This window comes from Saccopteryx leptura, chromosome 1, assembly GCF_036850995.1.
Source record: "Saccopteryx leptura isolate mSacLep1 chromosome 1, mSacLep1_pri_phased_curated, whole genome shotgun sequence".
Classification (NCBI taxonomy): Eukaryota; Metazoa; Chordata; class Mammalia; order Chiroptera; family Emballonuridae; genus Saccopteryx; species Saccopteryx leptura.
In genome coordinates, this window is record NC_089503.1 from 314,498,701 (window position 1) to 314,626,937 (window position 128,237).

At 46.9% G+C, this 128,237-nt stretch overlaps 1 protein-coding gene and 1 pseudogene across 1 annotated transcript; one reads left to right on the forward strand and one right to left on the reverse strand.

Annotated features, from left to right (window-relative positions):
• Positions 1 to 61,670: 61,670 nt before the first annotated feature.
• Positions 61,671 to 119,469, reverse strand: ARFGAP3 (ADP ribosylation factor GTPase activating protein 3). Its single transcript, XM_066358587.1, has 16 exons — positions 119,314 to 119,469; positions 110,575 to 110,693; positions 104,596 to 104,668; positions 100,717 to 100,848; positions 99,755 to 99,838; positions 95,964 to 96,051; positions 90,246 to 90,305; positions 87,690 to 87,736; positions 86,943 to 87,085; positions 80,320 to 80,448; positions 79,402 to 79,524; positions 72,167 to 72,295; positions 70,576 to 70,699; positions 68,874 to 68,964; positions 64,327 to 64,448; positions 61,671 to 62,881 (listed from the first exon to the last, which is right to left on the reverse strand). Exons 1-16 carry the CDS (start codon positions 119,380 to 119,382, stop codon positions 62,864 to 62,866), a joined length of 1,551 nt encoding a protein of 516 aa, XP_066214684.1. The 5' UTR covers positions 119,383 to 119,469; the 3' UTR covers positions 61,671 to 62,863.
• Positions 119,470 to 120,743: 1,274 nt separating this feature from the next.
• LOC136389459 (guanine nucleotide-binding protein G(I)/G(S)/G(O) subunit gamma-5B-like) lies at positions 120,744 to 120,948 on the forward strand (annotated as a pseudogene).
• Positions 120,949 to 128,237: the final 7,289 nt, after the last annotated feature.

A 128,237-nucleotide genomic window follows, 5' to 3' on the forward strand; every position in this document is an offset into this window, starting at 1 on the left:
TTATTCATTGATTTTTAGAGAAGGGGGGAGAGAGAGAAAGGGGATTAGGAGGAGTGGGTAGCATCTGATAGATACGTGAATTCCAAACTGCCCTCTTGATGTTCCGCTTATCTGTCAGACCTCACCCTTACTGGACTATTGCCCCTGAGACAGAGGAATTCCAAAAAGCTGACAAGCCGCCCCAAGGAGGGGCTCCGGACACACCAGGACTTTTGATTCAACACCCACATGCTCGAAGCCCCCCAAGGAGGAGCATTCCGGACATACCAGGACTTTTGCCTCAGTATCCCCTCAGGCTCTCCCAAACACTACATAACTCGCCCCTAGTCTGTAACCGGTGCTCTTCTCCCCCAGGAGAAGTGCCCGGCAGGGTTCCTTTCTTCCTTTCAATAAAGCCTGTTACTCTGGTCTTTCGGACACCCATGGATTCCAACAGCATCAACTCATAGTAGTTGCTTCTTGCATGTGCACTGACCAGGCAAGCCCAGGGTTTTGAACTGATGACCTCAGCACTCCAGGTCGATGCTTTATCCATTGTGCCACCACAGGTCAGGTGGGGGCTATCATTTGTGAAAATTCATCCTACTTTGTGAATTTTGTAGTTACGAATATTTTAATTCAAAAACTTTATTTTATTTTATTTTTTACAGAGACAGAGAGTCAGAGTGAGGGATAGACAGGGACAGACAAGACAGGAATGGAGAGATGAGAAGCATCAATCATTAGTTCTCCGTTGCGCATTGCTACACCTTAGCTGTTCATTGATTGCTTTCTCATATGTGCCTTGACCGTGGGCCTTCAGCAGACTGAATAACCCCTTGCTCGAGCCAGTGACCTTGGGTCCAAGCTGGCGAACTTTTTGCTCAAGCCAGATGAGCCCGCGCTCAAACTGGCAACCTCGGGGTCTCAAACCTGGGTCTTCCACATCCCAGTCTGACACTCTATCCACTGCACCACCGCCTGGTCAGGCTAATTCAAAAATTTTAAAAAGTGGCCCTAGCCGGTTGGCTCAGTGGTAGAGCGTCGGCCTGGCATGCAGGAGTCCCGGGTTCGATTACTGGCCAGGGCACACAGGAGAAGCGCCCATCTGCATCTCCACCCCTCCCTTTCTCCTTCCTCTCTGTCTCTCTCTTCCCCTCCCGCAGCCAAGGCTCCATTGGAGCAAAGTTGGCCTGGGTGCTGAGGATGGCTCTGTGGCCTCTGCCTCAGGCGCTAGGATGGCTCTGGTTGCAACAGAGCGACGCCCCAGATGGGCAGAGCATCACCCCCTGGTGGGCATGCCGGGTGGATCCCGGTCAGGCGCATGCGGGAGTCTATCTGACTGCCTCCCTGTTTCCAACTTCAGAAAAATACAAAAAAAAAAAAAGAAAGAAAAAAAAGAAAAAACAAAAACTTTAAAAAGTAACAGCAATCCTTGTAAAACCAATACTAAAGCCTGTCCCTGGCTGGAAGAAAGCTGACACAAATGACAGTTTTTCTTTTTTTTTTTTTTTTTTTTTTTTTTTTTTCATTTTTCTGAAGCTGGAAACAGGGAGAGACAGTCAGACAGACTCCTGCATGCGCCCGACCGGGATCCACCTGGCACGCCCACCAGGGGCGACGCTCTGCCCACCAGGGGGCGATGCTCTGCCCATCCTGGGCGTCGCCATGTTGCGACCAGAGCCACTCTAGCGCCTGGGGCAGAGGCCACAGAGCCATCCCCAGCGCCCGGGCCATCTTTGCTCCAATGGAGGCTCGGCTGCGGGAGGGGAAGAGAGAGACAGAGAGGAAAGCGCGGCGGAGGGGTGGAGAAGCAAATGGGCGCTTCTCCTGTGTGCTCTGGCCGGGAATCGAACGCGAGTCCTCCGCACGCTAGGCCGACGCTCTACCGCTGAGCCAACCGGCCAGGGCCCGACAGTTTTTCTTAAAAGCACTTTTATCTGGTTTCAGGATGCATGTCAAGCCATAGGTCTGTTTTTCCCTAATTCTTTTTTTTTTTAAAGATTTTATTTATTGATTTTTTAGAGAGAAGAGGGTGGGAGAGGAGAAGTAGTTGTTTCACTATAGCTATTCCTAGATTATCCCATGGCATGTGCCTTGACTGGACAAGCCCAGGGTCTCGAACCAGCAACCTCAGCATTGCAGGTTGGCGCTCTATCCACTGTGCCACCACAAGTCAGGTTCTTGTTCCCTGATTCTTCATTTCTTCTAAAGTGGAAAATCCTAAAGGCCCAAAGGGTTGGCTTGTAAGTTACGATGACCCACTTGGCTGGGCTATGTCCCAGTGATCAATCACACATTCATCTACGTGCTGCTGTGAAGGTATTTTGTAGATGTGACTAATGTCAATGATCAGCTGATTTTATGTAGAGATTATCCTGGAAATGTGGGTGGGCCGGATCCTGTCATTGGAAAGGCCTTAAGAGGCATACAGAGGTTTTGGAAGGAAGAAGAAATTCCACCGTGGACAGCAGTGGCAGCCTGCCGAAGAGCCTATCCTTCCGGGTGGCTCGCCTACACAGTCCAGACCTGAGTCATATGGGGGCCTTCCGGGTGTTAGGGTCACAGCTGAGTTCAGAAGCCAGGGACGTAGCCCCAGGAGACTGTATCAATGACACATTACCTTCCAGACCTGGGGAGGTCTCTGAGCTTCTCTGATAGCATCTGGCTTTGGAGAGGATTTCTTCAAATTCTGCTGGGGTATTTATTTTTATTTATTTATTTATTTATTTATTTATTTATTTTCTGAAGTTGGAAACGGTGAGGCAGTCAGACAGACTACCGCATTCGCCCGACCGGGATCCACCTGGCACGCCCACCAGGGGGCGATGCTCTGCCCATCTGGGGTGTTGCTCTGCTGCAACCAGAGCCATTCTAGCGCCTGAGGCAGAGGCCACGGAGCCATCCTAAGCGCACGGGCAAACCTTTTGCTCCAATGGAGCCTTGGCTGCGGGAGGGGAAGAGAGAGACAGAGAGGAAGGAGGAGGGGGTGGAGAAGCAGGTGGGTGCTTCTCCTGTGTGCCCTGGCCGGGAATCGAACCTGGGACTCCTGCACGCCAGGCCGAAGCTCTACCACTGAGCCAACCGCCAGGGCCCTGCTAGGGTATTTAGATACAGTTAATAATGCATCATTGATTCATCCTCAGCCTGGTGAGCAAACAGATGGGACAGCACTCATGTTGCGGAGCTGGACAGCTGAAGGGCTGTCCTGGGTCCTCCCCTTACCTGCTCTGTGACTATGAGCAAGTCACTTGACTGTGGCCTTAGCTTCCTTATCTGGTACTCCAGACACAAGTACTTTCCTCTCTCACTCTATAGGATTGAATGTGTGGAAATTTAAGGTGCTTAAATGTGTGGAAATTTAAGGTGCTTAAAACAGTGCTAGGTACATGGGAAGAAAGACTTTGCTAAATGTTAGCTAAAATTATTATTTTTGTTTGTTTTGATTAAAGTGAAGTGTTTGGGAAAGAGCCAAATGGGCAGTAGCAGAGCTACGTGCATCACACTTCTGTCTCTTTAGGAGTCCTCACAGCTTGTTTTTTTACATGAAAATTGTGATATTTGACCATTAAACAAAATCACACCAAAGAAAATACTGTTAAGAAATGTCATGTTAGGCCTGACCTGTGGTGGTGCAGTGGGATAAAGCGTCGACTTGGAACACTGAGGTCGCCAGTTCAAAACCTTGGGCTTGCCTGGTCAAGGCACATATGGGAGTTGATGCTTCCTGCTCCTCCCCCTTCTCTCTCTCTCTGTCTCTCTCTCTCACTCCTCTCTCTCTAAAAAAAAAAAAAATCAATAAAAATAAAATATTAAAAAAAAAATAAAAAAGAAATGTCATGTTGGCCAATCACTTGAAATCAGGTAAATGGCTTTTACTGAAATTAACATTGTTAGGAAAAGAAATACAGCCTCCCAATTTTCCCAAGGTCCGTGTAGGACTCTGTAAAGCCAGTAGCCATGGCCACCATCACAGCAGCCTGGCCAGTGCATTTGATTGGGACAGACAGTAATGAAACAAAGGAGCCGAGACCTGGTGGGCCATCATTTTTATCCTAGCTTGCACCCGGTGGGCAAGAAATACACACAGAGGGAAAACACTTCCCTTTCCATTCAGGGCTCCCAAAGCCACTGACTTAACCGAGTTTCCTAGAATCAAAGGTTTGTACCTCACCAGCCTTATTCACCTGTGTTTCCCATCTCCTTCTCTCTGCACAAACTCTTCTCCTTCAGCACTCTGCCATCTTGGCTGCTACTCCTCTCTCTCCACTTGGCCTTTCTCTGCTCTCTGCTCTCTATGCTAATCTCAGAAACCAAAAGAGAGCAAGCTCCCGGTCTGCCCCACCTTATAGCATAGAATCAAAACCTTAAATCCGCCTGATCAGGAAGTGGCGCAGTGGATAGAGCTTCAGACTGGGATGCGGAGAACCCAGGTTCGAGACCCCGAGGTCACCAGCTTGAGCGTGGGCTCATCTGGTTTGAGCAGAAGCTCACCAGCTTTGACCCAAGGTCGCTGGCTCGAGCAAGGGGTTACTCGGTCTGCTGTAGCCCCACAGTCAAGGCACATATGAGAAAGCAATCAATGAACAACTAAGGTGTGGCAACGAAAAACTGATGATTGATGCTTCTCATCTCTCTCTGTTCCTGTCTGTCTGTCCCTCTCTCTGACTCTCTCTCTGTCTCTGTAAAACAAAACAAAACAAAAACAACCTTTAATCCACATCATGCAATCAGTCAAGGGTGTGGGGAAAAGTTTAGTCTTAAAACTAAGCCTTTCCCACCCTTTTTGATGTAGGGTGGTGCACTCTCATGAGGAATCCCATTATGCCTCAGATTAGTGACTTTGTATCAGAGACTTCCTTGTTTGTATATTGGATTAAAGGTTTTGATTTCCTCCTTATAAGGTGGGGCAGACCCAGAGCTTGCTTTCTCTCCATTCCTGATATTATTAGCATTAGAGAGCAGAGAGCAGAGAAAGGCCATGCGGAGAGAAAGGAGAAGCAGCCAAGATGGCAAAATGCAGAAGGAGAAGCCAGTTTGTGCAGAGTTTGTGCAGGGAGAAGGAGATGGGGAACAGAGGTGAATAAGGCTGGTGAGGTACAAACGTTTGATTCTAGGAAACTTGGATAAGTCAGTGGCTTTGGGAGCCCTGAATGGAAAGGGAAGTGTTTTCTCACTGTATTTTTTTTTTTTTTTTTTGTATTTTTCTGAAGTTGGAAACGGGGAGGCAGTCAGACAGACTCCCGCATGCGCCCGACCGGGATCTACCCGGCATGCCCACCAGGGGGCGATGCTCTGCCCATCTGGGGCGTCACTCTGTTGCAAGCAGGGCCATTCTAGCGCCTGAGGCAGAGGCCATGGAGCCATCCTCAGGGCCCGGGCCAACTTTGCTCCAATGGAGCCTTGGCTGTGGGAGGGGAAGAAAGAGACAGAGAGGAAGGAGAGGGGGAGAGGTGTAGAAGCAGATGGGCGCTTCTCCTGTGTGCCCTGCTGGGAATCAAACCCGGGACTCCTGCACGCCAGGCTGACGCTCTACCACTGAGCCAACCGGCCAGGGCCAGTCACTGTATATTTTTTGCCCACCAGGTGCAAGCTAGGATAAAGATGATGGCCCACCAGTTCTTGGCTCCTTTGTTTTATTACCGACTGTCCGAATCAAATGCGAACCTGCACTAGCCAGGCAGCTGTGATGGTGGCCATGGCTACTGACCTTACACTTGGCGTAGTCTGTGGCAGGATTTGGAGATTGGTATGGAGCCGCCACCCTTGAGGTGCATGGTAGAGGACTGGTTGCTGTTATGGTTCCCTGTGGCTGTCATTTTGGGAGCCGTAGGCTGGCTGACTTTTACAGCCATGAGTGAGGAAACTGAGAGCTCTGTGGAAGAGGCTTCCCGGGACCTGAAAACTGAGCAGTGGAAGGAACTGGGCAAACATGGGAGAAAGAGATGCTGACCTGGAGCTGGAGCAAGCACCAGAGGAGGCCAACCAGGTTCGTGAGTTTCGCTTGGAAATGGAGCAGCTGCTGGAGAAGGAATCACAGGTTTGTGAATTGCAGCATGCCCTGGACATTGTGGAGAGCCAGCAGTGGTGGGAGGCCGGGGCTGAGGCCAGAGCTGGGGTTGCAAGGCCCACGGAGCAGAAGGCGTCAGCGGCCCAGGGCTCGAGCCCTGCGGCGGGAGCCAGTGTATTCAGTTCCTCTTTGGAGGATGAGGAGAATCGGGCTGGAGTTGCGATCTGCAGTCTTGTAAAGCCAGAAGCCAGGGCCAGGGCCACCATCAGAGCAGCCCAGCCCATGCAGGTTCGCATTGGATTCGGACAGTCGGTAAAGAAACAACGGAGCCAAGAACTGATGGGCCGTCATCTTTAATTCTAGCTTGTACCCGGCGGGCAAGTAAAAAACACACACTGGGCTCCAAAACCCACTCACATTCAGTGCTCACAAAGCCACTGACTTATCCGAGTTTCCTAGAATCAAAGGTTTCTAGCTCACCAGCCTTATTCTCCTCAGTTCCCCAACTCCTTCCTTATCCCAGATACAAACTCTGCACAAACTGGCATCTCACTCAGCACTCCGCTATCTTGGCTGCTTCTCCTGGCCACATGGCCTCTTTCTGCTCTCTGCTCTGCTCCCTCTGCTCTCTCATGCTAATCATTCAGGAACCAAGAGCCCAAACTCTGTTCTGCCCCCATTTTATATTGTAGCTTCACAACCTCTAATCCAATATACAAAATAGGGAAGTCTCTAGTAGAGTCACTTCTCTGAGGCATGATTGGATTGTACCACCCCACATCAAAAAGGGTGGGAAAGGCTTAATCCCAAAACCAAGCCCCAGGCTGCAACGATCCACAGAGACACACATTAATATCACCTGGGCAACGGCCTCCACGTGGGCAGTGGCGCCATCTTTAACAAAGTGAGCATAATACATTTTATCTGCCCAACAAGTCTCCAGAAGGTGAGAGCCCAGTAGCAAGGAATACCTACTACACCCCTGGTAGGTCTGTGATTTTGAGAAATAGGGGTAGGTGCCATCATGCTCTCCGGAACAGAGATGGAAATGCTGACTGCCATTGCCACATGCTCCTCTTCGGGACAGTGTAAGACCTGCCAGGACGGCAGGAATGAAGGGGGTGGCTGAGGCCCCATGTGCGTGGACTGATTCCTGGACTATGACTGGAGTGGTGTACAGTCAGTAGCCAGGGCCACTATCACAGCCGCCTGGCCCATGCAGGTTCGCATTGGATTTGGACAGCCGGTAAAGAAACAACGGAGCTTGCCTGACCGGTGGTGGCGCAGTGGATAAAGTGTCAACTTGGAAACGCTGAGGTTGCCGGTTCAAAACCCTGGGCTTGCCTGGTCAAGGCACATATGGGAGTTGATGCTTTCTGCTCCACCCCCCTTCTCTCTCTCTCTCTCTTCCTTCTCTATAATGAATAAATAAAATCTTTAAAAAAAAGAAACAACGGAGCCAAAAACTGGTGGACCATCATCTTTAATCCTAGCCTGCACCTGGCGGGCAAGTAAAAACACACTCTAGGCTCCAAAACCTACTCACATTCAGTGCTCACAAAGCTACTGACTTACCCGAGTTTCCTAGAATCAAAGGTTTCTAGCTCACCAGATTTATTCACCTCTGTTCCCCATCTCCTTCCTTCTCCCTGCACAAACTGCACAAACTGGCTTCTCACTCAGCACTCCGCCATCTTGGCTGCTTCTCCTGGTCTCCTCCATGTGGCCTCTCTCTCCTCTCCTCTCTGCTCTCTCTACTCTAATGCTAATAATCCCAGGAACCCAGAAAGCAAGCTCCCCGTTCTGCCCCCATTTTATAGTGTAGAAATCAAAACCTTTAATCCAATATACAAAATAGGGAAGTCTCTAATACAAAGTCACTTATTAGAGACATGATGGGATTGCACCACCCCACATCAAAAAGGGTGGGAAAGCCTGACCTGTGGTGGAGCAGTGGATAAAGCGTCGACCTGGAAATGCTGAGGTCGCTGGTTCGAAACCCTGGGCTTGCCTGGTCAAGGCACATATGGGAGTTGATGCTTCCAGCTCCTCCCCCCTGTCTCTCTCTCCTCTCTCTGTCTCTCTCTCTCCCTCTCTATCTCCTCTCTAAAGTGAATAAAAAAAAAAAAAGGTGGGAAAGGCTTAGTCCTAAAACCAAGCCCCAGGCTACAAGAATCCTGCCTACCCATAGCCCGCCCCCAACACACAATAACATCACCTGGGCAAGGCTTCCACGTGGGCAGCGCCATCTTTAACAAAGTGAGCATAATATATTTTATCTGCCCAACAAGTGGGCACTGGCTCCTTTGTTGGATGGACTTACAGATTTTGGACAATGTGAAATACCCTGATGGGGGTGGGGGGGTTTAGCTGGAGGACCTCCCTGTAAAGCCAGTAGCCACGGCCACCATCACAGCCGCCTGGCCCATGCAGGTTCGCATAGGATTCGGACAGACGGTAATGAAACAACGGAGCCAAGAACTGGTGGGCCATTACCTTTAATTCTAGCTTGTACCCGGTGGGCAAGTAAAAACACATACTGGACTCCAAAACCCACTCATTCAGTGCTCACAAAGCTACTGACTAAACCGAGTTTCCTAGAATCTAAGGTTTCTAGCTCAGTAGCCTTATTCACCTGTTCCCCATCTCCTTCTCTCTGCACAAACTGGCTTCTCCTTTAGTACTCCAACATCTTGGCTGCCTCTCCTCTCCTCCACGTGGCCTTTCTCTGGTCTTCTACAGCATGGGCTCCTCCTAGAACGTAATCACTCTTCTCCTTAAAACCTTTAAGTGCGAGGCCCTGGCCGGTTGTCTCAGTGGTAGAGCATCGGCCTGGTGTGCGGAAGTCCTGGGTTCGATTCCCGGCCAGGGCACACAGAAGAGGCGCCCATCTGCTTCTCCACCCCTCCCCCTCTCCTTCCTCTCTGTCTCTCTCTCTTCCCCTCCCGCAGCCGAGGCTCCATTGGAGCAAAAGATGGCCCGGACACTGGGGATGGCTCCTTGGCCTCTGCCCCAGGCGCTGGAGTGGCTCTGGTCACGACAGAGCGACGCCCTGGAGGGGCATAGCGTCGCCCTCTGGTGGGTGTGACGGGTGGATCCCGGTCGGGCGCATGCGGGAGCCTGTCTGCCTCCCCGTTTCCAGCTTCAGAAAAATACAAAATAAATAAATAAATAAATAAATAAATAAATAAATAAATAAATAAATAAAAGAAAAAACCTTTAAGCACGAAAGCCCTCCCCCAACACACATTAATATAATCACGCCCATCCCAAGCAAGAAGGGCAAGTAATATTATCATCTGGGTGACAGGCTTCCACTTGGGCAGCACCATCTTTAAGAAAGTGAGTGTTGGGCGGATAAAATGTATTATGCTCACTTTGTTAAAGATAACACGAGGAGGCAGTTGCCCAGGTGATATTAATGTGTGTTGAGAATCGTTGTAGCCTGAGGCTTGGTTTTGGGATTAAGCCTTTCCCACCCTTTTTGATGTAGGGCAGTACAATCCAATCATGCCTCAGAGAAGTGACTTTGTTTTAGAGACTTCCCTACTTTGTATATTGGATTAGAGGTTGTGAAGCTACAGTATAAAGTGGGGGCAAAACGGGAGTTTGCGCTCTTGGTTCCTGAGATTAGCAAGAGAGAGCAGAGGAGAACAGAGAAAGGCCACGTGGAGGAGGCCAGGAGAAGCAGCCAAGATGGCGGAGTGCTGAGTGAGATGCCAGTTTTTGTAGAGTTTGTATCTGGGATAAGGAAGGAGATGGGGAACTGAGGAGAGTAAGTCTGGTGAGCTAGAAACCTTTGATTCTAGGAAACTCGGATAAGTCAGTGGCTTTGTGAGCACTGAGTGTGACTGGGTTTTGGAGCCCAGTGTGTATTTTTACTTGCCTGCCAGGTGCAAGATAGGATTAAAGGCTATGGCCCACCAGTTTTTGGCTCCATGGTTTCTTTACCGACTGTCCGAATCCAATGCGAACCTGCAAGGGCTGGGCTGCTCTGATGGTGGCCCTGGCCGTGGCTGCTGGCTTTACAGTGAGCGTAATATATTTTATTTTCCCAACACTCCCCCTGTTCTGGGAAGCTTTTCCCACAGCTAAAAAAAAGGCCAAAGACATTTTGTGCTTTGGGCTAAGTGCTCAAAGACTGGTGAAATGTACCAGTAATTGTTAAAACTGTATGATTTGTGCTGTTGTAATTTGTGTAACGTGCTTAATTTCCTTGTGCTGGAATACCTGTGCTTTAGATTGTAAGCGAGCGAAAGGGGTGGAATGTTGATTAAATAAGTTTTTAAATATGATATATGTTTGCTTGCTTATAGTTTGCATTGGGTGTGGGGGACAGGCTGTAAGCAGGCAGGGTGGTTATAGCCTAAGGCTTAGTTTTAAGACTAAGCTTTTCCCCACAACCTTGACTGATTGCTTGATGTGGGGTGGTGCACTCTCATGAGGAATCCCAGTATGCCTCGATAGGTGACTTTGTATCAGAGACTTCCTTGGTTGTATATTGGATTAAAGGTTTTGATTTCTACACTATAAGGTGGGGCTGACCAGGAGCTTGCTCTCTCTTGATTTCTGAGATTAGCATTAGAGAGCAGAGAGCAGAGAAAGGCCAGGTGGAAAGAGAAGAGAAGCAGCCAAGATGGCAAAATGCTAAAGGAGAAGCCAGTTTGTGCAGGGAGAAGGAGATGGGAACCGAGGTGAATAATGTAGTGAGGTACAACCCTTTGATTCTAGGAAACTCAGATAAGTCAGTGGCTTTGGGAGCCCTGAATGGAAAGGGAAGTATTTTTCCACTGTGTGTATTTCTTGCCCACCGGGTGCAAGCTAGGATAAAGATGATGGCCCACCAGTTCTTGGCTCCGTTGTTTCATTACCATCTGTTCAAATCAAATGCGAACCTGCACTGGCCAGGCAGCTGTGATGGTGGCTGTGACTACTGGCTTTACAAGCTCCCACCTGCAGGTGGGATTCAGTCTTGTAGGTGTGGGCCATGTCTGCCTGCTGAACAGAGACATCCTTACTGGCTGCAGCTGTGCCATTCCCAACCTCTCTGTCTCTTCTACCACCAAAGCCAGGTGAGGAGCCCATTGTAACACCCAACGAGTCCTCGGGAGTAATAAAAAGTATGTAAAGACAATTCGTACACTACCTCTGTTATCACTGTGGTAAGGTGCCAAAGAACTGTAAAACTTAGTATTGGCAACGCCATTTTAAGGAGGAAAAGTCAGATTTTCTGTCCTGTCCTTTCTTTGGAAAATGGAGGGAGAAGGATATGAAAGTCTCCTGACTTACAAGGACAACTGGGTCATTTAGTTTTAGTTCTCTAAAAGGATTAAGGTTATCTAAAGAACTTCCTTTCCCTTTCAATAAGAGACAGAATTTACATACCACCCTACACTGATTTTGGCTCCCCCTCCTTTCCTGGAATCCTGAGATTAACGTGTACCTCTAGGCAAAGGAGGAGAGATAGACAGAAAAGGTTTATGAATGTATTTTGATATGTAAAATGACATCATGGCCCTGGCCGGTTGGCTCAGCGGTAGAGCGTCGGCCTGGCGTGCGGGGGACCCGTTCGATTCCCGGCCAGGGCACACAGGAGAAGCGCCCATTTGCTTCTCCACCCCCCACTTCCTGTCTGTCTCTCTCTTCCCCTCCCGCAGCCAAGGCTCCATTGGAGCAAAGATGGCCCGGGCGCTGGGGATGGCTCCTTGGTCTCTGCCCCAGGCGCTAGAGTGGCTCTAGTAGTGGCAGAGCGACGCCCCGGAGGGGCAGAGCATCGCCCCTGGTGGGCGTGCCGGGTGGATCCCGGTCGGGTGCATGCGGGAGTCTGTCTGACTGTCTCCCCCCCCCCCGCCCCCATTTCCAGCTTCAGAAAAATAAATAAATTAATTAAATAAAATAAAATGACATCATCATTGTGTTACCTTGAAAGTTTTAACATTTTTAAAAATCCCCTAGACAAATGTTATAAGCTTGTTAATGATGTGTCATGATGCTATGATACAAAGTCCACCCCACACCAAAAAGGGTGGGAAAGGCTTAGTCCTAAAACCAAGCCCCAGACTACAAGGATCCTGCCTGCCCACAGCCCGCCCCCAACATTTAAAACCTTTTGGTAGGCCCTGGCCGGTTAGCTCAGTGGTAGAGCGTCAGCCTGGCGTGCAGAAGTCCCGGGTTTGATTCCCGGCCAGGGCACACAGGAGAAGCGCCCATCTGCTTCTCCACCCCTCCCTCTTTCCTTCCTCTCTGTCTCTCTCTTCCCCTCCCGCAGCCAAGGCTCCATTGGAGCAAAGTTGGCCAGGCCGCTGAGGATGGCTCTGTGGCCTCTGCCTCTTGTTGCAACAGAGCAACGCCTCAGATGGGCAGAGTATCGTCCCCTGGTGGGTGTTGGGCAGATGAAATGTATTATGCTCACTTTGTTAAAGAGGCCATCGCCCAGGTGATATTAATGTGTGTTGGAGATCGTTGTAACCTGGGGCTTGGTTTTGGGATTAAGCCTTTCCCACCCTTTTTGCTGTAGGGCGGTACAATCCAATCATGCCTCAGAGAAGTGACTTTGTATTAGAGACTACCCTATTTTGTATATTGGATTAAAGGTTGTGAAGCTACACTATAAAATAGGGGTAGAACGGGAACTTGACTCTTGGTTCCTGAGGTTAGCATGAGAGAGAGGAGAGAGTAGAGCCAGCAGCGGAAGGAGGCCACGTGGAGGAGGCCAGGAGAAGCAGCCAAGATGGCGGAGTGCTGAGTGAGATGCCAGTTTGTGTAGAGTTTGTATCTGGGATAAGGAAGAAGATGGGGAACTGAGGAGAAGAAGGCTGGTGAGCTAGAAACCTTTGATTCTAGGAAACTCGGATAAGTCAGTGGCTTTGTGAGCACTGAGTGTGACTGGGTTTTGGAGCCCAGTGTGTATTTTTACTTGCCCGCCGGGTGCAAGGTAGGATTAAAGGCTATGGCTCATCAGTTTTTGGCTCCGCTGTTTCTTTACCGACTGTCCGAATCCCATGCGAACCTGCATGGGCCGGGCGGCTGTGATAGTGGCCCTGGCCATGGCTCCTGGCTTTACATGGGCATGCCAGGTGGATCCCGGTCAGGCACATGCGGGAGTCTGACTGCCTCCCCGTTTCCAACTTCAGAAAAATAAACAAACAAACAAAAAAAAAACCTTTTGGTGTGAAAGCCCTCCTCCAACACACATTAATACAATCACGCCCATCCCAAAGCAATCACCTGGGCGAAGGACTTCCATGTGGGCAGCGCCATCTTTAACAAAGTGAGCATAATATATTTTATCTGCCCAACAGGCACATACAGGAATCAACTATTGAGCCTGACCAGGCGGAGGCGCAGTGGATAGAATGTGGGACTGGGATGCAGAGGACTCAGGTTTGAGACCCCGAGGATGCCAGCTTGAGCACGGGCTCATCTAGTTTGAGCAAAAAAAGTTCACCAGCTTGGACTCAAGGTCGCTGGCTTGAGCAAGGGGTTACTTGGTCTGCTGAAGACCCGTTGTCAAGGCACATATGAGAAAGTAATCAATGAACAACTAAAGTGTCGCAACGAAAAACTGATGATGGTGCTTTTCATCTGTTGGGCAGATAAAATATATTATGCTCACTTTGTTAAAGATGGCGCTGCCCACATGTAAGCTGTCGCCCAGGTGATATTAATGTGTGTTGGGGGTGGGCTGTGGGCAGGCAGGATTCTTGTAGCCTGGGGCTTGGTTTGAGGACTAAGCCTTTCCCACCCTTTTTGATGTGGGGTGGTGCAATCCCATCATGCGTCAGATAAGTGACTTTGTATTAGAGACTTCCCTATTTTGTATATTGGATTAAAGGTTTTGATTTCTACACTATAAGATGGGGTAGAACAGGAGCTTGCTCTCTTGTGCAGGGAGAAGGAAGGAGATGGGAAACGGAGGTGAATAAGTCTGGTGAGCTAGAAACCTTTGATTCTAGGAAACTCGGATAAGTAGTGGCTTTGTGAGCACTGAATATGAGTGGGTTTTGGAGCCCAGTGTGTGTTTTTTCTTGCCCACCGGGTGCAAGCTAGGATTAAAGATGATGGCCCACCAGCTTTTGGCTTCGTTGTTTTTTTACCGACTGTCTGAATCTAATGCGAACCTGCATGGGCCAGGCGGCTGTGATGGTGGCCCTGGCTACTGGCTTTACATCATCTCTCTCCGTTCCTGTCTGTCTGTCCCTGTCTATCCCTCTCTCTGACTCTATCTCTGTCCCAGATTAAAAAAAAAAAAATCAACCATTGAATACATAAATAAGTGGAACAGTAAATGTTTCTCTCTTTCTCTTTCTTTCTCTCTCAAACAAACTGGTGTTAATGTAGTTTTCTTCTCTATGGCAAGATATATGGCCAGTGGCCATCGCCCTCGTGGCCATGCAGGTTCTCATTGGATTCTGGCAGACGGTAAAGAAACAGTGGAGCCAAGAAATGGTGGGCCATTACATTTATTAAAGTCTCATATAGGTGGACAAGCAAACAGGCAGGGAAGACCTCTTCCTTCTCATTCAGAGCTCCCAAAGCCCTGACGCATTCTCCGTATCTTAACCCGGAAAATCTCCAGTTTCCCCTGGAATCAGAGGCCCCCACCAGCCTCAGCAGAGCTCCCAAAGCCCCTCAGCTCAGGTTCCACATCTGCATTCCTTCTCTTCTGAAAAACCCAGGCTGGGGAAAAATCTCTTCTCCAGCAAACATTAGCAACACAATGGCCCCTCCCAAGCAAAAAGGTAATCTGTAATTTGCAATCTGCTGCTCTGAGGGCAAGCAAGCACTGCAGCCTTTCACAGACTACATACACATGGCACTGCCCAGGCCAATGCAAAATATAAGTGAGCAAACCTAAAAAACACATTGTTGGGCAGATAAAATATATTACGCTCACTTTGTTAAAGATGGTGCTGCCCACGTGGAAGCCTGTCTCCCAGGTGATGATATAGCTGCCCTTATGCTTGGAATGGGCGTAATTATATTAATGTGTGCTGGGGGTGGGCTGTGGGCAGGCAGGATCCTTGTAGCCTGGGGCTGTTTTAGGATTTAGCCTTTCCCACCATTTTTGATGTGGGGTGGACTTTGTATCAGAGACTTCCCTATTTTGTATATTGAATTAAAGGTTTTGATTTCTGTGCTATAAAGTGGGGCAGACCGGGAGCTTGCTCTTGGTTCCTGAGATTAGCATTAGAGGCGAGAGCAGAGAGGAGAGCTGAGAGAGGCCACATGGAGGAGAGGAGAAGCAGCCAAGATGACAGAGTGCTGAAAGAGAAGCCAGTTAGTGCAGAGTTTGTGCAGAGAGAAGGAGATGGGGAACAGAGGTAAGTCTGGTGAGCTAGAAACCGTTGATTCTAGGAAACTCAGATAAGTCAGTAGCTTTGTGAGCACTGAATGAGTGGGTTTTGGAGCCCAGTGTGTGTTTTTACTTGCCCACCGGGTGCAAGCTAGAATTAAAGATAATGGCCCACCAGTTCTTGGCTCCGTTGTTTCATTACCGTCTGTCTGAATCCAATGTGAACCTGCATGGGCCAGGCGGCTGTGATGGTGGCCATGGCAACTGGCTTTACATACATTTTACAAATTTATTTGCCCAACACAGAAAAACAGGGTAGTTAACACACACACACACACACACACACACACACACACACACACACACACACACACACACCATCTCCTTTCCTGAGCTTGGGTTCTTAGTGACAAACAGAACAAAGTCATCAAGGATTTCTGTCTCATATATGTGGACATGGACAGGGGTTTATGGAACATCTCATAGGTGATCAGTTCCTAACTGAGCAGGCCATGGAGGGTAGTTACACCCCAGGCATTGAACTCCTTAGTAACAAGCATATCTTCACCTTAAGCAAGCCCTGTCCATTGTTTCTGTGCACCTAGGTTCACACACTTTTTTTATTATTATTATTCATTTTAGAAAGGAGAGAGAGAGGGAGAGAGAGAGAAACAGAGAGAGACAAGGGGGAGGAGCAGGAAGCATCAACTCCCATATGTGCCTTGACCAGGCAAGCCCAGGGTTTCGAACCGGCGACCTCAGCATTTCTAGGTTGACACTTTATCCACTGCGCCACCACAGGTCAGGCTCACACACTTCTGAAATAAGCAGAAGCCCCCTCAAGGGAGCACTTCATCTTGTTAACTCTCCTGTAATCTAATCACAGAGACTTCCCCGCCTTGCTTTCTCTATCCTCCACGCAATCTTCCCTCCGCCCCCTCCTTAATTCCAAATGCATAAAAGCAACTGCAACATGGTACTCTCCAGAAGCATTTCAAGTCTTGTTTCTTGGCAGCTGACGTCAATTTGGGCTCAAATAAACTCTGACAAAAATTCTTTACTGATATGGACATTACTTATGTCAACCTATGTGTATACTCCGAGAGCTGAGACATCAGAGGTTTTTTCACAATGTCTACAAGTCCCCTGTGTGGTCCTCACTGTGGTTCTACCTTCTATGCAACTGCTATTCTGTGACCTAGGACCTTGTCTTTGAATAAGGAATTCTGCCAAGTGCACATTGTGCATGATGAACGTCATATCTGACAGTTCATCTTGGGCACTGTACTGTGTCCCCGGGCTGCCCAGATGAGATGCCGCAGGCTAGGGCTTCACCAGCACATGTACACTACTGCACAGGTCTGGAGGCTGAACGTCCAAGATCTAGGTGTTAGCAGAGTTGGTTCCTTTAGAGGCATCTCTCCTTGGCTTGTAGGTGACCCTCACCTCCCTGTGCCCTCCCAATGTCTTCCCTGTGTGTATGTCTGTGTCCTAATCTATTCTTCTTCTAAGAATGTCAGTCATGTTGCAAGAATCCCAAGCCCACCCTAATGGCCACATTTTAAATTACTTACCTTTTTAAAGACCCCATCTCAAAATACAATCACATTCTGAGGTCCTGGGGTTAGGACTTCAAGCTATAAATTTGTGGGGGCAGGGGGTGGTAAACATGATTGAACCCATAACAGGCAGTTTTTCCTACTTCCTGGTTTCTCTTTTTTTGTTAGAAGGAAGTGCTGAAGTGTGTCTCCATGGTTCAAACATATACTTTGCCTTTAATGTCAAAATGAATCAGTTTTGTGTAAGAGAGAATTATTTTTTGCTTATTCTAGAACTAGCTCTAGAGGTTTACCTGGAGAAGACACGGTGCCATCTTCTTTATAAATCTTTCTTTCTTTTTTTTTTTTTTTTTTTTTACAGAGACAGAGAGAGAGTCAGAGAGAGGGATAGACAGATGAGAAGTATCTATCATTAGATTCGCATGGCGCATTGCGACACCTTAATTGTTCATTGATTGCTTTCTCATATGTACCTTGACCGCGGACCTTCAGCAGACCGAGTAACCCTTGCTCGAGCCAGTGACCTTGGGTTCAAGCTGGTGAGCTTTTGCTCAAACCAGATGAGCCCACGCTCAAGCTGGCGACCTCGGGGTCTCAAACCTGGGTCCTTCCACATCCCAGTTTGACACTCTATCCACTGCGCCACCGCCTGGTCAGGTGCCATCTTTGAAAATGAGCTCCCTCCACTCCTACCTGACATGCGAAGGTGCTCGCTCAATCACTGCACTGGGATCCAGTAAAAATCAACACTGACTCCTCAGCATCATCCTTCTGTGTTGCTTCTTCTTTTCTCAGCTGCTTTGTGGAAGCATTGCACCCGCGAATAATCTAGCCCAGAACCTACAGACCCACTCTCTGAACTCGCATCCCTCTCCTGCCCTGTCTTTATGTTCACAACCTCATTCTGGACTGTGGGGTTTACATGCCTCCTTGCATCGCCACATCATACCTGAGTGAACCGCTTTGAGCTATGATTTCCAGCTCTGAGTTTTGGGGATATAATGCAATACCATAGTAACAAAGAAAATTCAAATTTAACACATGGAAACACAACAGGCAAATGACATGAAAATATAGCAGCTGAGGTGAATGGGCTAGGACAGTCCTTGTCATGTACAACCCTTGAGGACATGATGACTATTAAGAATGGGGAGAGCAATGTCCTAGGTGGTCCTCTGGGTTTGTCACTTGCTTCAACAGGGTTTGCACAGAATAAACCTAGGGACACCCATTCTTCCAGCCTCCAAATACCCTCCAACCTCTTTTCACCACCTTTGAACACCTCAGCCGTCCTCGGCCTCCGAGACCAGCCAACACCGTTTTTTGACTTTGGCGCCTTACTGCCAAACAACCTTGAATTCCCAAATTCATCCACCAAGGTGAAGGCCCTGCTCACCACCTGGTCACCTGCATCTCTGGTGATCAACCCCACACCTACCTCTCTCTGGGCTTCTGTGTCCACTGAGGCGATGTGGCCCTGGAGGGCGTGGACCACTTCCTCCTGGAGTTGGCTGGGGAGAAGCTCCAGGGCAACGAGCATCTGAAAGATACAAAACCAGCGCAGTGGCCACGCCCCCTGTCAGGGCCTGCAGAAGCCGCCCCAAGACAAGTGGGTAAAACTCAGGGCGCATGGAGTCACCCTGGTCATAGAGATGAGCCGGAACCAGGCCCCTGTGGACCTGTAGGCCCCGGGTTCTGCCTGTACAGACCCTCAGCTCTGTGACTTCCAGGAGAACCACTTCCTGGATGAGCAGGTAAAACTCATTGAGAGGATGGGTGACCACCTGACTCAGCTCCGCAGGCTATCTGGCCCCCTGGCTGGGCAAGTGTCTCTTTGAAAGGTTCCCCATTAAGCACAACTAGGGGGCTTTGGAGCCCAGAGGACTCTGAGGGGCCCTCTGCATCCCCTTGGTTGGCTTATGCCTGAGCCTCTCCCTGAAACCACTAGACATCCTTGTAACACCCTGGAACCCTCTTTCATGCTTTAGACCAAATGAAAACAATAAAGCTTTGTGCAGGAAAAAAAATAACAATTGGAGATTTCTGTGAGTTGTCATTATCAACCTTACATCACACATTTGTAAGATTTATGTAAAAATGGATTTGTGGCTCTTTTTTTTTTTTTTTTGTATTTTTCTGAGGTTGGAAACGGGGAGGCAGTCAGACAGACTCCCGCATGCGCCCGACCGGATCCACCTGGCACACCCACCAGGGGCGATGCTCTGCCCATCTGGGGCGTGGCTCTGCTGCAACCAGAGCCACTCTAGCGCCTGAGGCAGAGGCCACAGAGCCATCCTCAGCGCCTGGGCCATCTTTGCTCCAATGGAGCCTTGGCTGCGGGAGGGGAAGAGAGAGATGGAGAGGAAGGAGAGGGGGAGGGGTGGAGAAGCAGATGGGCGCTTCTGTGTGCCCTGGCTGGGAATGGAACCCGGGACTCCTGCACGCCAGGCCAACGCTCTACCACTGAGCCAACTGGCCAGGGCCGGATTTGTGGCTCTTTTCTCTGTCAGTGCTAACTCCCTGGAGGATCCCTGGGTAGACAACAAGGGATCTATCTGCCCAGACCCAAGTTGGAGAAACCCTGTGCTCTGGCTATGGGAAAAAAAGATCCAGTGGGATCTCTGCTCGGGGTCTATGATCTTGTTAAAGGGTGTGCAGGACCATGCAAGAGAGGCTGTAAAGACAAAGCAGTGCGGTGGGGCCAGGCTTTGGCACCCAAAGACCTGGGTTCTGATCCAGGCTCCACCGTTTATTAGCTGTGCCATCCCATAGCCTCTCCAAGCCTTGGTTTCTTCACCGATGAGTCAAGGAAGATGTTTTACAGGGGTTCAGATATGACCTATGCAAAGTCACACACACACAGAGTAGATGTTCAGGCAACATGCCTCCTCCCTCTGGAGGGCATCTGCCTTTCTGCTGCCCTGGCTCCTCCCCCTTCTGCAGGAACACCCCACCCAACTTGTGTGATTCCCACAGAATCATCTGTTCTTACATGACTCTGCCCTCAGGCTGCTAGTAATTGGTCAGGGGGTGGGTGCTGACTGGAGCAAACCCAATCAGAGCCCTTTCCTGGGAGTTTAATCTAACCTGGAGCCTGTAGGGCTCATGTACAGGGGGATGCTATAGGCCAGGGGTCGGGAACCTATGGCTTGCAAGCCAGATGCTGCTCTTTTGATGGCTACATCTGGCTTGCAGACAAATCTTTAATAAAAATAATAATGTTAAAAATATAAAATATTCTTGCCTGACCAGGCGGTGGTGCAGTGGATAGAGCATTGGACTGGGATGTGGAGGGCCCAGGTTCGAGACCCTGAAGTCGCCAGGTTGACTGAGGGCTCATCTGGTTTGAGCAAGGCTCACCAGCTTGAGCCCAAGGTCGCCGGCTCGAGCAAGGAGTTACTCTGTCTGCTGTAGCCCCACGGTCAAGGCACATTAATCAATGAATGAGAAATCAATCAATGAACAACTAAGGAGCCGCAACAAAGAATTGATGCTTCTCATCTCTCTCCCTTCCTGTCTGACTGTCCCCATCTGTCCCTTTCTCTGACTCTCTTTGTCTCTGCCACAAAAAAAATAAAATAAAACATTCTCATGTATTACAATCCATTTCCTACCGCTCATGTTCATGGTAGTGGGTGGCTGGAGCCAATCACAGTTGTCCTCCGGGACAACACCAAATTTTTATTGGATAATGCGTAACGTACATGGGTCGTTATATGGCTCTCACAGAATTACATTTTAAAATATGTGGCGTTGCCCTGGCCGGTTGGCTCAGTGGTAGAGTGTTGGTCTGGCGCGCAGGAATCTCAGGTTCGATTCCTAGCCAGGGCACACAGAAGCGCCCATCTGCTTCTCCACCCCTCCCCCTCTCCTTCCTCTCTGTCTCTCTCTTCCCCTCTCGCAGCCAAGGCTCCATTGGAGCAAAAGGTTGGCCCGGGTGCTGAGGATGGCTCCATGGCCTCTGCCTCAGGCGCTAGAATGGCCCTGGTTGCAACAGAGCAACGCCCCAGATGGGCAGAGCATCGCCCCCTGGTGGGCAGAGCGCCAGGTGGATCCCGCTTGGGCGCATGCAGGAGTCTGTCTGACTGTCTCTCCCCGTTTCCAGCTTCAGAAAAATACAAAAAAAAAAACCACACACACTGGGCTCCAAAACCCACTCATTCAGTGCTCACAAAGCTACTGACTTATCCGAGTTTCCTAGAATCAAAGGTTTCTAGCTCACCAGACTTATTCACCTCTGTTCCCCAACTCCTTCCTTCTCCCTGCACAAACTGGCTTCTCTCTCAGCACTCCGCCATCTTGGCTGCTTCTCCTGGCCTCCTCCATGTTGCCTTTTTCTGCTCTCTCTCTAATGCTAATCTCAGGAACTGAGAGCGAGCAAGCTCCCAGTCTGCCCCACTTTATAATGCAGAAATCAAAACCTTTAATCCAATATACAAAATAGGGAAGTCTCTAATACAAAGTCACTTATCTGACGCATGATGGGATTGCACCACCCCACATCAAAAAGGGTGGGAAAGGCTTAGTCCTAAAACCAAGCTGCAGGCTACATGGATCCTGCCTGCCCACAACCTGCCCCCAACACACATTAATATCACCTGCGCGATGGCTTCCATGTGGGCAGCGCCATCTTTAACAAAGTGAGCATAATATATTTTATCTGCCCAACAGGTGGTCTCTGAGATGTCTGAGGGTGGAGACCAGTCTCCAGGCCTAAGCATGTCCACCTTAGTGCCACCCAGGGGCCACTTCAATTACAACCCAACGTGTGGCTTTGTTCTCATGCAACAACCAGCTACCTCTCACTTCTTCCTCATAATCTAGCCTCATTGAAAAAGGAAGTGAGGAAGTTGGATGGCTTCCTGGGCGCTGATCAAGCCCACACTTTCCTAGGAATTCTCTCCTCTCTAAATTGCTGCCCTTGGCCACCTCCTGCCAGGCCCGAGTCTCCAAACTGCTTCCCAGCCACACTGTGGGGCTCACTGCAGAAGTTTCTCTGGTCTAGAGGAATTCATGAACCCAAGTAATTCCTTCTGCAAGGCCAGGAGCCGCCATCGTGACCATTCACATGCAGGTTTCATTGGATTCGGGCAGACGATAAAGAAATGGCGGAGTCGGAGGATGGTGGGCCATCCTATTTATTGGTGTCTCACCAAGACAGGCAAACCACAAAAGAAGACAAGGGAAAAGCAGAAAACCAGCTTTTCCCATGAAGGGCAAGGGATCAGGGAAGCCCCTGCAATTGTGATAGCAGGAACTGTGTGAGCCAGCTCCTGGTCTGTCCCACTTTATAGTGCAGAAAACCAAAAACCCCCAATCTAACATACAAACAAGGAAGTCTCCGATACAAAGCCACTTATCTGAGGCATAATTGGATTCCTCATGAGAGTGCACCACCGAGATCATACAATCAGTCAAGGGTGTGGGGAAAAGCCCAGTCTTAAACCAAACCCCAGGCTACAACGACCCTGCCTGCCCACAGTCCGTCCCCCACACCCAACACAAACCACAAGCGAGCAAACACATATATCATATTTACAAACTCATTTGACCAACATTCCACCCCTTTTGCTGGCTTTACAGTCTAAACCACAGGTATCTTCCATGATGGTCACTGTGCAAGGAGTGGGATACATTGCATAAACAGAGATAGTACAAATACAGCAATAGGATTAACAGATCAAAAGCTATGGACGAAATGAGAGAGCTGTCAGCGGCACCAAGAGAGGCAAATCTTTTCCCTCTGGCAGAATACAGGCCAGAGTTTTGTCTGCAGACAACACCGTAGCTGGCAACAGAGGCCACCCTGAGAGGGCATTCCAAACCTTATTGGCCAATACACCAGCATCTGCTGGTTCTATGTGTAGTAAAATAGGAGAACTCATTATTGGCCATAAAGAAATTACAAAGGTGCCCTTCAAAATGCTGTCCCCTTGAGCACTCAAGGGATAATACACTTCTACCTTAGGTGGCCAGGTGCTGGTTGCCCAAGGAGTTAACTGGAGGTCCACCTCTAACCCCTTTCCCCATGGTGCCAACAAGGCCACCCATCTCAGATGGGGGGCCTGTACAGTCCAGGGCCAAGTCCATTGAAGCCGTTGTCCTTTAAGAAGGGCTGTTGGAGCAGGCAAGAGCACGTTGCCCTGCTGTCCGAAACCTGGCTTGAGTAAAATGTCCTTGGTGCGTATCTGCAACTGAATAGGGGCAGCTGTCCGATGCAGGAGGGCCTCTACTGGAGCTGGGCTTCCCCGTCGAGGTCGCTCATTCAGAATCCGAAGTACTGTCCATAAGCGGTGTGTCCATCCAGTAAGAGAGCCGGTGCCCCCCTCCTGTCGCAGTCCCTGCTTTAAGAGTCCATTATACCGCTCAATGATACCAGCAGCCTGGGGGTGGTAGGGAACATGGTACTTCCAGTCCACCCCCAGCTTTTGAGCCCATTGCCTTACCGTTGAACCAGTGAAGTGGGTACGATTGTCACTTTCAAGGGCCAGTGGTCGCCCGTATGCAGCACTCAGGCGGTCCAGAGCCTGTATGACTGCCCTCTGGTCAGGGTTACGAGCAGGGTAAGCAGCAAGCAGCCCGGTGGCAGTATCTACACAAGTGACTGTATACTGGTACCCTTCTGACTTTGGTAAGGGTCCAATGATATCTATTTGCCATCGTGTCCGTGGAACATGACCCCTCTGGATCTGTCCAGGTGACACCAGTGGTCTCCGAGGGTGTTCCTTGGAACATACTGCACATTGCTCACAGGCTGCAAGTACCTCTGCATAGGACCCAGGCAAGTTCCAAGCCTTAACCGTAGCCCACATAGTTTTCTGTCCTGCATGGAGCAGGCACCGGTGGAGCCACTGTGCCACATCACCTGCAGGTGCAGTCTCCAATCATCGCACCCTTGCCAACGTATCTGCCTCATCATTCCCAGGATGGGCTAGAGGGGCATGCCCTGTGACATGATATACTGTCACCTGCTTCTGGTGTCCTATTTCCCATAAGTCCTGCCACATGGCCTGACCCCATAGTGGATGGTGCATTACCATCCACTGGTTAATGTGCCAAGTAGCAATCCAAAGGGTCAGTCCACGATAGACAGCCCAACTGTCAGTACAGATCACCAGAGGTAAAGGTTCATTATGGGCAACTAGCCAAACAGCTCTTAATTCTGCCCATTGGCTGCTCTGGCCTGTACTCGTGTCCATCCAAATAGTCTCAGTGGCCGGATAGAAGGCAATAGCCGTCCATTTGGCAGGTTGGCCCCTGCTGGAACCATCAGTATACCAGGCATCTTCGGGGATGGGCACCCGCCCCTCCTGGTAGGGACTGACTTCAGGTTCTGCCTCCTGAGCCCCAGTTGCACCTGACTCTAAGGTTGCATAGGTGACTGGACCCAAGACTTCCTGCAGTTCTGCCCTCAATGGGCTGGTGCTAAGCGTTGTTGCAGATAGGCACCCCACTTGGCCACGGTAGACATTTGGGCCATACCACTACGTGGTTTAGTTGCCCAATCTCTCGCCCATCCAGCTATAGGGTATGTCGTTTTGACTGTAACTGGTGTTGTGGTTGTAATACTCTCAGTTGCCAGAAGGGCAGAATACACAGCTGCCAGCTGCTTCTCTACTAATGAGTAACGAACTTCAGCACCTTTCCACAATTAGGACCAAAATCAAATAGGTTGCCGTAGGTGCTCTGTCCGCTGCCACAAGCCCCATCCAAACCCCTCCGAGGTTACATGAACATCCAGCTCACAGGGCCTGGCAGGATCAAACACATTCAAGGCCTGTGCCACCTTGACAGCTCTCTTAGCAGCTGCAAATGAACCTTGCACCTGCTCAGTCCAATCCCAGCAAACCCCCTTTCAAATAAGGTTGTACAAGGGGCGTAGTAACTGAGCCAAATGCGGTATAAATGCTCGCCAATACCCCAACAAACCTAAGAATTCCTGTAACTGTTTTTACCGTAGTGGGCACGGGGTATGCTTGAATCTTATCTATAATTGCGTCAGGGATAACTTTTGTCTTACCTGACCAGACAACTCCCAAGAATTTAACAGATAACCCAGGTCCTTGTAATTTGTTCTCGTTAACTGCCCAGCCACATGCTTTCAAATGGGATAGCAGGGTAGGGACTGCTTGCTCCAATTCTGAAAGAGAATCACTAGTTAGCATAATATCATCAATATAATGGTACATGCGGACTACCTCTGGCTGTTTCCATTTAGCCAGGTCAGCAGCCACCAGCCCATGGCACAAGGTGGGGCTATGCAAATAGCCCTGGGGTAACACTGTAAAGGTCCATTGTCTCCCTTCCCAACTGAAGGCAAATTGGTCTTGACTCTCTGCGGCTATATCAATAGAGAAAAAAGCACTGGCCAAGTCTGCCACAAAGTGGTATGTCCCCAACTCATGGCTTAGCCGATCCATCATGTTAGCTATCGAGGGAACAGCAGCGTGCAAAGGGGGAACAACTTTATTAAGTTCCCTGTAATCTACTGTCATTCTCCAGGTTCCATCTGCTCTACGCACAGGCCATACCGGGGAGTTGTAAGGACTGTGTGCTGGCCGGATGATCCCCACCTTTTCTAGTTCGAGGATTGTCCCTGTGACTTCTTCATAACCACCTGGCAGGCGGCACTGCTTGGTGTTAGTCACACGCCGAGGGACGGGTAATTGCAAAGGGGAATGTGATGCGTGTCCTCGCAATACTGCCTTCACAACCCTGATCCGCAGCCGAAACTCCCCAGCTGTAGTTTCCAACCACAGTCCTTGCAAGACATCTACCCCCAAAATATATTCAGGAATAGGAGATACAAACACCTTATATGGCTTAGGAGGCAGTCTCCCTATCCCCAATGGAATAGTTATTGGCTTCACTTGAACAGTTTGGCCCCCATAACCGTCAATGGCCACTGGGGTCCCAGCAGACCGTTCTGGGTTTCCATAGAGAAGGGAACATTCTGCACCTGTATCCACCAAGGCCAACACCCGTTGTACATTGGAAGGGGACCAGTGGATGGCCAGTTCCACATGTGGCCTCTGGTCCCCACCCATCCCCATTAGACGGGTCCCTCTGCCTTTTCCCTATTCAAACTGGTACAATGGGTCTTGGGAGTTCTCCTTTCCCTCGGCCGTCTCTATCATATAATCTTGTAACTGAGCTGTGTGCGCACCAAACGTTTTATTGGTAGCTGCTGAGGCCTTTCGTCTCAGTGGCTGGAACTTCTGTTCTGGTTTAAGCTGCCGCCAAAGCTCCAAAAGAATTTTATTAGACTGGCCATCCAATTTCCCCTTATCTGCTCCAGCTGCAAACAAGTCTACCCACATCTGCGTTCAGGTAACCTTTACAGGCCTGTTTTCCTTGTTAGTTGGGGGGGGGGGGGGAACATAGGCAGCAGCCCTCACTGCTTTATGATCCTGAGCGGCCTCCAGCTCTCCCAAATCTGCTACCATCTGTGTAACTGCATTGATGGGCTGCCCCACATAGGGGCCCAAGATAGCCACAAGTGACCCAAAAAGGGCTGACGGGGCGCTAGCAAGGACAAATTCCCTCGTTTTTGCCGTAAACACTTCCTCGTCTGGCCCACGAGACCCAGGGTTGAAAACAGCATTCTTCATACCTAGTTCCCGAAGGACCTTTACTAACTCACTGTAGCACTGCCACCGACTCATTGCCCCCGGCAATTCTCCAGCATTCTGCCAGACCATATGAATGGCAGCCATCACCCATTCTAATAGGGAATGGTCTCCTGGGTTGCCATGGCAGTTCTGAAGATGCTGCCTCAAGGAAGAATGTGTGGTAATGGCGGCCAATTTCTCCATCTCTGTTCCGGAGAGCATGATGCCATCCACCCCTATATCCCATAATCGTAGTAACCAGGTTACCAGGGATTCAGTAGGTTTCTGTCTAAATTGTGTCCCCAACTCCATCAGCTCTGCCTGGGTATAGGGCCAGACCACAGAGTGTTCCATTACCTGGGCAGGAGGCTGTGGCTGCCCCTGAGGGACTCTTTGTTGCTGGGTTTTTACCTTCTTGGCGACAACTGGTCGGGCTCTTAGTGTGTGTATGGCAGCTTCAGCCTGAGCCTTCTCATCCTCAGAAGAGGAGTCGCAAGCTCCTGCTCCCGCTGACTCAAAGCCAATCCACCGGCACGGATGCTTCTGCTCCTTTGGTGACCGTTTAGGCTCCTGTGGCTGCTGGCTTTTGGCCAGAAGCTGAGACTCGAGCTCTTGAATCCGCAGTTGTTTCTCCAACAACTGCCGGTGAAAACGTTCAGCTTCCAGGGTAAACTGCAACTCGCAAACCTGTAATTCCTTCTCCAGTGCTCGTTCCAATTCCAGCCTTTTCTACCGTTCTATTTGCAATTCATACTGAAGCTTTTGACCTCGGGCAGCTTCTCGCACAGAACTCCTGGTTTCCTCTTGAGTAAAAAACACGTAGCCCATGGCCCCTAAAAGGACAGCCATGGGGAGCCAGAGCAGCAACCAGTACTCTATCCCACCCATCAAGGGTGGCAGCCCCATACCAATCTCTGAATCCTGCCGGAAACTACGCCAGTTGTAAGGCCAGGAGCCGCCATCGTGACCATTCACATGCAGGTTCCCATTGGATTCAGGCAGACGATAAAGAAATGGCAGAGTTGGAGGATCGTGGGCCATCCTATTTATTGGTGTCTCACCAAGACAGGCAAACCACAAAAGAAGACAAGGGAAAAGCAGAAAACCAGCTCTTCCCATGAAGGGCAAGGGATCAGGGAAGCCCCTGCAATTGTGATAGCAGGAACTGTGTGAGCCAGCTCCTGGTCTGTCCCACTTTATAGTGCAGAAAACCAAAAACCCCCAATCTAACATACAAACAAGGAAGTCTCCGATACAAAGCCACTTATCTGAGGCATAATTGGATTCCTCATGAGAGTGCACCACCGAGATCATACAATCAGTCAAGGGTGTGGGGAAAAGCCCAGTCTTAAACCAAACCCCAGGCTACAACGACCCTGCCTACCCACAGTCCGTCCCCCACACCCAACACAAACCACAAGCGAGCAAACACATATATCATATTTACAAACTCATTTGACCAACACCTTCCCAACACTGGAGAGTCCCTTTTGATGGCATTGGGGTTCAGGGACAGGACTTTGTGACTTTGAGTCACAGTCCTTTCTGGTGGTCTGTCCCTAGTGCACCTCGGAGCCCTGTCATGTGAACGCATTTCAGTGGCTCAGTTCTCACAGTGACTCTGAGGTTTCCTGCACCTCTGAGACCCACCTGTGGCCATCCAGAGTGGCCTCAGCTCTAGCCCAGATGAGTCTGCCTTGGAGGTCACCATGGGGCAGGCCTGAATTACTGGCCCAACCATCTGCTATTGTTGACGTCCTTTCTGCTGAAGTCTTCAAGATACAGTATGGTTCCGGCTTATACTCAGCCCGATTTTAGGGAATTTTTTTTTTTTTTTTTTTTTTTTTTTTTTTTTTTACAGAGGCAGAGATAGACAGGGACAGACAGACAGGAACGGAGAGAGATGAGAAGCATAAATCATCAGTTCCTCGTTGCGCATTGCGACTTCTTAGTTGTTCATTGATTGCTTTCTCACATGTGCCTTGACCGCGGGCCTTCAGCAGACCGAGTAACCCCCTGCTGGAGCCAGCGACCTTGGGTCCAAGCTGGTGAGCTCTTTGCTCAAGCCAGATGAGCCCGCGCTCAAGCTGGCGACCTTGGGGTCTCGTACCTGGGTCCTTCCCCATCCCAGTCCGATGCTCTATCCACTGCGCCACCACCTGGTCAGGCTAGGGAAAATTTTCTTGAACTTCCTTGACCAAGTGAATTCACACAGCACTGAGCCACGGGGGCACTTTTGCAAAGCTTGAACCTTGAAACAGGCCCTAAGGATATGGCCACATCACACGTATGCTTTTGCAAATTTGAAGGAGTAAGACATTCCTATTCCCTGTCACACACACCTCTACCTCACCCCCTCCCACATCATTCCCTGGGCGTGAGTGTGAGAGACAGGCTGTAAACTGGCAAAGTCCTTAGAGCCAAACTATGGCCAGCAGGCCGTATCAGGCCCCCTGAGGCCATTTATCCGGCCCCCGCCGCACTTCTGGAAGGGGCACCTCTTTCATTGGTGGTCAGTGATGCATCCTGTGCTCCTGGAGTACTGTATGTGGCGTTGCCGCAAAGCACGGCGTTGCTCACGTACAGTACTACTTCCGGTGACGCAGAATGCACGCGTCACGGCTCTGGAAGCGCGTCATATCACTTGTTACAGCTATAGCAGTGACAAATATGAAACCGGACATTGACCATCTCATTAGCCAAAAGCAGGCCCAAAGTTCCCATTGAAATACTGATCAGTTTGTTGATTTAAATTTACTTCTTCTTTATTTTTTATTTACTTTTTTTAAATTTTTTTAAATTTTATTCATTTTTAGAGAGAGAGGAGAGAGAAGGGGGAAGGAGCAGGAAGCATCAACTCCCATATGTGCCTTGACCAGGCAAGCCCGGGGTTTTGAACCGGCAACGTCAGTGTTCCAGGTCGACACTTTATCCACTGTGCCACCACAGGTCAGGCCCTTATTTTTTATTTTTAAATTTTTTTTTAAATTTTATTTATTTATTTTTAGAGAGGAGAGAAAGACAGAGAGGGAGAGAGAGGAGAGAGAGAGACAGAGAGAGAGAAGGGGGGAGGAGCTGAAGGCATCAACTCCCATATGTGCCTTGACCAGGCAAGCCCAGGGTTTCGAACCGGCTACCTCAGCATTTCCAGGTCGACACTTTATCCACTGCGCCACCACAGCTCAGGCTGTTTTTTATTTTAAATATTGTATTTGTTCCCGTTTCGTTTTTTTACTTTAAAATAAGATATGTGCAGTATGCATAGGGATTTGTTCATAGTTTTGTTGTTTTATTTATTTATTTATTCATTTTTAGAGAGGAGAGAGAGGGAGAGAGAGAGAGAAGGGGGGAGGAGCTGGAAGCATCAACTCCCATTTGTGCCTTGACCAGGCAAGCCCAGGGTTTTGAACCGGCAACCTCAGTGTTTCCAGGTTGACGCCTTATCCACTGAGCCACCACAGGTCAGGCCCATAGTTATTTTTTTGTTTGTTTTTTCTTGTGGGAGAGACAGAGAGAGTCAGAGAGAGGAACAGATAGGGGCAGACAGACAGGAAGGGAGAGAGATGAGAAACATCAATTCTTCATTGCAGTTTCTTAGTTGTTCATTGATTGATTTGTCATATGTGCCTTGACCGGGGAGCTACAGCGGACCGAGTGACCCCTTGCTCAAGCCAGCAACCTTGGGTTCAAGCTGGTGAACCTTGCTCAAACCAGATGAGCTCGCGCTCAAGCTGGTGACCTCCAGGTCTCCAACCAGGGTCCTCCACACCCCAGTCCGATGTTCTATCAACTGCGCCACCGCCTGGTAGGCCCTCATAGTTTTTTTTATTTTTTATATTTATTTTTTTTATTTTTTTTCCCTCATAGTTTTTTTTATAGTCCGGCCCTCCAATGGTCTGAGGGACAGTGAACTGGCCCCCTATGTAAAAAGTTTGAGGACCCCTGGCTTAGTTTAAGACTAAGCTCTTCCCCACCCTTTTCACACTAAGATTTTCAAAGATCTTCTCAACACTCTTTTTAAGACTAAGCTTTTCCCCACACCCTTGACTGGGTGGGGGTTTGGTGCACTTTTATGAAGATTCCTGTTTATGCCTCAGATGAGTGACTTTGTATCAGAGATTTCCTTATTTGCATATGGCTTAAAGGCTTTAATTCTCTGCACTATATAATAAAGCATACCAGGGGCTCTCGCTCTCTCTGTTCTTGCCATCAGCTTGCAGAGGCCTCCAAATCCCATCCTTTTTCTCTTTAATTTTATTTCTTAATTTCGCATTGTTTTTCCTCAGAACCTGGAATTACTAGTTGTGTTGGTTTGTGGCACATGGGCACTGGGCTGGCTTTGATGAAGCATTTTACACATTCAGATAAAGGGAGGTGGGGGCCTGACCTGTGGTGGCGCAGTGGATAAAGCATCAACCTGGAAATGCTGAGGTCGCCGGTTCGAAACCCTGGGCTTGCCTGGTCAAGGCACATATGGGAGTTGATGCTTCCTGCTTCTCCCTCCTTCTCTCTCTCTCTTCTTTCTAAAATGAATAAAAAAATAAAATAAAATAAAATAAAGGGAGGTGGGGTTGGTCGGGGGTGTGTTGGTTTGGGTGAGTGGAATACATTTACATGGTTTGCACTGGACACTGGGTCCCCCCAAACACAGCCACCAAACAGTGTGTCATGGCCATACAATGGGTTCTGGCCAGGCCGGGTTTTTTTTTTAAGTCTTTATTTTATTTATTTATTTATTTATTTATTTATTTCAGAGACAGAGAGTGAGTCAGAGTGAGGGATAGACAGGGACAGACAGACAGGAACGGAGAGAGATGAGAAGCATCAATCATCAGTTTTTCATTGCATGTTGCAACACCTTAGTTGTTCATTGATTGCTTTCTCATATGTGCCTTGACCGCAGGCCTTCAGCAGACCAAGTAACCCCTTGCTGGAGCCAGCGACCTTGGGTTCAAGCTGGTAGGCTTTTGCTCAAACCAGATGAGCCCATGCTCAAGCTGGTGACCTCAAGGTCTCGAACCTGGGTCCTCTGCATCCCAGTCCAATGCTCTATCCACTGCGCCACCACCTGGTCAGGCCAGGCCGGGGTTTTGTGGATAAAGGGGGAGAAATGTACAATGTTCAACAAAGGTTGACATGGAAGAGCCAGAAGCTAGCTGGTGGAACATTCTTCCAAATGTTGGCATTCATTCAAACAGGTAGGTCAATGTGCATGCAGGGACTTTTTTTCTAACTCTTTTTTTTTTTTTTTTTTTTTTTACAGAGACAGAGAGTCAGAGAGAGGGATAGACAGGGACAGACAGACAGGAACGGAGAGATGAGAAGCATCAATCATTAGTTTTTCGTTGCGACACCTTAGTTGTTCATTGATTGCTTTCTCTTATGTGCCTTGACTGTGGGCCTTCAGCAGACCGAGTAATCCCTTGCTGGAGCCAGGGACCTTGGGTCCAAGCTGGTGAGCTTTGCTCAAACCAGATGAGTCTGCGTTCAAGCTGGCAACCTCGGGGTCTCGAACCTGAGTCCTTGGCATCCCAGTCCGATGCTCTATCCACTGCGCCACCACCTGGTCAAGCAACTTTCTAACTCTTAACATTTACTTACTTTCTTTCTTTTTTTAAAAAAGATTTTATTTATTGGTTTTAGAGAAAGGAAAGAAAGAAAGCCCAGAGGGGGTGGGGGAGAGTGGGAAGTATCAACTTGTAGTAGTTGCTTCTCATATGTGCCTTGATCGGGTGGCATGCAAATAAGTTTCTAAAATCTGTATTTTCTGGTTTTGCTCATTTTTATTGTTAAAGATGGCCACTGCCCACGTGGGGTGGCTGATTACCTTCCTGCTTGGGAAGGGGCTTGGGAAGGGGCTGGAGGAGGGCTTTTGTGCCAAAAAGTTTTAAAAAGAGGAGCTAGGAGGCCATTTTGGCAGAGAGAAGAAGACCACCTTGTTTCAGGGAGATAGGCCACGTGGTGGCAGAGAAGAAGCAAGCAAGATGGCAGGGAGCTGAAGGGAAACAGAGGTAAGAAGCGAAGCTTTGTAAGCTCTGCTGAACTGGTGAGGTGGAAGGAAGCCTTTGATTCTAGGGAAAACTGGAAAGATTCTCCTGGTTGTGGAACAGGAGAACATGTGAGTGGGTTTTGGTGTCCAGTGTGTTTTTCACTCGTTGGCCGGTGCGAGTCTAGAATAAAGGATAGCCCACCAGTTCTTGGCTCCGTTATTTCATTACCATCTGTCCAAATCAAATGTGAACCTGCATGGGCCAGGCGGCTGTGATGACAGCCACGGCTATTGGCTCTACACCGGTCAAGCCTAGGGTTTTTTTTTTTTTAATATATATATTTTTATTTTATTTGTTTTTTAGAGAGAGAAGAGAGGGAGAGAGAGAAGTAGGGGAGGAGCAGGAAGCATCAACTCCCATATGTGCCTTAACCAGGCAAGCCTGGGGTTTCAAACCAGCAACCTCAGCGTTCTAGGTTGACACTTTATCCACGGCACCACCACAGGTCAGGCAAGCCTAGGGTTTTAAACTGGTGACCTCAGAGTTCCAGGTTGATGCTTTATCCACCGTGCCACCACAGGTCAGGCTAGGCTTCAGTTCTAGTGTGTGAAACAAGGCGGAGGGGATGCTCAGATCCCTCCTAGATCCCGATAGGAGGTGGGAGGGTGAACTTGGACAAGGCAGGAGGCTCTGAGGCTTCAAGCCCTCTACTGCCTTGTTTTGGGGTTTGGCTGCATCACACCCCAAACACCATCGCCCAGAATAGGGGTTCATCCAGGTCCTTGAGTACAGACGAAGCTCTCTGGGTGGAGGATCCGGAATCAGTGGTCCACAGCTCAGAGCCACCGAGGTTAGCCCTGGGCCTGGGAGATGCCAGGAGGGGTAGTGTCCTCTGGCTGGTCAAGGAAGGTCTGGGCATGGCATGGGGTCATTAGTGTGGCTGTGAGCAAGCGCTTTAATACCTTGATATCTCTGAACCTCACCTCACCTCACCTCAGAGCCCAGGGCTGCATGCCTACTGTGTGCCGGAGACCTCACTGGGAGAGCGCAGGTATTTCCTGCGGCTTCTCCCAACACCCGCGATGCAGTGGGCACTGCTTTCCTCTCCATGGGAAGGATTAAGCGACGAGGTTGCCAGCACCCCTCTAGCCCAATCACCTCCCTCCGAGGGCTCCTTCCCGGCAGAGGCAGCCACTGTGGAAGGCAGGGAGGAGACGAGCCTGGCTGCCCAGGGCCTGTGAGGGGCAGGCGTGGGAGACCCATGGGGCAGGGGCTGAGGAGCACCGGGGCAGAAAGGAGCTGGGGGGGGGGGCAGTCTCAGCTGGGAAGATGGGAGCACCCTGTGTGAGTGAGCAGGCAGCTGAGGGCCGTGCTGGAGGAGGGACCCCTTGGGCTGCAGAGTCCTCCTGGCCAGAGGCAGTGGGGGCCCAGGGCAGGTGGCAGTTGGTGACTGGGTCACTCAGGAAGTAAGTTCTACAGGCCCACTGGCTTTGAATGTGGACGGTGGGGGCAGCAAGGGGCAGCTTGAACAGCTGGGCATTGCTGCCTCTCGCCAAGGCCACAGTGGTCCAGCCCAGGGGAAGTGGGAAGGGAGGGAGGAGGCTGCCTGCATGCAGGGAGTGTGAGGACCTGTTCAGTGGTGGGGTGTCCTGGACGGTCCACAGGAACATCCAGAGCTGGCCTCAAGTGCCTGGCAGTGATGGCCAAAACCCAGGCCAAGCCCTGGGTGCTCGAGCAAACAGGCGACCGACCCTGAGCACCGCCCTGACGTTTGCACCTGCTGAGGGCGCAGCCCTGAGGGAGGCCAGCACCCCCGCCCAAGGTGTGTGGTGCCAACAAGGGCGCAGCCTCTCAGGGGACAGGTAGGGCAGAGGGTGCGCAAGAGGAACTGGGACTCGGGACTCAAAAGGTCATGATGCAGGTGGCACTGTGAGACCACGTCAGGAAGAGGGCTGTCCCCAGGGGTCAGCTCGCCTCAAGGCACAGCTGTGCCCCTCACTTGGGGCTACCAGCCCTGGGGGAGAAAGGCCAGGCCAGAGGAGCTTGTTAGCAAGATGAGCCTGTGGTTGGAGAGACCCCTGGTATCGGCCCCCTCACTATCCTCGTCTGTCCGGCCATCCACCTCTCTGTGCTGGGTCCACGGCTGGTGCTCCTGTCACCGTGCTCTTGTTTTAGGCAACATAAATGGCCTGGGCGAACAGACCGATAAAAACTACACATGGAGGAGGATGGACCGGGAAGGGAAGGGAGAAAGCATGAGGGCCTCTGTAAACACTGGTCTCTGCATCCTGTGACCATGAGGGCAGAACCATTTCCAGGGGAGGGGAGGAAGGTCAGTGACGTCACATCTGGGCGAGGGAGCACTGCTCAGGCAGGGCTGGGCTCTCAGTGTGTGACTCTGGTAGGTCACGGTCACCCGTGGCAGGCCGACTCTGATACCAGGGTACCCAAGTCCTCATCTTGCCCCATTGCCACCACCCAGCATGCATCCTGGGAGACTCACTCATCCACTCACCTTAGTGTCAACCTGAGAAATGTCCAAACCTGTAAGAATTTTTATGAGTTGACTTGAGCTTAAATTGATAATTGCCAGAGAGCAATATCTCACCGCATTGAGAAAATGCTCCAAAAAATGGCAGTTTCACCACTTATTTTATACATCAGAATCAAAGGGGAAGACATAAGTAAGGTGAAATCCACTGGTGATAGATTAGAAAGGAGGAAGAAGAACTCTCAGAGATTAGATAAAAAGTAAAGCAAACAGGGCCTGGTCGGTTGGCTCAGAGGTAGAGCATCGACCTGACATGTGGAATTCCCAGGTTCGATTCCCGGCCAGGGCACACAGAGAAACGCCCATCTGCTTCTCCACCCCTCCCCCTCTCCCTCCTCTCTGTTTCTCTCTTCCCCTCCCGCAGCCAAGGCTCCATTGGAGCAAAGTTGGCCCGGGTGCTAAGGATGGCTCCATGACCTCCACCTCAGGCACTGGAATGGCTCCAGTTTTTGTTCTTTTTACAGAGACAGAGAGAGAGTCAGAGAGAGGGATAGATAGGAACAGACAGGAACAGAGAGAGATGAGAAGCATCAATCATTAGTTTTTCATTGCAACACCTTAGTTGTTCATTGATTGCTTTCTCATATGTGCCTTGACCATGGGCCTTCAGCAGACTGAGTAACCCCTTGCTTGAGCCAGCGACCTTGGGTCCAAGCTGGTGAATTTTTGCTCAAACCAGATGAGCCCATGCTCAAGCTGGCAACCTCGGGGTCTTGAACCTAGGTCTTCCGCATCCCAGTCTGATGCTCTATCCACTGCGCCACTGCCTAGTCAGGTCAAGCTGGTGAGCTTTTGCTCAAACCAGATGAGCCCGCACTCAAGCTGGCAACCTCAGGGTCTCAAGCCTGGGTCTTCCGCAACCCAGTCCAACGCTCTATCCACTGTGCCACCGCCTGGTCAGGCAAAATGGCTCCAGTTTTAATGGAGCAATGCCCCAGATGGGCAGAGCATCACCCCCTAGTGGTCTTGCTGAGTGAATCCCTGTCGGGTGCATGCAGGAGTCTTTCTGACTGCCTCCCCACTTCTAACTTCAGAAAAATACAAAAAAAAAGTAAAGCAAACAGACAGGTATTTGTTACATAGGCAGGTAACATTGAACAATGGACTTAATACCAGTGTAAGGATAGGAGCCGCCATCGTGGCCATTCACATGCAGGTTCCCATTGGATTCGGGCAGACGGTAAAGAAATGGCAGAGTCAAAGGATGGTGGGCCATTCTGTCTATTGGTGTCTCACCAAGACAGGCAAGCCACAAGAGAAGAGAAGGGAAAAGCAGAAAACCTGCTTTTCCCATGAAGAGTAAGGAATTGTTATAAAGTACCGCACCCCAGATTCTGAAAGGCACTGTACCTCACTTCATCGAGTTCACGTAGAAACACCCAGTCTAGATGAATTTTGAAGAGTTTTATTAGAGGAGGAGATTTATTAAATATGCCGGCCACATATGGCTGAAACGGGGTATCAGACCCAAATCGTGCAGTCCCAAAAATAGTTCAGGGGCTGCTTATATACCTTTAATTACACACGGGCTGGGGAGAGCATGACATCATGGTACAAGCTGGCAACATTTGTTTAGGGGATACACAGAAACATTAAGACTTTTAAGGTAATACTATCAAAGATGTTTACAAATCTTTTGTGGTTCATCTTCTCTCACTAACCTAGAGGTATTTTACCCTCAAGATCAATCAATGCAAGGTGGTATGTAAATTCTGCCTCCTATTGAAAGAGAAGAAGTTTCCAGGTTAATCTTTATTTTAGATTTGAAACTGAATGACCTATTGTTCTTGCAAGTCGGAAACTTCTACGTTCTTCTCCCTCCCCTCTCTAATGGAGGGACGGGACAGGAAAGCTGGACCTTTCCTCCCAGAATATTAATATAAATTTTCAGCTTTTTGATACCTTACAACATTCCCCACGGTTCTATTTCCTAAGTCAAATCCTTGACTTAACCTGACCTGTGGTGGCACAGTGGATAAAGTGTCGACCTGGAAATGCTGAGGTCACCAGTTCGAAACCCTAGGCTTGCCTGATCAAGGCACATATGGGAGTTGATGCTTCTAGCTCCTCCCACTTTCTCTCTCTGTCTCTTGTAAGGACCAAGAAAAGATCAAATTGTTAGATTCAGGAAAGTATGCTGGGATTGCCAGAGTGTAGAAGCAGAGACAGGGAGGTAATGATAGGGACCCTGTAAGGCTGAGAACAAAGGAAGACAAACGTTTGCATTCCATTGGTCAGAGACCCTTATCAGAAGTTTATGTTTGAAATTCGCCAATGAGCTAGACCCAGCCCCTGTTGCTATGCTGTGTGTGACCCCCTTTGCGAATAGGTAACTACCTCATTTGCTTCTGTATAATGCTTGCTTACTTAGGATATATAAGGACCGAGCTGTAAGCGCTAGGGGCGATTCCCGTTGGTAGCTCCTTGTGGGTACCATGTCTCTGGACACCTGGGAATTCGCCCCTGCGCAGGTTAAACTGGCCAATAAAGAAACATCTACGGCCTGACCTATGGTGGCACAATGGGATAAAGCATCGACCTGGAACACTGAGGTTGCCGGTTCGAAACCTTGGGCTTGCCTGGTCAAGGCACATATGGGAGTTGATGCTTCCTGCTCCTCCTCCTTCTCTCTCTCTCTCCCCTCTCTCTAAAAATCAATAAATAAAATATTAAAAAAAAAAAAAAAGAAACATCTAGGCCCTGGCAGGTTGGCTCAGTGGTAGAGCGTCGGCCTGGCGTGCGGGGGACCCGGGTTCGATTCCTGGCCAGGGCACATAGGAGAAGCGCCCATTTGCTTCTCCACCCCCCCTCCTTCCTCTCTGTCTCTCTCTTCCCCTCTCGCAGCCAAGGCTCCATTGGAGCAAAAGATGGCCCGGGAGCTGGGGATGGCTCCTTGGCCTCTGCCCCAGGCGCTAGAGTGGCTCTGGTCGTGGCAGAGCATCACCCCCTGGTGGGCAGAGCGTTGCCCCTGGTGGGCGTGCCGGGTGAATCCCAGTCGGGCGCATGCGGGAGTCTGTCTGACTGTCTCTCCCCGTTTCCAGCTTCAGAAAAATACACACACACAAAAAACAAAAAAACAAAAAACAAAAACAAACAAACAAAAAAGAAACATCTAGCCTGACCTGTGGTGGCGCAGTGGATAAAGCGTCAACCTGGAATGCTGAGGTCGCCGGTTCAAAACCCTGGGATTACCTGGTCAAGGCACATATGGGAGTTGATGCTTCCTGCTCCTTCCCTCTTCTCTCTCTCTCTCTCTCTCCTCCTTCTCTCCTCTCTAAAATGAATAAATTAAAAAAAAATTTTTTTAAATCCTTGACTTAATTTACTGAAGAGTTAATTTATAACATTTAGCAGATTTTTTTTTTTTTACAAAGACAGAGAGAGTCAGAGAGAGGAATAAACAGGAACAGACAGACAGGAACGGAGAGATGAGAAGCATCAATCATTAGTTTCTCATTGTGCATTGAGACTCCTTAGTTGTTCATTGATTGCTTTCTCATATGTGCCTTGACCGTGGGCCTTCAGCAGACCGAGTAACCCCTTGCTCGAGCCAGCGACCTTGGGTCCAAGCTGATGAGCTTTGCTCAAACCAGATGAGCCCGCGCTCAAGCTGGCAACCTCGGGGTCTCGAACCTGGGTCCTTCTGCATCCCAGCCCGACGCTCTATCCACTGCGCCACCGCCTGGTCAGGCTATAGCAGATATTTAACAGGCAGCATTAATAGCAATACAGTTCACTAAAGAAACAAATGTTACTGATTAATTTTCTATAGACTGTACAATTTCCTTTTGTAATTTATATAAAACTAATTGGCCTTTGTAACAATTTACCTTTAGTCAGAACTCTTAATTTTAAAACCTTTAATCTTTAGTGACAATTAAATTGGCTTTCATTTTACCATGGTTTCCTTTTTCCTAAAGTCTGATAAAAAGAAGACCTTAGTGAGTTTTTCATACATTTGCCATACATAGACCAACTAGCTTCTGGTTTGTGGTTGGAGTAGGGCACGCCGTTTTTCTACCTTAGCAGCAGCGGGAGTGGTCAGGATCACAGTGTGTGGACCTGTCCACATAAAAGTCAGTCTTTGGGTGATGTAATGCTGGAAGCACCTCTTGGACAGTCTTTGAACAGTTTGCTGAGTAACCTATAAATCCTGCAAGTACTTAGGGAAAGGGTGGTTACATTTCTTTTTTTTTTTTTTTGTATTTTTCCGAAGCTGGAAACGGGGAGAGACAGTCAGACAGACTCCGGCATGCGCCCGACTAAGATCCACCGGGCACGCCCACCAGGGGCGACGCTCTGCCCACCAGGGGGCGATGCTCTGCCCCTCCAGGGCGTCGCTCTGTCGTGACCAGAGCCACTCCAGCGCCTGGGGCAGAGGCCAAGGAGCCATCCCCAGCGCCCGGGCCATCTTTGCTCCAATGGAGCCTCGGCTGCGGGAGGGGAAGAGAGAGACAGAGAGGAAGGAGGGGGGTGGGTGGAGAAGCAAATGGGTGCTTCTCCTGTGTGCCCTGGCCGGGAATCGAACCTGGGACTTCCGCACGCCAGGCCGATGCTCTACCACTGAGCCAACCGGCCAGGGCACATTTCTTTTACTATTTGATTCATGCAATTTATTTGCCTTGAACCTTTGGGTACCTCTGGGTACAATGTAGCTTCGAACTAGCTTCTAATTAATATTGGGTTTCTTTCCTACTGGCAAAATCTTTTTCTATTTGGTTTCCAATAAACCTTTGGCAATAAGGGTCCCAAGACCCCACTGGTTCTGGGTGGCATCTATTCATTTGAATTATTATGTAACTCAAAATCCGATTTTGAGGCAGACTGGAAAAATATACAATTAACAATAAAATTCAAATAGCTAGTATTAACAAATACTATAGCAAGCATCTTAATACAATAAAATGACTAAAACCTACTAGATTATTAAACAAAAATAAAATTCTAATATAACAGGATTCAAAATAAAATTCTTACAGTCACAAATGTTCTTATCATGTTAACGTAATTTCACCGAGTCTGAGAAACGTCCTAAAGAGCAGGAGTTACACATATTCAGGGAAAGTCCACAAGGCATTAGAGTTGTGGTCACATTCTACATTTTGCAGCTAGAGTTTAAGTCCTAGTGACCACTGCTTATAACTGGAATTAGGAGCAGGTCCCAGCCTACAATAGGCATGGGGCATTGAGACAAGAGGATTAAAGGAGACACTATATATTAAATAAAGCAATAAAATCAGACTGTCAATATCCACAGTAGAGATCTTCAAGGGATAAATAAAACTCAAATATTTAGGCAAGGCATAGTAGATGGCCCTTGTGTTCACAAGAAATGAGATCAGTTTATCTGCTACTTGGAAGAAATACCTTAGGCTCATGAATGATGTCTTTGGGCCTTCAGTGGCAAATCCCAGTATGCTGGGCAGGGTCAGGTCACACGTAGCTGGAGCAGGGCTAGAAGAGACTGAACCCTCCCTCCATGGAGCTAGGGGGCACCTTATCTTCTTGTGTCTCTTTTCCCACAGCAAAGATATGTTCTCTGGTGGGGCCGGGAAGCCTGGCAGGCCTCAGCTCAATGACCTTTCTTTCCACTCTTGAAGCAGGGCCCTGATGGAATCCTATGAAGCCCTTTCTGGGTGCTGGAGCCTTTAGAGCGTATGCCAAAAGCTGGTATTTCCTGACCTCTTTTGGGCCTTATTGCCTTTTCTGTTACTACTTTGGTCATTATAGACCTTAAAAGTCATGCTCAGAAGATCTCACTGAGGGGATGAGGGTCCTTATCTGTTTATATAAACTTTTGGAAAAAGACAAAAGCAATGTTATTAGCTGGATCAATTCAAGAAAATAGGCTTGGGTATCTCCTTTAGAATTCCAGAGTCTCTTCGCTGCTAAACGATTCAGTACATTAGCATTCAAAATAAATTTTTTTTTTATTTTATTTATTAATTTTTAGAGAGGAGAGAGAGAGGGAGAGAGAGAAAGGGGGAGGAGCTGGAAGCATCAACTCCCATATGTGCCTTGACCAGGCAAGCCCGGGGTTTCGAACCAGCGACCTCAGCATTTCCAGGTCGATGCTTTATCCACTGCGCCACCACAGGTCAGGCTCAAAATAAATTTTAACAAAAGCATGATAAAATAGATTTGCAGGAGTTCCAAGATATGACTTAGTATTGAACAATATTGTTTCAAAATAATAATAAACTAAACATTACACAGAAGACATTATTAACAATTCTTAATACTTAAACTAAGATTCCAATATTACAGGGCTATAAAACAGCAAATAAAAGAATTAACAAAAGGCCACTTAAACAACACATACATTTTAACATGGAAAATACTTTTTTTTTTATAAAGATTTTATTTATTCATTATAGAGAGGGGAGAGAGAGAGAGAAAGAAAGAGAGAAGGGGGGAGGAGCAGAAAGCATCAACTCCCATATGTGCCTTGACCAGGCAAGCCCAGGGTTTTGAACCGGCAACCTCTGCGTTTCCCGGTTGACTCTTTATCCACTGTGCCACCACAGGTCAGGCACATGGAAAATACTTTTATACAATTAGGGATTCTTGGTATAAATTACCCAGCTGGCAATGAGATATTAACTTTCTTTTGACTTACAGTAATTTCAATCATGAGGGGCGGGGTGGATGCCTGAGGGAGAAGCAGACTCCAAGAATTGAGAGCTTGCTGCTTTTACCTTTTTTTTTCTTTCTGCAGTTAAGCCCCTTAGCAAGACAATGGGCTTCTCCTAAACAGGACTCAATCAATTTGCCACCTGTAAACTAACTGCCTTGCTTTGAGTAACTAAATACAATTTGTACAAAATTACTTTCCCAATAGTGAGTTGCTTTAGCCTCTATGAGGTTTCCAATTTTTCCCACAAGTCCCTGAAAATTCATTTTACAATTTTTACCATTATGGTTAATGCTGTGGGTCTTCCTTATGAACTTCAAGTCTACGTAACTGAAAGACCTGGAGAGACTCCAACACCCTCTCTGCCCGCGGAAAGAGTGCTGGAATTCCTGTCTAGTTTTTACACCTGTGGATGGCAACAAGTCATCATCCCTAACCCACAGAGAGCTTATTTTTAATTTTATTCCCTATAATCCTATTACTTATGATTCTATCACTCCTTCTCGAGTTGCAATTTAAGAAACTGCCAATTGTAGCCCTGGACAGTTGGCTCAGTGGTAGAGCGTTGGCCTTAGCCTGGCGTGCAGGAGTCCCGGGTTCAATTCCCTGCCAGGGCACACAGGAGAAGCGCCCATCTGCTTCTCCACCCCTCCCCCTCTCCTTCCTCTCTGTCCCTCTCTTCCCCTCCCGCAGCCAAGGCTCCATTGGAGCAAAGTTGGCCCAGGCGCTGGGGATGGCCCTGTGGCCTCTGCCTCAGGCGCTAGAATGGCTCTGGTTGCAACAGAGCAACGCCCCAGATGGGCAGAGCACCGCCCCCTGGTGGGCGTGCCAGGTGGATCCCGGTTGGGCGCATGCAGGAGTCTGTCTGACTGCCTCCCTGTTTCCAACTTCAGAAAAAAAAACACAAAAAAAACCATCTCCTTACAAGTATATGTTAAAAAAAAAAAAAGAAAGAAAGAAACTGCCAGTTAAATAGTATGTTCCACACCTTCAGTTTGTTAATTTCTTTTATTTTCTTTTCTTTACAATTTTTTTAAAGCAAAGTTCTAATTTTTAATACTATTCCTACCCAGTAATTTCTAAATGGGCAAAACCTCCTTTGGTCCACCGGTGAACATTTGAAACTAATTTCTATTCTACATTTTAGTTAATTTATCCTTACTTCATTGCTCTCTTCTGTTGCTCTACACACAGCAGCCTGAATCCTAACCAAACTGTGCGCCTGGAGGCGGCGCGCTGTTTACTGTTTGCCTGCCGCTTGGGCTTGGGTGCAGCCCGGGAGGAGACCTGGGAAAACAACGGAGAGGGGAGGGACCATGCGTACTCGGCCCCACCCCTCGCTCCATGCACCGCACATCGCAGCTCGGTTTTTCTCTCAAACTGCTTACTTGCTAGTCCTTTCGCTCCAAAGTTTGGAGAAACCCTTTCAATTTGTGGGTTCCACTTTTCTTTCTTACCCTTAGCTGCTTGTAACTTGGGACATTTATTTTTCCAATGTCTATTTTCCTTAAAATATGCACATTGATTCTTTTCTAGCTGAGTCCTATTCTTTTTTGAATTATTTCCTTTTCTATTTTCTTTTTTCCTCCTCTCCTCCGCCAGAATTTACACTAACTTTCTCATAATTCTTCTCAAGGGTAGCCATGTCCTCATGTGCCTCGGAGAACTCTCCTTCCTTCTCCAAGGGTCCCTTATCCTTAGAAGAGTTTGTCTCTTGGAATGCTGCTACTATTGCTTCAGTTTATTCTTTTTTCCTGGTTTGTTTGTTTTTTTGTATTTTTCTGAAGCTGGAAACTGGGAGAGATAGTCAGACAGACTCCCGCATGCGCCCCACCGGGATCCACCCTGCACGCCCACCAGGGGCACGCCCTGCCCACCAGGGGGCGATGCTCTGCCCCTCCGGGGCATTGCTCTGCTGCGACCAGAGCCACTCTAGCGCCTGGGGCAGAGGCCAAGGAGCCATCCCCAGCGCCGGGCCATCTTTGCTCCAATGGAGCCTTGGCTGTGGGAGGGGAAGAGAGAGACAGAGAGGAAGGAGGGGGGGGGGGTGGAGAAGCAAGTGGGTGCTTCTTCTATGTGCCCTGGCTGGGAATCGAACCCCGGTCCCCCACACACTAGGCCGACGCTCTATCGCTGAGCCAACCAGCCAGGGCCTCTTTTTTCCTGTTTTTGACTCAAATGTTGCATGACCAAGAAGACATGGCACCCACTTTGTATCAAGCATGTTTTAAGCCACTGTGTTGGATTCATTATTAAATTTAGCCACCAATCAATGTATGGAAACTGATCAGGACAACCTGGGTTCCCAGTTACTATATTCCAGACTGTCATTATCCGGGGATTAGAATTCTCGGTTGCTATTACTTATTACAAAACTGATACTTGTTTCAGGAGAATCTAAGAATTAGTGCACCAATAAAACAAAAATATAAGACAGATTGTTAACTAGCACCCAGAATAAGATAGTGTTTGATTATAGAGATATTAATTATTACACGAGACAAGGGGAAGAAGCCAACCGAAGAGAATAATTTCCTTCAGGGGAGAAGTCAGAGTGCCCTGAAGGTAGATTTGAGAACAAAAAAGTCACTTAAGCCTGACCTGTGGTGGCACAATGGATAAAGCGTGGATCTGGAAATGCTGAGGTCACCGGTTCAAAACCCTGGGCTTGCCTGGTCAAGGCACATATGGGAGTTGATGCTTCCAGCTCCTCCCCCCTGTCTCTCTCTCCTTTCTCTCTCTCTCTCTCTCTCTCTGTCTCTCTCCCTCTCTCTCTCTTCTCTAAAATGAATGAATAAATAATTTTTAAAAACTCTTAAAATAAAAAAGAAAGTCACTTAACATAGCTTTTAGTCAGAAGCTTCCAATCTTGACACAAAAGACTCAGACATATTTAGACATTGAACAAAGGACTTATACACAAACAATGTGCGCCTATTTCAATTAAATAATACCGGATAATTTGATGAACATAGACAAAGCCTCACAGACGAGGGAAGGTTCCCCTCATGGCCTCTCAGATGCACGCAGGTCGGGGCACCAGAGATTTCCTAACCAGGGGTTAGGAAACATTAAAATGAAGACTGAGATTTCGACAAACACAGAGACGTCTCGTGGAAGTCTTGGGCCGAGATTAATCAATCCAGGTTAGCTCAGTCTCCACTGATTCAGTGTGATGCGAGACTGACTAATCCTGGACGAACTTAACCTCCATTAGCCTTCCTAAAGATAGATGCATGTCCCCACTCTGGCATTCTACTGAGAGTGCAACTAGAACCCAAGGCAGGACCACTAAAACTTTCCACCAATGTCTCGGTCTTGGAAAGCCTGCGCGAATTTAAGGCCATGTATGGTCTGTTTCGCGGCAGATTCAGTTCAAAACATAAAAACCATAAACTAGTTACAACTGGCAAAGCCGTTTTGAAAGCCCTACCTACTTCCACCGGGGTTCCACATCCCCGGAGTCACAACTCAGCAAAGACCCCAAATCCACTCTACCTACATTCTAGTCCAACACAGACTACAAACTAGTTACAAATATAAAAGCAAAAGCAAGAGTTCAAAGGGAAGCCGGAAAATTCAGTAAAGCAGAAAGAGTTGCTCTACCTACCTCTTCGATTTTCTTTGCCGAATTATCCAAATTGTTGAATTTGGGAACCGGAAGGCGTCTACCGCAGAACTATCTAACCCCACAGGAAGACTGGGAGCCCTGAAAAGTCTCAGGTGGTGTGCCTCTCCTCAAGATTCAAGTGGGACCGAGCAGCTCAGCAGAGAGTCCATCTGATTCAGGGTGTCTTTTTTTTTTTTTTTTTTTTTTTACAGAGACAGAGAGTGAGTCAGAGAGAGGGATAGACAGGGACAGACAGACAGGAACAGAGAGAGATGAGAAGTATCAATCATTAGTTTTTCATTGCATGTTGCAACACCTTAGTTGTTCATTGATTGCTTTCTCATATGTGCCTTGACCGTGGGCTTTCAGCAGACCAAATAACCTCTTGCTGGAGCCAGCGACCTTGGGTTCAAGCTGGTGGGCTTTTCCTCAAACCAGATGAGCCCTCACTCAAGCTCGCGATCTCGGGGTCTTGAACCCAGGTCCTCTGCATCCCAGTCCGACGCTCTATCCACTGCACCACCGCCTGGTCAGGCCGATTCAGGGTGTCTTGATCCAGTGACATGAAATACTGGATCCCGGACAAACCCCCATATGTTATAAAGTACCGCACCCCAGATTCTAAAAGGCATTGTACCTCACTTCATCGAGTTCATGTAGAGACACCCAGTCCAGATGAATTTTGAAGAGTTTTATTAGAGGAGGAGATTTATTAAATATGTTGGAAACATATGGATGACACGGGGCATAAATTGTGCAGTCCCAAAAATAGTTCAGGGGCTGCTTAAATGTTTTTCTTTCTTTCTTTATTTATTTATTTACAGAGACAGGGAGAGAGTCAGAGAGAGGGATAGACAGGGACAGACAGACAGGAACGGAGAGATGAGAAGCATCAATTATTAGTTTTTCATCGCACATTGCAACACCTTAGTTGTTCATTGATTGCTTTCTCATATGTGCCTTGACCGTGGGTCTTCAGCAGACTGAGTAACCCCTTGCTCAAGCCAGTGACCTAGGGTTGAAGCTGGTGAGCTTTTGCTCCAACCAGATGAGCCCGCGCTCAAGCTGGCTATCTTGGGGTCTTGAACCTGGGTCCTCTGCATCCCAGTCGGACACTCTATCCACTGCGCCACCACCTGGTCAGGCAGGGGGTGCTTATATACCCTTGATCACACATGGGCGGGCGAGAGCATGACTTCACAGTACATGCTGGCAACATTTATTTCCAGGATACACAGAAACATTAAGACTTTTTTTTTTTTAAAACATTAAGACTTTTAAGGTAACACAATCAAAGATGCGTACAAATCTTGCGGGGTTCCTCTTCCCTCACTAGCCTAGAGGTATTTTACCCTCAAGATTAATCAATGCAAGGTGGTATATAAATTCTGCCTCCTATTGAAAGAGAAGTTTCTAGGTTAACCTTTATTTTAGATTTGAAACTGAATGACCTATTGTTCTTGCAAGTCAGAAACTTCTACATTCTTCTCCTTCCTCTCCCTAAAGGAGGGACGGGACAGGAAAGCCTGACATTTCCTCCCAGAATATTAATATCAATTTTCAGCTTTTTGATACCTTACAATAGGATCAGGGAGGCCCCTGCAATGGTGATAGCAGGAACCAAGAGAGAGCAAGCTCCCAGTCTGCCCCACTCCACAGTATAGAAATCAAAACCTTTAATCCAATATTACCAACAAGAAAGTCTCTGATACAAAGTCACTTATCTGACCCTGGCCGGTTGGCTCAGTGGTAGAGCGTCGGCCTGGCGTGCAGGAGTCCCGGGTTTGATTCCTGGCCAGGGCACACAGGAGAAGCGCCCATCTGCTTCTCCACCCCTCCCCCTCTCCTCCCTCTCTGTCTCTCTCTTCCCCTCCCGCAGCCAAGGCTCCATTGGAGCAAAGTTGGCCCAGGTGCTGAGGATGGCTCTGTGGCCTCTGCCTCAGGCACTAGAAGGGCTGTGGTTACAGCAAAGCAATGCCCCAGATGGGCAGAGCATCGTCCCCTGGTGGGTGTGCCAGATGGATCCCGGTCGGGCGCATGCGGGAGTCTGTCTGACTGCCTCCCCGTTTCCAGCTTCAGAAAAATACAAAAAAAAACCCAAAAAACAAAAAAAACAAAGTCATTTATCTGAGGCATACTGGAATTTCTCATGAGAGTGCACCACCCCACATCATGCAATCAGTCAAGGGTGTGGGGAAAAGCTTAGTCTTAAAACTAAGCCTTAGGCTATAACCACCCTGCCTGCTTACAGCCTGTCCCCCACACCCAATGCAAACTATAAGTGAGCAAACACATACATCATATTTACAAACTTATTTGACCAACAACCAGTAACACTGAGGGGATTTATGGTGTGGTCTGGAAAAGGTTACTCTTACATTTCAAAGGCATGTTATCAGATATGTTGTTAGAGATACAAAAGGACAACAGACAGGCTCAGTTCAAGTAAACATGGACCTTTGTTAGAGAAAGATACCCGCCATGAACTGCTTGTAGTTAGAAAGTTTTAATTGCAGACCATCCTGTGTGGTTACTTCAGGTCTCTGAGTTTGTAATGCCATCATGTGGTCTGTGGCCCCTTTTCTGCCCACACTAGCAAGCTCTTTTATAGGGTCCTGGGCCTGCCAAGTTCTCCGTGGAGGCTGGGAGCAGGGTGGGAACAGGATAAGGCTGAGAACCAATGAAATGAGTGCTGGTGATAGCACGCAGGGGCTGGAAAATGTGCTAGAACAGGAGTGAGGGGAAATGGAGCCCGTGGGAGCATCACATTTAACCACAAGGTTTCCAGGCAGTGCGGGTGTTGGTGGAGCTCAGTGTGAGCCTGTATTAGCCCCATGAGCAAGCAGGGGTGAAGTCGAGCTGCAGCCCAGATCCTGGCATCGAGGACCTTTTGTGGTAAGGTGATAGAGAACTGTAAAACTTAGTATTGGCAAAGCCATTTTAAAGAGGAAAAGTCAGGCTTTCTGTCGTCTTTTCTTTGGAAAATGGAGGGAGAAGGATATGAAAGTCTCCTGACTTACAAGGACAAGTGGGTCATTTGGTTTTTGGGTTTTTTTGGGGTTTTTTAATTTTTTATTTATTTATTCATTTTAGAGAGGAGAGAGAGAGAGAGAGAGAGAGAGAGAGAGAGAGAGAAAGGCGGGAGGAGCAGGAAGCATCAACTCCCATATGTGCCTAGACCAGAGAAGTGCAGGTTTCGAACCAGTGACCTCAGCATTCCAGGTCGATGCTTTATCCACTGCGCCACCACAGGTCAGGCTGGTCATTTGGTTTTAATTCTCTGAAAGGATTAAAGTTATCTGAAGAACTTCCTTTCCCTTTCAATAAGAGACAGAATTTACATACCACCCTACACTGATTTTGGCTCTCCCTCTGTTGGTCAAATAAGTTTGTAAATATGGTATATATATTTGCTGGCTTATGGTTTGCATTGGGTGTGGGGGACAGTCTATAAGCAGGCCAGATCATTATAGCCTAAGGCTTAGTTTTAAGACTAAGCCTTTCCCACCCTTATAAGGAATCCCATTTATGCCTCAGATAAGTGACTTTGTATCAGAGACTTCCTTATTTGTATATTGGATTAAAGGTTTTGATTTCTACACTATAAAATGGGGCAGCCTGATCTGTGGTGGCGCAGTGGATAAAGCGTCGACCTGGAAACACTCAGGTCACCGGTTCAAAACCCTGGACTTGAATGGTCAAGGCACATATGGGAGTTGATGCTTCCTGCTCCTCCTTCCCCCTTCTCTCTCATTCTCTCTCCTCTCTAAAAATTAATAATAAAAAAAAAAGACACTTTAAAAAAAATGGGGCAGACCCGGAGCTTGCTCTCTGGGTTCCTGAGATTAGCATTAGAGGAGAGAGCAGAGAAAGGAGAGCAGAGAAAGGCCATGTGGAGGAGAGGAGAGGAGAGGCAGCCAAGATGGCAGAGTGCTGAAGGAGAAGCCAGTTAGTGCAGAATTTGTGCAGAGAGAAGGAGATGGGGAACAGAGGTGAATAAGGCTGGTGAGGTAGTGTAAGGCCAGGAGCCACGGCTGCCACTATCAGAGCCGCCCGGCCCATGCAGGTTTGCATTGGATTCGGACAGTCGGTAAAGAAACAATGGAGCCAAAAACTGATGGGCCATAGTCTTTAATTCTAGCTTGCACCTGGTGGGCAAGTAAAAATACACACCGGGCTCCAAAACCCACTCACATTCAGTGCTCACAAAGCTACTGACTTATCCGAGTTTCCTAGAATCAAAGGTTTCTAGCTCACCAGCCTTATTCTCCTCAGTTCCCCATCTCCTTCCTTATCCCAGATACAAACACTACACAAACTGGCATCTCACTCAGCCGCCATCTTGGCTGCTTCTCCTGGCCACATGGCCTCTTTCTGCTCTCTGCTCTGCTCCCTCTGCTCTCTCATACTAATCATCCCAGGAACCAAGAGCGTAAGCTCCTGTTCTGCCCCCATTTTATAGTGTAGATTCATAACCTTTAATCCAATATATAAAATAGGGAAGTCTCTACTACAAAGTCACTTCTCTGAGGCATGATTGGATTGTACCACCCCACATCAAAAAGGGTAGGAAAGGCTTAATCCCAAAACCAAGCCCCAGGCTACAAGGATTCTGCCTGCCTTTAGCCCACCCCAACATACATTAATATCACCTGGGCGACGGCCTCCTCCTGGGCAGCGTAATCTTTAACAAAGTGAGCATAATACATTTTATCTGCCCAACAGGTAGAAACCTTTGATTCTAGGAATACTCGGATGAGTCAGTGGCTTTGGGAGCCCTGAATGGAAAGGGAAGTGTTTTCCCATTGTGTGTATTTCTTGCCTGCCAGGTGCAAGCTAGGATAAAGATGATGGCTTACCAGTTCTTGGCTCCGTTGTTTCATTACCATCTGTCTGAAACAAATGCGAACCTGCGTGGGCCAGGTGGCTGTGATGGTGGCCGTGGCTACTGGTTTTACAGGCACCAAAAAGGAGATTCAAAAGAAGCCTGGGAAAACCGAGCAGCAGACCCAGAGGCACAAGCAGTAGCCATAAAACCAGTAGGGCTCTCCAAGTTTTAGTGACTTTGACTTTGCCTGAGATGCCTAACACCCCTCACTACTCTCAGGAAGAAACTACCTTAGCTAAAGAGTAAAAAAGCTACCGAAAATTTCGATGGCTGATAGATCCTATCAGATGAAAGAATCTTGATTCCAGAGACATTAGGGCAGACAATAGCCCTCCGAATACATCAAGCATCCCAAATGACTGAATTACTCCAATCCAGGTATTTCATACTGCACCTGGAGCAGATACTAAGTAGTATTGTAGAACCTTGCCAGGCCTGTGCACGAGTAAATGCAAAATAAGGTAGAACCACCCTTAGGGGTTAGAGAAAAAGGAACCATGCCAGGAGAACATTGGGAAATTGATTTCACTGAAATAAAGCCACCCCACGAAGGGTATAGGTATCTCCTAGTCTATGTAGACACTTTCCCCTGGTGGGTAGAAAAGCCTTCCCCACTAGGTCAGAAATTTCTACCACGGTACTTTGTTGGGGACCGAAATATAAACAGGGTGTTTTTATATCCAGGGGACAGGTGCTGGGCCTAACCACCCATCTCACCTGCCCAGTTAACAAAGAGCTATACCTGATTATTGCTTGTCCTACCCATGTTCTCTGGAATAGGCTGGAAGCTAGTTTCTTATTAGTGTAAAGTTAGATCTAAATGGTATGGTGGGGGCTGTCTTTGAGTTGTTTTGAAAACAATTGAATTGCTAATGGACCACGTTTTTTTTTTCCCTGAATAAAGAGGGATGTGCTTCTGGGGGCCACCATTGCATCGGCTAAGGAGCAGTAGAGACTGTTCGCCATGCGGTCCTCCCGAACCCATCTTTATGTATATATCTTTAATTCTCTATCATTTATTTAATTCCATACCTTTTCCCATTCGAGGACCCTGTAACAGACTTGTGGCTGGACTGCAACAATTGGCACCCAACGTGGGGCCATCGAAAAAGGGAAAGCGGAGAGGTAATGGAACTCCCCCTGAAGTGAGCACGCGAAGTAAGTTAAAGCTTTTAGAGACTGGAGCTTTTAAGTACAGCGTGGGGGGGGGAGAGTATAGTAATAAATTGGGAGTAAATAACTATGGGAGTACTAGGTTCAAAAATGAGGGACCTTTTCTTTTTGTATAAATGTTTTTATTTGAGAATAAGTTGTTTAATCAGAATGAGGTAGAAACAGGAATGTAAATGTAAGAGCTTGGAGGCCCTGGCCGGTTGGCTCAGCGGTAGAGCGTCGGCCTGGCGTGCGGGGGACCCGGGTTCGATTCCCGGCCAGGGCACATAGGAGAAGCGCCCATTTGCTTCTCCACCCCCACCCCCTCCTTCCTCTCTGTCTCTCTCTTCCCCTCCCACAGCCAAGGCTCCATTGGAGCAAAGATGGCCCGGGCGCTGGGGATGGCTCCTTGGCCTCTGCCCCAGGCGCTAGAGTGGCTCTGGTCGCGACAGAGCGATCCCCAGGAGGGGCAGAGCATCGCCCCCTGGTGGGCGTGCCGGGTGGATCCCGGTCGGGCGCATGCGGGAGTCTGTCTGACTGTCTCTCCCCGTTTCCAGCTTCAAAACAAACAAAATAAATAAATAAATAAATAAAAATGTAAGAGCTTGGGGTCTGAGAGTAACTCAGAAGACGGGAATATCACGGCTGTGGCCATTTTAAACTTTGCGGCTCTGCAGCCCTCTGCTCCCAAAGCCTTTGTCTCAGGCCCTTGGAAATCTCAGCTCTGAAGAGCAGAAGGCTGGCCTCCCCAGGCAGGGGCGATGAGCTAAGAGCCAGTAAAGCGGCAGGGACAAGGCCGCCCGTGGACTAGGGTTCGTGCTGGCCTCGCAGCTTGCCCTGCCCCGTGCCGCCGAGGTGAAGGGAGCAGGCGACAGCGGAGGCAGAAGCGGTGCCTTCTCAGGTCAGTGGGGCAAAAAAGACACAAACGGGGCGGGAGAGAGCTCTGGCCAGTGCTCGGAATCCGCATACAAATGGTGTGCAGTGGGGAAGGCGCGCCCCAAATACAAGGCTCCGGATGTGGCCAAGTTTCCGGTAGCGCAAGCGCAAGAAGCCTTGCAGCCACAGCCTTGAGTCCGAGCGGCCGCCAGTGCGGCCCGGCCATGGTCCCCTCTTGGATGCGCAGGCGGCCACTCACGTGGGCGGCGAAGAAAGTGTGTCCGGCGGGTGCACTTGGGTGGCAGACGGGACGTGTCTCACGGGTGGCACAGGCCAGGTGCACAGCGCAGCCTCCTTTGCTGGAATGTGCAGCTCCTGCAAGCTTGAAGCGCAGCAGCAGAGGAAGCGCCTCCAAGGCCAGGGGCCCCAAATCCCTGTGGCCTCGCGCGCGGGGGTGGTGCCTCTACAGCAGGCTGACCTTTGTGCGAGGGAGGTTTGGCTCTGCCTGGGAGCCCCAGCCTCTGGAGAGGAGCGCGAAAGTATTCCCCTCCCAGATGAGCTAAACCTGCCTTTCAGCAGAGGTTGAAATGGAGGGATTTCAGCTGCTGGTTGTAGCAGCTATTAGAATTTATGAATGATTAGAAGACTGAGATGCTTTTTAAAGTTGTGTTATTTTCTGATTTTCTTTAGTAAATAGAAATACTTCAGAGTTTGGGGAAAATACAGATTTTTCCAGTTATTCTCTTTCTCTAAACTCATTTTATTTCTTTACTGTTCTATGCCTGAAATGAGTGAAGGGAATGCCTGTTTGGATGTGGCTGAACAGAATCTCATAAACGGCCGTTCTCGAACCTTTTTGAGAGAGTTCTGTTTAGTTTCTACCCTTTTGTTTCTATCATAGTAGCCCTGCATAAAGATCAAGCAGGCCATGTTCTAATCTCTAAAATCCCGGGTTTCTCTCTGATTTGTCTACCTTGTCTGATCCTTGTTTGTGTTTGGTCTTTGTTTAATGTTATCTAAATGTGATGTTTTAAGTTCTTGCATGCAAAAAATTGAAAATGCTGGCTTTAATATTGAAAAAATAAAATTATATCATCCGTACATATTTTTAATTTTTTTTTTTTGTATTTTTCTGAAGCTGGAAACAGGGAGAGACAGACAGACTCCCGCGTGCCCCCGACCGTGCCCCCGACCGGGATCCACCCAGCACGCCCACCAGAGGGCAACGCTCTGCCCACCAGGGGGCGATGCTCTGCCCCTCCGGGGCGTCGCTCTGTTGCGACCAGAGCCACTCTAGCACCTGGGGCAGAGGCCAAGGAGCCATCCTCAGCGCCCGGGCCATCTTTGCTCCAATGGAGCCTTGCTGCGGGAGGGGAAGAGAGAGACAGAGAGGAAGGACAGGGGGAGGGGTAGAGAAGCAGATGGGCGCTTCTCCTGTGTGCCCTGGCCGGGAATTGAACCCAGGACTTCTGCACGCCAGGCCAACGCTCTACCACTGAGCCAACCGGCCAGGGCCCAAATTTCTAATTTTATTATTTTTTTATTTTTATTTATTTATTTTTATTTTTATTTTTTTTGTATTTTTCCGAAGCCAGAAACGGGGAAGACAGTCAGACAGACTCCCGCATGCGCCCGACCGGGATCCACCCGGCACGCCCACCAGGGGGCGACGCTCTGCCCCTCCAGGGCGTCGCCCAGCCACGACCAGAGCCACCATAGCCACCATAGCGCCCGGGGCAGAGGCCAAGGAGCCATCCGCAGCACCCGGGCCATCCCCGCTACAATGGAGCCCCGGCTGCGGGAGGGGAAGAGAGAGACAGAGAGGAAGGAGGGGGGGCGGAGAAGCAAATGGGCGCCCCCCCTATGTGCCCCGGCCGGGAATCGAACCCGGGTCCCCCGCACGCCAGGCCTACGCTCCACCGCTGAGCCAATGACCAGGGCCCTCAATTTTTTATTTTAATTGGAACAAATATAGCGCACTTATTTAAATTTAAATAGAATGGAATGTGGATCCTAAAGACTTGCTAATTTAGGCTAAACTGCTTCAAACTTCAGGCTGCTACTGAAGCTATAGAGCTTGAAGCAGAGTAGATTTACCCTAACAAAGGTGTAGATTTTTTTTTTCCTTAACAGGGACAGAGAGAGAGAGAGAGAGAGAGAGAGAGAGAGAGAGATAGGGATAGACAGACAGGAACGGAGAGAGATGAGAAGCATCAATCATCAGTTTTTCGTTGCGACACTAGTTGTTCATTGATTGCTTTCTCTTTCTTTTCTTTTCTTTCTTTCTTTCTTTATTTTTTTTACAGAGACAGAGAGTGAGTCAGAGAGAGGGATAGACAGGTACAGACAGACAGGAACAGAGAGAGATGCGAAGCATCAATCATTAGTTTTTCATTGCGCGTTGCAACACCTTAGTTGTTCATTGATTGCTTTCTCATATGTGCCTTGTCCGTGGGCCTTCAGCAGACCGGGTAACCCCTTGTTGGACCCAGCGACCTTCGGTTCAAGCTGGTAGGCTTTTTGCTCAAACCAAATGAGCCTGCGCTCAAGCTGGCGACCTCGGGGTCTCGAACCTGGGTCCTCTGCATCCCAGTCCGATGCTCTATCCACTGCACCACCGCCTGGTCAGGCGAATATTCAGGTTTTTATTCATCCATCGAAGATCTCTGTTGTGGGTGTTGATTCTTATTTTCTGCTGCTTTGTTTAATATCATATATAGTGTCTCCTTTATTCCTCTTGCCTCAATGCCCCATGCCTATTTTAGGCTGGGACTTGCTCCTAATTTAGATGAATTTACCTCTGCTACCCAGCATAGTGTATCCCCAGGTTCTCTTCACCACGCCATGGTTGCAGAGCTCCAGGGAAAGGCACCCTGGGTTCACTTCTCCAGTGTAAAGAAAACAGAAGCTCCGTCTCCATACGTGCTGCAGTCGGCTTTTCCAGTCTACCTAAATTGTTACCAGCTAGAAGCAGTGGTCATTGGGACTTGGACTCCAGCTGCAAAGCATGGAAATGTGACCACAACTCCAGTGCCTTGTGGACTTTTCCTGAATGTGTGTGACTCCTGCTCCTTGGGACAGTTCTCAGACTGAAGTGGGGATGGGTTATATTTACAAATAATATGAAGCGATGATGGTGTCAACATGGACTTGTTGAGATTACATGAACATGTTAAGGACATTTAAGATTAAGAATATATATATATATATATATATACATATATATATATATATACATTTTTTTTTTTTTTTTTTTCTGAAATTGGAAACGGGGAGAGACAGTCAGACAGACTCCCGCATGCGCCCAACCGGGATCCACCCGGCACGCCCACCAGGGGCAACGCTCTGCCCACCAGGGGGCGATGCTCTGCCCCTCTGGGGCATCGCTCTGCCGCGACCAGAGCCACTGTAGCGCCTGGGGCAGAGGCCAAGGAGCCATCCCCAGCGCCCAGGCCATCTTTGCTCCAATGGAGCCTTGGCTGCGGGAGGGGAAGAGAGAGACAGAGAGGAAGGAGGGGGGGTGGAGAAGCAAATGGGCGCTTCTCCTATGTGCCCTGGCCGGGAATCGAACCCGGGTCCCCCGCACGCCAGGCCGACGCTCTACCGCTGAGCCAACCGGCCAGGGCCTAAGATTAAGAATTTTATTTTAGATCCTGTTGTATTAGTTAAGACTGCTTGATAATCTAATAGGCTTTAATCACTTCATTGTATTAGGACACTTGTTATAGTATCTGTTAGCATTGGCTATTTTAATATTTTTGTTTATTTTATATATATTTTTCCAGTCTGCCTCCAAATCCGAACATGGGAATTCAGATGAGTATGAATCACAACACATGAATTTGAAGTTTTAATAAATACAAAAGGGGGATCTGTTGGGAACCGAAATATAAACAGGGTGCTTTTATATCCAGGGGACAGGTGCTGGGCCTAACCACCCATCTCACCTGCCCAGTTAACAAAGAGCTATACCTGATTATTGCTTATCCCACCCATGTTCTCCGGAAGAGGTTGGAAGCTAGTTTCTTATTAGTGTAAAGTTAGATCTAAATGGTATGGTGGGGGTTGTCTTTGAGTCGTCTTGGAAACAATTGAATTGCTAATGGCTACATTTTTTCCCTGAATAAAGATGGATGTGCTTCTGGGGGCCACCATTGCATCAGCTAAGGAGCAGTAGAGACTGTTCGCCGTGCGGTCCTCCCGAACCCATCTTTATGTATATATCTTTAATTCTCTATCATTTATTTAATTCCATACCTTTTCCTGTTCGAGGACCCCGTAACAGACTTGTCGTGGCTGGACCGCGACAGTACTTAGGAAATTACTTCATGAAATAATTCCACGATACAGCCTCCCTACAGCCATGGGTTCTGACAATTCATTGCCAAGATATCCCAGGACTTAGCCTAAATCTTAAATATTAAGCTTGACCTGTGGTGGTGCAGTGGATAAAGCGTCGACCTGGAAATGCTGAGGTCGCCGGTTCGAAACCCTGGGCTTGCTTGGCCAAGGCACATATGGGAGTTGATGCTTCCAGCTCCTCCCTCCTTCTCTCTCTCTGTCTCTCTCCTCTCTAAAAATGAATAAATAAATAAATAAATAAAAAATTTTAAAAAATCTTAAATATTAAGTGGAAATTACATTGTGTCTATAGGCCCCAAAGTTCAGGGCAAGTAATGCATATGAATCGGACCTTAAAAGAAACTCTAATTAAATTTGTTTTTGAAACCAGTGAAAGCTGGCCAACTTTACTCCCACTGGCCCTCCTTAGGGCAAGGTGTACCCCCTATAGAGGATTTATGCTTTTTGAAATAATGTTTGGAAGACCCCCTCCCTTACTACCAAAACTCAGAGAAGAGATAAAAACTAAATTAAGTAATCACTCCTGCCTTAAGTACTTGCAGGGTCTGAAAATTATTCAGCAGGCTGTTCAAAAGACTGAGAGGCGCTTCCAGCACTGCCAGGAGATCCAATATGTCCTTTTCAGCCTGGGGACTCAGTCTGGGTAAAGAAGTATGTTGGGCAGATAAAATATGTATTATGCTCACTTTGTTAAAGTGGCGCTGCCCACGTGGAGGCCGTTGCCCAGGTGATATTAATGTGTGTTGAGAATCCTTGTAGCCTGGGGCTTGGTTTTGGGATTAAGCCTTTCCCACCCTTTTTGATGTGGGGTGGTACAATCCAATCATGCCTCAGAGAAGTGACTTTGTATTAGAGACTTCCCTATTTTGTATATTGGATTAAGAGTTTGGATTTCTACACTATAAAATGGGGACGGAGCGGGAGCTTGCGCTCTTGGTTCCTGGGATGAGAGCAGAGGGAGCAGAGAGCAGAAAGAGGCCATGTGGCCAGGAGAAGCAGCCGAGATGGCGGAGTGCTGAGTGAAAGGCCAGTTTGTGCAGTTTGACGCTGGTGAAGGAAGGAGATGGGGAACTGAGGAGAATAAGGCTGGTGAGCTAGAAACCTTTGATTCTAGGAAACTCGGATAGGTCAGTGGCTTTGTGAGCACTGAATGTGAGTGGGTTTTGGAGCCCAGTGTGAGTTTTTACTTGCCCGCCGGGTGCAAGCTAGGATTAAAGACTATGGCCCACCAGTTTGTGGCTCCGTTGTTTCTTTACCGACTGTCCAAATCCAATGTGAACCTGCATGGGCTGGGCTGCTGTGATGGTAGCCCCTGCTTCTGGCTTTACAAAGTACATCACCCAAGGACTGACTCCCACGTGGACAGGTCCACACACCGTGATCCTGAGCACTCCCACTGCTGCCAAGGTAGAAGGCATATCTGCCTGGGTCCACCATAGCCGGTTGAAACCTGCAGTCCTAGCAGAAACACCCTCGTGGACAGCAAAGACTGACCCCATCAACCCTTGTAAATTAACCCTAAAAAGGACGGCATGCCCTGTTCCAGCCACAAACTGGAAGCTGGTTGGTCTACGCACAGTTAATGCCTGAAGAAACTCACTGAGGACCTCTTTTAATTAGACTTTGGGGAAGAAGGGAAACTGGGATAAAAGAAAATCCAACTTGGTTGTCACTAAAAGTTAAGTTTTTTTTAAGAGTTCTTTTTTTCTTTTTTTTTTAGTTTTTTCTGAAACTGGAAACGGGGAGAGACAGTCAGACAGACTCCTGCATGCGCCCGACCGGGATCCACCCGGCACGCCCACCAGGGGCGATGCTCTGCCCCTCTGGGGCGTCGCTCTGTTGCGACCAGAGCCACTCCAGCGCCTGGGGCAGAGGCCAAGGAGCCATCCCCAGCGCCCGGGCCATCTTTGCTCCAATGGAGCCTTGGCTGCGGGAGGGGAAGAGAGAGACAGAGAGGAAGGAGGGGGGGGGTGGAGAAGCAAATGGGCGCTTCTCCTATGTGCCCTGGCTGGGAATCGAACCCGGGTCCCCCGCATGCCAGGCCGATGCTCTACCGCTGAGCCAACCGGCCAGGGCCTTAAGAGTTCTGACTAAAAGAAATTGTATAGTAATAAAAGGTATAGGGTACAGCAATACTTTTTTTTTTTTATTTTTTTTATTTTAGAGAGGGGGAAGAGAGAGAGAGAGAGAAAGAGAAGGGGGAGGAGCAGGAAGCATCAACTCCCATATGTGCCTTAACCAGGCAAGCCAGGGTTTTGAACCGGCAACCTCAGTGTTTCCAGGTTGACGCTTTATCCACTGCGTCACCACAGGTCAGGCAGCAATACTTTTTGAAAGAGAAAGGAAGAAAGTAAATTGTTATAAAAGTCAGTTATTTCTGAATAATTAAGAAAATTTATAAAAATTAAGGATTGCCTCATGCACCTCATTAAAATGAGTCAAGGATTTGACTCAGGATATAAAACCAGTGGGGAATGTGGTAAGGTGCCAGAGAACTGTAAAACTTAGTATTGGCAACGCCATTTTAAAGAAGAAAAGTCAGGCTTTTTGTCCTGTCCTTTCTTTGGAAAATGGAGGGCGAAGGATATGAAAGTCTCCTGGCTTACAAGGACAACTGGGTCATTTAGTTTTAGTTCTCTGAAAGGATTAAGGTTATCTGAAGAACTTCCTTTCCCTTTCAATAAGAGACAATATTTACACACCACCCTACACTGATTTTAGCTCTCACTCCCTTCCTGGAATCTGAGATTAACGTGTACCTCTAGGCAAAGGAGGGGAGATAGACACTAGAAGGTTTATGAATGTATGTTAATATGTAAAATGACATCACCATTGTGTTACCTCGAAAGTTTTAATGTTTTTTAAATCCCCTAGACCAGGGGTAGTCAACCTTTTTATACCTACCACCCACTTTTGTATCTCTGTTAGTAGTAAAATTTTCTAACCGCCCCCCAGTTCCACAGTAATGGTGATTTATAAAGTAGGGAAGTAACTTTACTTTATAAAATTTATAAAGCAGTTACAGCAAGTTAAAGCATATAATAATAATTACTTACCAAGTACTTCATGTCAGATTTTTGTTAAGTTTGGCAGAATAAATCTTTATAAAACAACCTACTATAGTTAAATCTATATTTTTATTTATTCTTTGGTTGCTCTGCTACTGCCCACCATGAAAGCTGGGATGCCCACTAGTGGGCGGTAGGGACCAGGTTGACTACCACTGCCCTAGACAAATGTTATAAGCTTGTTAATGATTGTGTCATGCTTTAATGCCCCCCAACCTGTATGTGGTCAAAGGGTATATGACCAGCCTCTGAGATACATTTGGGGCTGCACGATTTGGGTCAGATATGCCCCGTGTTAGTCATATGTGGCCGGCATATTAATAAATCTCATTTAATAAAACTCCTTCAAAATTCATCTGGACTTGGTATCTCTAAGTAAACCTATGGAAGTGAGGTACGGTACTTTACAACACCTTCAGGTGTGGGGGGGAGCTTGCTGGCTCTGGCCCTGTTCGCCACAGGCCCACAGGCGGCTTCTCTCCCTATGTGGGGATGCCCTGATCTCTGCTGTTGGGTTGAAACAGTCCCTCAGTCCCATTGAGAGTTAGGGCTTCTACATGGGAATTTTAGGGGGACAGAGTTTAGTCCATAGCAGTGTCCATGAGGAATTCTCACACTGGGTTGCCTGCTCCAGGCTGGCGTCTGGGCTCAGTGCATCTCCCAGAAATTTGCTCCTCACAGGTTATATTCTCATTTATCGGGGGGGGGGGGGGAGGGTCAGACTGCTGAAGGTCACTTCCCTGACCCTAAATGTGCCCTTTTTTCCCCTCATCATTACACTTGCTCACAGGGAAGGGCCTTGGCAGAGAGGACACTGATCTCAGGCTTTACTGTGAAGGGTGAGTTCGCAGTAAACTGGGCACACCCCCTCTTCAAAGCAGCACCTACATCTCTATATCTGTTTGCTTATATTCCTAACAGCTCTCCAAGGTGATCAAAAAATACTGGATTTTCAAAGTGAATTTGTTCTGGCCAAGGGCTACGTAAAGCACACCCTCCTCTTCCCTGCTCCCTCCTATGTTTCCCCAGCTCCCCAGAAATATCATCTGGCCCTTGGATTTCAAATCACCATGTTCTTTACTCTATGAGCACTCATGCTAACTGATTATAAAACAAAACACCAAGGCCCAAGGATAAATGGGCTGGAAACACAACTAAAGTCACACTCACACACAGGCACGCACAGATCCACGCACACGCACGCTGGGGCTCCTGCCAGCACCGGCCCTGCAGCTGACGAACTCACCCTTCACAGTAAAGCCTGAGATCAGTGTCCTCTCTGCCAAGGCCCTTCCCTGTGAGCAAGTGTAATGATGAGGGGAAAAAGGGCACATTCAGGGTCAGAGGAAGTGACCTTCAGCAGTCTGACCCCCCCCACCCCCACCCCGATAAATGAGAATATAACCTGTGAGGAGCAAATTTCTGGGAGATGCACTGAGCCCAGACGCCAGCCTGGAGCAGGCAACCCAGTGTGAGAATTCCTCATGGACATTGCTATGGACTAAACTCTGTCCCCCTAAAATTCCCATGTAGAAGCCCTAATTCTCAATGGGACTGTATTTGGAGATGGGGCCTTTAGGAAGTAAAGTTAAACATCATAATGGTGAGGCATAGGTCCCATAGAACTGAGTTCTTAAGAGACACTGGCAATCTCTGGCTCTCTGCCAGGACAAGCAACATGAGACACAGCAGAGAAGGTGGCCTTCCCCTGGCCTGGGACAGGCCTCTCCAGTAACCATCCCGACAGCACCTTGACCTCGGACCTCCGGTCTCCAGAACTGTGGGATAATGCACTCTGTTGTTCAGGCCCCCAGTCTGGGCTATCTTGTCATGACAGCCCTTTAGGCTTGAGAGATGCACTTGGCACACCCACACTATCAGCAGGGACATCCCCACCCACCACCGTGCTATCTCAGGTAATGACCATAGCCCACAGGGCCCCAAACATACATTAAAAACAGATTAAAAAACAAAACAAAACAGATTCATCAGAAATGATATCCTCATTCGAACATACATCAGTGTTATACCATGAGCCTTCACTGATGATTCATCTCAAGCTTTTGTAAAGAAAAGTCGGCGATGTAGTCTACAGCAACTATTTATTTAGAAGTCTACAAATTGGAGCTTTTAAGAAAGAGTCACAAAATATTCAGTTGAAACCACATTTCTGGTTCATCAAATTTCAAATACAGTTTACTGTTCTAAACAATATATTCTAATGCTGTCTAAAACACAGCCAAATTATTTTTCTTTATTAATTTATACACATTCTGCAATTTTTTGAAAATGAAGATTAAGATAAAAAATATTAACAAAACCACCCAGTTACAACGACTTTTTTCCCATATACTGAAGTGTTTTCCATGGGCATATTTCCTTACCTGACTCAATGTTTAATTCTGTACACTATATTGATTTATAAAAGCACTTAGGGAATTCCCACCTTATGTTTCTCATCAATTCAAACAGTCACACCTTGTCAAAGTTTGGTTCCCTTGACAATGCAGAAGCCAGAGGCAGATTACAGTCGATTGAGGCCCCAGGCGCAGGAGAAAATATTGGGCTCCTTACATTAGAAAAAAGTGGAAAGTTGGGGTTTTGTGGGGACCTTCAGAAGTCAGGGCCCAGGGTGCGCACCTGGTGGGCCCACCATTAAATCTGCCTCTGGCAGAAGCTTAGATTTGTTAAAAGCACTCACTGAAGATTATTTTTGAATTTACAGATCATACAAAAGAAACCATTTACAAAGGGACAGACGACTTTAAACATTATTTTGAAATCACCTTAACATGTGGAAACAGAAATGAAGCGATTTGTCCAATCAGACACCAGTCATTTTTGGCCTTTTGATTTTAGTCTTTGCTCCATTTTTAATGAAACCTGTGTTGTGAATTTTGTTTTTCTAGGCCCATCTGGCATCAGCTGATTCTGGTGGCCCCTAGCCCGTAAGTCTATGTGCTGAGACCACCCCCCCACACACACACAAAGTCTCTCTATCCTTGGAGAGGGGGGAGGGCCCCATGTCTCCTGGGCCCCAGTCGTTGGAACTAAAGATTCCATGAAAATAAAGCAGGGACATGCATGTGCAGAAAGGAATGCAAAATAGGACAATAAAGCTACTACATCAAAAGAGATGTTAGATGTCAGCAATGTATCTATACCACACGAAAAGGTAGCAGAACAATATGCAAAACTGGCCGGTCTTCACTGCAGTCCACGAAGTGGTTGCTGGTTCATTAAAGAGGAATTTCTCCAAACAATGCATGACATCAGTATTAAGAACCATAGCGATCCTAAGGGAGAGAACCCAAGTGAGTCACATGCAGCATCGGTTCCCCGTGCCCACCACACCGACACTGCACCCCGTCTGTCACCTGCTGTGAACACACCCCGGAGGAAGGACAGCAAGCGGAGGACCGCGTGGCCCCTGGCTGTGGGAAGGACTGCGGGGGGGGGGGGGGAAGGACAGTGTCTGAGAGGTGGGCAGTGCAGGCCAACCCTCTGGGAGGCAAATATGATGGGAGGACAGAAGAACCCATTTGAAGCCTGAACCCTGAAATTCTGGTTTGGCTGAGTGAAGCAACTTAACCTCTCTGTGCCTCTGTTTCTTTACCTATAGAATGGGGGTATTAAAAGAGGGTAAACTATAAAATGGGGCCCTGCCGGATAGCTCAGTTGGTTGGAACATTATCCAGAAGCACAGAGGTTGCCAGTTTGATCCCCAGTCAGGGCATATACAGGAACAGATCAATCTTCCTGTCTCTTACTAAAATTAATCAATAAAAATCTTTATCAATATCTTTTTTTGTGTGTGTGGGAAAGACAGAGAGAGTCAGAGAGAGGGACAGACAGACAGGAAGAAAGAGAGATGAGAAACATCAGTTCTTCGTTGCGGTTCCTTAGTTGTTCATTGATTGCTTTCTCATATGTGCCTTGACCGCGGGCCTTCAGCAGACCGAGTAACCCCTTGCTCGAGCCAGCGACCTTTGGTCCAAGCTGGTGAGCCTTTTTTTTTTTTCTTTTTACAGGGACAGAGAGAGACAGAGAGAGTCAGAGAGAGGGATAGATAGGGACAGACAGGAACGAAGAGAGATGAGAAGCATCAATCATTAGTTTTTTGGTGCGACACCTTAGTTGTTCACTGATTGCTTTCTCACATGTGCCTTGACCGTGGTCCTTCAGCAGACCGAGTAACCCCTTGCTCAAGCCAGCGACCTTGGGCTCAAGCTGGTGAGCTTTTGCTCAAACCAGATGAGCCCGTGGTCAAGCTGGTGACCTCGGGGTCTCAAACCTGGGTCTTCCTCATCCCAGTCTGACGCTCTATCCAATGCGCCACCGCCTGGTCAGGCTATCAATATCTTTTTAAAGATAAAAAAAATGCAGAGAAATCTAGAACTAAGATAAAATATACCAAAATACTAACAGATGTTCCCCTGTGTGGTAGGATTATGGGTTACTTTAATTTTCTTCTTAATATTTCTGTTTCAATATTGGGAAAAAGTACATAACAATCATGATAGTTTCCGTAACAATTTCCCTACAATCATAAATTAAAACATTCTAACAAATATAAAATTATAATTTTAAGTTTTTATGATGTTCTGGGTTACATTGTAACAAACATATAAATCAATAACATCAAATCTAATTTGCTAGCAATTTAAGAGTGGTCCAAATCTCATTTTCAAGACTACGAACCCACTATCATACTAGAGAACGTCATTGCAGTCGGACTGACCTGGATGGAAGTCATGACCCCGTTAGCAAAGACAGAGAGCTTCCCAGCCACGGACCTCACTCCCTGCTTCAGCTGGGCCATGTCGGGGGCGGCGGGCAGCACGCTCGTCAGGTTGTAGTTTCCTGCGCACAGAGCAGACGCTGGCTTGTCACTCTGCCACCACAGCTGCATGACCAGTGCCAGGGCACTTGATGACTTTAGAGCTGGTGGCTCCCTGCCCACCCCTGCTCCCATAAGCAGCAGACCCCATCATGGGAAAGGACCCTGCAGCGGGGTCAGGACTTGGGTTTTGGCACCAGTCCCGTTTTGCATATAACACGAGCTGCAAGACCCCACATGAGGGAGGCTGTGGCACTGGGTCTGAAGGCCACCGCAGGCTCAACACTGGTGCTGCCACTTCCAAGCTGTGTACCGCTGGAACGGTTCTTTAAACTCTGGGTGCTCACACAAGGCCCGACAGGTGGGTCCTCAGTGATGGGGAGGTGGACATTTGTGGTTTATGTGAGCTCAGCACCCTTCCCCTCTTCCGGGAAAGCCCTCCTCCCTTCCTCTGGGTGGCCGGTGGCCTCGCCCCTTCTCCCTCCCCAAAGGTTTGGGCACGTGACCTGGGCCTGGCCAACCAGAGCCTTCCCTGGATGATGTATACTCAAGTGAGAGGAACCACTGCTTGCTCTGGGGTGCCTTGGCCCCACCACAGCCGTGACTATGGCTGTCCCCCGCCACTTGCTGCTCAAGGACAGGGGGAAAAAGTCTGCGCAAGAGAGTGAGGCTCCCCAGGGAGGTGAGCCAAATAGGTGGGTCTGTCCTGCGCTGCTCTCTGCACCTGAGCTGCAGTCAAACTCACTGCCAGGCCTCCCAGGTACAGAGGCCAATCCCTCACCTTCCCCACCGAGGCCAGTGACAGTGGGGTTCTGTCACTAAGTTCTGGCTGCCTCAATGTAAACACTAGCATACTGTCACCCAAAGAGGTGAAGTTCATCAGTGTTTGAACAACAGTTGACAACTGGGACTCTGGGGTGAACTTCTGTCACACAATTGTAGTAGGATGCTGGCGGGGCTCTGGGACTGTGAGAACAAACCCTGCAGGTCCTCTGGGAGCCAACCCAGCTGCCCCTTTGGCTCCATAATGACCCATCTACACCCACCTGCCACTTAAGCGATAGAAGCCAGGTCCCTTTCCAAGAATAAAATAGAACAGACACACTCAGGAGAGATGGTGTGTACACCCACAGCACTGTCCCCACGCCCACCACACGGGGAGGCTATGAAAAGGGGCTGTGGGACAGCTTCGCCTCTGTGGAGAGGTCCCGAGTGGCCGCATAGGTGTGGACCAGAGGTCAGCGGGGACACCTCCATTCCTCAGGGAAGCACCTCCCCTTAGGAGTTTCTAAGTCGAGAAATGCTTAAAGAGAACACAACTGAAGCAGGACCAGAGCCCTTCCGATGTCTGGCCCTCCTCAGCACCTTCCCTGGGCCTGGGCAGCGCAGCTGTGAAACAGCAATCCCTCACTGGCTACACTCAGTCTCCAGGCACCCTGAGATGGCTAAGAGTCCCCCATCTAATTCCTCTCCTCCCCTTTTCTGTCCAGAACTCCTGAGTTCTAACCCTTGCCGCAAAGTATGTTCAATTGATAAGAGTTTTGGTCAGTAGGATGTAGACAAAAGTGCTTACGGGGCAGGGCATATCCTTTGCCTTCCCTCTTCTTCCTTCCTGCTAGCTGGAATGCAGATGTGATGGCTAGAGCTGGCACAGCCATACTGGGCATGAGGTGAAGTAGAAAATGGAGATCATGGACAAGATGAAGGGGGCCTGGGTCCCTGATGCAAGGAACACAATGCATCAGCCCCAAACTGCCTCCTCAGACTGTGCATCAGAGAGACAAACTCAGATCTGAGTTAGGCTTCGTTACTGTGTTTTCATTACTTACATTCCTCACTAATGATCTAAACTCCTGGGGGTGTAAGTAACTCAGCAACTCCTGGAGCAGATGACAGGTCCCCAGCAAGGAAGTTTCCTCCTACCTTGCAGATCTGCTGCCCTGGGCTCCAAACTTGACAAAACCAACTGCAGATCTCCTGTGTCTGACAAAGTCTCACCCCTCCTCAGGCCCCGGGGTGGTGTGTTTTCTCTGAGGGTGCCCAGGGCGGCAGGCTGGAGGGGGTGCAGCAGTGGTCAAAGGCAGCCCAAGTGGGCTCAGGTGACACAATGGGCTCCAGGAAATGACAGGCAGTGCAAACTGCTTCCTCAGGAAGAGGTTCCTTCATCTATGGACTATGGTCCCGCCTCTTCCCCACTCTCTGCTCTGCTAACAGTAGGCCTGCTGCTGAGGACATTTAACACGAACTGGCCAGCCAGGGTCAGGGTAAGGTTTCCGGACGGCCTCGCATGCTAAGGTGCTCCCTTACTATGACTGCAGGTCCCCACAAACCAGTTTGTCTGGGACTCACAAAGGGCCAAAGCAATTAATGGATCTTTGTTCTCTGAAAGGGATAGAAAGGTAAACATAGGCTGGACACAGTTTTCCTTCCACAGTTGAAAAGCCTGCTCTCATTTGATCTCCAAAAGGTTTTTTAGCAAGCAATAATATTTCAGAGTGAAACTCCCAGCAATTTTAATTACAAAAGCAAACACTGCCAGAGGTGATTTTCAACACATTGTTTCTTGGACTGATCTACACCTGTTCCAGAGCTCCTCTGAGGTGACCCAGCACCAACCCACAGGGGGCGGAAGCGGGACTGCTGGGAGCCCTCCGCAGGGCGAGCACCCTCCGCCAGCACTGGTCACAAAGGAAGCTGCCTTGATAAGAGGCCAGGATACTGACAGCTGGCAATGAGAACACAGCCCACGAGCCACACCCACCCACAGCCCATGCAGGGCAGCGAGCACCCAGTCAGAACGTGGCCTGACCCAGAGCAACAGCCCATCCTGATGGAGACTGGGGGCGAAGCCCAAGGGTGCTCCCAGCCCGGAGGCTACCCTGCAGTGGCCGAGGCCCCTGTCCCCACCTGTCTCTGTGGTCAGCTCAGCAACCCAGGCACCGCCAGGCTGGAACATGCCTTCTCTCTGCAGCACAGCTGCCTGGCAGTGCCTACCACACCCCCAGGGCTTTCTGACACCCCCGAATCCCGATACAGAAGGCCCTGGGCACCCAGGTCTGTCCTCTAAGTTCTGTTGAAGTAGTTTTTCTCTGGACTCAAAAAATGATTGTTCTGGCCTGACCAGGTGGTGGCGCAGTGGATAGAGCGTTGGACTGGGATGCGGAAGGACCCAGGTTCGAGACCCCAAGGTTGCCAGCTTGAGCACGGGCTCACCTGGCTTGAGCAAAAAAAGCTCACCAGCTTGGACCCAAGGTCACTGGCTCGGGCAGGGGGTTGCTGGGTCTGCTGAAGGCCCACGGTCGGGGCACATATGAGAAAGCAATCAATGAACAACAAGGGTGTCCCAGCGAAAGACTGATGATTGATGCTTCTCATCTCTCTCCGTTCCTGTCTGTCTGTCCCTATCTGTCCCTGTAAAAAATAAATTAAAAAAAATAAAATAAAATAAAAAATAAAATAAAATGGTTGTTCTGTATGGCTGCAGACTAAGTGGCCACCCGTGTTGGTCACTGCATACACATGCCCAGCTCCTCCAGGGTTGCAAACCAGCTCTGGAGATACTCCACTTGGGCTCTCCTGCTGATGAGCAGGTTCCTGATATAACCTCAGAAGACACTGCTCCTTTAAATGTTAGTGTGACACTAGAGGGACACAACGACACTTCCCCTAACCTTGTGGCCTGGCTGAGCCCTTGTGGGACTCAAACATGGCTTTCCTATGGCTCGGGAAAGAGAGGCAGAGTGGAGGGTGACACAGTTCTGGGCATCCAGGGCAGGCCCGCCCTCAGGCCTAGTCCCTGGCACTTCTGGACATCTCCCCACAGGAGTCTGGACCCTGACGAGGGATCGGGAGACAGAAAATGCCTCTCTGCCTGCCTGCCTGCGTTGTCTTCCCTTCTTCCCTGGAAGACTGAGGCTGGTGGAGTCACCTGTTCCATCCGCTCCACCGCCCCTGGGGCCCGGGAGGGTCTGCCATGTGCCTGACCCCAAGGGGCACTTTATGGACAGGCCCTCATTTAAGCCTCAGCACAACTTTGTGAGGTGGGTATTATCTACCCACTTTAGAGAGGAGACTGAGGCTGAAGGTGACAAAAACTGTTCAGGGTCTCACAGTTAGAGAGCGGCCAGCATCACACAGGAGCTTAGGGCTGTGATACATGGGATCAGACACCACGTTCACACTGTGTTGGGAACACTCATCTGCAACAGTGTTTCAGGAAGGTGACTTGCCAGGTAAGTTGGGGGATGCTGCTTAAATTACACGACTTGGTCTCATCACATGCGAAGCCTGGAGTGATAACTTCCTCTTTACCTGACTCACAGGGGAGATAGGAGCATCCAATAACGGCTGCTAATAGTCTTGTAAAACAACAAGTCCTAACGAGAGAACATGTCCTCATGCCGGGATACAATGGACACCAAGTCTGGGGCTGCCCGCCCTCCCCTCACCTGACGGCTGCTTCCTCTGCTCGTCAAACAGGTCCGCTGAGCTAATGGAGGAACTTCCGGAAAGCCTCTCCAGCCGAGCCCGGGTTTCATACTAGACAAGACAGGTAAAGGAAGCATTAGGCTCCGAACACCATGAGGATATTTTACAAAAAGAATCATTGTTGAGTTGTCATTTGAATGTGTCCCCGAGTAGAGGCAGATTAAGGTCGGTTGAGGCCCCGGACATAGAAGAAAATATTGGGCCCCTTAAAAAAAAAAGAGAGACAGGAAAAATAAAAATACACGTTAACCATATTTTTAAATAAATAAAAAATATTATGTATTGTTAATGTTAAAATTGCACATATGAAAGCAAACTTGGTGTCATTAGAAAAAAGTGTAAAGTTGGGGTTTGCGAGGCCCTTCAGAAGTCGGGGCCCAGGGCGTGTGCCTGGTGTGCCTGCTGTTACATCTGCCTCTGTCGCTGAGGCTCTCTCTCTCGCCAACAGCAGCAGAACGCCACTACCATGGTAGGGCAGGTGGCATGATGCTTACGTTCGGCAGGTCACAAGCAGATAGATGGACAAACAGCACCATGGCCAGCAGTCAGTGCGCGGGGAAGCCGGAGGGGAGAGAGTGACCTGTCCGTCGCAGGGCTGCTCTCACCCACCGCCCAGGAAGGGCTGAACCGAGAAGCTCTCTTCCAACACCCATGATATCATTTGTAACTGAACTTGAATGTTGTCAACTTTAAGGCCCAAGGTCGCTGGCTTGAGCAAGGGTCACTGGCTCAGTTAGAGCCCCCCAACACCCCCACCCCGTCAAGGCGCATATGAGAAAGCAATCAATGAACAAGTGAAGCAACTATGAGTTGATACTTCTCATCTCTCTCCTCCCTCCAACTCTCCCTTCCTGTCTCTCTCTCTCTCTCTCTAAAATAAATATAAATAAATAAATCAAAGCAAGGCAGATTTTAGGGGTTGGGGGAAAGCCTAATGGTACTCTAAATGTTCTCAAGATGTGGTGAAAGCTCTACTGCCACAAAATCAAATTCACGTTATTTAAGGAAGAATTCTCTGGGTAGTCCAAGAAGCCCAGTGTCCACTTGTTTCCAAGAGCTCCATGTAAGCATCATGCCACCTTGCATAAGCACAGGAGTGCTTCGGATTAGAAAGAAGCCTACGCCTCTCCATTTCCATGTGAGTTTTGGTGCTCAGCAAGATTCCACTAAGACTAGCTCACTAACATTGCTCAGAAAAGATGCAACAACCTAAAATAATTATATACTGCTCACAAAAATTAGGGGATATTTCAACACTTCATATTCATTTTGAATCATCCCCTAAGTTTTTTGAGCAGTGTAGCTACCATCTGAAAACATACCTATGTATTTCATTTAACTATGGTTAAAAATTATTAAGTAAATTACAGCTGGTATCAAAATTGCTTCAAGTTTATTCAAAAGATATTGAAAGGATGGCTATTCAAAACACTGAGGTTGGAGTAAGAGAGCTATGAGGGACAGTGCTGCCTTCCAATCCCTCCCATCGCTGGGGCAGCAAGGTGTGGTGACTCGTCAGAAGGACACGGGTTTGAGTCCTGGCTACAGCCCTCTGGGGCTGGAGCCCCTTCTACTGAGTCTGCCTCCCTCACACCCAGCACCTGCTCCCACAGCTCCCAGGCCCCTCAACGGGGCCCATACAGACACCCTCAGCACACCTACATCAGCTTGAGCTTGTCTTCCAAAGTACATGTCTGATGAAATGGCCTTGACATTGCCAAACTTCTTCTGGGCCTCATCTGTATTTTCAGCCGGCTCATAGTCTGGCTTGCGGCGAGTAGTAGGTCTACAATTAGAAACAGCCCAAACAAGAGTGACATCAGCAAGATGGCAGAACAGCAGCTTTCTACCATCATCCTCCTATGGAACACTGGTTTTGACAATCATTCACAGATAAGATGCCTTTGTGGGGGGAGTCCAGGAGTCCAGCAGAGCGGTTCTAGGACACCAATGGGGCAGAAAAGCCCAAGACTAGGTGCACTAAAGAAGGGAAGAGGAACAGTTGCACTTTGCCCCCCTCACCCCTCCCCTGGGGTGGCACAGCTCGGGGCTGAGACCTGCTTGGCCCACAGTTTCTCCCACGGGGGAAAGTGTGAGGGTAGTGATTGAGTGCCTGGTTTCCCCAGCTACGTGAATGGGTAAAGAAAATGTGGCGCATACACACACACACACACACACACACCACTGGGATATTATGTTGCCATAAGAAAGGAGACCTTGCCATTTGTGACAACATGAATTAATCTGGTGGATACTATGTTAAGTGAAATAAGCAAGATAGAGAAAGACAAATACTTTATAATCTCATAAGTGGAATAAAAAATTTTTTTAAATCAAACTCAGAAACAGAAAGTAGAATGGCAGGAAAAGGTCAGGGAGCCAAAGGGCAAACATTGGTCAAAAGCACACATTTTCATGTATCAGATGAACAAGCTCTGGGTATCTAATGGGCAGAATGGTGACTACTGCTAATAATTCTGTAGTGTATACCTGCAATTTGCTAAGAGAGTAGATCTTATATTCTCAGCACAAAAAAACCAAAACCAAACAAAAATTCCAGAAAAAGGATAAATTAATTTGAGGTGAGGCAAAGGTGTTTCTTATTTATAATGTATATAACATGCCATCTTACTTTTTTAAATAGTCAAAGGCAATAATTTTGTAAAAGGATTTCAGTCCACTTTTAAAAAGCCTGAGAATTCTAGTAAAAAAAAAATCAATACACATCCAAACCACACATTTGAAGGAATTTTCCATTTAAAATAGGACTGCTATTTGACTCTACGGTTCCACAGGCCAGTTCGTGAAGACTGAGTAACGACACTGCTCCCCACTGCACAAGGAGAGAGCAGGATGAGTGGACACTCCAGTTACCCAGCACAAACCCTCTGGTACTAGTAGTGTCACCTCGCACTAGCAATGTTCCCTGGTTTGAACAATAAATTAAACAGTCCTTCATTCATAACCCCCCCAAACTGGAGACAATTCTTCAAAGGGTGAATGGATAAAAAGACTCAACCATAAAGAGGTATAAACACAACGAAACAAATGAGTCTCAAGGCACTAAGAGAAGTCAAATAAACTGGTCTAAACAGGACAGTTACTGCATAATTCCATTTATATCACATGCTGGGGAAGCTAAGGTCAGAAAACAGACCAAGAGACCAAGAACAAAATCATTTACTGGTCCTGGAGACTTTCCCTAGAGATCCACGGACTCACTATTTACAAGCCCACACTTTGCTCTTTATACCTGTCTGAGTAGCCTGTGGTTTTCAGAATCGTGTCCGTGTCTTTGATGGTCTTCTTCTTCCAGTAGGAATCTGAACTGTCATCCCAACTAGAAAAACTGCTCCTTAACTCCATTGGCTCATCAAAATACCTGTGTAAAAGATGAGAACAGTGACTTTGGAGGACGTTACAGATGTCCACCACATTGGGTATGTGGGAACTGCATTTTTGAGCTCCCTTGAACTTGGGGGCAGCCATTAGATCTGACCGGGAAACAGGGGCAGACACAAGGTGAGTCATTTCCAAGGACTTTACAGAGCTCACTGACTCAGTCCCCTCTTCCCTGGCCGAGTGGAAAAAGTCGTGTCTTTCAGGCACTGCAGCTTCAGGCAGGTGAAACCTCTATTCACCTGGATGGTTAAGGTGCCACCCACAGGAGAGTTAATCTGGACTATTACCTGTACCCTGAGCTAACTTTCATGAACAAGAATAAACTATAGTTGTGTTAAGATCTGGGGGGCCTAACCAGGTGGTGACGCAGTAGATAGAGTGTCGGACTGCGATGCAGAGGACCCAGGTTCGAAACCCTGAGGTCTCTGGCTTGGACTCATCTGATTCGAGCAAGGCTCACCAGCTTGAGCTCAAGGTTGCTGGCTTGAGCAAGGGGTCACTTGGTCTGCTGTAACCCCCGGTCAAGGCACATATAAGAAAGCAATCAATGAACAACTAAGGTGCTGCAACAAAGAACTGATGCTTCTCATCTCTCTCCCTTCCTGTCCGTCTGTCCCTATCTCTCCCTCTCTCTGTCTCTGTCACAAAAAATAAATCTGGGGGGATGTTTGTCACTGCAGTACAACCTAGCCTATCTGGACAGCACATGACATCTTTAAGTGGTACCCACTATAGGCTACAGATTGTTTTTTTTTTTTTTCTTTCATTTTTCTGAAGCTGGAAACAGGGAGAGACAGTCAGACAGACTCCCGCATGCGCCCGACCGGGATCCACCCGGCATACAGATTGTATTTTTGTTGGGTCTAGTTCTGCCATGTTAGGTGAGTCACAAGTAATGCTGTTGGGCCTGGAGGGTACGGAGCCTCAGAGGAGCCTTGTCGGCAATCTCTGCCATGTGAGCTATAGAAAAGGCTTCGGTCCTAACAGTAACTACCACTTACTGTAAATGATGCTAATTAGCCTCGGTCTGGAGTTAGATATAAAGCTACGAATTGTTAGGTTGGACCATAACACAGATGCTTCTTTAGTCTGGAGTTGAGTGAACTTGATCTATAAGCATCTCAGAAGAGATGCTGGCCTTTGGGTCTGTTTACACTTTCATTAGCCAAGCATCACTGAGCTGGGCATTGCCCAGAGACCAAACCTCAACAGCAGCTCAGCTTTTGGTCCTGTGTGGTGAAAAAAAAATTTTTTTTTATTCAGTGAGAAGTGGGGAAGCAGAGAGACAGACTCTCGCATACGCCCCAACCAAGATCCACCTGGCAAGCCTCCTACTAGGCGATGCTCTGCCCATATGGGGTGTTGCTCTGTGACTGAGTTGTTTTAGTGCCTGAGGCGAGGCCATGAAGCCAGCCTCGGTACCCGGGGCCAACTTGCTCCAACGGAGCCATGGCTGCAGGAGAGGAAAAGAGAGAGAGAGAGAGAGAGAGAGAAGGTAGGGTGGAGAAGCAGATGGTCATTTCTCCTGTGTGGCCCTAACTGAGACTCGAACCCGAGACATCCACATGCTGGGCAACACTACCACTGAGACAACTGGCCAGGGCAAGAAATATCTTTGACCATGAGCAGCAGGGTTTGCTGGAACAGGACAGAGGTGGACACATTAGAGCCTTAATAAAAAGTGACTGTGCCATTTCAGAATCCACAACAGCTTAGGCTGGGAAAGGCCCAGCCAGATATGCACTCCTTAGAAAGCTGGAGTTCCAGGAGTTCAAAAGGGAGTAGTAGACTCCAGGGCTTAGGTCTTAGGAAAGGAAGAATGATGGAAGAGAATGCAGTGGTTTCCAAAGTGTCACCCAGGCTTTATGCAAAGACTAAGAACAGAAGCACAAGGAGACAAAGTGAGCAACAAGCTCTGATGTCATAAGGAGTCATTCAAAGACCATCTGGGCAGTCAGAGGGGCCTGTAATCAAAGATGAATGCAAAACAAAGAGGCGGGGACCCCAATGAGCTAAGACTTGTTGGTGAGTGGTGGCAGAAGCTAAGAACAAATATACTCTTTTTCCTCACAGAAAAAAAGGGGGAAGGGATAAATCTGTTTAAAGCAGCTAGTGTGAATTTATATGGATAACAGGAAGAAAGCAGACTTTCCAAATGTAGTTTCTGCCTTCTCTGGCAAGATGGTCATTAAGAACAAATGTTGACCTGACTGGTGGTGAATCAGTGGATAGAGCGTTGACCTGGGACGCTGAAGAGCCAGGTTTAAAGACCCGAGGTCACTGGTTTGAGTGCAGGCTTACCACCTTGAGTGCAGTTGCCAGCTTGAGCATAGAATCACAGACATGACCCCATGGTTGCTGGCTTGAGCAATTGGTCACTGGCTCAGCCTGAGCACTCCAGTCAAGGAATATACGAGAATCAATCAATGAACAACTAAAGTGACCCAAGTATGAGTTGATGCTTCTCATCTCCCTTCCTGTTTCTCGCCAAAAAAAAAAAAAAAAAAAAAAAAAAAAAGAAGAAAGAAAGAAAAGAAAAGAAACAAACAAATGTCCCACTAGCCTTCTCTCCAGATAGGACACCTGCAGTGTTCAAAGCATATCTGGACTCTAGCTAGAAGCCGACCAGGCTCTCCCTGTGCTGCTCATGGAGGAGCCCCAAGTCATGGGCTCTGCTTGGAGAAACAACAACCATCCCTACTCAGAGATGAGATCAAGACAATGAAGTGACTTATCACATCAGAGAAAGAAGATTTGAAAGATGTGGGATGCATGTTGGCCTGGAGAGTTATCTTTAAATATTGGAGGAACTTATTTGAAAGGGCCCAAGGGAAAGTACCAAAAGAAAGAACTAAAACCAATTCAATGAGGAATTAAAACCACTTAATAAGTACCTATGAGGGGCTGGCTCTCTGTTAGGTGAGGAGGTGAGGATATAAACAAGGGGACATACTCAGGCCCTGCCCTCAAGGGGCTGGCTGATCTGAGCTCAGACACCCAGGGAGATGTGTAAACCTGAATGTACTGAGGAGGAGGAGGAGGCTGGTTGGGCGGGGATACTGGACATGGAGCATTAGAAACTTCCAGGTTCTTCACAACTCTGAGGTACTGGGATTTAGGATTTTGTAGATTTAATATCATTGTAAGCAAATATTCATTCACAGAAACCGAAGTGCTGAAACATAGGGGCGTCAGATTTTAATAAAATGATTACATTATTCAAAAACAGAAGAGAGCAAGCCACCCTGCTGGGATTCTCCTGATCAGCAAGAGCTGTTCTGTTCTATGCACTGGGGTGGGAGTGGGGAGTCTCTTCCTACCCTCCCTACAGGAGGCTTTCTGTGCTCTCACACAATGCAGGGGGGCACGCAGCAGCTCACTGAGGGACAGACCCATGCCGGGCCAGGCCTCCAGCACTCACTGGAAGGACAGGGCAACAGACTAATGGCCATGGCCCACTTGCCTTTACTCAGAAACACACAGCCTCCAAATCACATCTTCAAATCTCTACTAACTCTAATCTTATGATTTCTAGATGCTAGTCCTCAAGGCTTTTGACTTAATTTTTCCCTCCCACTGTCTTTCTCAACCTTGAAAACATCCCTTAAAACCCCTCAAGAAGAGTACCCTAGTACCACACATCTGAGTTACAGCTACAGACCACTGTCCGGGACCCTGCAGCCACGCTGCTGCTATGAGGCTGATCAAACTGCTCTGGTTTCATCCTTTGTGCCCAATATATAATTACATTGGCTATGTCCTGGAAATAATGGAACTCAATAAAAAACAAAAAACAACCAAAAACCAAAGGTATGGTTGATCTTATTTTTAATAGAAATAGCACTCTTTCATAATTAATAATATTCAAGTTCTAATGTGCTAATGAATAATTTGGAAGCAATGAGAGCTCTTCATGGAACTAATATGCTTGCTTTCTGAAAGTCCATGTGGCTGTGACCTCACTGCCAAGTACTGATAGCGCCCTGTCCTACTCACAGTGGTTACAACCAAGGACTAGGCAAGGCAGGTATGTTCCTCTGGTAAACAATGCAAAGCCAAGGTTTGGCAGGAACCCAGCAAGTGTGGTCTGTATAAAAACACCATTTGCTCCCAAGTTTCAACCCACAAATAATAGTGTCATAGCAACAAAGGCCTTTCAGGCTAACGCTTTTAGCCAAAAGCTTTTGGATAAGAAGCTGGCAGGACCCTGAACCTGCCGGTGAGGGAGGGGAAGCCCACAGGAGCCTGTCAGTGACTGGGAGGAACAGGGGATGCTCTCCAGAGGTTTCTCAGGGTGGTCTCCCTTCCCCATTCAGTCACCAAGCAGTAACACTGATTTAACTTGAAACTTACATTCTTCACTTTCCCAGGCTCAGCTGTAGGAGCTGCTGGTGAGCAGTGAAATGATCAAGGGGTGTGGAGGAGCCCGTGAGGCGAAGGTAGAACCCGCATTGCCCAGAGTCCTCCCTCACTAAATGCACACATCTGACATGATCCGACCTGTATGCAGCTTCCAAACCAAGTTAACGTTTCCTTTTACCCTGTGGGAAATGTATTTAAATACTTTCAAGAGGCATGATATTCCCTCTAAGTAACTGAAACCTGGTGTGTTACACAGGCAAACACGAAACCATCCGGTCGCTGGAATACTCATGGGGTACACCACTGAACTACTAACTTTTGGGGGGTAAAATATCTGGACTTAAACTAATCTGAAGCTACAGTAGGAGAATTATTTAAGGATAGTACTCTCTAAGAACTCTACACGGAGAATAATGAAATATATAAGTGTTACGTACATGAAAATGCTTCGAGCCTGCGTGACTGCCACACAAGTCTACAGCCCGAGATGGCAGTGACGGGAACCTCCTTGGGATCACCACCACTAACAACAGGCACACACTCGATTTCCCCAAACTGCTCACTTGAAGGTGGTCCTCAATGTAGTTTAAGTGTATGACAACAGTAATTAAACACTGAGACTGAGTCACATATCTCTTGAACTGGGTTTCTAAATAATAATAGCAGGTAAAATAAGATTAATGATAGACAAGCACTATTCCAAATGCTCTATTTGTATTAACTCATCTGACTCTCGCACCACCTCTGAGGTGGATACTCCTTGTGTCGCTAAGTTACAGATGAAGCTGCAGCACAGAGAAGTTAAATAACTCGGCCAAGGTCACACCGTCATTAGGTGGCAGAGCCAGGATTCAAATTCAGGCCCCCTGGCCCCTGGGCCTATAGTCTGACCCCCAGCTTCTCAGCCAATGCCCCGCTCCAACAATACCCCAAGTTTACTCAATGCCTTCTTAACAGGACTCTCCCTGTGCTGGTCAGGTTGTTGGAGGAACCTCACAAGTGGGATGATTCAAGTTCAAACCTGTTCTCCCTTTCTGTGCAGGATGCTGGGACCTGAACCAGCTGCTCTCCACCGTCAGCTTTACACCTGAGCTCAGCAACTTGTCTGGCCAGATGGTTAGAGTGCTCAGGGACAGGAAGAGGCTTAATCCTGGGAGCCCCTCAGAGTGCAACTGTGTTTTTATTAGTAAATATGCGCATACACAGAGAATTTACTAATACTCTGCCCTGCCGATTGGAGACTCCTGCACTGGTATTCTGAAGCAAGAGGTCAGCTGAAGGCTCAGCTGTGAAATGGTCCAAGTCTGGGAAAAAGAATACAGCTTATTTGGGAGTTTGCACAGTTCTCCAACTTCCCGTTTTATTTATTTATTTTATTATTATTGTTATTTTTTTTTTTTTTTTTTTTTAACAGAGGCAGAGATAGACAGGGACAGACAGACAGGAACGGAGAGAGATGAGAAGCATCAATCATCAGTTTCTCGTTGCGCATTACGACTTCTTAGTTGTTCATTGATTGCTTTCCCACATGTGCCCCGACCGTGGGCCTTCAGCAGACCAAGTAACCCCCTGCTGGAGCCAGCGACCTTGGGTCCAAGCTGGTGAGCTCTTTGCTCAAGCCAGATGAGCCCGCGCTCAAGCTGGCGACCTCGGGGTCTCGAACCTGGGTCCTTCCGCATCCCAGTCTGACGCTCTATCCACTGTGCCACCACCTGGTCAGGCTATTTTATTATTATTATTATTATTGTATTTTTCTGAAGCTGGAAACGGGGAGGCAGTCAGACAGACTCCCGCATGCGCCCAACTGGGATCCACCCAGCACGCCCACCAGGGGGCGATGCTCTGCCCATCCGGGGCGTTGCTCTGCTGCAACCAGAGCCACTCTAGTGCCTGAGGCAGAGACCACAGAGCCATCCCCAGCGCCCGGGCCATCTTTGCTCCAATGGAGCCTTGGCTGCAGGAGGGGAAGAGAGAGACAGAGAGGAAGGAGAGGGGGAGGGGTGGAGAAGCAGATGGGCGCCCCTCCTGTGTGTCCTGGAATCGAACCCAGGACTTCTGCATGCCAGGCCAACGCTCTACCACTGAGCCAACCGGCCAGGGCCCAACTTCCCGTTTTAGATGAAATTTTCTACCTTATTATCAAACATTTTAATATTAGCAGACATTGCCCACTTACAAGTGTTTTCCTATTTTTTCCAAAGAACACCTTTAACTCTTTTTTTGTTGTTTTTTTTGTTTGTTTGTTTGTTTTTTTACAGAGACAGAGAGAGAGTCAGAGAAAGGGACAGACAAACAGGAATGGAGAGATGAGAAGCAGTCAATCATCACTTTCTCATTGCACATTGTGACACCTTAGTTGTTCATTGATTGCTTTCTCATATGTGCCTTGACCGCAGGCCTTCAGCAGACTGAGTAACCCCTTGCTGGAGCCAGCGACCTTGGGTCCAAGCTGGTGAGCTTATTGCTCAAACCAGATGAGCCCGCGCTCAAGCTGGGGACCTCGAGGTCTTGAACCTGGGTCCTCGGCATCCCAGTCCCAAGTTCTATCCACTGCGCCACCGCCTGGTCAGGCGACACCTTTAACTCTTAATAGCCAGAGCTATTAAGAGCAGTCATGTCAACTGATTTGTATTTGCTCCTAATACAAATAAACTAATCAATTCATAGCAATTGCAGTTTTGCAAAAGAAAAAGAACATTTTAAGGGTAACTTTCAACATATTACCTTGAGCTAGAAGTAAAATATGAATCATCGTTGTCATCGCTGTACTTTTTTCTTGTTTTTCCGGTGGTTGGCGTTTCTTGTTCAATGGTCTGCATATCTGAAGTTGCTGAATGTGAAATACCACTTGAGAAAATAATAGAACGGAAAAAATTAGTTAATTTATAAAGATACTTGTGTCCACCCAAGAATATTTTTTTTTTAATTTTTATTTATTTATTTTTATTTTATTTATATTTTTTACCGAGACAGAGAATGAGTCAGAGAGAGGGACAGACAGGGACAGACAGACAGGAACGGAGAGAGATGAGAAGCATCAATCATTAATTTTTCATTGCGCGTCGCAACACCTTAGCTGTTCATTGGTTGCTTTCTCATATGTGCCTTGACCGTGGGCCTTCAGCAGACTGACTAACCGTTGCTGGAGCCAGCGACCTTGGGTTCAAGCTGGTGGGCTTTTTGCTCAAACCAGATGAGCCCACGCTCAAGCTGGCGACCTCTGGGTCTCGAACCTCCACCCAAGAATATTTTAATCAGTACCCTCAACAAAAATAAACTGATTGCTGAGGTTAAAAGCATGAGCAATAAAAAGCACTATTTTCATTATTGTTTTGTTGTAAAAGCATACAAAAATACTGGGCCTTAGTGAGAATTGTAAACTCACTACACAAAACACAGTCACACTCCTCAGTTCTGCCTGTGGCACCCACTGGCTGACAAGTCAGACCTATTTCATATTTTCTAAGAACCAAATTTAGAAGTTCGCAAGCTATATTGAACACTAAAGTAAAGCAAAACAATCGAAGAAAGGAATGACTAGTGAGAAAATTACTGCTAAAGTTGAAAATAACAGGAAAATTCCATCCAGGGTTATTAGCAAACTGGTTTAAGTTCTGAAACAGAAAGCAGAGCCTCACATACCTTCTGCAGTTTCCAAATCCCATGCCGAGCCTCTCTGACTCCACCTGCTTTCTCCCACTCATGGTCATCTTTTCATCTTTCTTCAGTTGAATTGCAAGATCCTGATAGGCTAATCGTAAGGACGAAACACTGCCAGAAAACCAAACGCTCCTTAGTTCAGACTTAATTCTGTGTTCTTAAGTTAAAATACTAAGCAAAATCAAACATGTTACTTATACTTTTAGCTTTGTGCTTCTTTCCATAATTAACAATTATGAAGGCAAGCTGGCATTTAAAATTCTTTTTTACTGATTTTAGAAAGAGAGGAAGAAAAAGAGAAAGAGAAACATTGATTTGTTGTTCCACTCATTTATGCACCCAATGGATGATTCTTGTATGTGCCCTGACCAGAGATCAATCTACAACTTTGGCATACTGGGATGATGCTCTAACCAACTGACCTATCTGACCAGGGCAAGTTGGCTTTTTTTTTTTTTTTTTTGACAGAGACAGTCAGAGATAGGGACAGATAGACAGGAAGGGAGAAAGATGAGAAGCATCAATTCTTCATTGCAGCACATTAGTTGTTCATTGATTGCTTTCTCATATGTGCCTTGACGGGGTGGGGGGGCTACAGCAGAACAAGTGACCCCTTGCTCAAGCCAGCGACCTTGGGCTTCAAGCCAGCAACCTTTGGGCTCAAGCTAGCAACCATGGGTCATGTCTATGACCCCACACTAAAGCCAGTGACCCCGCGCTCAAGCCAGATGAGCCGGCACTCAAGCAGGCAACCTTAGGGTTTTGGAGTTGGGTCCTCCGCGTCCCAGTCCCACGCTCTATCCACTGCACCACTGCCTGGTCAGGCTAAAAGTCTTTTTTTAATAGATGCTCAAGAAAATTTAAATGAGTTCATAGCCACTTTTTGGTTGCTGCTGAACCTACATTACTGTCCTACTCTGTAGTACCTATTATCATATTACGATAACCTATAATACTTATGTATAACAATGTATACCAAAATTATTTCTATATAGGATAGTAAAAGCAGAATTTCTTAGTTGGACTGATATTTTATTATACTGCCACATTATATATCAGAATATGAGTTTAGTCTCATTGGTTTTCCTTGGTTTAAGATAAAATATAGACTTGAATTTCCAAATAAATAAATCAAGATGCGGTTACTAATTGCAAAAGATGCTTCAATTTACAAGGAAGTTTTCCATAGGTTCTCTTTATGTAATTGGACCTCTCAAAGCATTGGAAACGAAATAATCATTCCTCTGCCAATAGATTCTTCTGCATTTCCAGTCAGAAACTGAGCATGTTCATCAAATACCTGTTACAAGTTATGCACCAAAAGGGGAAAATAGGTGTATAAAACACTGTCCCTTACTCTCGGATTTCTAAAAATGCTATACTTACTTTTTCATAAAGAAAACTATGCCAGGCCCTGGCTGGTTTGCTCAGTGGTAGAGGGTAGGCCTGGCTTATGGATGTCCCGGGTTCAATTCCCAGTTAGGGCACACAGGAGAAACACTCATCTGCTTCTCCACCCCTCCGCCTCTCACTTTTCTCTCTCTCTCTCTCTTCTCCTCCCCTCCTGCATCCATGGCTCAACTGGAGCAAATTGGCCCCGGGTGCAGAGGATGGCTTCATGGCCTCCACTTCAGGTGCTAAAAATGGCTACGGTTGCAATGGAGCAAAGGTCCCAGATGGGCAGAGCGTCACCCCCTAGTGGGCTTGACGGGTGGATCACGGTCAGGGCACATGGGGGAGTCTGTCTCTGCCTCCCCGCCTCTTACTAAATTAAAAAAAAAAAAGACGAAAATTATGCCCATATTAGCAATAACGAAAGTATTTTATCACATTAGTAAGAGAGCAGCAAAACTTCAGGGCCCTGAGCCTGACCAGGAGGTGGCGCAGTGAACAGAGCATCGGACTGGGATGTGGAGGACCCAGGTTCGAGACCCTGAGGTCGCCAGATTGAGCGTGGGCTCATCTGGTTTGAGCAAAACTCACCAGCTTGGACCCGAGGTCGCTGGCTCGAGCAAGGGGTTACTCGGTCTGCTGTAGCCCCACAGTCAAGGCACATATGAGAAAGCAATCAATGAACAACTAAGGTGTTGCAATGAAAAACTAATGATTGATGCTTCTCATCTCTCTCCATTCCTGTCTGTCTGTCCCTGTCTATCCCTCTCTCTGACTCTCTGTCTCTGTAAAAAAAAAACAACCCACTTCAGGGCCTGAAAAGTAGTCTATCTACCATATTGGTATTTCTAAGTGACCATCTATTTTATAAAATTGTGTAAAATGTCATGAATTCCTCATGAGCAAGTTATATGTATAAATTCTATAATATAAATGCATTTCTGTGTAATTGAGTAACAACAGATTTTCTTGCTAGGAAAAAGTAATCTTGCTTTTACTGTTTCCTTTCTAAATGAGTCAAGCAGGATTTCTTTGTTTTGTTTAATTGGGCGGTTTTTTTAAAAAAGATTATTTGATTTTTAGAGAGAGGGAGGGGTGAGGGAGAGAAAGAAAGAGAAGAAAGAGAGAGAGGTATCAAGTCGTAGTTGCTTCATTTTAGTTGTTCACTGATTGTTTCTTGCATGTGCCTTGACCAGGCAAGCCCGGGGTTTTGAACTGGCAACCTCAGCTTTCTAGGTCGATGCTCTATCCATTGGGCAGTTTGTTTTTTTACTATTAGTCCTACAGAACAGGTTACTATTAGTCCTACAGAACAGGCAATATACCCACTTTATTATTCAGAAAAAAAACCCTCTTTCAAGTGTAATTTTTAGAGGGAAACAATATAGAGCTATTTAAAATCATGAATAGATATAACTGTAGCAGCAGATTCTTCTGGAGAAAATGAATGGATGGGAATGAAAAAGTTCTGCTGGAAAAAGCTGCCATGGGATGGGGTCTGCCACCCACTAAAAGCCTGCACTTCCCCACCCAGGCTAATGGGACATGTGCAGCTCTGAAAGCATTAATGGAACTGAGAAGTCAGGATGCGGACTTCTCAGAACTGCTGGAGACCTTCCCAGCACCAGCTCCAGGGAGGGCTTGCAAGACACTCAAGATAAAGCGGGGGGGGGGGGGGGGGGGGGTGTTCTGCCTCTTCTCTCTCTCCTACTAACTGTGCACAGACACCTCTGAGGATGGCCCGAGAAACTGCCAGAAAGGCTAGAATTAGGCTACTGCATGGACAGCTTAGTTTCACAGTCTGATGATACAAGGAACAACGCTGTTCCTGGCAGTTTGCTGAACTGAACTGACTTTATTTACTCTAAGTTAATAACCGCATTGACCTGCAGAAGAATCATATCCCACACTTCTACAGCTGGCGAACACCGGTCTGGCGAAATGGGACAGTGGTTTGGGCACAGTGGTACAGCTTTCCCGAATAGGGCACAGAAAGTTGTCAGAACTGGGTTCCCAAATCAAATTCAAAATACCCCGTGACCTGCCTCTTTGCTTTTATAGTGTATTAAACAGTCCTAATGAAAGATACAAGTAAAGGCTGCTGTTGTGTCCAATATTAATAACCAGTCCCCACCCCCGATATGCAGGAAGGGAGCCATGGCTTCCGTATCCCAGTCTTTGTTCTCACCAGGGACGGGATCGGATAGGCTCTCTGGGAAAGGCATGAGTGAGCCACCTGACAGAACCCACTCCCAAACATCAACAGAAACCATCGAAACACTCAGATTTAACCTCCCCCCCTTCCCAGGGTCAAAAACCTAGCTTACTCAGAGAAATTAAAATGAAGTCTGAGACAAATACGGTTTCACATAGATCTTTTCAAACTATACAGGTGTGGATAAAAGTAGGTTTCCAGTTATAATACAAATAAATGATACAATAATTAATAATACTGTTTCACAAACAACTGCAAACCTACTTTTGCCCACCCCTGTATTTGACCCAATTACAGTTTAGTGCTGCCCCCTGTGTCCTATGAGTTAAATGACAGTGAGAAATAAATCTCAAATTATCTGGGCTCACTTTACAAGTGCCACTTAGCAAACTGCTGGTGTGAAGAGCAAGAGATCACAATGATAGAACACTTACTGCGTGCCAGGCATTGTTTAATGTGCTCTAATGAGCATTAGCTAAGTTCATCCTCAAAACCACCCCATAAAAAAATAAATAAATAACTGTTGTTTCCATCATTCAGTCTGTAACTACTCAAGCTAAGGCTGATGAAATACACATGACAGTAAGAGGCCACATGACGACAATACAGACAGACAGACACAGGCTGCCAGCCACCTGTCCTTTGCGGCATTCGTGCTCCCTGCTTCCTTTACGCCACTCACATGTGCTTCCCCGATGCCCGGTTTCTCTTGTTTTCTATGCAAGGGAAAGGCTCTCAGGAGCTGTGAGTGTGGCTTGACACTTGTCTCCTAAATGGCCCCCTGGATCCCCGTATCTCCTATTCTTTCCCATCTGGATGTCACTGTCACACTCACTTTCCCAAACACACTACCTTCAGCACACCCTCCTCTCGGACAACCAGCGAGACACCTGGCCTCATTGCGCCTGCACCACTTTGTCCCTCCACCTCCTCCAGCCCAGGCCAAGCCCCTGGCAGGAGGATCTTAATTCCCTCTTCTTCCTTCTCTTAAACTCTTCCTTTTCCCTCTCCTCTGTGTCGAGTATGACTCAGACTCCCTCAAGGTCCGGGCTCAAAACCTCTAGAGACCACCATTCCTACAGCCTTCCCTCATATATTCAGAATTTAGTCACCATGATACTCACCTCTTTAAAATATATAATTTAGTGATGTTTAGTGTATTCACAAGGTTGTGTGATTATCGCTACCACCTAATTCCAGAACATGTTCATTACCCCTAAAATAAATACCATACCCCTTAGCAACAACCCCCTTCTTCCCTGCCCCAGCCCCAGCCCCTGCCCCAGCCCTAGCAGCCACCGTCTGCTCCCAATCGCTATGGCTTTGCCTGTTTCGGACATTCCATATATATTGAACCACACAGTTCCAGCACAAAATTTTTAAGGTTCATCCATGTTACATGTATCAGTACTTTATTCTTTTATGGCTGAAAAATAATATCCCATGCCTGACCAGGCGGTGGCGCAGTGGATAGAGCGTCGTACTGGGGTGCAGAGGACCCGGGTTCAAGACCCCAAGGTCGCCAGCTTGAGTGCAGGCTCATCTGGTTTGCGCAAGGCTCACCAGCTTGGACCCAAGGTCGCTAGCTTGAACAAGGGGTTACTTGGTCTGCTGAAGGCCACGGTCAAGGCACATATGAGAAAGCAATCAATGAACAACAAAGGCAGGGGTCCCCAAACTTTTTACACAGGGGGCCAGTTCACTGTCCCTCAGACCATTGGAGGGCCAGACTATAAAAAAAACTATGAACAAATCCCTATGCACACTGCACATATCTTATTTTAAAGTAAAAAACAAAACAGGAACAAATACAATATTTAAAGTAAAGAACAAGTAAATTTAAATCAATAAACTGACCAGTATTTCAATGGGAACTACGGGCCTGCTTTTGGCTAATGAGATGGTCAATGTCCGGTTCCATATTTGTCACTGCTAGATAGATGTAACAAGTGATGTGACGTGTTTCTGGAGCCGTGAGGCGTGCATCCCACGTCACTGGAAGTAGTACTGTATATGAGCGATGCCATGCTTTGCGTCTCTCACTGACCAACAATGAAAGAGGTACCCCTTCCAGAAGTGCTGCGGGGGCCGGATAAATGGCCTCAGGGGGCCGCATGTGGCCCGCGGGCTGTAGTTTGGGGACCCCTGAAGTAAGGTGTTACAACGCGCAATGAAAAACTAATGATTGATGCTTCTCATCTTTCTCTGTTCCTGTCTGTCTGTCCCTGTCTATCCCTCTCTCTGACTCACTCTCTGTCTCTGTAAAAAATAAATAAATAAATAAAAATTAAAAAAAAAAATAGAACTTAAAATAAAAAAAGCAATCAACTTAAAAAATCATTTAAAAAAAAAAAATATCCCACTGCATGTGTAGACCACATTTTGTTCATCCATTCATCAGCTGATGAACACGTGGGTTGTTTCTACATTTTGGCTATAGGCATTAACACTGCTATGAACAATCATGTACAAGTTTTTGTGTGGACATATGTTTTAATTTCTCTTAGGAGTGGAACTGCTGGGTCATACAGTAACTTTTCGTTTAACTTTTCACATGGCCACCAGGGATGTTAAGGGTTCCAATTTCTCTCATTCTCACCAACACTTGTTACTGTCTGTCTCCTTAATTGTAGCCATCCTCGTGAGTGCAGGGGTGTTTCACTGTGCAGTCCCTAAGACTAGTGGTGGTGTATGCCTTCCATGGGCAAACACGTCCTGACACCTGCCTTTCCCTTCCTGTTAACATCATCCCTGTCCTGCTCTCACTTGAACCCGAATCACTACTGCTCTCCCTCACCACAGTCTCTCTCTTCTAGTCTACACATCATTGAAATGTTTGTTCTCATAAAGCTAAATTTTGCATTACCCTACACACACACACACACACACACACACACACACACACACACACACACACATTTAGAAAAGTAAACCTGGGAGTTGTTTCATTAATAGCTTCATTCACTAAACCATATCACTGTAACTAAATTAAACTTACACCGACTCCTCCTTAGGTGCCGTCCTGGCCGGGTCTTCTCGTTCCTCCTTCATTTTATCTACAGCTTGCGCCTGCTTTTCAATGTCATTAAAGCATGTATTTGTCAGCTTCTGGGCTCCCAAACTTCCTTTCTTGGCGCCAAGCTAGAAGATATGTAAGAATATATTATACCCAAACTGTGTAACAACTTTTGTGACAACAGCTACCATGGCAGGCACTGCATCAAGCACCTCACACCTGTTCTCTTCCTTGGTCCTCATAACTCTAGGAGGACAGCATCGCTCTTCTCTCCAGTTTACAGATGAGGAACCGAAACTTCTGTGACTTGACCAGGCTCACACACAGCCCGTTAGGGACCCCGTCAGGATCCCCAGCCTGGCGTTGGCCCCAAGAGTAGGGGCTCTAAAAGGAGTCATGGTATCTGAAAGCTCAATGGACGACAGGCCTCCAGGCCTCACGAGAGGGCGTTGTGTATAGAAATGAAACCATGATAGACACTCCCAGGGAACCTCTGCTGATTGTTTTTATAATTTGGCCATGGACAGGAGATATGTTAAACACCCATTCTAGAAAAATGTTCACTTGGTATAACATATCCAAGTTTAACTCAGTATATGGTATCCAGGCTGTATTTATTACACATGTTGTGCCTCAGAATAAATAACAATAAACTGACAAGTGTGGCTTTCTCAAGTGTGTAAGCTATTTTAGAGCTGGACTATCAGATATTCTACATATCATACTTACTCCTCTTTTGGCTTGATTTGGTTTCTTTTTTATGATAGAGGAAACCTCTGTCAAAAAGTAAAAAGTAGAAAGTCAGACCAATAAAATACATACTTTTTCTCTTTTTAGTGTGTCTTTTAAAAAATTCCAAGACAGTCTATATTTATTAAGAGACTACCACATTTTCCACATTTGTTTACCATCCAAAAGACAAGTACAGCATCGGGCTTACAGTTGTTCATATGGAAAATACAGTAATTAATAAATAATAATACCTGTATAAAAATAAACCCTGGGCCCTGGCCAGGTAGCTCAGTGGAGAGAACGTCATCCTGGTGTGCCAAGGTCATGGATTCAATCCCCAGTTAGGGCACGTATAAGAGGCAATCAATGAGTGCACAACTAAATGGAACAACTAAGCGGAACAAGTTGATGCATCTGTCTCTCTCCCTCCTTTTCCCCTCCTCTCTCTCACTGACTCCATCTCTCTCTCTCAAAAAAAAATAAAATAAATAAGCTATTTCGTGAATTCACAACTGTAAATCCCCCTTTGCTCCACCCTGTACATGAGTGCATTTTGGAAGAGCAGAGCTTCATCAAAGTGGGGTCCTCAGTGTTTCACGCAGCATCCAAACTCAGAACGTGTATGCTCCAGACACCACACTGAAGAGGAATTGGGAGCCTACACGGGCCCTGCCTGTCGCTTCCTCCAGGAGCATGTCTCATATACATTAGAACACACTCTCCCATTAATCTCTACTCTTTAAAACTTCCAAAATTCTTTTTTTTTTCTTGTGGAAGAGACAGAGAGAGTCAGAGAGAGGGACAGATAGGGACAGACAGGAAGGGAGAGAGATGAGAAACATCAATTCTTCGTTGCAGTTCCTTAGTTGTTCATTGTTTTCTAATATGCACCTTGATGGGGGGGGGGGGGGGGCCTACAGCAGACCGAGTGACCCCTTGCTCGAGCCAGCAGCAGCCTTGGGCTCAAGCTGGTGAGTCTTGCTCAAACCAGATGAGCCCGTGTGCTCAAGCTGGCGACCTCAGGGTCTTGAACCTGGGTCCTACACATCCCAGTCCGACGCTCTATCCACTGCGCCACCACCTGGTCAGACCAAAATTCTTTTAAAATAATAAGTTAACTAGGCACTAAGTATACAGCTGAAGTAGTGAGTGATATGCTTTTCCACCTTCACTTATATACAGATTTTATCATATTAATAAATATATATAAAGCATTATTTTAGTAGCAGTACTTTCTCAACTGCACAAAAAATACATAATGCTTTTGGAGAAAGTTTCTAAACAGTAGCTCTTTGAATAAACTGTAATCATAGATTATATATTCCTTTTTTAGAATCATGTGTAAGAGACCCAGTAAGAATAAAATCTTAATTTTTTTTCTACAAAGCTGAGAATGTGCTTTAATAGGAAAAGATAGCATAAAAACCACAAACAACAGAAGATTGATTATCTTTAGCCCTAATGAGAGAATAACATCATTCTATTTCAAGTAGGAAAAAGAGATCCATGAATATTTCTCTTTCCACCACGTTTTTATGTTTGTGTTGTAGTAGTCACATTATCTGCTCTCAACTCCCTACACATCTATTAATACATGACGAAAAAATCTGAAATTCCTCCCTCCCTCCCTTCCCTGCTTTCTTTCTTTCTTTCTTTCTAATTGATTTTTAGAGAGAAACGGAAAGAGAGAGAGACAGACAGAAACACTGATCTGTTCCTGTGTGTGCGCTGACTGGAGATCGACCCTCAACCTCTGCACACTGGGACAACACTCTAGCCGAGAGGCCCGGCCAGAGATGGGACATTTCTAATAGTTTAGTTATTTTTCACTAAAGTAGTTGCTTTCCAATTAATGAAATGTAGTATGTATCAATTTCAGATTATACTTCTCTAATAATGAAAAATTAAAGATTAAGTTCATCTAGTATAAAAGCAGAAAGAGGCTTGTCCAGGTGGTGGCGCAGGGGAGCATTGACTTGGAATGCTGAGGGTCCAGGTTTGAAACCCCAAGGTCACCAGCTTGAGCGTGGGATCAGAGACATGACCCCATGATTGCTGGCTTGAGCAAGGGGTCAGTGGCTCAGCTGGAGAAAGCAATCAATGAACAACTAACTAAAGTGCCACAACTACGAGTTGATGCTTCTCAACTCTCTCCCTTCCAGTCTGTCTGTCTGTCTCTCAATTTTATTAAATAAATAAATAAATAAATAAATAAAAACAGAAAGGGGAGAAGATGCTGAGTCCTTGAGCAAACAGAAATGATGTGGCTGGTGTGACTTCTGCTGATACTGGAAACATACACCAGCTAACATAAACTCGCAAACAAAAGCACCACCACACCCCTGGTGGGTCCACAAGATGCTGCTGCATGTCACAGTCGCCGAGTCACCTCACACAGAACAGCCTGTTGGCTTGATAAAATCTCATTAACAGATTTTCAGTTAATAGTCATGGCGCCATATACTCTAAATTCTAGGCAGAACACAAAGACAGGATGCATTTTTTCCTTAATAAATCTCACTCTCTAAATCAGAATATAATCATGCATGTTACCTAGAGCAGCCTTGGTTGGTACATTAAGGCCTTCCACATTTGGTCCTTGCTCTGGTTCACCTGCAAGTTAAAAATATTTCTATTAATGCAGAAAATATACTCATCAAACTCACCTGTGAATATGTAATCAAATCAACTTGCTGAGTATGATATTATGTCCAATCTTGTCAAGGATCCTTTCTTTTTAGCTTCATATACTGTTTTATCATTACAAGAATTTTGATTTAAAAGTACATTAAGCCTGACCTGTGGTGGCGCAGTGGATAAAGCGTCGACCTGGAAATGCTGAGGTCGCCGGTTCGAAATCCTGGGCTTGCCTGGTCAAGGCACATATGGGAGTTGATGCTTCCAGCTCCTCCCCCCTGTCTCTCTCTCCTCTCTCTCACTCTCTCTCTCTCTGTCTGTCTCTCTCTCTAAAATGAATAAATAAAATAAAGTTTAAAAAAAAGTACATTAAAATAACAGTGTATTTTTTATACAATTGCTTTCCAGAATAAAAATGTCAGTGGTCTCCTTCATTAATGTCATTTGAAATTCTACCTTATGATCTGGTGTTTTAAAGTGAACTGGTCTGAGACACCCAGTACATATGTGGAGTTTACACACCCGACAGTTGCCAAGAACTCTGCCCAGTTTCCTAACTGACCTAAAAAACGATCCTGTAAAAGTGTCGACCTGGAGCACTGAGGTCGCTGGCTCAAAAACCCAGGCTTGCCCAGTCAAAGCACATACGAGAAGCAATTAATGAACAACTAAAGTGAAGCAACTACGATCTTGCTCTTTCTCTCTCTAAAATCAATAAATAAAATCTTTAAAAAAAGATCCTAGTTAGAAACTCTATTAAGCCTTACTTCAAAAGATGTTGGGGTTTTTTGTGGTTTTTTTTTTTTTTTTTTTTTAATTTTTCTGAAGTAAGGAGGCAGATCCTGCATGTGCCCAACTGGGATCCACCTGGCATGCCCACCAGGGGGCAATGCTATACCCATCTGGGGCATTGCTCTGTTGCAACAGGAGCCATTCTAGCGCCTGAGGCAGAGGCCATGGAGCCATCCTCAGCACCCGGGCCATCTTTATTCCAATGGAGCCCTGGCTGTGGGAGGGGAAGAGAGAGACAGAGAGGAAGGAGAGGGGGAGGGTGGAGAAGCAGATGGGCGCTTCTCCTGTGTGCCCTGGCCGGGAATCGAACCCAGGACTTCCACATGCCGGGCCGACGCTCTACCACTGAGCTAGCTGGCCAGGGCCAAAAACATTTTGTTTTTAATCTTATTACTTAAAAAAATGAGTAAACAAAATGTAGTATATCCATACAATGGAATATTATTTGGTCATAAAAAAAATACTGACACATGCCATGACATGGATGAACCTTTGCAAAATTATGCTAAGCACAAGACTCTGGTCACAAAAGACCACATATTATATGATTCCATATATATGAAATGTCCAGAACAGGCAAATCCTTAGAGATAGAAAGCATACTAGTGGTGGCCAAGTGCTGGGGGGAGAGGCAGAAGAGAATGAGGAGTGACTATTAATAAGTACAGGGTTTCTTTTAGGAATGATGAAAATGTTCTGGAATCAGTGGTGATGGTGGCATAACCTTGTGACTATATTAAACAAAACTGAATTGTACATCTCAAAGAGTGGATTTTATAGTATGTGAATTATATGTCAATAAAGCTGTAATTTAGAAAGGCAGGCCCAATAGAGGAAACACAACTGTTTTATTTTTATAAATATTTAAAAGGTAAACCCTAGTTAAGGCTTATTTTATTTTATTACTTTGTTTTTGTATTTTTCTGAAGTGAGAAGCAGGGAAACAGAGAGACAGACTCCGCATGTGCCCGATCAGGATCCAGCCAGCCCACTAGGGGGCGATGCTCTGCCCATCTAGGGTGTTGCTCCGTTGTAACCAGAGCCATTATAGCGCCTAAGGGGAGGCCATGGAGCCATCCTCAGTGCCCGGGCCAACTTTGCTCTAATGGAGCCTTGGCTGCGGGAGGGGAAGAGAGAGACAGAGAGAAAGGAGAGAGGGAGGGGTGGAGAAGCAGATGGGCACTTCTCCTGTGTGCCCTGGCCGGGAATTGAACCCAGGACTTCCACATGCCAGGCTGATGCTCTACCACTGAGCATACTGGCCAGGGCTAGTTAAGGCTTTTAAATAGGCAAAGCAGGATGAGTGAGAACAGTGGTATTTTATAGAAAAATAACTTACCACGTGTTTTTTGATCACCTACTACAGGCTGGGACCTGCTCTGGGCAATGGAGAAAGAGCAGTGAATAAGAAGACACCAGCAGAGTATTTCAGGCTTTGTATTCTATTAGTTAAACTTTTGTTTTCTTTTTATTGTGCAATACTTAAGTTTACTCAAAACTGTACATGGTCACCCACTGCTGACAAATACAATTTTGGGTTAGGCCAGGAGACAGAAAGTCCCCTTAACAGCTGCTTATGAAAACGTGTAGACGGAGAAGAGATGGGAAAGTGCTGTCACAGATGCAAAAGGGGGGGAATTCTAAACAAGAATAATGTAGATTTAAAAATATTTACAAGGATAAAACTTGTTCTGCATTTCGTTCTTAGTTTTCTGTTAGTAACATAAACTGAAAAACCTGGACTTGAGCCATTATGGGGCTCTCACACGGCAGGTAACCTTCACTCAAAGGCCTTTGACGCTGATACATAGTAACAGTAGCAGTGTTTACATGCTTGTGGTATTTCAGAGGGTACAAACTCCCCTTTCCTCCTGACAAACTCCTCAGCCGGAGGATGGTGGAATTCGTTTTTCTCTTCTCTTTCACAGTTGATGACAAACCGATCACTGGCTCAGATAGATTCCCTATCTTCAGAGGTGAACTTAACGGCGGGTGTACTGGGCACGCACCCTGGACCCCGACTTCTGAAGGGCCCCACAAAACCCCAACTTTACACTTTTTTCTAATGACACCAAGTTTGGTTTCATATGTGGAATTTTAACATTAATAGTACATAATATTTTTTATTTACTTAAAAATACAGTTAACATGTATTTTTATTTTCTCTCTCTTTTTTTAAAGGGGCCCAATATTTTCTTCTATGCCTGGGGCCTCACCTGACCTTAATCCGCCTCTGCCGTTTTTGTTTTTTTCAGAGAAAGAGAGGGATAGACAGGGACAGACAGACAGGAACGAAGAGAGATGAGAAGTATCAATCATTAGTTTTTCATTGCATGTTGCAACACCTTAGTTGTTCATTGATTGCTTTCTCATATGTGCCTTGACCGCAGGCCTTCAGCAGACCGAGTAACCCCTTGCTGGAGCCAGCGACCTTGGGTTCAAGCTGGTGGGCTTTTTGCTCAAACCAGATGAGCCCGCACTCAATCTGGCGACCTCGGGGTCTCGAACCTGGGTCCTCTGCATCCCAGTCCAATGCTCTATCCACTCCGCCACTGCCTGGTCAGGCCCACCTCTGCCTATCTTAAAAAGAATTTCTTCCTGGAGGAGCCCACAGCCCAGTGGAAGGGACACAGAACGGACACAGAAGCAAGGAACACACTAGTTCCCAGAGCTCAGCTGTGCTGTGCCATGAGGTTATACTATATGTAAACGTGGTTTGGCTGAGGTGGTCCGGGGCCTCCCTGAGCAGAGGACTTGGACCTGTGGCTCCAATAAGGAGGCAGCCATGTGATGCCTAGGGTCAGAGTCACTCCAAGCCAAACAAAAGCAAACACAGGAAAGAAGCGCAGAGCAGCGAAGTCCAAGAGACCAAACAGCTAACCACACCTTGGGTATGCATCAATGTCTCCCTTCTGGGCATTTGAGGTCATGTGCATAAAAATGAAATGTGAAAAAAACAATCACAGGTTGCAAATCAAACAAAACCAGTTATGTCAGAGGCCTTTGCATACTAAGGAACAGAGCTTTTTGTCTATATTGAATTGCACATTTTAACCCTTTGTCTTTATAGTACTTCTTCAGACCACCAGTGTTACATTTCTACTTGTCAGACTTACTGATCCTTCCTTTTGTGATGCTTGCTTCTGGCCTTACTCTAGGATGGCATAAAAGCTCCACCCATGTTTCTTCTAGGACCCTCATATTTTCATGTTTCATATTTACATCTTTGACTCACCTGAATTTAGTTCAGAAGAAAGAGTAAAAAGGAATTCTGCTTTGTTTTATTATTATTTTTTCCAAAATGTTAGATATTTGTCCCAACTTCATTCGTTGTTCCCCAGGATGCCAAATGTTCCTCTCCTGATTCACGATAGGTCTACTCCCAGACCGGTAAAATGAAAGCAGGCACCCTGAAATCTGTTTGCTGGGATCTCGGACACTCCTACCCTTACACTGGGAGTTCAGTACAAGTAAGGCACCTGCTCTTCTGCACAGCACATGCCCCGACTCCCCATCAGACACCTGGTGACCACCTCAACCCTCCACCAAAATGCTGGCCAGAAAGTTTCTCAGTACCATCACCCAGACTTAAGGGTGGTGACAGCTCAGTTCCTTCCTGCTACACTAAGTTCCTTAGTTCCAGGCTGGACTTTTACACGCCAGCACTTCTTTGGGTACCACGCTTCAGGAGTTCACTGCTTAGCTGTCAGTCACTTTTTTTGAGTTTTTTGGGGGAGGTTTTGTTGTTTTTTTGTGGTAGAGACAGAGAGAGAGAGTCAGAGAGAGGGACAGATAGGGACAGACAGACAGGAACGGAGAGAGTTGAGAAGCATCAATCATCAGTTTTTCGTTGTGGTTTTTTAGTTGTTCATTGATTGCTTTCTCATATGTGCCTTGATCGTGGGGCTATAGCAGACCGAGTGACCCCTTGCTCAAGCCAGTGACCTTGGTCCAAGCTGGTGAGCTTTGCTCAAACCAGATGAGCCCTCGCTCAAGCTGGCGACCTCGGGGTCTCGAACCTGGGTCCTCTGCATCCCAGTCTGACGCTCTATCCCCTGTGCCATCGCCTGATCAGCCATGTTTTTTTGTTTTTAATTTACACTAACATTCTGGCTAATAAAAGACACTCAGTTTTTGTTTTTGTTTTTTTTGTATTTTTCCGAAGATGGAAACCAGGAGGCAGTCAGACAGACTCCCGCATGTGCCCAACCGGGATCCACCGGGCACGCCCACCAGGGGGCGATGCTCTGCCCATCTTGGGGCATCACTCTGCCGCAATCAGAGCCATTCTAGTGCCTAAGGCAGAGGCCACAGAGCCATCCTCAGCGCCCGGGCCAACTTTGCTCCAGTGGAGCCTTGGCTGTGGGAGGGGAAGAGAGAGACAGAGAGGAAGGAGAGGGGGAGGGGTGGAGAAGCAGATGGGCGCTTCTCCTGTGTGCCCTGGCCGGGAATTGAACCCGGGACTGCTGCATGCCAGGCCGACACTCTACCACTGAGCAAACCGGCCAGGGCACAAGACACTCAGTTTTAAATCAGAAAAAATTGATGTCTTGATCTGTGGGTTTTTTTTTTTTAAGATTCTATTAATTTTAAAGAGAGAGGTGGTGGGAGAGAGAAGGGGGATGTTGGGCAAATGAGTTTGTAAAATTTGTATTTTTTGAGTTTGTACACTTTTATTGTTAAAAATGGCACTGTTTTTGTTCTTTTTTTACAAAAGTGAGCTTGCATTCCATGTTCAGTGATCTACTCTGTCCACCTCCTAGTCTGGTCTTACTGTCTGAGTTTCACAGCATGCCTTTGAACCCCAGTGGAGCAGCAGTCTGTGACAGCTCCAAAGACTACCTTCGTTATTGGCTGGGGTGGTGTCCACGTTTCTTGGTGTTAAAGAAGCTGGTTCCGGGTGTGCTGTGGTCCACCCTGTGCCGCTCACCTGAAGCAAAGTGAGAAAAGTCATCAGCGGGCAAAGCAAGAAAAGTCATAAAAAAACCCAAATCAAAGCAGGGGAAAGAAATGATCATTTAAATAGTCACCTTTCTAGTACCTGGATTAGTGGGAAGGAAGGATAATAAACATGTCTAATCTTAATTCTATTTCAGTGCTCAAATTCCTTTTTTTCATCCTTTTAGAAAAAGTAAAATCTTTTTTTTTTAATTTATTGATTTTAGAGAGAGAGGAAGAAGGGAAGAGAGAGACAGGAACATCGATCTGTTCCTGTATGTGCCCTGACCAGAATCGAACTGGCAACCTCTGTGCTTTGGGATGATGCTCTAACCAACCAACTTATCTGGCCAGGGCAAAAAATAAAACGTTTATTATGCAATAACTTCAGGTTTACACAGAGGTTACTAAGATAATACAGTTCCTTACTTTTCACCCAGCTTCCTTTTGTGTTCAAATACCCATGATGCATTTGTCAAAACTAAGAATTACCATGGTACATTAGCAAAACCCCAGACTTGAAAAAGTCCAGTATTTTGCCAGTTTTTTCTCTAATGTTTCTTTTCTGTTCCAGGACCCAATTCAGGATCCCACAGTGCCTTTCTTACTTCTCCTTAATCTCTCCTGGGTTGGAAGGGTTTCTCAGTCTTTCCTCATTTCTCATGATCTTGAAACTTCTGAAGGGTACTGATCAGGTATTTTTGTAGACTATCCCTCAATTTGAGTTTTCTGATGTTTTCTCATGATTAGGCTACATTAGGGGGAGAAAACAACAGAGGTACCCTCACTGCCTCAGGTCAACATGACACTGCTGGTGATGCTAACATTGAGCATTTGGTTCAGGTGATACCTGCCTATCTTCCTGGTGAACTTGTTTTTCCCTCTCCATCTTCTAGTCTTGGGAAGCTAGTCACTAAGTCTGGCCACAGTCAAGGGGAGAAGACAAAGCTCTACCTCCTGAAGCAGAATTATCTATTATACATGATTGGGAATTTTTCTATAAGAAAGATTGTCCCTTCTCCCTATTTATTTTTTAAACTTTATTCATTTTAGAGAGGAAAATAGGGGGGGGGAGCATCAACTCCCATATGTGCCTGAGGCAAGCCCAGGGTTTCAAACTAGCTACTTAAGCATTCCATGTTGATGCTTTATCCATGTGCCACCACAGGTCAGGCCCAATAGTGTCTTTTTTTTTTTTCTTTTCCAAGTGAGAGGAGGGGATATACAGACTCCCACATGCGCCCCGACCAGGATCCACCTAGCGACCCATCTAGGGCCAATGCTCTGCTCATCTGGGGTCACGCTTTCAACTAAGCTATTTTTAGTGCCTGAGGAGGAGGCTCCATGGAGCCATCCTCAGCACTCAGGGCCACACTCAAACCAATCGAGCCACTGGCTATAGGAGGGAAAAAGGGAGAGGAGGGGAAGGGAGAGGGCTGAGAAGCAGATGGTTGCTTCTCCCGTGTGCCCTAACTAGGAATTGAACCCGGTACATCCCTACACAGGGCTGATGCTCTATCCCCTGAGCCACCAGCCAGGGCCAATCTCATTATTTCTATTCCTAACATTTCTCGGCTACTAATCATGAATATTCTGTATCTAGTTCTAAATTAAACAATAGCTCACAACAGAACACCTTATCTTTTTCTATTGTTTTCTGTCCACCCCCCTCCCCTTTTTATGTGTTTGACAGAGACAGAGAGTAGGACAGAGAGGGACAGATAGGCAGGAAGGGAGAGAGATGAGAAGCGTCAATTCTTCGTAGCAGCTTCTTAGTCTATTTGTCCATTGATTGTTTTCTCATATGTGCCTTGACCAGGGGGCTACAGCAGAGTGAGTGACCCCGTGCTCAAGCCAGCAATCTTGGGCTAGAGCCAACGACCTTGGGATTCAAGCCAGTGATCTTTGGGCTCAAGACAGCGACCTGGGGTCATGTCTATAATCCCAAGCTCAAGCCAGCGACCCCATGCTCAAGCAGGTGAGCCTGCACTCAAGCCAGATGAGCCCGCTTTCAAGCCAGCGACCTCAGGGTTTCAAACCTGGGTCCTCTGTGTCCCAGTCTGATGCTCTATCCACTGCGCCACCGCCTGGTCAGGCTCTGTCCCCCCCCCCTTTTTTTTGTTCCCCCCTTTTTTGACAACTACTTCTAATAACTATTGACTGCATCGATGACAACATGTATATGAAAATTATAACAGCAAAAAAAAAAATCAAGGTTTAGCAATTTATAAAACTTCACATATTTTTTACTTGAGAATTAATTAAAGAATGGATTGAGAAGCAGTTGAACAAATGGTGCCCCCTTCCCAGTGGGATTGGGAGGAGGCCAGGCGGCTAACAGAACAGCGGAAGCTCTGAGCCAGAGGTTGGCACACATTTCCTTAAAGGACTAGTGAGCAAATATTCTAGGCTTTAGAGGTCTGTATTCCCTGATCTGAGAAATTTGGGAAAAATTCACAGAAGGGCCATGGTTTGTTGTCACCGCTACTGTCAGGCCACAAAGATGAAGATAATGATACTTACTGCATTCATTGAAGGCTATTCTGTGCTGGGTACTAACAGTGGCGCAGTGGATAGAACATCGGACTGGGATGCGGAAGACCCAGGTTTGAGACCCCGAGGTCGCCAGCTTGAGCGTGGGGCTCAGCTGGTTTGAGCAAAGCTCACCAGGTTGCTGGCTCGAGCAAGGGGTTACTTGGTCTGCTGAAAGCCCACGGTCAAGGCACATATGAGAGAGCAATCAATGAACAACTAAGGTGTCGCAACAAAAAACTGATGATTGATGCTTCTCATCTCTCTCCGTTCCTGTCTGCCTGTCCCTATCTCTGACTCTCTCTCTGTCTCTGTAAAAAAAAAAAATTGAGTTAAATAAAAAGCAGTCTTCATTCTGTGCCAGTTCCAGAGCTCTGCAATGGACTGTGGCAGACTGCTAGTAATCATTTTCAGCTTCCCTGGCACTAGGTAAAGGCCATGCAACTAAACTGCAGCCAATAGGATTTGGGCAGAAATGATGGGCACCACTTCTAGACTCCGTATCTAAGAGAATGAGGCACTTGCTTTCCTGGGTGTCTGTCCTCTTCCCATTGCTGGGAAAGTCCATGAAATGGAATAGCCACTTGGACCCTGTGGTGAAAGCCACATACTAGAAGAACAAAACAAATCCCTTGGTCAACCCTGGACAGCTATCTACGTCTGAACTGCTGATCAGAAATTCATTTCTATCGTGGTTAAGTGACTCTATCTCAGGGTTGTCTGTGACAGCAACTTAGCCTGTTTCCTAACTGACATATTTTAAATTCACACCCTTTCTAACTGCAAACATGCTGCAAAATTATGTAAAGCATAATAAGTACCTCATGCCTGACCAGGTGGTGGCGCAGTGGATAGAGCGTCGGACTGGGATGCGGAGGACCCAAGTTCGAGACCCCAAGGTCGCCAGCTTGAGCGCAGGTTCATCTGGTTTGAGCAAAGCTTACCAGCTTGGACCCAAGGTCGCTGGCTCAAGCAAGGAATTACTCGGTCTGCTGTAGCCCCACGGTCAAGGCACATATGAGAAAACAATCAAAGAACAACTAAGGTGTCGCAACGAAAACGAATGATTGATGCTTCTCATCTCTCTCCGTTCCTGTCTGTCTGTCCCTATCTATCCCTCTCTCTGACTCTCTCTGTCTCTGTAAAAAAAAACAAAAACGTACCTCAGGAGAAGCATGGGAAGTAAAGAAGTCCTCCTCCTTTGGTGCTGGGGACAAGGGCGGGGCCACACAACTGTCAAGCCACAGCTAGAACAAAACATGAAGTACTATTTAGCATTTCCACTGGCTTGGAAGGTTTAATTTAACACTCTACTCTCTTTCTTGAGACCTGTTTTTTGCTAAAGATTGGTTTCTTTCATTATCATAAAATCAGTAGCCAGCCTACACAGGGCCCCTGAGCACATATCGGTAACATATGGGTCCAAAAACTTCTACTTCGAAACCCTGAGAATGTCAGAGCCATTTCTGAAAAGGGTGGATCAAGGACCTCAGACCTAAGCGCAGGTCCCACAGTGCCATCAAGCCTCTTCGGCTGTGGACTCCTTATTTGCAAATCCCTTCTCTGGGTGCTCAGGTCCTTCACAGACAGCAGAGGGTGCGTCACCAAGGGGTCATTCCCAGCTGAACTGACCAAGGCCACAGTCTGCCTTTTTTCAGCTTATACTGTAAACAGTGTCCCTTCATGGCCTATTTAGTGCCACATCTTCACATTTTTGTGCTTTTTATAGATGATTTCACGGTTTAAAACAGCCCTGCGCATGGTGCTCAAGTGCTACCTACTGCCTCAAGCACACGAGGCAGGGATGTGCCTTACGTTGAAACGTTGTAGTTTCATCCAGGCACGAATTACAGCTCTGTGGCCAAGTTCAATGTCAGAGTCAACAGCGTATATTAAATAAGGCATCTTTAAACAGAAACACGTGTAAAATAAGGTTATGTATTGACCAGGAGATGAAAATGTGGCCAGAAGCTGTAGGAACTGACCCCAGATATCCACTGGGGGCGGTTTTGGCAGCAACTGCTGAGAGCAAGCTCCCAGAACTGTGCATTGGCCCAGAGACCCAGCCAGAAACTTGCACTGTGTCAGGTAAAACCCAGGAGACAACCCAACCTGTGGCGCTTACGTCAGTGCCGTGCTTCCGCGTAGCCTGGGAGGCCAGGGACTTGATTTTGTCCCTATAGAGCTGAGCCGCACGACTGTTGTACTTGGCGTTGGTGTCGCTGGTGGCACACCCATGTTGATGGAAGAAGGACGACTAGAGAGGAAAGCACGTGGATTACTAGCAATACCGCAGCAGATCGAACATGGCAACCGAAAATGTTACTTCATGTTATGAAGGATTTTTGAAAATACTAGTAAAAACCAAAATCATGTAACCACTAAAATTTTTAAAATAAAATTTTCCTTATAAAAGGGAATACCTTCCACAGCTATAGCATTAATATTTTGGTAAAACTGGACATTAGACTTTAATTACAAAATGAAATAACTGGCCCTTTGTTTCTCCATTAAACCACCTCTGTTATACTAAATATTATTGGGGGGACGCTTTCCACTCAGGACTACTTTTAATTCATGAGAAATCCATTTCAATTTGGGTTCCACTAAAGTGGAATTTTTGACACGTTGGTTAGGAGCTAAGCTAACCTTCACCTTGTTTAGCACTATTCATTAACAGAGACAGCACAGGCAAGGTGATAAATGCTTAAACAATAGGAGGAAACTACTTCCAACCACCTTATAAGGGTTCATGGCACAGACATGAATTATAAAATTTGTATCTTAATTAAAGCAGGTATTCAAAAAACCTGTATGACCAATCCTTTTATGAACCCAATTTGATTAACGTTGGTACTGCACACCCACATGTACCAGATCCTGTTCTAGGTTCTTTGGGCACCATCCCATTAAATCCTCGCAGCAACACTGTCACATGTCACTATTACTATCTACTCTTTGCAGATGGGAAAACTGAAGCACAGAGAGGTTCAATAACTTGCCCAATGTTACACAGGTGAGAGGTAGAACAGGCATTCAAACTCCAGCAGGATGGTTTCAACTCCTCTGCTTGAGTAGAACAACCAATGACCTGACCCTTCCCACCCCCTCCCTGCCTCCCCACACCTGTGCTGGCTAGAGATGAGAAAGCTGGTCTCTGAAGGTGGACGGGACTCTCTGTCCCCGCACTTCAAAAGCTTGGGAAGGCTTTGAAATAAGGAGAGATAAAATAAAATCCACACGGGGGTGGGGGGAGAGATATTCAGTGGGACACTTGAATCTATGTAAATACAATAAATTAAAATAAAAAATAAATTTAAAAAAAATCAGCCCTGGCCGGTTGGCTCAGTGGTAGAGCGTCGGCCTGGCGTGCAGAAGTCCCGGGTTCAATTCCCGGCCAGGGCACACAGGAGGGGTGCCCATCTGCCTCTCCACGCCTCCCCCTCTCCTTCCTCTCTGTCTCTCTCTTCCCCTCCCGCAGCGAGGCTCCACTGGAGCAAAGATGGCCCGGGCGCTGGGGATGGCTCCTTGGCCTCTGCCCCAGGCACTAGAGTGGCTCTGGTCGCGACAGAGCAACTCCCCGGAGGGGCAGAGCATCGCCCCCTGGTGGGCAGAGTGTTGCCCCCTGGTGGGCGTGTTGGGTGGATCCCAGTCGGGTGCATGCGGGAGTCTGTCTGACTGTCTCTCCCTGTTTCCAGCTTCAGAAAAATACAAAAAAAATAATAAATAAATAAATAAAAATCCACAGTATTGAGCTTTGGAACAAGTCTGTGAACATCATGATAATGGGCACGGTTTCTAATAAGATGCCTGGAATATTAAGGCATGTATTATTTTTTATTTTATTTTTTTTAAGGCATGTATTATTTTGTTTGTTTGTTTGTTTGTTTTTATAGGGATAGAGAGAGAGTCAGAGGGATAGACAGGGACAGACAGACAGGAATGGAGAGAGATGAGAAGCATCAATCATCAGTTTTTCGTGGCGACACCATAGTTGTTCATTGATTGCTTTCTCATATGTGCCATGACCACGGGCCTTCAGCAGACTGAGTAACCCCCCGCTTGAGCCAGTGACTTTGGGTCCAAGCTGGTGAGCTTTTTGCTCAAACCAGATGAGCCCACGCTCAAGCTGGCAACCTCAGGGTCTCGAACCTGGGTCCTTTCGCATCCCAGTCCGACGCTCTATCCACTGCGCCACCACCTGGTCAGGCAAGGCATGTATTATTAATGGAGCAAAATCATTTCTTGAAAAGTGAAAAGAATCTTAGTTATTACAATGGTTTGTGGCCCTCCACAGTTCACTTCTACCTGACAAACACATATTCCTTAGAATTCAATTTTTCTCACAAGGCAAAAATTAAATCCAACTTAAATGTTAAAAAATCTAATTTAAATCTAATTTTTCTGCTTTGGGAATAATGAAAAAAAGGTTGAAAAAAATTAATCCAAGGGAATTTGATATTTTGAAAACTACTATTTTAGATTTATAGTTTTAATTTTAAATATCAAATTGATATGATATCATTTTTATTTGAAAGTATACAAATTTCCTTTTTTATACTTTGAATGTTTAATGGCATGTCTGTGGAAATTCTACCTACTAGTCCTCTACCATTTGGCATTATAAACAGGGTATCAGTGCTTTGGGTGGTTTTGCTGGCTAGATTCGTAAGGCTGCCAGTATAGAGTTTGACAATTCAGATATGTTGAATTTGTAAACAAAATTTAAAATGTTTTAGGATCCTTAGATTTGCAAGTAAGGTAGAAAAAAGTCTTCTCTATTACAATTATAAATTAAGTAACCACTTGTTTATTTTTTGCACAGAAATTACAAAGTTTATAAATTAATATGTGATATTTATCAACTGTACTTTATAATTTGGAGAATAGGTTTTATTAAAAATTTGTAGATTTCATAAATTAAATAAAATGCAGGTGTAAGCAGCTGTAAGCATTCATTCCATTCTAAGCACAAAATACACCTCTTCACTTACTAAAAAACTGTACTGTCGGCCCTGGCCGGTTGGCTCAGCGGTAGAGCGTCGGCCTGGCGTGCGGGGGACCTGGGTTCGATTCCCGGCCAGGGCAAAGGAGAGGCGCCCATTTGCTTCTCCACTCCCACCCCCTCCTTCCTCTCTGTCTCCCTCTTCCCCTCCCGCAGCCAGGGCTCCATTGGAGTAGGGATGGCCCAGGCGCTGGGGATGGCTCCTTGGCCTCTGCCCCAGGTGCTAGAGTGGCTCTGGTCGCGGCAGAGCGACGCCCCAGAGGGGCAGAGCATCGCCCCCTGGTGGGCGTGCCGGGTGGATCCCAGTCGGGCGCATGCGGGAGTCTGTCTGACTGTCTCTCCCCGTTTCCAGCTTCTGAAAAATACAAAAAAAACCACACACACACACAAAAACTGTACCGTCATAAAAAAGCCTCTATGTTAGTGCTTCCTGTTTTAATTTTCAAAGCTCTAGCACTACCTTTTGGTTCTTGTCTATCTGCTTTTTTTTTTTTTTTTTAAATGAATGACTTTTATTTTATTTTATTTTATTTTATTTATTCATTTTAGAGAGGAGAGAGAGAGGGAGAGAGAGAGACAGAGAGAGAGAGAGGAGAGAGAGACGGGGGAGGAGCTGGAAGCATCAACTCCCATATGTGCCTTGACCAGGCAAGCCCAGGGTTTCAAACCGGCGACCTCAGCATTTCCAGGTCGACGCTTTATCCACTGCGCCACCACAAGTCAGGCCGTCTGCTTCTTTAATGACTCTGTTTCTGCCCACAGGAGAGGGGTCTCACCTGTCTTGTTCATCACTATATCCCAGCACCTGGCCCAAAGCTCCATGTTTATTAGATGTTTAATGGATTTTTGGATAAACAAGTCAACCGGGTTGTCCAGCTCCAAAGCCCCTCACACCTTTCTGTCATCCCAAAGGGCCTCCCAAGCAGGGCAAGTACTGAACCTCTTCACCAGTGGAATGCACATTTACACTGAAGGAAAACAGGTGCAGGATGAACTTACTGCATTGGCATTTCCTCCAACTTGCATGCATCGCAACTGAAACCAAGACCAGTTAGAATCCAGCTCTGTAGATCTAAATGGAAAGAACATCTTAAAGGTTAATACTTTTCTTCCCCACAATTAAGCTACCAAACTTTTTTTTTTTAATTTTTTTTATTTATTCATTTTTAGAGATGAGAGGGAGAGGGAGAAAAAGAGACAGAGAGATAGAGAGAGAGAAGGAGGGAGGGGCTGGAAGCATCAACTCCCATATGTGCCTTAACCAGGCAAGCCCAGGGTTTTGAACCGGCCACCTCAGCATTTCCAGGTCGACACTTTATCCACTGCACCATCACAGGTCAGGCTAAGCCACCAAACTTTTGAGAATAAGATTGTCTTGTCTTGATCTTCAGGATCCCGAAGAATTCTAAGTTTATGTTAACAATGACACATGCTTCCAGCCTGCTGGGACCCCAAAGCACATACCATTGGTACAGCAGCTCCTGGCCCCTCTCATCCTTCCTAGAAGCCAAGGCTCTGATGGCCCTGACCACCTGCTCCCCTCCACTCCATATGATGCCAGCCAGCCAGCCATGTCCTCTAGGGAACAGAACACGACAAGCTTCCTGGAGCTGTTACAAAGACTCTTGACTCTTTGCTTCACATCCTTAGTGGGTCATGATCTAAAATCTGGTAATCTATCTCTACTCAGAATAGATGTCCTGTCTGGATTTTTTCAGGGTTTGCATTTGACCCCTAGTGGGTGCCTGGATAATGCTCATTTCACCACCAGGTGGGAAGGACCTACCACCATCACCACCATGCGGGAAGGAGGGAGAACACTCAGGATTGAATGCTCCTGAAGTGAAAGCAGCAAGTGCCTCCCACCCACCACACCTCAGGCCCTGCTTACCTGAAACCTGAGATCAACTCAGAGCAAGGCAAAGGCGACAAGTGTATTTCCCAACAATAAAAATTCACCAAGTGATCAGTGTAAAGCAAGACAGGAGAGCACTACATTGTTAGCCACTGCGCCACCACAGATCAGGCAGTGCTAGAAGTCCTTATATTGAATTGATAGATATGAGCAAAAAGCAAGGCAATCCCATATTCCACAATAGCTTGTCCTGCACCAACTGTAAAGGAATATGGACACACTAGAACGGGTGTAGGTAGAATACCCTTCACAGGATGGGCAAGGAAGAAAGAAAACAGGCTTCAGATCCACCAACAATTTCCTTTTATGCTGCCTTTCCATTCACTAATTTCTATGCTTACTTGTATTATTTAATCTTTGTGAGTATTAAGATGTTATTCTGAAGCCAATAGCTACCTTAAGATTAATAATGATATTAATAAGTATTATTATTACATATATATATGACATATCTACTTCATGGGGATATTAAAAGTAAAAATTAAATTTGACCTGTGGTGGCGCAGTGGAGAGAACATCGACCTGGAATGCTGAGGTCACCAGTTCAAAACCCCAGGCTTGCCTGGTCAAGGCACACAGGAGAAGCAACTTCCAAGAGTTGATGCTTCCTACTCCTTCCCACTCCCTTCTCTCTCTCTTACTCTCTCTCTCTCCTCTCTCTAGAATCAATAAATAAAATCTTTTTAAAAAGTAAAAATTAAACCATACCTTATCAGAAATACATGTCCCAGAGACAAAAATATATCTCCTTTTAGAATTTGGTTACCAAGCAAGGTGATTATGTTATATATCTTGTCCTGAAATCCCTGCTCTGAAAGATCTTGCTTAGTCACCACACTGTCATGATGCCCCCCTAAGACTGAGTTAGCTGCCATCACCACCCACCCTATCTGTCATAGGGAGGCCGTTAACAGCACAGTCTCTGGAGACCACTCCTAGCTGCATAACCTTAGGGAAGTTACTTAACCTCTTTGTGCCTCATCTTCCTCCTCTGTAAAGTAGGAACCATTTTATGATTATTCTGCTCCTGTAGAAAATAAGCTAATATCTGAAAATGGTTGGCTCATGGTAAACACCATATGACTAAAATTCTCGCCATCACTGTCATCATCATTATGGGTACTCCGCCACTGTGTTATAAGCAGCCAGCTCCGGAGGACAGGCACCCCCATATTTTTCTCTCACTCCTGGCACAGCACATAATAGATACCTGACTTAAACTATATCCTAAAATTGAAGCTACAAGTTCTCAAACTTGCTAATCTACCTTACAACTTTTAGTCCTAAACTATCTTTAAAAAAATAAAGCCAAACTTTTTCTTTTTTTTTTTTTTAGCAAGAGAGGGAGGGGGAGAGGAGAGGGACAGGAACAAGTAGACAAGGAGGGGGAGAGATGAGAAGCATAAACTTGTAGTTACAGCACCTTAGTTGTTCACTGATTGCTTTCTCATATGTGCCTTGAATGGGGGCTCCAGCTGAGCCAGTGATCCCTTGCTCAAGCCAGCGACCTTGGGCTCAAGCCAGCAACCATGAGGTCATGTCTATGACCTCACGCTCAAACTGGAGATCTCAGGGGTTTTTTTTGTTTGGTTTTTTTTTTGTATTTTTCTGAAGCTGGAAACGGGGAGAGACAGTCAGACAGACTCCTGCATGCGCCCTACCGGGATCCACCCGGCACGCCCACCAGGGGGCGATGCTCTGCCCCTCAGGGGCGTCGCTCTGCCACGACCAGAGCCACTCTAGCGCCTGGGGCAGAGGCCAAGGAGCCATCCCCAGCGCCCAGGCCATCTTTGCTCCAATGGAGCTTTGGCTGTGGGAGGGGAAGAGAGAGACAGAGAGGAAGGAGAGGGGGGGTGGAGAAGCAAATGGGCGCTTCTCCTATGTGCCCTGGCCGGGAATCAAACCTGGATCCCCCGCACGCCAGGCCGACGCTCTACCGCTGAGCCAACCGGCCAGGGCCGATCTCAGGGTTTTAAACCTGGTCCTTGGCATCCCAGGTCAATGCTCTATCCACTGTGCCACCACCTGGGCAAGCCAAACATTTAAAAAATATATTTCTTAGAAATAATGATAAAAATTTCAGGTGTTCCTGAAATGAGCTGACTGGGATCCTGTCTCGTACACTGGACTTTAAACAAGCTGTGATGGCAATGGACTCTGAATTCTGTCAGCCTTAAGATGAAACCTGAGTTGCTCATTGGTGCCTATTCCTACACAGGGAGGTGACTCACTGTAGGTTATTTCTTATCTTATTAGATTAAGAGACGGTAAAAGGTAAGAGAATCTGAGTACTAAGAAAAAAGTAAACAGTGAAAGTAAGAAAAGTTGAAAAATTAGTGTCACTTTAACCAAATAGCTCCTGTTAACCAACTATGTAAAGGAGAAAATAGGTTTCCTACAACCTCCATAGTCCTTATGTAAGATTCAACGTTTTCCCCAATAAGCTAGTGTATATAATTTTTAATAGTAAAAAATGCTCAAAGAACAGCCTTTACCTCTTAAAAATACCCCCCTAAGTACCCTTATCATCCTTGACTTTATTCTGCCCAAATCCTAGACTGCTGCCCTCTAAACTAATTTTTAACAATTTTTTTTAATCACTTATATGCACTGTGATTTATAGTTGCTGTATATTTACTTGACTTTAGAAGGCTAGTGATTAAACTTTCAAAAGCCCAAACAGACTCTGCTGTCCGGCCTCACCAGGCTCTAGGTCAGTCCTTCCTTCAACCAAGGAACACGTCAGAACACCACCCCATTTCCTGGAAGGGTTTAAACTGGCTGTGTGTTTTAGTGGTGAGGAAGAGGGAGGGCCAGGTTATAAAGGGCAGGGCTTGGCAGGGAAGAAGAGAAACAGAACACAGCAAACAGAGAAAGACAACCAGCTTTCCTGGGCTCCAGGAAGAGCAAGTCACCGTGTTGACTGGTAACAACCAGTCTGGGATGGGTAAGGGAAAAATATTAAAAATAAACTTGCCCTCTAAATCTCTCAGTATTCAAAAAAGAGACAAGAATAGGATAGTGTATTCAAAATATTCTGAGACCAGCAGTTAAGAAAAAAAGAAAAGAAACTGATAGAAACTCTAAAACCAACAAGAATAGATAAAAGATCTCCCTTTTCTAGATATTATAATTACTTATGGAGTTATATGGCTATAAGTATTTAGCACATCAGGCCTTTACAAATTGATTTCTGAAAAAGAACTCAGGAAAGTTTTTTGTTTTCGTTTGTTTTTTGGGTTTTTTTTGTATTTTTCCGAAGCTGGAAACGGGGAGAGACAGTCAGACTCCCGCATGCGCCCAACCAGGATCCACCCGGCACGCCCTCCAGGGGTGAGGGTCTGCCCCTCCGGGGTGTCGCTCTGCCGCGACCAGAGCCACTCTAGTGCCTGGGGCAGAGGCCAAGGAGCCATCCCCAGCGCCCGGGCCATCTTTCCTCCAATGGATCCTTGGCTGCGGGAGGGGAAGAGAGAGACAGAGGGGAAGAGAGAGACAGAGAGGAAGGAGGGGGGGGGTGGAGAAGCAAATGGGCGCTTCTCCTATGTGCCCTGGCCGGGAATCGAACCCGGATCCCCCGCACGCCAGGCTGACGCTCTACTGCTGAGCCAACCGGCCAGGGCCTGTTTTCGTTTGTTTTTTTTAAGTGAAGGAGGGGAGATGGTGAGACAGACTCCCACATATGCCCCAACCCGGATCCACCCAGCAACCCCCATCTGGAACGGATAATCGAATCAACTGAGTTATCCTCAGTGCCTGGGGCAGATGCTCAAACCAGTGTAGCTGCAGGAGGGGAAGAGAGAGAGAAGGGGGAGAGGGAGGAGAAGAGAAGCAGATGGTTGCTTCTTTTGTGTGCCCTGACTGGGAATTGAATCTGTTACTTCCACATAGTTACTTCCACATGCTGGGCCCCCTGGGACACTCTATCCACTGAGCCAATGGGCCATGGCCTCAGGAAAGTTTTTTTTTAATTAATATATTAAAAAAGAAAATTATGTTGCTATTACTATTTAGTTTTTGTCTATCATACAAAATATCTCACTACAAATTATAATAGACTTTATCCTTTGGGAACAAATGCTCTTTATAGTAATTACACTGTATCAATATTGCTTAAGTCACAATATAAGAAACACTTGCTCCCCACAATTCCAAACAGCCTGCCTGCCTAACTGGTTCCCTCCCTGGGAGAAGAAGCCGCAGGGATAGGTGGCCTAGTTGGCGGTGACAGCGATCACACTGAGCCCTCGTGGCTGAGCAGGGTGCCCTGACCAAGCCCGTGGCTGCTGAAGTGCAGGCCTTGCTGGGCTTCCAAGCCGAGCCCTGCTGAAATCCTTTCACTATCTCTTTTATTATTTCAATTCCTCTACCTCACACCAGGGCACTGGCTACTTCCCACTGGACTGTGAGGCTGTGTGTGTCCAGAGGGGGTACCTTCCTCTCTGCACACAATGCAAAGGTCCCACCCAGGCTACTACCACACCAGTGACAATAGAAGACAGGAACTTGTCAGAGGGAGCCAAAGCAGCCCAAGACTTCAGATGAAACAAGAAAGACATTCTAAAAAAAAAAAAAAAAAAAAGACATTCTATAAGCATCTGAAACTGCCACTAAAATTCACACACAAATCACCACTCAAGCTGGACGGTATTGGTGGCCTGGGAATCAAGGCTGTGGGATTACGCTAGATCCCTGCTACAACCTTAGCTCTTCCCCATGGGGTGGAGGTGGACCTGCAGCACCTGAATCCCCACGTCTGGTGGGTGAGTGTCACAGCAGGGCTCCTTTGTCATTAGAAGACTGTAAAGGGAAAGGAAATACTGCCTCACACCCTCTATTCTGACTGTCTTCAACAACCTGGCCTCAAGTCTCTGACAGAGCTATATAACAATAACAAAATAGAAAATAACTCACTTTCCCAGTTTACTTAATTATATGACTTAACTCTCATGACTCATAACCCACCTCTCATTTTTCTTGATGTCAAAGGAGACATAAAGGGGAAAGAGACCCATGTGACAATGTAATAATCCCTTCCACCCTCCAACAGGCACGGATTCACTTACCGAATAAAACTCAAGTGAACACCAAGTGACCGATGCGACCCTGAGCAATCGATACAAAGAAACACCCCATAGGTTATGCTTGCCCAGCTGGGGTTTTTGGCACCACAATCAAAACACACCTGAAAGAAAATTTAAAAAAATCAATTGCTAATTACCTTTTTTTTGGTGACAGAGACAGACAGAGAGAGGAACAGATAGGGACAGACAGACAGGAAGGGAGAGAGATGAGAAACATCAATTCTTTGTTGCAGCACCTTAGTTGTTTATTGATTGCTTTCTCATATGTGCCTTGACTGGGGAACTACAGCATAGTGAGTGACCCCTTGCTCAAGCCAGCGACCTTGGGCTCAAGCTGGTGAGCCTTGCTTACACTAGATGAGCCCGCACTCAAGCTGGCAACCTCAAGGTTTCGAACCTGGGCCTTCTGCGTCCCAGTCAGAGGCTCTATCCACTGCGTCACCGCCTGGTCAGGTGCTAATTACTTTATATTAGTCAAATGAGCCCTCCCATAAGACACAATACACGATTTAGCTTGAAAGCTACTTAACCTTTACAATTTAAATTGGTTAATAGGAACTGTCTCACCCAGATTTTAAAAACATCAAACTTCAATTTATTATTATAAGATATTATATTAATTACATATTAATAGAATTCTATTAATACAACTAATCAATTATATAATAAATGATATGTTATTACAAATCTATAGCACTATGCAGTATGCGTAGCGAAGAGAACTCAAGTACATATATCATCTCAGACATGACCTATCCTTGCCTAAGCAGGCAGTGTGCAGTGGATAGTGTTGGCTTGAGACACTAAGGACTCAGGTTCAAAACCCCAAGGACACTGGCTTGAGCATGGGATCACCAGCTTGGGCATGGGATCACAGACATGACCCCATGGTCACTAGCTTGAAACCCAAGGTCGCTGGTTTATCAAGGGGTCGCTGGCTCAGCTGGAGCCCCCCAGTCAAGGCACATATGAGAAAGCAATCAATGAACAACTAAGGTGCCGCAAGTATGAGTTGATCCTTCTCATCTCCATCTCTTCCTGTCTGTCTGTCCCTCTCTCTCACTAAAAAAAAAAATTACCTATCCTTGAAGCATTAACAGGGTTCCTACCAGTCACATAAATGAACACTAGCCAGGGAGAACCCTTGCTGAGAACACTCAAGGCCTTATTGTCCCCCAGAGCATGGCTCTACACCAGATGGCAGGTGTTGGGCATTCTTCTCTCCTCAGCTGGAAGAGAAGGAGAGTGTGGTAGCCAGCCTCCAAGGTGCCCCCAATGACCCTCCCCTCCTGGGAGTTTCACCCTTGTGTAATCCCCACCATCACTCTTCTAGGGTGCTCTGTGTGACCATAATATGGCACAAATGCTACATGTCACTTCCAGCTTAGGTTATAAAAGACACATGACTTCTTCTTTCTCTTGGATTTCTCGATCTGGGGAAGCCAGTTGCCATGTCTTGAGGACACTGGGGCAGCCAAGTGGAGAAATTCAAGTGCGGAGGACTGAGGCCCTCCATCCCATAGCCAGTGCAGAGTGGGGCCGGCTGATCACTACAGGAGTGAACTCGGGAGCAGAATCCCCACTTTCAGATGACTGCAGCCGCATGAGAGGCCCTGAGCCCTCCTTCCTCAACACTGACTAAGTCAGCCGTTCTTCATCTGATAACAGGATTGGAAACGTGCTTTAAAATCTGTAGTTCTTGTCATGGAAATCAACACAATTAAAGTCAGAACGACAGAAGGGTAACAATTATACAAATAGGTGAATTGTTAAATTTTTTTTTTCCAAAACAAAAGTGCCCATATTTTAGATACACTTTAGAGGCAGAGCCACATATGTGAAAATTGTCCCAACCACAATCATCAAGAAAGACTTCACCCGACAGGTGGTGATTCAGCGGATAGAGCATCGACCTGGGATGCCAAGGACTCAGATTCAAAACCCTAAGGTTGCCGGCTTGAGCATGGGCTCATCCGGCTTGAGCATAGGGTTGCCAGCTTGAGTGTGGGATTATAGACATGACCCCAAGATCGCTGACTTGACACCAAGGGCGCTGGCTTGAAGCTCAAGGTCTCTGGCTTGAGCCCAAGATCTCTGACTTGAGCAAGGGGTCACCGGCTCAGCTGAAGCCCTCACTCCATCAAGGCACATAGGAGAAAGCAATCAATGAATAACTAAAGTGTCACAACTATGAGTTGATGCTTCTTGTCTCTCTCTTTCTTCCTGTCTATCTGTCTGTCTCTCTCTGGAAAAAGAAAAAAAAAAAAGACTTGGCTTCTGACCTTTTGAGGGTAATACAAGAATGAAAACATGAGCAGGTTTTCCAAAGCCCCTCACTAGAAAGGTTCATATTAGGCATGTGTAAATTTGGGATGGCGGTGGAGTGACAATTGACATGAAAGATGCCAGCCACTCACTTCAATGGAATTGATAACTAGACACTGTGGCAGGTACTGAGGTGTAAGAAGTAGCTGGCATCGCTGATTCCACAAATACTTGCTGAGCCCCTACTCCCTGCCAGGCCATGTGCTGGCCTTTGAAGAGCTCATGGTAGTGGGAGAGAAACACAGACATTCAGACGCCCTGGGTAATAGCCATTAAAGTAAGAAATCCCCTTGGCCTGACCTGTGGTGGCATAGTGGATAAAGCGTCGATCTGGAAATGCTGAGGTCGCCGGTTCGAAACCCTGGGCTTGCCTGGTCAAGGCACATATGGGAGTTGATGCTTCCAGCTCCTCCCCCCTCTCTCTCTGTCTCTCTCTCCTCTCTCTCCCTCTTCCTCTCTCTCTCCTCTCTAAAAATAAATTAAATTAAATTAAAAAGAAAAAAAAAAGTAAGAAATCCCCTTATGTGGGACTGTGCCAAAAATGTCCCTCTACCGGAGGTCATTTGTAATCGTCATTTATTCAACTCACAGTTGTATATGTACATACAATCAAGAATGTACCTGATATGCCTGACCAGGCAGTGACACAGTCAACCTAGGATGCTGACTATCCAGGCTCAAAACCCAGAGGTCACTGGCTTGAGCATGGGCTCACCAGCTTGAGTGCAGGGTTGCCAGCTTGAGCATGGGATCATAGACATGACCCCATGGCTGCTGGCTTGAGCCCAAAGTCACTGTCTTGAGCAAGAGATCACTGGCTTGACTGGAGACACCCAGTCAAGGCACGTATGAGAAGCAATCAATGAACAACTAAAGTGATGCAACTGTGAGTTGATGCTCCTCATCTCTCTCCCTTCCTGTTTGTCTGTCTGTCTGTCTAAAAAAAAAAGAAGAATGTACCTGATGCACACAAAGTGGATGTACAAAAGTGTCTCAGCAGGCATGCCCAGAGCCTACAGACTAGCAGTCTAGTGGGCAAAGCAATTAGTTACAAGGTTGAATCTTAGGAAGCAAGAACAGGATGTGAAACGTTTTCTAACAAGGGTCCAAGAGACATTTGGGATCTCAAGGAGAGTCTAAAAGGGCATTAAGGGGCAAAAGCCTGTGCAGGAAATGGCCCAGTGGATGGCGGTGACAGAGGAGATTAGGTATGTACAGCCCAGAGCAGGCAAGTCTGTGAACCACTCCCGAGATAGTTGAAAGGCTAGGTATGAAATCAGTGGGGTTTCTAAGGTGGCGACTTCAGCATTCTCCTGACCCACCAATGGAGATGAGGAATTGCTAGATAGTAGCTCCATGAGGGTGGGGCCCAGTCTATCTTGGTCACCTAAGCTGAGCACCCAGCCTGGCACGAAGTGGCATTAAATGCAAATTCACATAGTGGGGCAGGCAGGAGTGGGACCTGTGGGACTGGAGGTTGGAAGGCAGTTAGAAATACAAGTCTGGCTCTCACAAATGCGCCTTCATCCTCCTGCTGGAATACAAGACTGCTTTGAGAGAGGGGGCTGCACTTTGTTTTGATATGCAATCCCAAACCAAAGTTTAGACATGCTTTTCTAAGCAGAATATCAGTTATCATGGTGATGAAAAAAGAAATAGTTTTGACTAAGTTTGTTTTGCTAATGATGAGAATAATAGTAGCTATTGAAATAATAGCTAATATTGATTGTCTACTCCTGTCAGGCACTACTGTTAGTCAACTGACTCTTCACAACCACCCTATCAGAAGGTACTGTTATTATCCCTTCAGGGTCAGCTTCTGGGGTGTGTGTGACCTGTGCAGTCCCACAGGGTCCCACACTCAGAAGGGCCCAAGTTGTCTCATCTTGAAATTCTTTTTTTTTTTTAATTTTTTTTTATTTATTCATTTTTAGAGAGGAGAGAGAGAGGGAGAGAGAGAGACAGAAAGGGGGGAGGAGCTGGAAGCATCAACTCCCATATGTGCCTTGACCAGGCAAGCCCAGGGTTTCGAACCGGCGACCTCAGCATTTCCAGGTCGACGCTTTATTCACTGCACCACCACAGGTCAGGCCTGAAATTCTTAATACTTTTCAAACAAGGGCCCTGTGTTTTCTTTCTTTCTTCTTAATTCATTTTAGAGAGGAGAGAGAGGGAGAGAGCACAAGAAAATGAAGGGGGTGGAGCAGGAAGCATCAACTGCCATATGTGCCCTGACCATGCAAGCCCTGGGTTTTGAACCGGTGACCTCAGTATTCCAGGTCGACGCTTTAACCACTGAGCCACCACAGGTCAGGCTTTTTTTTTTTTTTTTTTTTTTTTTTTTTTTTTAGTGAGACAAGGGGAGAGAGTGAGGCAGACTCCTGTATGTGCCCTGACCGGGATCCCCCTGGCAACCTCGTCTGAGGCCAATGCTGAGTACTGAGCTATTTTTAGCACCTGAGGCTGATACACTTCCACAAAGCTATCCTCAGCGCCCAGGGCCACACTTAAACCAATGATACCACTGCCTGCGGGAGGGAAAAATAGATAGGGGGTGGGGACAGAAGCAGGTGGTTGCTTCTCATGTGTGCCGTGACTGGGAATCGAACCCGGGGCGTCCATATGCTGGCTGACATTCTATCCACTGAGCCACCAGCCATGGCCAGAGCCCTGTGTTTTCATTCTGCATTCCCAAAAACTATGTAGCACAGTTCTGATCCCCATTTTTCTTTAATGTTTATTTTGATTTAGAGAGAGAAAGGGAGAGAACAAGAGAGAGACAGGAACATCTGTTCCTTTATGTGCCCTGACCGGGGATTAAACCAGCAACCTCTGTGCTTCAGGGTGATGCTCTAACCAACCAAGCTATCCAGCCAGGGCTCGATCCTCATTTTAAAGAAAACTAAGGAATTATGAAGTATCATAGCTATAGAAATGTTGGGTCTGGAACTAGACCCCAGGCAGCTGGCAGCAGGGCCCATTCTTCTTCCCTTCACCATACTGCCTCTCACAGAGCCAGGAAGCCCTTTACCCATCCTTCATCCACTGCACTATCCACTTGCTGAAAGCAGGAGCCTGTCTCATCATTGAGGGTACATCAGTGTACCCTCAATTCTTGGCACAGTGCCCAGCACACAGCAGGTGCTCAAGGGATATTTATTGAATGAATTACTCAAGCAATCAATATAAAACCAAGGGATAGTATAGCTTCAAGGAAAGATTTCACAAACTAGAAAACGGATCCTTATGAGTTAAAACTTTTGGTCCAGAGTAAATGGTCATCATATACGAGAGGAAGAAATTGGATACCTACATTCTAAAAGTAAACTGGGTTGTTTTTCTTTACCTACCTTTCCTGTCTCATGTATCTTAGAGCTTGTTTTTAGAATCCCCTTTTGAAAATGATGCTTATCACCATCCAACTCTTTCAAATCATTAAAACTAGTTTTCATCTTTGTTTAGGTAATTGTTTCTTACTAATAGTCAAATAAAAAGTCTTAATCAAGAAATTTAGCCCTAGCCAGTTGCTCAGTGGATAGAGCATTAGCCCAGCATATGAACGTCCTGGGTTCAATTCCTGGTCAGGGCACACAGGAGAAGCAACCATCTACTTCTCTTGTCCTCCCTCTCCCACATCCCTCCTTCTCTCTCTCCCCCTCCCACAGCTAGTGGCTGGGTTGGTTCGAGCATCAGCCCAGACAGGGGTTGCTGGATGAATCTCTGTAGGGGCACATGCAGGAGTCTACCTCTCTATCTCCCTTCATCTCACCTAAAAAAGAAAAAAGAAAAGAGCCTGACTTGTGGTGGCGCAGTGGATAAAGCGACGACTTGGAACGCTGAGGTCGCTGGTTTGAAACCCTGGGCTTGCCCAGTCAAGGCACATATGGGAGTTGATGCTTCCTGCTCCTCCCCCTCCTCTCTTTCCCCCCTTCTCTAAAATGAATAAATAAAATCTTTTTTTAAAAAAAGAGGTTTAAAAAAAAGAAAAGAAAAAAAAGAAATGCAGCACGATACTGTGGAATATTATCAGAAAATATTTTTCCCTTTCTTTTATTAATCCTATTATGGAACATAAAATATTCTGTAGATGTGTTGTTCATAATAAAAATAAAAGAACAGCTGACATGTATTAAAGACTAGTATATGCAGGTACTGCTCTAAGTGCTTTTCTGGGATTTTCTCATTTAATCTTCACAATAATCCTCTGAGTTAGATCCTGCTCATGTCTCATTTTCAGAGGAGGAAAACAAGGTACAAAGTAAGTGTTCAAGTAACCTGCCCAAGGTGACAGAGGAAGCAGCAGCTGTCTGGATAATAATTTTCAAGTTCGCCCATATTTGTCCCTCAAAGTGTCTCTTGGTAGAAGGACATTTTTTTTTTTTTTTTTTTTTTTTTTTTACAGAGAGTCAGAGAGAGGGATAGGGAGAGAGATAAGAAGCATCAATTATTAGTTTTTCATCGTGACACCTTAGTTGTTCATTGACTGCTTTCTCATATGTGCCTTGACCGCGGGCCTTTAGCAGACCGAGTGACCCCTTGTTCGAGCCAGAAACCTTGGGTCCAAGCTGGTGAGCCTTGCTCAAGCCAGATGAGCCCACGCTCAAGCTGGAGAGCTCAGGGGTCTTGAACTTGGGTCCTCCACATCCTAGTCTGACGCTCTATCCACTGCGCCACCGCCTGGTCAGGTGACACTTCTTATTTCAAAAGGGCATCTTCCCTTTGATGAATTCCATCAAAAAGAATACATGTTGTGTTTCTAAGATAAAGCAGACACTGCTACCTGCAGATCTGAATGTTGTATAGATATACAGGAACCATTCTTTACTAACAGGTGACTATAAAATTGAAAACCAAGTAAACAGCAAATAAATCGGCACTGGAGAATTCCTGGAGCCTTTCTCCTCCTGACTTTCCTACCTTCATCAGACATTGCTTCCAATAAATTGTTTCCTTTCTCTCTCCTCTTAGGCTGTAAAATTGTAGGCTCCCCTCCACCATCAAGACTTAAAGAAATCTGCCTGACCAGGCGGTGGTGCAGTGGATAGAGCATCGGACTGGGATTGCAAAGGACCCAGGTTCAAGACCCTGAGGTCACCAGCTTGAGTGCGGGCTCATTTGGTTTGAGCAAAGCTCACCAGCTTGGACCCAAGGTCACTGGCTTGAACGAGGGGTTACTCGGTCTGCTGTAGCCCCACAGTTAAGGCGCATATGAGAGAGCAATCAATGAACAACTAAGGTGTCACAATGAAAAACTGATTGATGCTTCTCATCTCTCTGCGTTTCTGTCTGTCTGTCCCTATTTATCCCTCTCTCTGACTCTCGCTCTGTCTCTGAAAAAAAAAAAAAAGACTTAAAGAACTCTAAATTTTGAAAAGCTCAGGAACTTTTCTATGCCCAGAAAGAACTTCTGTCACAGGAGGAAAGGAGAGAGTCCATGCTGATAGGACAGCCCTTTGCACTCTCCAGGTTCCACTCCAACCTGTGATCAAACCTGTGATCCTCAGAGGATGGTGTCACTTTAGCCCAATGTGTCATCATACCTCCAGCCAGTTTCCAAAGTTGTAAAAGTCATGGAGGGCAGAGGGGTGGAGGAGGCAGCCTCTGGAGATGGGGGCGGGGGGAAGGAAAAAAAAACTCTAATCTACAGAGACCCAAAGGGAAGGAAAGGAAAAGGTCTATGATGGGCTTTCTTAGAAAGAGAAAAGAGCTGGAAGCCACTGAACAGACAACTTGGCAGCCGTATCAGGAACACTGAAGCTGGCTACAAGGAGCACAGGGAACCAATCAGGCTCCAACAGACGACCCTGAGGCTCTTTAGGGGTCCATTAGAGGGTGGGAAGGGGGCGAGGCAAGTTTTCCCAAACGCCTAGTGCCACCAGCTGGAGCCTAGTGCATGCTTCCCAGCTGGGTCACAGGTGGACTGCGGTGTCCGCCCGCACTCGCAGGAACCCCGGGGTATCCTCCCCAATCCTTTCTGGGGACCTCCAAGCTCGCCCCTACCTCTCACGAACTCACACTGTCCACTCGGCCACCCCCCAAAGCTACCCCCACACCCAAGTATGCTCCTCCGCAAGCTGTCAGGAACCCACAAATGTCTTCCCCCGACCCCAGGACCCCCAGATGCTTACGTCTCCCGCCCCTAGGATCCCCAGCAGTCCGCCCCGCCTGGGACCTTGGGTGTGCGCCCCCACCCCCGCTCCTCCCTTGCTGAGGCTGGGTGGCGGGGCGCGGTTCGCACCGGGGACAGGCCCAGCCGCCGCGGCCGCAAGTGCGACGTGTCACAGGCCGGGCCGGCCCCTCCTCCCGCGGCCGCGGACACTGGCGCGGCAGGAGCCGCTCGCGCGCAGGGTCCAGCAGGGATGCCAAGCAAGCCTGAACACTCCCGGCGGACGTTACCTTGTTGGTGGGTACCGAGCGGAGGCGCTTGAAGATGGTCAGGATATCCTGCTTGCTGGGGTCCCCCATGGCCACCAGAGAACCGAGGCGCAGCTAGCCCAGCCAACCGGGCAGGGCCGTGCAGGAGCGGTTGCCGCCTCTCGAAGCTACACTACAGCCCAAGGGGCGGGGCTGCGCGTGATGGCCAGGTTCCGCTTTTCCAGGCCCCGCCCACGGCCCCGCCCACAACCGGGCCCTCACGCCGTTGTCCTAGGGCCTCGCTTAGCGGTACCGCTGGCCCCGCCTACTCTAGGCCCGCCCCCTGACGCAACATGCGCGTGCGCAGGAGGCTCCCGCTTCTTTTCCAGGTCTTGGCCGCCACTCACCGAGGCGGTGGGTGGTGAATCTTGGCTGGGATTGGGTTTGCTCCCATGCGCACCGCCTTCGGAACCCCCACCATTTCGGCTGATGGATTGCCATTTCAATGAATGGCCTTCTTTCTTGGCCAAGATCTTCTAACCTCCTCGCTGAGTGCGGCAGAGGAGGAAACTTGAGCAGAAAGGGCCTACCCGCCGTTTCTGACGCCCGACGGAGAGGACTGGAGTACAGACACGGGGTTTTCATTAGTCCTTTAACGTTTTTTGCCCTGGGTGGGAAACTTTCTAGGCCAAAATTTTATTTTCTTTCTTTTTTTTTTTTCTTCATTTTTCTGAAGCTGGAAACAGGGAGAGACAGTCAGACAGACTCCCGCATGCGCCCTACCGGGATCCACCCGGCACGCCCACCATGGGGCGATGCTCTGCCCACCAGGGGGCGATGCTCTGCCCATCCTGGGCGTCGCCATGTTGCGACCAGAGCCACTCTAGCACCTGGGGCAGCGGCCAAGGAGCCATCCCCAGCGCCCGGGCCATCTTTGCTCCAATGGAGCCTCGGCTGTGGGAGGGGAAGAGAGAGACAGAGAGGAAAGCGCGGCGGAGGGGTGGAGAAGCAAATGGGCGCTTCTCCTGTGTGCCCTGGCCAGGAATCGAACCCGGGTCCTCCGCACGCTAGGCCGACGCTCTACCGCTGAGCCAACCTGCCAGGGCCTCAAAATTTTATTTTCTTAAAGTATCAGTTTGGGTCTAAGTAAGGTTAGAGAAAGAGGCACAAAGGTGCCCAGTCAGAACTAAGGAGTATAGCCTGACCAGGCGGTGGCGCAATGGATACATCGTCAGACTGGGATGCAGAGGACCGAGGTTCGAAACCCCGAGCTCGCCAGCTTGAGCGCAGGCTCATCTGGTTTGAGCAAGGCTAACCAGCTTGAGCTCAATGTCGCTGGCTCGAGCAAGGGGTCACTCGGTCTGCTGTAGCCCCCACCCCCCAACCCCCGCATCAGGGCACATATGAGTAAGCAATTGAGGCAGTCTGGCCTCGCGAACTCTTCCACCAACCGACCCACTCTCGCGTGCACCATGTCTGGTTTCCCCAGTGTCACCACTATGAAGAAAGGAGTTAAGCTCCGGCTTGGAGGCGGGGCTCAACTGCGTGAAAGTTTCTCAGGCAGCCGCAGATTTGAAACAATTCTGTCCGCAGAATGCACAAGATGACCCCCTGCTGACACTGGAGTATTTTCAAGTGTCAAGTACAAATCCCTTCAGACCCCCAAAAGTCTGTTAGTTATTTTTTATTTTTTGTAGTGAAATGAATCTTTGAAGGTATTCTAAACCACTTTTCATGGCCACTGAATATTTAAAGAGACCAAAATTTGAAACCTTTACAAAAAGCTTATTCCTGTAACACGTACCATACTACACAAAACCTCTGCTTCTGTCAGTCTTTAACATCTACCTCTGAATTTTCATGAATTTCTTTTTCACAAGGGTAATTATTTTATATACACTGGCAGCAGCAAATAAAATACTTTAAAAAAATTAAGAGAAAAAGCAATCGATGAACAACAAAGGTGCAGCAATTGAAGAGTTGATGCTTCTCATCTCTCTCCCTGTCTGTCCCTCTCTCTGTCTCTCTGTCTCTGTCACACACACACAAAGAACTGAGGGGTTCAGACAAGAAGCTTGACAGCTTGACATTTCCAGCACCACAGACTGCATCCTACTCTTGGGCTAACGTTACCAGCTAGAAGAAGGGTTTGAACTTGGAGAAATTTGCCTCTTTGTCAATAATGGACGTGGAGCCACCCGAAAATGTCACCTGAGGTTGGGTGTTTTTGGAGTCAAATGCAGTATCTTGGCTCCAAGTCCAAGTCAGCCGCCTACTTCCTAGCTCTGTGATCTTGGTCAAGTAATTTCTCTGAAGCTTGGTTTGCTCATCTGTACAATGGGATGAGAGATGAAGAACCAGTGCTGAGCAGCATGGGAGAGCAGCTTCCCAGGAAAAGCCTTTGGCAATGGCCTTCCACTTATAGGGGCTATGATTGTTCTCACCTGTCTGGTTAGGTACCCTCACAGGAAGTTGGACACTTGCTAGGAATAGGTTGGACTTTTTCCAAGGAGGGGAAAGTTATTACCTTCCAGAACAGTACTTTATTTTTGCAGACATCTGTGACTCTTTGAAAGTTCTTCCTTATACTGAGTTAAAGTACAGTATATCCTCTATATTTTGTGTCTGTTGATACTAGTTTGGCTTTAAGCAACACCTGGCATGTTCATAAGGATCAGTCATATCCTTTCTAATGGGGATAATAGTCCCATTCAGTGTTTGAAGCTGAAATCTTACCAAGTTATGTATCAGAAGCTGAAATCTTACCAAGTTATGTATCCAACATAGAGATTCCTGAGGAGAAGAAAAAATAGTATAATGAAGTGTAGACAGTGTCTACACTAATAGGCAGCATAAGGGAAGGGGGAAATATTACTGTCTTTTCTCTCATCTGTTTAACTGTTCTTCCTAGATCTTATTACCACCTGACACTATAATATGTAAATATATCTGCCTCCCTTCAACTGAATATAAGTTTCATGAGATCAGATCTGTTTGGTCTACCTCTCTATCCCCAACACCTAGAACAATGCCAGGCACGTAGTATGCATCCAATAAAGACTTTTGGTGTGGAGGTAGAATGTATAAGTACAAAAAAATCACTCCCAACACCATAATGAGAAAAGGCTGGTAATCTACAAAATCATAACTTCTCTTGAGCCCATCAGAGACCTGAGGTTGCCAAGCAACCAAGTAAACTCAATTCCCAAGCCTCTCCAAAAAGAGAACATAACTCCCTTTGGCAGAGCATAGGAGAAAAGCCATACAAGTGGGCAAGAGGATCACTTAAAATTTTAATAAATTCTTCTTTTTTTTTTAAGCGAAGGAGAGAGAGACAGACAGGGACAGACAGCCATGAAGGGAGGAAGATGAGAAGCATCAACTCATAGTTGCATCACTTTAGTTGTTCATTAATTGCTTTCTTGTATATGCCTTGACTAGGGGCTCCAGCTGAGCCAGTGACCCCTTGCTCAAACCAGTGACCTTGGGGTCATGTCTCTGATCCCATGCTAAAGCCGGTGACCCCATACTCAAGTTGGTGAGCCCACGCTCAAACTGGTGACCTTGGTTTTTCGAACCTGGGTCCTCAGTGTCCCAGGTTGATGCTCTACTTACTGCACCACAGCCTGGTCAGGCTTTAATGAATTCTTTTATTATTATTATTTAAATGAATTCACAAGGCCAAATGTGAGCTAGCATTTTGGTTTGGAGTAGTTGGAGGCCTCAGATAAAAAGGGAGTTTACATTCACTCACAAGCATTTTTCCATAAACCTCCACCAGAATTCTTTCTTCACAAGAAAGATGGAGACAGAGACAGAGACTAGAGAGAAACCCTTTGTGGAGCAGGCATGCAACTGTTAAGGAACAGGTACAAACTCCACTTACTTCACTTCTCCCTTAGAAAGCAAAAGCAGCAAACTCCCCTCAGGGTACAGGCAAAATTCATTTCTGCCAGGGGAGAAAGAAGCAAAATCCAGTAATACCAAATCCAAAAGAGATAGAAAGTTCTCTAACTTATAAAAGGGTAGGCAGTATTTCATTGCTGTAGGGGGAAGTGAAATTCCTCCATTGCTGGGGGAAAGTCAGGATACTCTTTGGGCTCAGAATCCTGTATTGCTTACCAAACAGGTTTGCTACCACTATAAAAGGGAGAGGAAAGTTTCAATCAAGATCAGTCATGGACACCATGCAGAGGCTTACTGTCACCAGGAGGAGGGCAGGAATATTGAGAAAACTCCAATCCTCAGCCCCAGGCCCACAAATTTTAAGACTGATGCTGGACCAGGTCAACAGAAAACTTCTACTCACATGTCCATGAGCCTAGCACTAAGTAATAAACAGCAGCAGTCTACCACAGAGGGAGGAACAAGCGTGGCAGGAAACAACTCTGGTAGCCTAGCCCACACTGGAAGCACAGGCTACGTCAGCCCAGGGCTCAAGAAGTTTGAACTCTAGGGTGCACTGAAGATAGAGTAACAACAAAACCAGGCTTAACTCCTACCTAAATTGACTCAATTCCCACACTAATGACCTGGCAAAAGTTTGCCAATTTTCAAGAGTAAATACAGTACTGTTAATTTCTGTCTTTATTTCTCTATGTTCAAGTTTCTTGACCTCAGCACTATTGGCATTTTGGGAGAAATAACTCTTTGTTGTGAGGCGTGGCTAAGAGATAATGTTCACTTGTTTTCTCTTCAGCACTGACTAAAGTCCACCGACATTCTCCAGAGGTAAGGAACAAGATCTGTGCTGGTCTCACTTTGTCATTCATCATGTGACTGTCTAGGTATGTCTACTTTTTCCTCAGAGTGGCCTTTGGCATTCAGCAAGCTCCTATTCAACTATAAATGAACTAAATAAACGACAGCAGGTCCTCGGAATACATCATTTTATTCAATGTCCTTTGGTTATCACGTTGGAGGAACGTAACTCTTGTTTGTATCAATCAGTGTATGGCAAAACTGGTTTCATTATTCCTTGTTTCACTCAAAGTTGCAGAACCTTCCCACAACATTAAGTGAGGACATACTGAAATGCCATTTCTTCTGGCCACAGCCACCCCAGGATGTCTTCATAAAAAATAGTAAGGACAGACCCTGGTTGGTTAGCTCAGTCGGTTGGAGCGTTGTCCCAAAATACCAAGGTTGAGGGTTCAATCTCTGGTCAGGGCACATGTGGGAAGCAATGGATGAATGCATGGCTGGGTGGACAGCAAATGAATGCTCTTCTCTTTTTCTATCCCTCCCATTCTCTCTCTGTCTCTCTAAAATCGATTCATAAATAATAATAATAATAAAATAGCATGAACAGTACATAGAAGGCAATGTGGACCTGGGACCTGTGTTCTGTTGTTCTAGATAAGAGAAATCAAAGATCCAAATAAATGGAGAAAAATACTATGCTCATGGATTGGAAGACTCACTGTTGTTGAGTCTCCAAAATTGCTCTATAAATTCAACACAATCCAAATCAAATTGTCAGCATACATTTTTGTAGAAATTGAGAGGCTAATTCTAAAATTTATAATGAAAAAGCACAGGACCTACCTAGAATAACCAGAACAATTTTGAAAAAGAAGGACATGGTAGGAGGGCTCACTACCTGGCTTCAAGGTTTACTACAAAACTACAGTAATTAAGACAGTGTAGGATTGTGAAAGAATGGACCTATATAGATCAGTGGACTAGAATGAGGAGTCTAAAAATAGATCCACATATAAATGGACAACTGATTTATGATAGAGCTGCCAAAGTAATTCAATAGAGAGAGGAGAGTCAAGCATGGTGCTGGAACAATTGGACATTCATAGGCAAATAAATAAGTATAAATAAGTCTGAACTCATACCTTATAGCCCTCTAAAAAATTATCTTGAAAGGATCACATACCCAGGTGTGGAAACTATGCAGCATCTAGAATAAAATGTAGGAGAAAGTCTGTGTGACCTTGATTAGGCAAAACTTTGTTATCTAAGACCACGAAGAGCACACCTGTAAACTAAACTGATAATTGGATGTATAAACACATTTTGGTATGTTTCCACAGTGGAATACTTCTCAGTAACAAAAAGGAACCTGACAGAGGCAATAACATGAATGAACGTTGGAAGGATTATGCCAAGAGAAAGAAGCCAGTCACAAAAGTCTACATACTGTATTATTTCACCTATATGACATTTTGGAAAATCCTTTTGGGAGAATCAGCATTCAGCTAAATATTGTACATTACGGTAAGAACTGTAACTGAGATTCTGAGTAATATGAGAGAGAGAGATTTTTAGAGGAGAACCTGTCCTCCTGTTGACTGATATGTATCATCCTATTGCAAGTATTTGTATTTTAATAGGGATCGAACTTTATTAAAGATATTTATCTCTAAGGATTTTCCACCCCAAGGTAAGAAATATATGAGGATTTATCTTGAAAGGTAGCCTAACTCCTCATTTCCAGCCAGCATAAATAGGAGAATGAGCATCTTCCAAAGGTATCAAAAAAAAAAAAAAAAAAGTAAGAATACAGAGAACGAGGAAGAAAAGAAAGAACTAAAGAAACAAAACTGAGGACAAGGGTGAGAATTGAGATTGGAGAATAATAGAACACAGGGCCCAGCCAACAGGTAGGTCCACATTGCCTTCTGTTTGTTTACTGTCCTTGCTAGTTTTTATCATTATTATTATTGATTGATTGATTGATTTTAGAGAGACAAAGAGAGGACAGGAGGAAGAGAAAAAGAGAGGAACATTCATTTGCTGTCCACCTAGCCGTGCATTCATCCATTGCTTCCCACATGTGCCATGACCAGAGATCAAACCCAGGCATTTTGGGACAACGCTCCAATCGACTGAGCTAACCAACCAGGGTCTGTCCTTACTATTTTTTATGAAGACATCCTGGGGTGGCTGTGGCCAGAAGAAATGGCATTTCAGTATGTCCTCATTTAACGTTGTGGGAAGGTTCTGCAACTTTGAGTGAAATGAGGAATAATGAAACCAGTTTTGCCATACACTGATTGATACAAACAAGAGTTACATTTCTCCAACGTGATAACCAAAGAACATTGAATAAAATGATGTATTCCGAGGACCTGCTGTCATTTATTTAGTTCATTTATAATTGAATAGGAGCTTGCTGAATGTCAAAGGCCACTCTGAGGAAAAAGTAGACATACCTAGACAGTCACATGATGAATGACAAAGTGAGACCAGCACAGATCTTGTTCCTTACCTCTGGAGAATGTCGGTGGACTTTAGTCAGTGCTGAAGAGAAAACAAGTGAACGTTATCTCTTAGCCACGCTACTTCTGCACAAGTCAGATACATTTGAAAACGAATTGCCTGACCAGATGGTGGCACAGTGGATAGAGTGTTGGCCTCTATCCACTAGAATGGATGCAGAGGACTCAGGTTTAAAACCTCGAGGTTACCGGCTTGAGCACTGGCTCATCCAGCTTGAGTGTGGGATCAAAGACATGACCCCATGGTTGCTGGCTTGAGCCCAAGGTCTCCTGCTTGAAGAAGGGGTTACTTGGTCTGCTGTAGCCCCTGGTCAAGGCACATATGAGAAAGCAATCAATGAGCAACTAAGGTACTGCAATGAAGAATTGATGCTTCTCATCTCTCTCCCTTCCTGTCTGTCCCTGTTTCTCCTTCTTGCTTAAAAATAAGAAGAAAATGAACCATGAAATCGTCAATCCTGTATGTGTAAGCAGTGTACATTTGGAAATTCACAAATGCCCCATTTTATTTATTTTATTTTATTGTATTGTATTTTTCTGAAGTTGGAAACGGGAAGGCAGTCAGACAGACTCCCGCATGCGCCCGACCGGGATCCACTGGGCACGCCCACCAGGGGGCGATGCTCTGCCCATCTGGGGCGTCGCTCTGTCGCAACCAGAGCCATTCTAGCACCTGAGGCAGAAGCCATGGAGCCATCCTCAGCGCCCAGGCCAACTTTGCTCCAATGGAGCCCCGGCTGCGGGAGGGGAAGAGAGAGACAGAGAGGAAGGAGAGGGGGAGGGGTGGAGAAGCAGATGGGCGCTTCTCCTGTGTGCCCTGGCCAGGAATCAAACCTGGGACTCCTGCACACCAGGCCGACACTCTACCACTGAGCCAACCAGCCAGGGCACAAATGCCCCATTTTAAAGGTAAAGTATTTAAATAATTATTTGATTTCTTTAATAGAAATTTAAACTGATGCTATTACCTTCCTTAATGGGATAAATTATTTGGAATACCTTCATACTGTGTAATACTGCAATGTTACAATATAGCAAAAATAATTGGAAAGTGAAATGAAACCTTATGTTTACACAACAACCTATAGACTTGAATATTATGTTTATTTGTAATCATCAAAAACTGGGAATAACTGCCTGACCAGGCGGTGGCGCAGTGGATAGAGCATCAAACCGGGATGTGGAGGACCCAGGTTCAAGACTCCGACGTCGCCAGCTTGAGCGCGGGCTCATCTGGTTTGAGCAAAGCTCACCAGCTTAAACCCAAGGTCGCTGGCTCGAGCAAGGGGTTACTCGGTCTGCTGAAGGCCCGCGATCAAGGCACATATGAGAAAGCAATCAATGACCCACTCAACGAAAAACCGATGATTGATGCTTCTCATCTCTCTCCATTTCTGTCTGTCTGTCCTTATCTATCCCTCTCTCTGACTCTCTCTCTGTCTCTGAAAACAAACAAAAAAACAAACAAAAAAACTGGGAATAACCCAATATCCTTCAACTGGATCAACAAGCCTTGGTACAGTTAGTGGAAACTACCCTCACTAAGAAGGAACAAACTACTGATGCACGAAGCCACATGGATGAATCTCAAAAGAATTCTGTGTAGTGAAAAAAGGTAATTTCAAAAGGTGACATATTGTATGTATCCATTCATATTACATCCTGGAAAAGGCAACACTATAGAAATAGAAAACAGATGAGTGGTTTCCAGGGTCTGGGGATATAAGGTGGGGT

Bases quoted from the DNA above. Each gene is read 5' to 3' on its own strand.
- ARFGAP3 (XM_066358587.1), bottom strand. From the start codon at position 119,382: ATGGGGGACCCCAGCAAGCAGGATATCCTGACCATCTTCAAGCGCCTC. The intron at 80,449-86,942 runs GTAAGTTTAATT...GTTTTCTGGCAG, and splicing joins GCACCTAAGGAGGAGTCGGT to TGTTTCGTCCTTACGATTAG. The intron at 70,700-72,166 runs GTATAAAGAGCA...TTCTAATTGTAG, and splicing joins ACCACAGGCTACTCAGACAG to ACCTACTACTCGCCGCAAGC.